Below are 112,429 nucleotides of genomic sequence, written 5' to 3'. Positions count from 1 at the left end.
TCCCCTTAGTCTGCCCCCCTTTACCTCTAACTGCGCCTTACGTTAACTTTATTAAATTAACCCTCAGTCCTCATCATTAAATTAACACTAAACACCCCATTAACCATAACTACCCCTAAATTAACTCTAAATACCCCATCAAACACAACTACCCCTAAATTAACTCTAAATACCCCATCAAACACAACTATCCTAAATTAACCCTAAAGACCCCCATCAACCACAACAGCCCCTAAATTAACCCTAAACACCCCATTAACCACAACTGCCTCAAATTAACCCCAAACACCCCATTAACCACAGCTGCTCCTAAACACCCCATTAACCATAGCTGCCCCTAAATTAACCCTAAACACCCCATTAACCATAGCTGCCCCTCAATTAACCCCCACCTCCCCTAACTTTCAGCAGCCCAAATATAAATTTTATACTTACAGTTAGATGTGGTTCTGGCCTTCTGGGAGAAGGAAGGGGGCGGGGCCAGTTGTCACAGTGATTACAGGGAGGGACTGGTAAGTAGGAGCTGCTGCTGTGAGTCACTAAAACGGATTATATAATGAGGGGTATTTTTCAGAGCGTTTGCTCTGAAAAAACCCTCATTTTATAATCGATAAAAATCGATTCAACTAATCGATAATGAAATTCGTTGGCAACGATTTTCATTATCGATTATTATCGATTTTATCGATTAGTTGTTGCAGCCCTACATTTCACATTAGTGTACTTTTACAATTAGCACGTTTCTTTAAAAGTAACAGTTACATAGATAGGACACAATTGCTGTAGCAAATTCTTTTATATATATGCCAAAGTATTATATTACAGGCAATGCTTCCTAGTGTCGAGGTGCAATAAAATTTTGCTTAAATATTTCTTAAGTGCCAAGATCACAAAATACCTTTTTCAGGACGTGTAATAAATTTCCATTCTGCACGTATTCAATCACCAGAGAGTAGTTTTGATCTTCTAGGATGATGCCAATTAACTTCACCACTCTGTCATGACTGAGTCTCTGCATAATTTTACCTTCTTCAAGAAGTGCTTCATTGCTCCTTTAAAAAAAAAATAAAAAAAAAATGAATAACTTGAATTAAATCAGACTGTCCTAACACAACAAGCGGTAAAAATTCACATGCATCATCTACAAAATCTGAAGAATGTCCCAGGTAGGTACGCAAGACCTAAACATATTATCACAGCAGCCATTTGTAATATGTGGCATGGATAAACTCAAATGGGAAATGGGTTCCTTATATATAATATATATAGATTTTATATTGCATTTTAATGTTCTAAGTGTTCTGGTCAGCCAATTAGCGGAAGCACGGAGCTCCAGTGCTTCTAATTAACCCTAAAAAAGGTGGGTTTCACAATGTCCCTGTTCCATATTTGATGTAACCAACCAGTTTATACATCATTTTGTCCAGGACAAGTAGGACCTTCTTTTAAAACCATAGAAATACATGAAACATAATCATTATCAGCTCTTATATTCAGATACATATTTACCTTCAGAGCTGCTCTTTCGTCATCAGAGTATGCTATGCAATTAAAGACGCGCTGTGACTTTAAGACACCGAGCACCGGGAGATGATATCCAGGTACTCTGCATCTTAAAGGTGCTTAGCCCTTTTAAATGGAGTCTATCGGGGGTCTGGCCTGCTGGATCTCTCTTCCAAAGACTTTCTGTCAGGCGTTCAGAAGGGAATGCCTGATCGCACGATCCAGCATTCATATTATCGCGGTGTACTATCTGTAAATCTGTATTTAATTGTGACAAGACTAGCTTTACCTAATCAAATACGTTGGAAAGTTTTCTCCTTTTTCTTTACGACCTTGCGGTGACTGTCTGAACAAATCAAGAATGATCAGGGGAGAAATAATAAAAGTGCCCAATGCATGTTACACCAAGCAGAGATTCGAGGTTTGTCAGGGGCTTAACCACACTTGGCCGCTTAGCCGAAGCTGATGCTGTGCTCGGTGTAACGCAGGTTCCGAGAATAGTTTCCATTTTATATACAACTATTCATTTTTCAGTTGGGTTCTAACTTTTTAATGTAACAGTATTATACAGGGACTGTATTACACAATAATAATTGTATCACTCAATAAATTCCCAATATTGTTTCCTTTCATCATTTTCTGGAAATGATCCACTACTTTGTGGTACTTTGATGTAGGGCTGCAACAACTAATCGATAAAATCGATGATAATCGATAATGAAATTCGTTGGAAACGAATTTCATTATCGATTAGTTGAATCGATTTTTATTGATTATAAAATTAGGGTTTTTTCAGAGCAAATGCTCTGAAAAATACCCCTCGTGTTATAATCCGTTTAGTGTGAGTCACAGGAGTCACAGCAGCAGTTGCTACTTACAGTTCCTCCCTGCAGTCACTGCGATTGGCCCGCCCACTTCCTTTTTCCAGTCCCTCCCTGCAATCGCTGCTGGAGAAAGGGGATGGGCCAATCGGCAGTGACTGCAGGGAGGGACAGGGAGGAAGAAAGGGGCGGAGCCAAACGGCCGATTGGTTCCGCCCATTTCCTTAGCATCGCCATGGCTGTGAGACTCATCTAACTGAGTATAAAATTAATATTTGGGCTGCTGAAAGTTAGGGGAGGTGGGGGTTAATTTAGGGGCAGTTATAGTTAATGGGGTGTTTAGGGTTAACTTAGGGGCAGGTATAGTTAATGGGGTGTTTAGGGTTAACTTAGGGGCAGTTATAGTTAATGGGGTGTTTAGGTTTAATTTAGGGGCAGTGGTGATTGATGGGGTGTTTAGGGTTAATTTAGGGGCAGTTGTGGTTGATGGGGTGTTTAGGGTTAATTTAGGGGCAGTTATAGTTAATGGGTTAATTTAGGGGCAGTTGTGGTTGATGGGGTCTTCAGGGTTAATTTAGGGGCAGTTGTGGTTAATGGGGTCTTCTCTTCAGGATTAATTTAATAAGGTTAACTTAAGGTGCAGTTAGAGGTAAAGGGGGCAAACTGAGGGGAATCTAAATCCTGGGGGCAGTGAAGATTAATCCTGTATTTATTTATAAAAGTATTGTGTCTGTGAACGAGTCTGAAAATCCTATGAGGGCACTATGGCATATCAGGGGGGTATACGGCATACCTGAGGAGGACGGAGTGACATATTTGGGGGTATAAGGCATATAGGGTATATAAGGCATATGTGGGGAGGGCAGTGTGGCATGTCTGGGAGGGCAGTGTGGCATGTCGGGGAGGGCAGTGTGGCAAGCCTGGGGTCAAATATGCATAACTGGGGGGCAGGTTGGGGAAATAAAAACAAGAAAAAAATTTTATTCTGCCGTTTGTTTTTAACATCCTATGTTACTTTATTAAATAATTTAAAATAAATGAAAAATTTAATTTTTTTTATCCGATTAATCGAAAAAATAATCGGCCAACTAATCGATTATGAAAATAATCGTTAGTTGCAGTCCTACTTTGATGTACCAACTTTAACCTATGAACCTTTTTATTACTTTCCATGTATTAATACACGTTCTAACGTAATTTATTTTCTATGGGTCCGAGTTGGTAAATGTACTCATTAAGGATTACCCCCTGTTTGATGCACCCAACTTTTTCTTCTAGACATTTTCACATTTTCTTTTGGTTTGCTTTGCATTAATATTTACTCTTATCTATTTTAATATTATGCTTCGAGCAAATAATCACTTTACAGAACAGATGCTAAAAATGCAGAGCAGAAAAAAACCCATAAGCATAAATTACTTCTTATCTATAGATTTACTAGCAATTTAAACTAGCAAAACACTATTCTTATTTCTATTCTTGATTTCAACAGTTACATGATTTATTTAGTGTATAGAACTGTAAAATGTAGGATTTGGTAAAAAAAGATTTTAGAAATAATAAAAAAAGAAATTGTTTTTTTTCTGTTCTCATCCACAGAAGAAAACAGTATCCGGAACAGACTTTCCATTATACATTTAATTCATTCTAGATTATAAAAAGAAGAATACAAAATCAAATTTACATTTCTCACTATTTTTTATTGTGAAAATTAAAAAAAGATTTTTAACTTACTCTTTAGTATTGAATCCCGTATATACCTTTTTCAGTACAACTATGCCACATTTTCGATGAAAGCACAAAGAAACTGTACCAAATCCCCCAGCATCCAGTGTCTCCTGATCTACTAGATCACGGGAGTGCATAACGATGCCATCAAGGGACATTTTTTCAGCCTTGCAAGAATCACTTCTAGGAAAATCTTGAAATTGAGAAAAAAAAATAGTAATCGGTGGAGTTCATTCAATTTTATGATCAACAAAACCAATATAAAATAGTGAGGAGGTACAACAAATATTTGCTAATAGACACATTTATTAATACATACTTTACAGGTTAACGTTAAAGCTTTGTGTTGCAGTGAAACAAAAACCTATGTTTTTCATCAATGCACTTCACGTAGATACACAGTTTTCCTTTCCCAGGAGCTGCCATGCTTCTGTTATCCAGCAGCCCAACTGGATCTACCGTGTATGCAATGTTGTCTACATATACACAGCCATTGTGGATATGCATTCTCCTACAGCTGCTGAATACCATCCATGGCACTAGCAGGTTTATCATCAATTATAATTGTGCAAAACCATCAGGAAATATTGAGCTATCCGCTACATCAATGGATTCATTAGTATTTGCCAACAACCTGGCAATCCACTGCACTTACAACACAGTTACTCTCTAAACCAATCACAATAGCAATCAGAGAAGTGAGTTCTCTGCATTACCCTGCACCCACAAACATATTCAGGAGTCCAGCAGCACTAAAAGACACCACCACAACAAATCGTTTTAAAGAGGTGATTAGGGCTGCAACTAACAATTATTTTCATAATCAATTAGTTGGCCGATAATTCTTTAGATTAATCGGATAGAAAAATAAATGCAAATTTTTCATTAATTTAAAATAATTTAATAAACAAACAGGATGTTAAAAACAAACAGCAGAATAAAAAAAACTGAGAAAAATGCATTTCTTGTTTTTATTTCCCAAAGTGCCCCCCCAGTTATGCACATTTGAGCCCAGGCTTGCCACACTGCCCTCCCCACATACGCCTTATACCCCCAGATATGCCTTATACCCCCAGATATGCCACCCTGCCCTCCCCACATATGCCTTATACCCCAACACATGCCACTCTGCCCTCCCCACATATGCCTTATACCCCCAGATATGCCACTCCGTCCTTCCCAGATATGCCTTATACCCCCAGATATGCCACTGTGCCCCCCAAATATGCCTTTTAACCCCCTATATACCACTGTGCCCTTGATATGCCCCCCCATGCTCCAGAGAGAATGATCCGGGTACCCTGCAGCGCTGCGTACAGATCACCTCCACTGTGCTGGCCAATACTTCCGCCGGGGCTTCTATGGTGGAGCACCGGAAGGTCACTCCATCGTAGAAGCCCTGGACTGAGGACTGAGAGTTAATTTAAATAAAGGTTAACTTAAGGTGCAGTTAGAGGTAAAGGGGGGGAGCAAACTAAGGGGAATCTAAATCCTGGGGGCAGTGAAGATTAATCCTGTGTCAGTGTGCTGTGAACAAGTCTGAATCTATGAGGGCACTATGGCATATCTGGGGGGGTACAAGGCATATCGGGGGGGTATGTGGCATATCTGGGCTCAAATGTGCATAACTGGGCGGCAGGTTAGAAAATAAAAACAAGAAATTTATTTTTATCAAAGTTTTTTTTTTTTCTGCCGTTTGGTTTTAACATCCTCTTTGTTTATTAAATTATTTTAAATAAATGAACAATTTACATTTATTTTTTTATCCGATTAATCAAAAAAATAATCGGCCAACTAATAGATTATGAAAATAGTTGCAGCCCTAGTGTAAATGTATAGTGCCAGAGTCAGTATGTCTACTGTACTGTAGTGCTAGTGTGCATAGTGTTAGTGTGTGTTTTTATATATGTAGTGTATGTTGTTGGATACATGTATAGAAGAGTGTAGCGTTACTATAAATGATGTTAGGGAAGGTTACAGTATGGCATTAGCATGCATGTATGTGTATTAGTGTCGGTGTAAGCATGTGTGTACATGAGTGTAGAATGTTAGTGTATGTGTCAATGTAAGGTGTAAGTGTTTAAGAACATAATACGTTAGTATCTGTCTGTCTGTTACTGTATGGTGTTAGTATGTGTAAGAACAAAACTCAAATAATGACCAACTGCACTCTATTCCCACGTTAATCCATTTATCACATTAAAAAAAATGTTTTAAAAAAATTTTGTTTTTGTAACAGTTCTAGCTTTTGCAATGGCGTATCTTGAGCATTTGATCTTTACTTTATTCAAATAGCCCCCATGTGGCAAAATAATTTGAACAACCTAAAGCGCAGTGTCACGTGGCTCCTATGATTTGAAATTTACTAAACTGTGTCCAGGGATAGGCATAGACATGGTTTATGGCAGACATTTTTAAAGTTACCAAACTCAGTGAAGGACATTATTTAAAACAATACTAAATAACTCCACTAGTTCATACACATGTTCCTTTTAGGCCCAAAACATACTTATACAGTTGCTCTTACACACGACTGCCCAGTCACACACACACACATGTATTCACACTTGCCCCTACACAAACATCCTAGCATACATTTGCCCTTAAAGACATGCTTGCCCTCACATGGAAACTATACTTTCAGAACTCCCTTTTCTCTTCTCTCTCTCCATCTCTCCTCTTTCTTTTTCTTCCTACCCTAGTGGTCCTGGGTTGTGCACAGGTCCAGGGCTGGTTGCTGGGATATGACATCTTATCCCTGAGCTTAGCACGGCCTAGTCCCTCTCCTGCAATACTTATGCTCCATCCCGAACAATGCCACTTTTACCTATTGTGTAATACACCCTCGATTGTAAGCTCATTTGCTGATTTTGCTGTATGTCATATTGCTATGTTATATAGTAATTGTTATGTCCATACCCGGGAACTTTTCGACTCCGGCTACCCAGAGCCTTCCCTTGCAGGATGCGGCCAGGACTGCACACTGACGTCGGTGGGAGGTCCCACTGACGGCAGCGGGAAACACCCCCATTTAAAGGAAAAATGGGCGGGGAGCAGGGCGTGTCAAGACCCCGCTCCCGCGACCCGGAGAACCAGCGTTCACCCGGTAATAGTTCCCAGGTATGGTTATGTCCGCTCTACCCTTTGTACAGCGCTATGGAATTTGTTTTATATAGTGCCATCAAATAATAACAACCACGAGGACCACTGAAACTGAGGTCTCTTAACTTTGGCCCAATTAAGAGGCGTTCAGTCCTCCTCTTGGGCGCCCTGGCGGGGCGACAGAAACACAGGCCTGTGTATGGACACCTTGCCAACCCCTGGTCGTTATGGCACCCCCCCCCCCCCCATAGCAGCAGGTACAAGGCCTAGGTATGCCATTGAGGTTTTGTATCACAATGTTTTCAGGCAGCTGCATTTCAGCCATATTAGCCACTCATTGTACTGCTTTGTGAGAAACAATCAATGCGTTAAGGACCCAGCTCTACACTTTGACTAAATTCTATCTAGGAACGGACTTCATTTGCTTTGCCATAAAGGATAAGCTCAGTGTGGTGTTTGACGACAATGGCAGACCCCATATCGAGTAGTTTTTACTAACCTACATTATTCTATACAGCACCGAATGTTAACATAATATATATATATAATCATTAAAGTGTGTCTCTCTCTCTCTCTCTCTATATATATATATATATATATATATATTTAACCATAAGGCATGCCTTCTAGATTGCAAGCTCTTTTGAGCAAGGCAATTCTCAACTTTTGTTTTAACAATTGTTACCTGATGCACTACTGTCCTGCTTACCTACTGTACAGCGCTGTGGAGTATGATGGCACTATATAAATTAAAAAAACGAATAAATGTACAGCAGTTAAAAGCATATTATATTTCATAAGTATGTTCATGTCTTCAAATGGGGCCTTGTGGCCGGTGACAAGAACTTCCTTATTCAGAGAATAAGACGAAATTAAAGCTCAGCTCCCAGCAGAACTTTATTTTAGAAGCATACTCCATTATTATATATTATACACACTTTTAGATATTTTTATACACTTCCCAATCATCAAACAGCTTAAAAGTCTTGCAGTCAAGCACATTCCGGAACTCCAGCCACAACACAATCCCATCGTGCTCAGCCAGCACGATGGGCGTCAGCTTTCCAAACGTAACGATCAATGATCTCGCAGATAGATCCCTCCACTTAACGAAACCAATTCATTTAACCCCATCATGACTGCTCCCCAAGATTCCTTACCTGTTTAAATTGGGGGTCTCGTTAAAGTGTCTGTCTCTACATTGCCGGCTGTGCCTGTGTTCTTTTATTCAAATACACGCACAGACATTTCTTCTCTTTAATAATAATAACAATAATTAATTATTTTCACTGGGTGCCACTTTCTTGTAAGTTAGTTACAAATAATCGGTCTCTTCCTGTTGAGCGAGTTTATAGTGTGTCCGGACCTCCCCGTGACGTCATGGCTGCGATTAACTAACTGACGTCTGACAAGTCCCTAGTTTTGAAATCACGTGATTTCATTGTAGGAAAGAATATGCGTTTCGGTCAGCCTGGGATTTACATATATATAATATATATTATACATGTGTACAGTTTGTGAGTGTGCACATTCTGCAGCAGTGATAATATATATTATGGAGGCAGGATGTCCCAAGGTTTCTTGTTACAGTAGTGGGCCCTTTAAAATTGGCCCTAGTCTTTTGTGCATCATATCTGTATTCTTCTCCCCATTACTGACCATACCCAAGGAGTTTGTTAAGATAATATCCTGCTCGAGGAGGCAAGAATGCAGCAGTCAGGTTACGTGGGGTGACCCCACGGCGCGCACGGGAGGCTGGTCACACAGTGTGAGTATGAAGAGAGAAAGCTGCCAGAGAAGTAAGGGGGTGCAGAGGGAACCCATGAGTGTGAGGATAAGGGAGGGTATCATGTGTTAGAATGAGAATATACACCGATCATCCTTAACATTATGACCACTGCCAAGTGACTGATAATCTTGTTATCATGGCATCTGAGAATGGGTGGGCTATATTAGGCAGCAAGTGAACATTTCCTCCTCAAAGTTGACGTGTTAGAAGCCAGGAAGATGGGCAAGTGTAAGGAGAGTGAGGAGAGATAGAGAGAAATGGGAGACATTTTTAAGAAAGGGGAATGGGATAGTGTGTGTTTTCAAAGTGTTTGTATGTTAGTACACGTGTAAGGGTAAGCAAGTGGTGGATACAATCTGTGTGCTGTAATGCTATACCTGTAATGCTGTGTTTCCTTGTGTTTTATTTTTTTATTTAAAATTTGATCTATGCCTGAACTACATGGGGGAGGGAAAGAGAAATGTGGCATAGTAAAGAAAGGACAAGGGGACTCTGGGTGATGACACCCCCAGAGTCTGGCTCGGACTGCTGGCTCATATTTTGCGACTGTACAAAACTTACCATTTGGAGAAAAGTAGCCGCAGGTGATGAGAAATGGTCACACCATTAATGTTCATGATTTTGTTGGGAGTCCGGAGATAACATATGTAGTAACTATAGACAGGATTGAGATAACGCATATATGCTTGTGTCTTATTCGCCAGGTAACCATATTACATTAGTACCGTATTTGCTCGATTATAAGACTACCCTGATTATAAGACGACCCCCCAAATCTGAATATTAATTTAGGAAAAAAAGAAAAAGCCTGAACATAAGACAACCCTATAGGAAAAAAGTTTTACCAGTAAATGTTAATTCATGTAAACTATTTTTTTTAATAAAAGCTATGATTGAGAAAAATATTTTGGTTTTATTTCCTTCTATTTTCCAACCTGCCCCCCCAGTTATGCACATCTGCCCCAGAAATGCCTTATACCCCCTATTTGCCACTGTGCTCCATGATATGCCTTTTAACCCTCTAAATGCCACTCTACCCCCAAAAATGCCTTATACCCCCTATATACCACTCTGCCTCCCTGATATGCCTTTTAACCCCTATGTGCCACTCTGCCTCCAGAAATGCCTTATACCCCTATATGCCACTCTGGCATTAAGGGGGTTAAAAGGCATATTATGGGGCAGAGTGGCATATAGGGAGGTTTAAGGCATTTCAGGAGGCAGAGTCGTGTATAGAGAGTTAAAAAGGCATTTCTGGAGGCAAAGTGGCATAAAGGGGGTTAAAAGGCATTTCATAGAGCACTCTGCCTCCAGAAATGCCTTATGCCCCCCATTTAACACTCCCCTGCCCCCCCCCCCCAAACTTACCGGTGCTTCTGACTCCCCTGTCATGTAGCCGGGACAGCGTGCAGCCGGAAGGAGGTGTGGCTAGCAGCGGGGGTTGTCTGCGTCCATCGCGCAGACCTTCCCCGGCTGTCAGAGATCAGAGTCTGACAGCTGGGGACGGTCTGCACGATGGACTCAGACAACCCCCGCTGCTAGCCACACCTCATTCCGGCTGCAGCGTAAGCCCTTACGAAAAAATTACTGCAGTTTTTCTGAAGTAATACTGCAGTTTTTTGGACATGAAAAAACTGCAATACTGCACTTTTACTGCAGTATTACTGCACATTTACTGCATTTGTACTTCACTGTACTGCAGTTTTACTGCACATTTACTGCATTTTTTTTTTATATTGCAAACCTACAGTTGTACTTCAATGTACTGCAGCTTTATTGCAATTGTACTTCCGTACAAAAATAACTGCAGTACAGTGAAGTACAAATGCAGTAAAAGTGCAGTATTGCCGTTTTTTCATGTCCAAAAAACTGCAGTAATTTTTCGTAAGGGAGTTGTCTACGCGAATCGCGTAGACATCTACATGCTGCCCCAGCTACACACCGGGGACTCAGAAGCACCGGTAAGTGGGGCGGGGCGGGGGGGGGGGGAGACAGGAGGATCCAGGTCCCCTGCAGCTGCGGGGGATCTGGATCTTAGTCGTCTCATAGACCTATTTGAGGTCTGATTATAAGACGAGGGGTATTTTTCAGAGCATTTGCTCTGAAAAAACCTCGTCTTATAATCGAGCAAATACGGTAATCCAACGAATTAAAGTCACCACTTTAACCTTAGAATAATGACCTATTTAGTTCTCTTTTCTGTCCCTGTGTAAGAAATTGGAGTTTCCCATGTGCTTAAAACTGACCTGGAATCCAGTATTTATTTAAAATACTAAGTCATATAATTGAATTATTAATTATATAAATTTGTGCTACATGGAATGTTTGGAAGTGAACCAATTTTTATTTAAGTTGCAATATCAGAACCGTGATAACATACGCTTGTTACTGAACTTGTTAAGCATTCAGATTTTTAACGGAAGAGACTGGTTGCTCGGTGGTTACAATTTAGCATTGAAGTCATCTGATTCCACGACAATTTTTCAGAAGGACTGCAATCATCAGAGAATAATCCTCATCTTCTGGCATGTTCCATTCCTTAATCAAAGTACCAAGGTGGAGTACACTCAATAGGTTTTTCGTTCCAGATGTTCTCAAGCCTCTGAGCCCAAGACTCCAGCATGCCCCTTTTCTTTTCAGCAGTCCCATATTCTGGAGCATAGGAAACTTGTGGGGCCAGGACTTTGAAACCACAGAAATGCATTATGCCATGCTGAGAAATGAAGAGGAACATTATTAATGTCATTGGTTAAAACACAATTTGAAGTAGTTAAAAGAGACTGCTTGTGTGAAGGGGCTATTGTGCTTTGGCATGCTTGCTGCTTACCCAGACAGAGAGCAAACACTGAACCCACTACTGATACTTCTATAAAGGAGGATTTCATGGCCAGGTTAAAAACTGGGGGTCTTCAGAAATGAAAAGTTAAACGTGTTGAGCAGAAAGTATTTTACATCCTTAAAAAATAATCAGTGGCAGAAAAACACTCCCATTGAAATCATGCGTACATATACATATACACACACATACACTCACATATATACATACATACAATTTGCATAACATCTTTACTCTACCACCAATAGTAGCAAAAGAGACAAACATGAAAATCCAAATATATAACCAATCAATATAATAATTATAGCAATTGCATCACCTCAATTTGTTCCCTATTCTTCCCTATCTCTGCTCCCTGCAGAGACTCTGCTTTTAGGGCCCTCTCTTTAGGCCCTAAACCATCTTCTTGTGCGTCTCCCGCTTTATTTTCCCTTTTATTTTTTCTCAAACAGGTTTTCCCTTACCTGTCTGTAGCAATGAGCTCCTTCCCTTGCTCTCTGCCCTCCTCCCTCATGATGCCAGCTCCTCTCTTAAGCAATTGCACATTTACATTCACTTTCGTTTTCTATTGCTGTTCAGTTTTTGCTTTTTTGCAGTTGTTTCGGGCTGTTTTTCCTCTGTTTCTTACAGTTTCTAGGTGGCCTCTCTAGGCCTAATTCTTGTTTTAAAGGAATCTTGCCTTTTTTCAGTTTTTTAGATTATTTATTTAAAAAATATATTAAATTTTTCTGACATATGTGGTGCTTGCTGACTCATTTTCTTTAATACTAAAAAGGACATATTTCACCTTCACAAAGGCCCAATCCTCCATGAGGTAAGTTTTTCTTCCAGACAGCGTTTTTCTGGCAGGGCTGGATACCTAAGGAGCTGGACCGCCAGCCGTTCAGCCACCAGAGGCTCCCATTCAGCCACCAGAGGCTACCAGTCATCAGGCAGGGTACCATTTCCAGGCTCCGTTTCCCTCCGCCAGAGGTTCACCTGGACGAGGGTCCACCGGTCCTGTACGAGGAAGACCACAAACCCATAAATTACCAGTTTTCAAATCTCTTCTCCCCTTCAGGTTGCGGGCTGGCCATCTCTCTTTCCCCACAATTGGTCCCTCATATCGCTGGACCCTTGGGTCCTTCGGTCGGTTCAGGGCTTCCTCGTGGATTTTTCTATTCCCCTTTCAACATGCTCTTCCTTTTCTCCCCTAGCTTTCTCTTCCCCAACAGGAGCTAGTGGACTAGAAAATTCACCTACTATCCCAGAAGGGCCCCATAGAACCCATGCCATGGGTCCTCCTCACTTCGTCAGCTACATCTTCTTGGTTCACAAGAAGTTGGGGAAATCTCGACCCGTTATAAATCTCAGAACCCTCAACATCTTTGTTACTTGCCTTTCCTTTGGACTCAGCTCGGCCCCTTGATGCTTTACCAAGCTGATGAAAGCTGTCATGGCTTTCTTTCAGACCCAGGTGATCAAGAAGGAGATCCGTAGGGTGCTATGCTCCAAGACGATTCCACTTCGGATTCTAGCTCGCATTGTGGACCTTCTCTCCTTGTCCATCCAAGCAATTGTTTCAGCTCCGCTCCACTACCGAGCTCTTCAGAGACCCACCTTTGCAGGTTTCCATCCTATGATCAACAGATCACCCACTCATGGGGTGGTTACAATACATGGAGGCATGGTTGAGCTATGTTCATTTCCCTTCCCGACTTAGTCCTGGAATCGGACGTCAGCTTTTACTGTTGTGGGGTGTCCAGACCTTTCCAGAGTGACTGGTGGTCGATGGTCAGCGGGGGAGAGACAATAGCATATCAAATGTCTGGAACTGATTGCGGGCTCCACGCCATTCGGAGCTTGGCCATGGAATGCTCCAACTTTTGCCTTCTTTGGATGGGCAACATCTCGGTGGTCCAGTACATCAACTGTCTGGGGGGGCACGCGGTCACATATGCTAAGGGTCCTTTTACCAAGGATCGATATGATTTTTGCCTGCCTAACCACATCACACTGAAAGCAGAATATCTTCCGCTCTACGATAACACGGTGGCAGACTGGTTTTCCTGTCACTTGAGGGATGCCAGTGGCTGGAAGCTGGACTCTGCAGTCTTTCAGCGTCTGGACTCTTGGTGGGATCAATTTTCAATTGATCTCTTTGCATCCAGACTGAATACTCAACTGGCGACTTTCTTCAGCTGGCTTCCGGGTCCTTTGGTTCCACCTGTCGGAAATAGCAGTTTCGTTTGGTTCTTGTTATAACCTCCTGCTCCTCCGAGATATCGGATATCACCACTCACACCATCCTTGGAATACATGTCCTCAGTTCCACCAGTAGTGAATGACAGCAAGGCTAGTTTATCCTAAAAAGTGGTAGCAAAGTAAGCATCTTCTAATTAAAAAAAATCACCAACTTCACTATAAAGTGATATTACAAATCTATTGCAAACACCCACTTTTGCTAATAAATGTAATGCTTTGCAAACCCATTGCAGGCTGCGTGGGACAACAAACTGTCCATTTTATAATATGGCACAAATTTGTAACAGTAAAGCAGTGACTTGTTAATTAATACATACTGTACCTTAAAGAATCCTTTATCGTAGAAATCTGGGAAATCAAATGCAAACCCTTGTACGAAAATCCGATCAATCCAACCTTTCATGATGGCAGGAAAGCTGAACCAGTACAAAGGGAACTAAAAAGGAACCCAACCAAACAAACAGATCTTCAGAAATATCTAGGAAACAAGGCTGGAAAGAGTGTTAAAAGTATTGCAAAAATATTAAGCACACAAAGACATGTAATATTCTGTACTAGTCTTGTGTATTCAGCGTTTTGCACAGTTTAACAAATGTAGTAAAATTCATCAATTCATACAAATATCCTAAAATGATGTGGTACCCCAGTGAGAAAAAGCAGAGAGCCCAGAGTTTGCGTTTAATTTTTTTCCCGACTGTCACTTTCTCACAAGGTCTCTGTAAATGTCTCACTACCTTCTCCATGTCTCTGCTTCTCCTTGCCACCGCTGCTTCTTTCTTCTCCAGTGGTCCCCTCTCTGTGGGTTTATTCAGGCCTGGTGCAGTAGTCCCATAACAGAGCCTCTCTCCATTATTCGAATCAGAGAGGGTACGTGCCAAGGCTCTGCTCTGTTGTGAAAGTACACATCTCTTTCTCTGCAGATCCATCTACATTATTCTGGTCTGGTGTAGTACTTTCACTAAAGAGTACAGCCTTGGTGGACAGCATCGCATTTACTCCTCCAATCCGAGGAGATAGGGTGCAACAAGGCTCCGGCAGAAGTCCATGGAAGAGGCCAGAATAATATAGGGGAGAGCCGTGAGCAGCAGAGAACCAAAAGAAAAAAAAGGAAAAGAACAAAAAGCAGAGGACAACAAGAAGAGGAGCTGTCCGCCAGGGAAGAAATAAAATTTGAGCCAAATTGACCAAAAGCAGTTGGCTTTAGTTTTTGGTCCATTTGCACATGTCTATTCTGTACGCCTGGTAAAAATTATTTCTTTCAAACAAATTCAATAAATCTGACAAACTCTTTAAATATAAAATCAGAAATTACTTTGGCCAGGTCTAATCACCACAGAAGACAGTGGCTTTAAATTGCAACACCTTTTTGTCATTTGATATAATTTAGCAAATTGGGTTTGCCATTTTTTCTTGTTAATTACCTCATCACCTTATTAATGGGCAGATATTTTAAATATATAATAAAGATGCGTGTTTTCAGAAAGTGTATAGCACCTCCTTTAAAGATATATGCAATGTTTGTCCTAGAGCAAATGAAGTCTTAAGTACATGTCAGTACCTTTAATTGAGTTTCCATCTGAAGAAAAAACAAAAAAGCTTATGTGGCGCTACATCTTGGTATCAGATTAATTATACACGTAAAACTCAAATTCACCCAACAACTCAGTTCACATCCCTGTTTCCAAAAATGTAACCATCTCATTTAACTGCGAGTGCTTGCATTAGAAGCCCGTATTGCATCTCCATAGACTTCTATGAGCTCCATAGTTTTTAACAGAGTCAATTGTAGTCTATGAAGCTGCAATAGAGGCTTCTAACATGGGAGGCCACTTGTGCCCATGCAGCCATCGGCGATTTAAAAGACAATGGCACTGGGTGACGGTAGATTATTTTTAGTTTTGCATTTTTTTTTTAGATCGTCAAACAAAATTATGGTTTTGGGCTACATTGATCATTTCTCTTTTAAAAGGTATGTGACATTTTCCCTTACAGATGGTACCCTTAACCCCTTAAGGACCGGGCTCATTTTTCGTTTTGTACCCTGTGGGACCGAGGCTGTTTTAATACTTTTGTGGTGCTTGTGTTCAGCTGTAATTTTCTCCTCACCCATTTAGTGTACCCACATAAGTTATATATTGTTTTTTTCAGGACAAGATGGGCTTTCTTCAGATACCATTATTGATTGTATCATCTTATTTACTATAAAAAAAATAAAAAAAACATGGTGAAAAATTGAAAAAAAACACATTTTATGACTTTTATTTGAAAAATCTTTTACTCACCTAAAAAAGCAAGTAAAAAAACTAGCTAAATAGATTCTACTACTTGTCCTGAGTTTAGAAATACCCAATGTTTTTATGTTTTTTTGCTGTTTTTTGTAAGTTATAGGGCAATAAGTACAAGCAGCGTTTTATGATTTCCAAATCTTTTTTTAACAAATCTGGTCATTCTGCCTCCATCTCCTCTTTGGAACATCTTTGAAGCCGGTTAACTCAATTTAACCCATTCAAACCATATATTTTTGAAAACTAGACACCCCAGGGTATTCCAAATGCTGTTATTTTAACCCTTTCCATGCACCAATTATACAACTACACTTTGTCAAACTTTGTAATAGTAATTTTTTTTCACACAAATTGTACTTTAGTTATAGATATACAGGTCCTGGTATATGCCACTGTCAAACAACACCCCAATGTGTGTTCAGGAACATCTCCTGAGTGCAGTGATACCCGACATGCATGGATTTGTCGTGTTGTTTGAAATTTAAAATGCCACATTTGGGAAGTGCGCTTTTTTTGTCCATTTTGGAAAGTCTGTACCCATGCCCTATCTTTGAGCTCAGCCACTCCAATTTACCCCATCAGCCATTTTTTTTATATTAGACACCCCTTGGGTATTTGAAGTGCTTTTATTTTAACTCTTTGTTGAGATTTTTGAGAAATTTTAGCACTTGCTTAAAATTAGGGCTGCAACAACTAATCGATAAAATCGATAATAATCGATAATGAAATTCGTTGCCAACGAATTTCATTATCGATTAGTTGAATCGATTATTATCGATTATAAAATGAGGGTCTTTTCAGAGCAAACGCTCTGAAAAATACCCCTCATTATATAATCCGTTTAGTCTGACTCACAGCAGCAGCTCCTACTTACCAGCCCCTCCCTGTAATCACTGTGACAACTGGCCCCGCCCCTTCCTTCTCCCAGAAGGCCAGAACCACATGGCTGTGACACTCATCTAACTGTAAGTATAAAATTAGGTGGGGGTTAATTTAGGGGCAGTTATGGTTAATGGGGTGTTTAGGGTTAATTTAGGGGCAGTTATGGTTAATGGGGTGTTTAGGGGCAGCTATGGTTAATGGGGTGTTTAGGGTTAATTTAGGAGCAGCTGTGGTTAATGGGGTGTTTGGGGTTAATTTGAGGCAGTTGTGGTTAATGGTATGTTTAGGGTTAATTTAGGGGCTGTTGTGGTTGACAGGGTCTTTAGGGTTAATTTAGGGGATGCTGTGGTTAATGGGGTGTTTAGGGGCAGTTATGGTTAATGGGGTGTTTAGGGTTAATTTTGGGGCAGTTATGGTTAATGGGGTGTTTAGGGTTAATTTAGGGTAGTTGTTTTGATGGGGTATTTAGAGTTAATTTAGGGGTAGTTATGGTTAATGGGGTGTTAAGGGTTAATTTAATGATGAGGACTGAGGGTTAATTTGATTAATTTAATAAAGTTAACTTAAGGTGCAGTTAGAGATAAAGGGGGGCAGACTAAGGGGAATCTAAATCCTGGGGGCAGTGAAGATTAACCCAGTACTTATTTAAAAAAGTATGGTGTCAGTGTGCTGCGAACAGGTCTGTGACTCTATGAGGGGACTATGAGATATCTGGGGGGTATAAGGCATATCAGGGGAGGATGGAGTGACATATCTGGGGGTATAAGGCATATACATTAAATAAGGCATATGTGGGGAGGGCAGTGTGGCATGTCTGGGGAGGACGGAGTGGTGTATAAGGCATATCTGGGGCCACAGTGGCATATCTGGGGGTAGACTGGAGTGGCATATGTGGGAGGCAGCGTGGAGTGGCATGTGTGGGAGGCAGCGTGGCAAGCCTGGGCTCAAATGTGCATAAATTGGGGGGGGCTGGTTGGGAAATAAAGACAAGAAATGTATTTTATCAGTTTTTTTTTATTCTGCTGTTTGTATTTAACATCATTTGTTTATTAAATTATTTTAAATAAATGAAAAATTTACAAACATTTTTTTTATCCGATTAATCGATTAATCGAAAAAATAATCGGCCAACTAATCGATTATGAAAATAATCGTTAGTTGCAGCCCTACTTAAAATAATAAACTTTATTTTTTTATTTTATTTTTTTAATACTTTTTTTTTTTTATACATTTTGCTGGATGGTTCATCTAGTGACATCACTGCATAATTATTTTTAAATGTTAGCACTTTTAATTTTTTCCATATTTTTTTTTTTTTTTATATTTTACTAATCACATTGTGATTAGAAAGCTGGGCTCCATTGACTTGCATGGTTGAATGCAGTACCTGTATTCAACCTGCAAGTGGAGCCAGAGTTCTCTAGACCATCTAGCGAACTTTAAAAACTTGTTTGTTTCTTTTACAGGGCGGCCGCCATCTTGTTGATGGCGAAGAACACCGGCAGCTGCGGCTGTGACCGCTCTCCGGAGCGGTCACAGCCCACCCAGAGGTAAGCGTTTGGTGTCGCTGGATGCCTCCTGATCGAGGCATTCCAGCGACACCATTTAAGTTTAGGAGGCGATCGTTGATCGCCTCCTAAACGCTTTTAAAACGGGCGTCCGCCGCCATACAATGTATGGCGGCTGTTGACGCCTCGGGGAGGGGCCAGACATGGCCCCCGATGCCGATCTCGGCGTTACTGAATGCCTCGACATCGAGGCATTACAGTAACGCCGTTTAAGCGAAGAAAGTGATCGTTGATCACTTTCTAAGCTTATTTTACTTTTTGACGGTTCAGGACCGTCAAAGGTTATTTAGTGACCTTCATGTCATGACGGTCCTGAACCGGCAAAGGTCGCGAAGGGGTTAAGGACACAGGAAAGGTACCATGCCCCTTCAAAGGGGACTACATTAATTTCAACCTTGCTCATCCCAATGGGCAAAGGTTAAGACAGGGTGCATTAGATAAATCTTAATCCCCTACCTCACTTATAGCAGAATGGGGGGGGGCGGGGAGGCGTGGCTTGGGGTCCATGCCTTACTTAAGGTTTTAAAAATATGTTAAAAACACCCATCACAATTAGTTAATTCCCCAGCACCCCACCAATCATGAGGTGGGGGGATAATTGCCCCCTCCCTTGGTTAATAGGGGTTCTGTTAATTTAAGTTTTGCAGGTACATTTTTCTTAGTAGTGAATAGTAACAGACTACCATAGTTACAGTGGCAACATGTATAGGACTAATACATTGTGCAACATTGTATCCCTCAATGGGTAGCATAACATAGCCAAGTTGTCCCTCTCCTTCGAGCTTTAACCTGCACCCCCAGCTATGAAACGGATTTCACAGGACAACCCCACATATAAATTAGGGCAGATACATTTTGCATAGTCCGCATCTGTTGTCCTGAAAATTTGAACAGCGAGAAAGAAAGAAAAAAGTAGAGAAAAAAAAACTAAGAACAAGAAAGAGAAAGAAAAGGAATAGGGCACAGGGGTTCCCCAAAGGAAAGCTGTTCACAGGCGTATCAAATTTTTTATTAAAGTATTCATCCAGGGATCAGATAACACCTCCAACCTCCATGTTGAGAAGATTTCAAATTTTATACATTGCTGATTTGGTGTGGACAACGAGGGGACCGGGGCGCCCAGGAGGAGCTGAGGGGTCTGGCAAAAAGCGTTCAACAACATTCTTGCAATGCTATTCTGTGCAGGTAGACTAGATACTGAATGTTTCAAATTTTTTCATGCGAGGAAACATTTAGCAAACAATGATAGCTCATGCTTTCTACTCAGAAGGTGTGTCTGTAAATTACAGAACAATTCTGAGTTTGGCATTTGTTTCAACTCATGCAGGCTCTGTAGAGATCTAATTTTCCACCAGTGCGACTATCCAGCCGAAGCCAGCCTCTACCCCCCATCTAAAGTAAGCAATGGATAGACCCGCCTGAAAATGCGGGTTATAGATTATTGTGCTTAGTTGCGAAGATGGTGCTGGCAACTATAGTTTTCTATGAGCCCTTTTCCAAGGTAAGTACAATGTCCTTATAGTAATTAGGACAATGTCTCCAGGAATCTGATTGGCTTGTCCAGTGGACCAACTGGATCGGACAACTGTTTTTAATGTCCACCTAGGGGAAAGCAGTTTTAGGGTAGGAAAAGGCCTGGGTATTTAACATATGTGCTTGCATGTCTTCTATGTCTTCCCTACATACCTATGTAGCATAAATGCATTCAAGCATTAGTTTGCTTGATAATGTGTTTAGGGGTCCATTATCATATTGATCCCCAAATACTTTCCAGTGAAGAACGGGTCACATAATGTGTAATTGTGCTACATTAATTCGAGCTTTGCCTCTGGCAAACTAATATTTAAAGGCTCACACTTGCCATTTATTTTATAGTCTGATATTTGAGAGAAATCCTTCAATAACTAGGCTTGGGAGGGAGATAACTGGTTTGTTAGGGTGAGTAATATGTTGTCAGCCAAAAAAGGCTAACTTGTAAATCTGGCCACCCACTCTCATCTCTGTAATATCTGGATGAATCCTGATGGCAGAGCAAACAAAAGAGGGGGTACCCCTGCCTCACCCCTTTCTTTATCAAAAGAATTACTGGGATTTGTATCTATTAGAGCAAGAGTGGCTATAAAACTATTCTAACCTTAAGGCCAGCAGGACAAGCTTTCCCTCTATCAGGGGTTTTCACTTGATCTTCGCCACAAGGCTTTGAAGCTGCTATCTCAATTTCCCTACTTTATCAATTGGCAGAAGCCATGACTAGCCATGGAAAGTTGGACAAAAAAAGCTTCTCCTACAGTAAAGGTAAGGCTTTTAATTGTTTTCTTTACATGTTTAATTTATATTATAACACTTACTAAGTATTTTAATATGCATTGTCCATTGCTTGGTCTGTATGAAACCCTGACTAGTGTCATGCCTACCTGTCCGGCCGGGGTCCCACGGCGTTCCTCGCGCACGTCCCCCTCGTGTACTGACGTGCGCTCTACACGCACATGAGGGGGCATGCGTATCGAGCAGGCACGCCTCCCAGCCACTGACAGCCCTGATCGGGCTGCCGCAGCATGTCAGCAGCGATCGGAGAAACGATGCGCCGCTACATGCTCGCGGCACCCGACCAGTGCCTCTTCTGCCTGTGTGGCGCTTCCGAGTTTTCGATCGCCGCTGCATGTCCACGGAGGCTGTTTACATTACCTCCCCTGCCTGTGTGGCTCTTCCGCGTCATTCGCGGAAGTAACACAGGCAGCAGGTTTTGTTTGGTTGCCATCGCGACGACGCTATTTGCGCCGGTCGCGATGACGTCATCTTACCTGCTCTCCCGCCATTGGCTCTATTTAAACTTCCTGGTCCTATGTTTCCTTGCCCGTTCAAAGAGTCCATGTTATTGTTCTCAGGGTGTTTGTGTTGCTCTTGCTTTCTGATTGATATCCACGTGTACCAGACCTCGGCTTTCGTTCTTCTGACCTTGATCCTGCGCTGCCCATCCCGACCTCGGTTATTGTTCTTTGACTACGCTCCTGTGCTGCCTGCCTTGATCCCGGCTTGTTTATCGGATATTCTCGCCATTCCTGCATCGTGGGTCCATCACCTGTGGTGCCTGATCCGACGTAACATATTGAACGGGCCATACCATGGACCCCGCGGAAATGGCCAACGTCCTCTCCCGCTAGGACCTGCAGGACCAGCTTCTTACGTCCCATTCCACGCAATTACAGTCCTTATCCAGCAAAATGGACACCATGACTGACTTGCTGTCGCTCCCTCTGCCAGACCGTCTTACATACCTAGGGATCCCAGCCCAGAGGAAGGAGGCGCTACCGCTCGCTTGCCTCTCCCGGACAAATATGCTGGGGATCCTAAAGAATGCAGGGGGTTCCTAAACCAATGTTTGCTGCATTTCCGCAACCATCCATGGGCGTTTTGTACCTCATCCAAACGGGTGTCCATCATCTCACTGTTGAAGGGTGAGGCACTGCTGTGGGCCTCTCCCCTTATTGAACAGGGATCCGACCTGATGGATGACTGCCCAGCTTTCATGGCAGCCTTGCGTTCGGTCTTCGATATGCCAGGCCGCAAAGAAACAGCGGAGACCTCCTTGTTGGAGCTACAACAGGGACATAAGACTCTAGCCCAATATACAGTGGAATTCCGTACTCTAGCCTGTGAACTCCAGTGGGATCAAGGCGCCCTCCGAGCCGCTTATCGGAAGGGTCTCAATGACAAGATCAAGGATGTGCTGTTGTTCCACGACCCCCCATCTGACCTGGAGGACTTTATCAGCCTCTGTTTGCGCGTGGACAAGCGCATTCAGGAGAGACACTTGGAGAAAGACAAAGGCAGGCGATATCGGCCGTTTACCTCCCATAGCAGTCCTCATTCTCCACCTACCACATCTTGGCATCCCTCCGAGGAACCCATGGAGATCGGCACTATACGTCACCTTACCGAAGCGGAAAAGACACGAAGGAGGAATCAAGGTCTCTGTTTCTACTGTGGTCAAGCGGATCACCTCCTACGTACATGCCCGCAACGTCCGGGAAACGAAAGAGCTTAGGGACCAAAGGAGGAGAACCCCTAAGCATTAAGAACATTTCTCCTCCCCAACGCATGTTGATACCCGTCTCGCTTAGGTGGCTAGACCACTCCGTGGTCACCCACGCTTTCATAGACTCCGGGGTGGCTGGAGTGTTTCTGGACGAACAATGGGCTGTACGACACGGGCTACCGCTACGTCCCAAAAAGACTCCTTCTGTGGTGACGGCTGTTGACGGTAGTCTCTTAGGTCGGGGAGTGGTCACCCAAGAGACCAGTCCGCTTACTATGTTCATTGGCGCAACCCACAGAGAAACCATCACGTTCGAACTCATACAGTCACCTCATGCCCCCTTGATACTGGGGTTCACCTGGCTACGGCTGCACAACCCACACATTGACTGGGACAAAGGCGAGATACTTGCATTGAGTCCTTCTTGTCACCGCCTTTGTTCTCTACCTTGCACACGGGTGAACCTCGTTCTGGAGATCAAGCCTACAGACCCCAAGCTTCTAGTGCTGAAACATTATTGGGACTTTCTGGATGTATTTTCCAAGACAGAACGCCTACCCCCTCACAGACCCTACGACTGTGCCATAGACTTGTTGCCGGGTACCATGCCACCACGAGGACGCACGTATCCCCTGTCGGAGCCAGAAAATGAGGCCCTTGAATTATACATCAAAGAGAGCCTGGAGAAGGGCTTCATCCGACCCTCTTCCTCACCAGCAGGGGCTGGATTCTTTTTTGTCTCCAAGAAGGAGGGCTCCCTTCGGCCATGCATAGACTACAGGGGACTAAATCGCATTACCGTAAAAAAACGGTATCCTCTTCCGTTAATCACGGAGATCTATGACAAATTGAAGGGGGCTACGATTTTCACCAAGTTCGACCTAAGAGGGGCATACAACCTAGTACGTGTAAAGGAAAACGACGAATGGAAGACCGCCCTCAATACGAGATATGGTCATTATGAGTACAGGGTGATGCCCTTCGGCCTCTGTAATGCCCCTGCCGTGTTTCAAGCCTTCGTTAATGACGTGTTCCGGGACATGTTGCTCTCGCACGTGGTCGTCTATCTCGACGATATCCTTGTATACTCACCTGACGTCAAAACCCATCGTATACATCTACGTTCTGTTCTGCAAAGACTGCGTGAGAACGGTCTCTATGCCAAAGCCGAGAAATGCGACTTCGAAAAGAACAGCCTTCCATTCCTCGGGTACATCATCTCCGCTCATGGCCTCGAAATGGACCCCAGCAAGTTGAAGGCTATCCTCGATTGGCCTATTCCCCATACCGTAAAAGCTGTACAACGCTTTCTGGGATTTGCCAATTATTATCGGCGTTTCATACGCAATTATGCCTCCATCGCAGCGCCCATTATCGCCTTTACAAAAAAAGGGGCTAATCCCAAGTACTGGTCCGTGGAAGCTGTGAAAGCCTTCGAACGACTGAAACAAGCCTTCTGTTCAGCTCCCATTCTGCAACGACCAGATCCTGCCTTACAGTACCTCCTAGAAGTGGACGCTTCAGAGAACGGTGCTGGGGCTGTTCTATCTCAACAGAACCCGATAACGTCCAAATACCTCCCCTGTGCGTTCTTCTCAAAGGGCTTTTCATCCGCCGAACGTAACTATGACATGGGAAACAGAGAACTACTCGCGGTAAAAATGGCCTTTGAGGAATGGCGTCACCTACTCGAAGGTACCAAACTGCCTGTTGTGGTCATGACGGACCACAAGAACCTACAATATATAGAATCTGCTCGACGTCTGAATCCCCGACAAGCCAGATGGGCCTTGTTCTTCACCCGCTTTAATTATGTCATGACATATCAGCCTGGAAGTAAAAACGTCAAAGCAGATGCTCTCTCCCGTCAATTCGATTGCGTCATCTCTTCCTTATCATCTTCCATGATGCACCGGATTCGTATGCAACAGGCGCACATCACCGCTTTCCAACGTCCTCCACCGGGACGCCTCTACGTCCCCCAGCGGTTTCGTGATTCTGTTCTCCATTGGGGTCATAACCCACCACTAGCCGGTCATCCTGGAGCCCGCAAAACCGAGTACCACATCCGAAAAACCTTCTGGTGGCCGTCCTTAACACGTGACGTCAGCGCCTTCATTGCCACCTGTCCCCAATGTGCTCGTCACAAGTCCCTACACACCTGGCCTTCCGGTCTCTAATTGCCTCTTCCCGTTCCAAGAACCCCATGGACTCATATAGCTATGGACTTCATCGTCGACCTTCCTGTCTCTAAAGAATTCACTACCATCCTCATTGTGGTGGACAGGTTCACCAAACAGGCCCACTTTATTGCCCTGCATAAGCTACCCACGGCGTCCCAGTTGGCAGATGTGTTCATCAGAGACGTGGTTCGGTTACATGGCCTGCCGCTCCACGTAGTGTCGGATAGGGGTCCCCAGTTTGTATCCAGATACTGGAGGACCCTTTGCTGCAAGTTAGGCATCCGGACACATCTGTCCTCGGCTTATCACCCACAATCAAACGGCCAGACGGAGCGCACCAATCAGACCTTAAAACAATACCTGCGCTTACACGTCAATGAACGCCAAGACAACTGGTCCTCCCTGTTACCCTTGGCCGAGCTGTCCTATAACAACGCTGTCCATGAATCCTTGCGTTGTTCGCCGTTTTATGCCGCTTTGGGATACCATCCTGTTGTCCTACCGCCGCCATCCGCCTCTCGCGGTGCTAGCATTCCTGCCGTCGAGGAGCGGGTTGCCAATATGCGTGCCCATTGGAAAGCCCTCAGTAACCAGCTGGTCAAGGCCCAGACCCGCAGCAAGGCTGCTGCTGACAAGCATCGTGCTGCGCCTCCTCGCTACAGGGTTGGTGACTATGTCTGGCTGTCCGCGCGGAACATCGCACTCCGTCAGCCCAGTAGAACGCTTGGTCCCCGATTTCTCGGTCCCTTCCGCATCGTCCGTCATATCAACGAGGTCGCCGTGTCCCTTGCTCTTCCTCCGTCCATGCGTATCCCCAACACGTTCCACATGTCTCTCCTTAAGCCCTGCGTGGTTAACCGCTATTCTGTGTCCCTTCGTCCTCCTGCCCCTGTCCTTGTCCGCGGTCACGAGGAACACATCGTCCGTCGCGTGCTCGACTCCCGTTGGCACCGCGGCTCCCTCCAGTATCTGCTCGACTGGCGTGGGTACGGTCCTGAGGAACGGACCTGGGTTCCTGCCCGTTGCCATGCCCGATTCCCTCTCCGCCCTGGTCCTTCGCGCCCGGAGCGCGCTCCTGGGAGGGGGGGTTGTGTCATGCCTACCTGTCCGGCCGGGGTCCCACGGCGTTCCTCGCGCACGTCCCCCTCGTGTACTGACGTGCGCTCTTCACGCACACGAGGGGGCGTGCGTATCGAGCAGGCACGCCTCCCAGCCACTGACAGCCCTGATCGGGCTGCTGCAGCATGTCAGCGGCGATCGGAGAAACGATCCGCCGCTACATGCTCGCGGCACCCGACCAGTGCCTCTTCTGCCTGTGTGGCGCTTCCGCGTCGCTCGCGGCGGCAACACAAGCAGAGAGGGACTTTGTGGTTGAGCTGCCGTAGGCATGCCGGCAGCAATCGAGTGTTCGATCGCCACTGCATGTCCACGGAGGCTGTTTACATTACCTCCCCTGCCTGTGTGGCTCTTCCGCGTCATTCGCGGAAGTAACACAGGCAGGAGGTTTTGTTTGGTTGCCATCGCGACGACGCTATTTGCGCCGGTCTGCTCTCCCGCCATTGGCTCTATTTAAACTTCCTGGTCCTATGTTTCCTTGCCCGTTCAACGAGTCCATGTTATTGTTCTCAGGGTGTTTGTGTTGCTCTTGCTTTCTGATTGATATCCACGTGTACCAGACCTCGGCTTTCGTTCTTCTGACCTTGATCCTGCGCTGCCCGTCCCGACCTCGGTTATTGTTCTTTGACTACGCTCCTGTGCTGCCTGCCTTGATCCCGGCTTGTTTATCGGATATTCTCGCCATTCCTGCATCGTGGGTCCATCACCTGTGGTGCCTGATCCGACGTAACAACTATCCCTTTACTTACAACAGAGACGTGCAAGAAAACGTCTTTTTTTCAACCTCAGGTGCTATTTTATCATATTCAATGTTCACAAAAAAAAGGTAATATAACTACCTGAAATATAACTAAATCAGCATCTTGAACTTTTTTCTGTTCCCCAAGTATGTCTTCACATAAACAGCCTTTCTTATATGCTTCCATTGCCTCCACTCCATAGTTGAAATGCTGTGGATTGCAAAGTTCTCCTGCACAATGACAAAGTTATATTACCGGGAAAATATATATTTTAACATTTGATTCAGTCTCTTAAACAAGAACATTTAAAGAAAAATGTGGATGTTTAAACATTGTACAGAAAAGTAAAGCAACTGAGTAAAGAAATAAAACCTGTAGTCCATTGTTCTGCACAATGTTAAAAAGCCCTGCTTAGATTCCTCCACTACCTTACCAGTTTGAAAGATAACCCTTATGCATACCCCACCTCTTGGGCACAAATTCAGAGGGAGGAGGATATATATGCAATTTTCAACAAACCTTGGCCCATAACCTTACACTACAGTGATGCCCTGTCCACATCATATATAGGCTGGTATGAGATACAAGTGGGTGTAGGCACTAATTTTTAGAAGTAAACCACTTAAGTGAATGCAGCAATAAATAAAATAAAAAAATTCCTGGTATTTAAACACTACCTAACAAATTTACTCTACATTATATGGATGTAGAGAATTTAAAGAAAAGATCAATTTTTCCCCTCGGCAATTTTTCTTTACATGTTGTGTCCCAAATTCCTAATATACAACAGATAATGTGGATTGTTTTCATGACATTGATCAATTGTAACGGTACTCTATGTGTCTTTTATATGTCTATGTTCTTCTATTCCTATATGTAGTGATCTGGTTGTTCTGTAAACACGTGTTAATAAACTACAAGTTTATACATAGATTTATGGTGTAAATTGTTTATTGTGTATTGTTTCTTTTTCTCCCCCTTGAAAAAAAAAAGTTGTGCCTTTCCTAAAGACAAAAAAACATTTTCGTCTATTTAGCACATTAGTTGGGGGTTCTTTTTATTAATGTTACTAACTACTAGGTTTTATTGGGTTAATATCTTTTAAACTAGAGTCTTTGTTTTTATGTAGTTTCTTTAGCTTTATCCATATGGATTATACTTAAAATGTAAGCAGATTTTTTGTCTACTAAATTAATTAATATACTGTAATTGCTGAACACCTGTCTTAACTTCTTTCTTCTGCCCACTTCCCTGGAGATAACCCAGTATTTTGAGTATTTTCATTCGAGAGCAAGGAGTTAAATATTGCTATAAGTCTGAAGACACGCATTGTTGCATTTTGGAAGAGTTGGACTACCCCACACAAATGATAAATTCTGAGCTGGGTACATATGGCTCCCCTTTTGTTAGTGCAACATCAAAGGAGTGTTGTGTTTTATATTGTTGAAGGTTATATAAAATACTATACTATATTAGCCTCTCTCATTTGTTCCTTTTTTCCTATTTTCTTTTATAAAAATATATGTAACAAAGTATCTGTACTCATTTAAAATAGTAGGCACCACCCCCATTATTTTAATATAAAGGCTGATGTGGTTCATCAAATAAAAAAATTAATTATAAGTTAATAGAAACCCAAATAGACTTTAATATGTATTCGTCAACCTGTAAAAATAACATGCCTTAAGGAGAAGGATGACACTCAGCTATCATACGTATTAAGGTGCCTACGATGGCTGGAGTGTCTCTGTACTCTAAGTAAAATAATATGGTGGACCTGACCATTTTTTATTAAAGGTCACTGTTAAAGGTTTTGTAAATTACAAAAAAGTGTTCACATTTCAAAGAGACAGTATAAAAATTATTTTAAGAGATACTCTTGTGAACAGTTCAGAACAACCCCCATTTTTGCAGATGAGATTTGAATGCTGCAAAAATATGCTGACAAAACTGTATATTCTATTTATACACACTGTATGATTTTACCCGTAATGTCATTTCTGGTTGCTGTGGCTTTAAAATTCATGGCATAGAGGTCAGAAATGACAATGTTGCACCCCTGCTTCTGTAATACCTCAACTGCAATGTTTTTCAGAGATCCACTCATAGACTTCGGCTCCTGGTGTGCATATACTATTAGGACCTTTTTACCTGAAACAAAAACAACAGGCTATGCAAAAAGTCAACAATAGTACATTAATGAGATGCTCGATGTAGGTTTGCGCCAATAGGCACAAATGTATTTCTTCTTCCCTTTTGGCGCAGAAGAAAATTGGAAAATCTAAGGACTAGCAGCTTAAGAAAACATCAAAAAATGTATTCAGCTCTATAGAGAGTAAGATGCAAGAGTTGTACTATATTGGTATGAGCGCTCAAAGTGATCAAGGAGAAAACAGGTAAAACAGGTTTAAATACTTCATGTTTGATATATTCTTAGTAGATAAATAAAATCATGTAGACATTTTAATCAAAATGCTTTATAAATTATATTGCTGGTGCGTAAGGTGCTTATTGTCCAAGTACATGACATCACCAACACATACATTTATTATGTCAAATTATCACAGTTAAAGGTGAGGCTGCTCACAGCGGGAGGGAAAGCTGTGGTTGAGGTAAGGGTTGAGTGATGGAGTATGCATGCATGGATGTGTGTGAGCATGGATGTGTATGGGTAAATGGGTCAGCATGGATATGTACTTGTAAGTTATTGTGTGAGGATACATGTGTATGTATAAGCATGTATGTGTGAATGGAGTGAGTGTGTATGTGGAAGCGTGTGTGACATTGATGTGTGTGTGTGTGCGGGAGCATGAATGTGTATGTGAGGGAAAGGGAGTATGTGCATGAGTATATACATCTGTAAAAACTTGTGTAAAAATTTGTGTGAGTGGACATGTGTTTGTGAGTGAGCATGCGTGTGTGTGAAAATTGATGTGTAAGTGTTTGTGTGGGAGCATGAATATATGTGAGTGAGAGGAGTATGTTCATGAGTTTGTAAGTCTGTGCAAATGTGTGTGTAAAAATGTCTGTGAATGAATGTGTATTTGTGAGGGAGCATGTGTGTGTGTGAAAGCATGGCTATGTAAGTGTTTCTGTATGTGTGAAAGAGTATGTGCAGGAGTGTCAGGGTTCCAACCTGTCAGCCCGGAATCTGTATTTATTTTATGGTGTCTTGTCCGTTGCAGCCTCTAGAGGTCACCTGTGAGATCACAGTACCATGAATGTTTACAACCTGACCAGCTGCATCTGCTTACCTGGGTGCAGCCCTCCCTCATATATACCTGATTACTCCACCATTCAATGCCTTTGCTTTGCGGTGTATCTGACTTCTGCGTGGCCCTGTTATCCTGCTAGAAGTGTTCCGATTTGTATTAACCTGTTGTGACCTGGCTTGTTTCTGACTTTGTTCCCTGGTTTCTGATTTGGCTCTTCTATTGCCCTCCTGGATTCAGATTTGCCATTTATATCGTCCTTCTGGTTCTGACCTGGGCCTGCCTTACTACGTCTGTCATGCCTGAGAGTGCTCTGCCGTGTGCCCTGCCTGAGGGCTCCCTGCCGTGTTCCAGTTGTGTGCCCTGTCTGTGTTCCAGAGAGCGTGTCCCGCAGTCCAGCTACAGCATCCTAGTATTATCTTGTGCCCGGCTAAGGGGCTATCGTGCTGTACATCTGCTGTTGTGCCTGTGCCTTGTTTTGGTCGTATCTACAGCCTGTACCCCTCTTGCCAGCTTCTCCAATACAGACCATCTCATATTAAGATTTAGCCTACTTTGTGTTTCATTTTGTCTGTCTGTACCTTCCTCCTGGTAATGATGCATCATGGGGTACAAACTAAGCTTCTGGTATCCTCTGCAACTAGCCTCCTACCTGACCTGCTTACCCGAGCCCTGACAAGGAGTGTGTAAGTCTGTGCAAAAGTGAGAGTGCGTATAAAAAGTGTGCCAGAGTGTATGTGAGTTACCCAGGTTTATGTATGAGCATGGATGTTTCTCACCAACATTCAATTTCAATAATCAACACCAGCAAATTATAAATACAGTTGCTAAACAGTGGCATATTCTACTGTCCTTAGACCCAACCTATCATACGGACCGAAATTAGTACTTAGAGAAGCTTCCAAAGCAAGCATAAAAACTAAATTCAGACAAACGCAATATGAAACAAACCACACATAATCCCTTCAATCTTGGGCCTGGGTACTATAGATGGTCAATACACATCTTGCAAAAAGCTTTAAAAATAACCGAAAAGCCACTTCTTTCTCGTCTACAAATATAAAACAATATATAAATTATTTATAATATAAAATAAAGGAATGTAACTCCCACAACATCATCTTTTTTACAGTATTACAGCACTAGTAATGAATACATATACAAGTAAGTTTAAGCACCACTTAAACTATTATTATTATTATTATTATTATCCTTTATTTATATAGCGCCAACAGTTTACGCAGCGCTTAATACAATACATAAATTCAAGGGATATGACAAGACAAGAATTGACAGACTAAGACAAACCGATACATTTGGTGGAGAGAGCCCTGCTCGCAAACGTTATTTCTTGCTTACTGCACCCTGCCACCCTGCCAAAATTGGTTCAGGAATGGCTTGAGGAACACATCAACGAGCTCAAGGTGTTTACTCGGCCTCAAAATTTCCCAGATCTCAATCCAATCGAGCATCTGTGGGATGTGCTGGACAAACTGGTCCAATCCATGGAGGCCCCCATATCGCAACTGCTGTTTTGGCGGCAAAAGGGGAACCTACATGATATTAGGCAGGTGCTCATAATTAGACTTGGGCACCAGGGGGCTCTTCGTGTTCGTCTTTGTGCTCGTCTTCGGCAAAAAAAAAACAACAACTTCGTATTCCGCGAATATTCGCCTGGTCCTGTCGTCTCTTCGGGCGAATATTCGCGGACATTCTACATTCGGGTTTTCTTCGTTTTCCCCGGTTAAGGGGTTAAAACGGTGTTAAAGCCGCTCTGGCGCCAGGAGTTTAAATGTCCGTATGAGCAACTCTATTGGTCGTCAGCAGGGGGCTCGTCTGCCATTGGTTGATGGCAGATGAGCCCCCTGCTGGCGACCAATAGGGTCGCTCGTTCAGACTGTTAAACTCCTGGTGCCGTAATTGTCCGGCAGATCCCGCTGGTCTCCCTGTTCTATCATTTATTAACTGATAGAACAGGGAGACCAGTGGGATCTGCCGGGTAAGTTGCAGCATTGGGATTTTAAAAGTCTGTACGAGTGACTCTGTTGGTCGCTCGTACAGACTTTTAGGGTCCTGGTGCTGTAACTTACCCGGCACATCCCACTGGTCTCCCTCCCTGTTTAATTAATTAAATGTCAGTACGAGCGAACAATAAAGTCGCTCGTACGGACATTTAACTAATTGAACAGGGAGGGAGATCAGTGGCATCGGCAGGGTAAGTTGCAGCATTGAGGTTTTAAAACCTCAATGCTGCAACTTACCCGGCAGATCCCACTGGTCTCCCTCCCTGTTCAATTAGTTAGGGGTTAACTTTATTTTTAAAGGGTTAAGGGGCCGTGCAAGTGAGCCTATTGGTCGCTTGCACGGCCCTTTAACCTATGGATTTCCGCTCCCGTTAACCCCTTCGATGCTGTGTTAGATAACGCAGCATCGAAGGGTTTAACGGGAGCGGAAATCCATAGGTTCGCTGGCAGGGGTTACAAAGACCGTGCGAGTGAGCCTATTGGTCACCTGCAGGGTCTTCCTCTGGCATCAACCAATTGGTTGATGCCAGAGGAGGTCCCTGTAGGCGACCAATAAGCTCATTCGCACTGCCCTGTAACCCGTGACGGCGAACCTGCAGATTTCCACTTCCGGGAACTGCGGGAACAAGATAAGTTAGAAGAGGGGGGGAGAATGGTAGACGAAGACGAAGACAATCACGAAGATCTTCGTGGTGTGTGTCTTCGTCTTCGCCTACGTTTTACCGCCGCCGTCTTCTCTTTGGCGTGTCTTCGGAACGAACACGAAAACGCACTCTTCGTGTTCGTTTCCATGTTCGCCCGAAGACGAATGCACAAGTCTACTCATAATGTTATGGCTCATCGGTGTATGTATTCCGACTGCATATTTTGTCTATACCGTGACATTTATTGTATTTTTACAACCTCCACTAACAAATGGATAGTTTTACATGTCGCAAACCCCCTCAACCACAAACTGTTTTGCAACTGAATTTTATTGTTTGCATCACTTGTATGTGTTCTGAGTGACTCCAATGTTTTACTAAGTTGCCATGCAAAAAAAATTGCTTTCCCACTGATACAATTGTCTAACCCGGTTTATGTATTTGCCTCTAAAGAAGCCGATACGGCGACATGCGCCTTACATACTAGTATTATCATTTGTACATTTTATTGATGTATTAAGAATATTTATATTTTTCTCCTTTTTTAAGGGCTCACACCAATATCGTACCAATATGTACCATCTCTTAAATCTGCTGTGACATTTTTTTTTAAAATTGATTCTTTACAGGGCCGGCCCAAGACATAATGCCGCCTGGGGCGAAGTTTAAAATGCCCCCCCCCTGTAGACGCCAGGGGTCATTATCTACCCTTCCTCTCCCTCCTTCCCTATTATCTACCCTACCCCCCCCTTTGTACTTCACTTACCTTTCAGCAGTCCTGCGGCAAATCTCCCTGCTCTGCCACGGTGTGCGCTGCTTTACTGCTGAGCGCCGGAAATTATGTCATATTCCAGCGTTCAGCATTACAAGCCGGCACCGGGACCGAGCTAGAGGGCTCGCAGAGGAGAGAGAGGGGCACCGAGTGGGTACTGACAACTTGATAAGCGAAAACCACTCTGCGCCCCTCTCTCTCCTCCGCTTTAAAAAAAAAAAAAAAAAAGGAGCTTGGGGTGGCAAAGTGCTCTGGTAGGGCCGGCCCTGATTCTTTAGACATACAAAGAATTAACTACGACCCCCAGAATAATAACAAAGGAAAGACAAGTCTTTAGAATAATACGTTGTGGCATTATTTAACACTTTCTTTCACTCTAATTTACATGTCATACATATAATTATGGAATTCCTAAATACACTCTAAATACTAAATGTTGTTATTTGTGTTTGTATATACGTATATATGGATGTGAGCATACATGTGTACTCGTGAGTGCATGTGTGTATGTGGGTGAGCATGCATGTCTACTTGTGTGTGTGGGTGAGCAGGAGTAATTAGCGAAAGCGTGTTTTCATATGTTGTATGTTGGAAGGGGGGCAAGGGGCAAAGAGGCCCAGACAAGTTGTTTGGGGGCAATGATGGCACAGACCAGCTTCTGAAGTCGGGGCCCCCCGGGTTTCTAGTTACTCCCCTGTACACAATATACTGAATGTGATCAAATCAGATTGGGAGAGATAAGTTGATTCATAAAGTAAAGAGTGTTCAGCCTGAAAGCTTACAATTAAGATCATTACAGAGCATTTGGCTATCAAAAGTCACTTACCTGACATCCTAGTTATCCTTGTTGATGCTTATGTAGAATGGTAGAACTTTAGGAGGTTGAAATCCGGTGTCTCTTTCAATTCCTGGAATGTTGCAGAACAAAAGGTTAATGGTTAACTAAAGGGTTCATATAAAAACCCACTTCTCATTTGGCATCTCATCAAATATGCATATGTGACATTCTGAGTCATATTCATTGTTAGGCAGGAGCATTGTCAGCAAAGAAACTGATGAAAAAAACCAGGGATAAAATAATGGAACTTGACTTTTGGGTTGTAAAGCATTTGATACAGATTCCCCCAAGACAAAAACAACAGCTTACTGAATATTGATATTAGTTTCCCACAACACTAGATTACACATTCTAATATGGAAACACTAGTAACTGGGGAGCAGATGTGTATAGGCTACCTTCACAACAAGGCGGTCTGAGAGATTACTGCTCTATTAAACCCTAATGCAAAATTAAAGTAAATTAGTTTAAAGGGACAGTTTACCAACCTTGGCAGGCCCTACTAAAAAAATAATACACATTAGCATTCTCTGTGATCTCCGTGGTCCAACAATTGTTGCCACTGATTGGCTTTTTGAAGTAGCCAATCAGTGGCAGGAAAGAAAATCATTTTAAATCAATAGGAGTGGGCTCCCCAAGGTTGTCTGAACAGGCCCCGACCACAGTGATCACTACAGGGTACTGGCGCTGACCATGCATGGAGATGTGTTCAGCTGAAAATGTGTTATCCCCCCTGTGGTGAGGCTGCCGTCTGGGCAAACAGGGCTGTGATTAGGGCAGGTTACATGATTGTCCCTTTGAAGGGCTGGAGCTGCAGCCACATTCAGTTCGGCTATAACTTAAAAACACCCTATAAAATATTACTGGGTCATGGGATCAGAAACAGGACACAGATGCTAAACTGCGCACAAATCCCCAACAAAGATCTCCAAAACACCCTCACACAACGAAACACTTTGTGTAAATTGCCCCCAGACAACCTGACCCAGAGTTCCACGAAAATGTCTGCCTCTGCACGGGGACAAGAGGTCCGGGGCAACTCCAGTTAACCTGGTCCTGTCACAACAACTCGTTATATTGCCTTCTGCCATGTTACCTATCACTTGTCCAGTGAGATGGTGGATTAAAAAGAAAAACGTACCCTCATGGGGCATAGAATGTGCCTTCTTCCCTATCCACAGAGCCTATAGAGTAACTCTCCCACTTTCTCCATCTCCCATCCATTTGAAAATAAATAAATACAAATTCCCTTCCTACCTCCTTAGCTCTAAGTACCCCAGTTAACAGGGGTGCCCTCCTCCAAACTCTTTTTTCAACAAGAAGACAATACTAACAAGTGTGCATAAGTGTATGTGATCATGCACACTTTTTTTCTAATTGAAATAAATGCTCACAAGTTTGTTTACTTTATTCTCAGTTTAACTTGCAGTCATCTGGACCATTGGACTTGAAAAAAAAAATAAAAAATAAATAAATATATATATATATATATATATATATATATATATATATTGTGACACAATACCCCTTCACTTGGTACTCTGTCCGGGAATCTTTACTTACACACAGTCTTCCAGGCTGCAGAGACGGCTCAGACACGAGGAGGGTAAAATAAAATGCTGGGCCTGTTTTTATTTTGTCATCACAGGCATTACAGAAAATAAATAAATCAAAAACAAAAAAGCCTTGCTCTCGTGAGCACTAACTAATACACCAGGGGTGTCCAAGTTTTTTCTGCAGTGGGCCACTTAATCAGAATTGTATACGTGCGCACTCATTTTTCACTGTGACAAAAAATATGGCCTTTAATAAAATATGCAGATTAAAATAAAGTAAAATGACACAAAACCTTTACTCTTCCTCTCACTGATTTCTGGGCCTTGAAAGTTTTGCGACTACAAATTCAGGATTCCCTAGATTTATTCTGGGGATGAACTAAAATGAAAATTCTGGACCAAAACATTCAGGGTTCACTTAGCCAAAACCGAAAATGACCCCCACCTTTAAAAATAATAATAAAAACTCACATGTTTAATAAAAGTAGGTAACACACAATTGGACAAAATTAGCAATATGACTTGGCATGATAGGAGTGTGATTGCTAACAGCAATCACACTCCTATCATACCCAGGCAACCAGTAAATGCTGGTACCTAGGCATGATGGGACTGTCCTCGCTGTGATTGCTGTTAGCAATCACACTCCTATCATGCCAAGTCAGCCAGTACATGCTGGTACAGGGTGGCTGTAAGTGATGTGCAGACCCCATACTGCTGGCAGCATCACTACACAAGGGGGGCAGCTAGCTAGGTTTCAGCATGTACTGGCTGGCTTGGCATGATAGGAGTGTGATTGCTAACAGTAGTCACAGTCCCATCATGCCTAGGTTCCAGCACTTACACATCCATCCAGTAAATGCTGGAACCTAGGCATGATGGGACTGTGATTGCTGTTAGCAATCACACTCCTATCATGCCAAGTCAGCCAATACACGCTGGTACAGGGTGGCTGTAAGTGATGTGCAGACCCCATACTGCTGGCAGCATCAATACACAAGGGGGGCAGCTAGCCAGGTTTCAGCATGTACTGGCTGACTTGGCATGATAGGAGTGTGATTGCTAACAGCAATCACAGTCCCATCATGCCTAGGTTCCAGCACTTACACATCCATGCTATCTCACACACACACACACTCATTTATTCATATAATCATTCATTCACAGATTCATTCCCTCAATCACACACACTCATTCAAACACCCTCCCCACCCCCTTACCTGCACTGCAGCTCCTCGATGCCGCTCACAGACTTCAGCAGGGGGCGCGGCCTCCCTCTGCCTTCTCTGCTAAAGCACAGAGGAAGTAGGATGTCACGTGAACTCCGCTTCCTCTGTGCAGTCCAGAAGACCCTCCCACAAGTAAGTAGCAGGGCTTGAGGTGCGGCTCGCGTAAGATCGGTTGCCCTGGCTGCATGTTGGACGCCCCTGTAAAACACAGTTCTCCAGCCTAGCTGCAGTTGGACGGCTTATCCGTTCCCAACAAACAAAATAACAAATTGTATGTAATATTGGCAGCACTCAGTAGCTTAGCAGCTCTCTCCCTCTCGCTCAGGGAGCCAAATGATCTCTCTTGCTCTCAGATCAGACGGCTACTTAACTGCCTCTCCCATTAATTAGTGGAACCAGGTGAGTAGTAGGAGAGTTTCTGTGAATCTCCGGACTGGATTCTCACCTGCTGGTCTTCGGCTGCTCACAAAATGTGGAGTGGAGCACTGGCCCGCCCTACACTCCAAGTGCTCCACCCCAGGGACCCAAAATACACAAATAACAGACATCAGCAATTACATTCTTAACAATACATCTCCCTGGGGCTAGTAGAAACTATTGTGGGTAACCACCCTGCAAAATATAAGGGGATAAGTACACTCCCTCCATTATCATCCCCTGCTTTCTGTCACTATATATATATATATAATTTTATGTCCTCTCTCATTACCACACCTGGGAAGCCTAGAGTATATCATTAAATAGATTTTATATTTGAAAAATATCCTTCATACAGCCACAGGGGGGCAAATTGAGAGCAGCAGCACCTTTGGGGAACCTGTTTTTTGGTATGCACTCATAATTTGCAAGACATTTACAGATTAATAAAATACTGATGTTACTTGTTTGATTGTCTACTGTGATTATAAATTAAAAACTTTAGACAAAATAGCTTACTTACTGTTAGCTAGCTGCAGCACTTTGTATAAGCAAACATTGCTCAAGTTAGCAGTTGGGCTGTTTATTAGCACAGGTAAAGACAGATCTTTAATGTTTTGCCAGTTCAAAGGAGTATGTCTCTGCACAGCTTTAGCACAATGTGTTGAAGTAAAACTCAAAATGGAGGCTCATGCCAGCTACCATAATGGGTGGGGTCACCAGGCTATAACAAAATGCTGCCATGTAACAGATAACACTAGTTAACTGACTGCTATGAAATACTACATTTGTTTTCCTGCCCTGCTGGCGTGCAATCTCTAGGGGGGTGGGGTCTGGCAAAATTCGATCTTTGGGGGCAATTTCAGTCAAGCGGCTCCATAATAAAGCTGGCCTAATTTGGAAGCCAATTTTAACAGAAACAGGAATGCAGTAAAACATATAAAAGGAACATGGAAATAAATGACACTGACATACCTCCCAAAAAACCTGTTTTTTTGTGGGGCAGTCACAATTTTACTAGTCAAAGTACTTGCCACACTGACAGTCAGTGTGGTCTTCCCTCCTTCTCACCCTAGCATGAGACATCCTCATACCACGTGCTCAGGACAGGGAAGGAGCACAATACTATGCTGATCACATAGCAAATGAATGGTATGGGTCAGCTAAAATGAATGTGCTCAGGGCTGGCTTTTATTTGTTCAGGCACCCTGTGCAGACCACCCGTATGATGCATCCTCCTCCGTCATCACCCCCAGAGTCCTTTTGTCCCCTCATTCACTGTGCCCCACATCTCTTTTGCCTCCCTCATGTAGTGCAGGTATAGATCAAATAAACAACTCATTGAAAGGTATAGCATTGTAGGTATAGATCAACTGAATAACACCCAAACCAGCCTTGCAGGTATAGATCAACTAAATAATACATACAAACCCTGTATTTGCAGGTATTAATAAATAACATGTGGAAACATTGCATTGCAGGTATATATCAACTAAATAACACACAAACCCAGCCCTAAAGGTATAGATCAACGGGGGATCACATGTAAATTTAGCATTGAAGGTATAGATCAAATAAATAATGCATGGCTGTGCCCTAGTACCCAGATAACACACATAGGATGTGCTCTGGCACCCAGATTGCACACATAAGAGTTGCCCTGGAACCCCCATTGCACGCATACGACTTTCCCCAGCACCCAGATTAGCCTCATAGGACTTTTTCCTACCTGTGTCATCTTTGCCCCAAACAGACTGCCTGTGCCATCTTTACCCCCAAACAACCTGCCTGTACCATATTTGTCACCCACTTACACATCCATGCTATCATAAACTCATACATACAGTTGTGCGAACAAGAAAGTACTCTCTTTGAATTCTATGGTTTACATATCAGGACGTAATGACAATCATCTGTTCCTAAAAATGACCTATTACACTTAGTCAATAAGAAAAAAGCCAAAATGGAGAAGCCATATGTAGAAAACTAAACCCTTACTGCTACCATATGAATTAAGATGCTAAGTAGAAGACAGGTACTGCTTATCAAATGCCATTGCTGCCCATCAATCTGGAAAGGGTAATAGGACATTTCCAAACAATTTTAAATCCATCATATTACAGCAAGAAATGACAATCATCGCGAGAGTGGATGTCCCAGCAAACTCCCCCCAAGGTTAGGCTGTGCAATGCTCAAAGAATCTCAGAATCTACAGGCCTCTGTTAATGTGTTAAATGTTAAAGTTCATGACAGCACAATTAGAAAAAGACTAACCAAGTATGGTTTGTTTGGAAGGGGTGTCAAGAGAAAGCCTTTCTGCCTCTCTTAAAAGAACATGGCAGCACGGCTTAGGTTTGCAAAATTGCATCTGAACAAACCAGAAGACTTCTGGAACAACGTCTGTTGAACAGATGAGACCAAAGTGGAGATGTTTTCCCATACTGCACAGCGCCATTTTTGGCAAAAATCAAACACAGCATATCAGCACAAACATCTCATACTAACTATCAAGCATGGTGGTGGAGGGGTAATTTGGTCTTGTTTTGCAGCCACAGGTCCTGGGACCCTTGCAGTCATTGAGTCAACCATGAACTCCTCTGTATACCAAAAGTATTCTAGAGTCAAATGTGAGGCCATCTGTACTACAGCTAAAGCTTGGCCGAAATTGGGTTTTGCAAATGGACAATGATCCCAAGCACACCAACAAATTTACAACAGAATTGATGAAAAAGTAAAGAATCAAGGTGTTCGATGGCCCAGTCAAAGTCCAGAACTCAACACAATTTAAATGTTGTGCCAGGACCTTAAGAGAGCTGTAAAAAAATGCCCTCTAAAATCTCAATGAACTGAGGCAATGTTGTAAAGAAGTGGAATAAAATTCCTCCACAACAATGTGAGAGAATGATAAAGTAATACAGAAAATAATTACTTCAAGTTAATTGCTGCTAAAGGTGGTTCTACAATTAAATTATAAGGTGTACTTAGTTTTTCACAGATGGCTTCTCCATTTTGGCATTACTTTTTGTTGAATAAATCATGGCATGATGCAATATGTTATGTGTTCATCTGAGGTTGTATTTACCTAATTGTTGTTACATACATACATACATACATACATACTCCCTCCCTTCTGTCCGTTCGTCCGCACCTCCTTACCTTTCCTGCAGCTTTCAGTGTGTGAGCAGCCTCGGTTTTACGGCGGAGTCATGTTACGTAACGCCTCATGCCTGTCTCTCTACATGCTGTTTCAAAATTGTTTAGAAAGAGCCCATCCAACCTGGACTGGTATATTATTTGAAAATCACTGATGAGAGGGGTACGAACGACCAATAAAGGGACATTTAACTGATAGAACAGGGAGACCAGTGGGATCTGCAAGGGAAGTTGCAGCATTGGGGTTTTAAAAGTCTGTAGGAGCGGCCAACAGAGTCAATGTGCAGACCCCATATTGCTGGCAGCATCAATACACAAGGGGGGCAGCTAGCTAGGTTTCAGCATGTACTGGCTGACTTGGCATGATAGGAGTGTGATTGCTAACAGCAATCACAGTCCCATCATGCCTAGGTTCCAGCATTTACTGGTTGGATGTGTAAGTGCTGGAACCTAGGCATGATGGGACTGTGATTGCTGTTAGCAATCACACTCCTATCATGCCAAGTCAGCCAGTACATGCTGGTGCAGGGTGGCTGTAAGTGATGTGCAGACCCCATACTGCTGGCAGCATCAATAGGTTGAACTTGATGGACTTTGGTCTTTTTTCAACCTTATGAACTATGTTACTATGTTACTATGATAGGAGTGTGATTGCTAACAGCAATCATAGTCCCATCATGCTTAGGTTCCAGCACTTAGATATCCATGCTATCACACACACTCTCATTCATTCATATACTCATTCATTCACAAATTCATTCCCTCAATCACACATACTCATTCAAACACCCTCCCCACCCCCTTACCTGCACTGTAGCTCCTCGATGCCGCTCACAGACTTCAGCAGGGGGCGCGGCCTCCCTCTGCGTTCTCTGGTACTACACAGAGGAAGCAGGATGTGATGGGATGTCACGTGAACTCTGCTCGGTTCCGATTCCTCTGTGCAGTACAGAAGACCCTCCCACAGGTAAGTAGCAGGGCCGCACCTCGAGGTCTCGCGGGCCGCATTTGCGGCGTTTCTATTGGGGGGTTCCTACGGCCCTGGGGGGGATTTCTTCATTATCGGTCCCCCCCGCATGAGTTACTGGGGGGGATCTGTCCCCCCCGGTTCCTACGCCCATGACTGTGATAGAAGGGCAGATTCTTGATGCCGTTTTCCCGGAAGTGATTGTAAGTGGAATCACTGCTGCTGTCTGCAGAGCTCTGCAGTGACCCCCCCCCACACCTGGATTCCAGTGGGAATTACATCTTTTGTCCTTAAGGAACAGTTTTGTGGAGACATAAAATAACCATTTGTGAACAACTTTGGACTGTTCCAGGTATGTTGAAGTATGTGTGCCAAAGGGTATGTGAGTTCCCTGGGGGGGGGGACTGATGGGGCCACTTGGCTGTAACTGCCCCCTGGGCCAGAAGCTGCCAGCCCTCCCCTATTCTGCATCCTTTCTAAAAGTATAATTCAAACTTTATAATAGTCCTAACACAAAAGTCTCCAATGCTGGTTTTCAATACCCATTAGCCTCTATTTCAAATGTTACTTAACAGGAACGACTTCTTCCCCACTCTAAGAGATTGTCCAGACATAAGAGGTTTACCTGTTAAAAAAAAAACTCAGGAGGTGTAGTTTTTGATAATTTTTGCGGATGCCATCATAGCTCATATACTGACGACAGTTATTACAGGCTCCGGGATCTGGTTTCTTGCTACCAAAATTCTACACTGTGGGCTAAACCAGGGAGAACCATTTTAGATACTAATATTCATATCAGTGAAAACATGATTATATTCCATATTAAGGCATTCAAATAGAAACATATTGCTAAAGTGTTTGGCCTACATTATGTGCTGAAACAGAAAGAATGGAAGAGTTGACCAAATGTAAACTTTTGTGAATGGGAAAGGTGGCAGTGGGCAAGATTACTATTGTACCTAATATTGTTACTGTAATGGATCTCGGTACCCAAGTAAATTTAATCAGATACACTCTATGAAAAAACTATGGCATATGTAACACAACAACATCTTGGCGGTATTGGTATTAATTTATACCATAGCGCAAGTTTGAAAATTCTACCACAAAGTAAAAACTTTGACAGTGGGATTTTGCATAGCTGGAGCCTTGGGAGTAGGGCGAAGCTAGGTCGGATAAGGGCCATGTGTGAGTGTGGGGGAAATATAGAGGTGGCTAGTGGTGTGATAATTAGGAGGGAAGGAGTCCAGTCTAGTAGGACATATAGGGGTGTCACCTCCCCTCACCCTCTTTGAAATTAGTGGCTTGGTAACAGCTTAACGCCTGACCAGAGCAGATTGTATCAGCCATACAGCACTTTGTCATGTTACTAGCTGTTTAATAGCAGCACATTACCTTATAATGGCCGTGTATGTTTCTGAGGGGGGATTATTCAGTTTAAGATTTTATTTGTCTCCTTGCAGCATGAATAAAATAATCCTCCAGTATACTGACAGCCATATGGGATTGCAAGGTTCTTTGGTCTAGGGATAAACCAATTTAATGTTCTGTGAATGGCTGGGGGGTGATTACTCTGCTGTAGGGTACTTATATATAATTTCTATACATATAGGTGTATTAGTAATGCTCCTGCTGCACCTATTTGGATGGAAGATGCCCTGCAATAATATCCAGCGTATTTCTACAAGGCCTTTGCTAAATACCTGGGTGAAGGAATCAGTACCTCAAGGCAGATCTCCAGGAATACTGTGCTGTTGGTCAATGGCAGGAACTCTTGCAAAGTCAAAACTCACTACCTCCACGTGGGCTTTGCTGAGCATTGCTAGGCCTAACATCTGCCAAAGCAAGGGATGAGGGCTAGTTCATTCACCCCTATATAATGGGGAATGGGTTAATGTGTTCTTATAATGTAATATTGTAATGGATTAATAACTTGGCTGATACCTAACAGTCCTCCATTAAATTAGCAAGTGATGTGAAAATGGTGGCTTTTGTATTGGTCAACAGACCTTTAAGAATTTGAACTGAGACAAGGAAACGTAAAGGCTAAATCCCACCTTGCAGTAAAGTGATGAGATTGTCATGTTTTCACATCTTAAGTCCTGGTAGGAAGAATAGTTTCCTTGCCCTTTATGTAATAATTCTTCTAAAGTTCGATCATTAGCACAGCGCCGTTAGTTTTATTTAGAGCATGCATTAAGTTCTGTTCTGATGGGATACATTCCTTGCCTTTAATTCACCTTCTAGCATTACCTTGTGCCTCTGCCTCCGTTCTATAATCAGTTCAATTAATGTTAAAATTGCAGTGCTGTGCCAAAAGCAGTAGTGAATACATGGCACTGCTTCATTCTTGGCTTTCCTTAGGAGGATTGTGTTTTCCTATTTAAACATTTTATCATGTTTTCCATATGAAGCTCCTGTCTAATTTTTGCAAAGTAACCCTTACGAAAAATTACTGCAGTATTACTGCACATTTACTGCACTTTTACTGCAGTATTACTGCACATTTACTGCACTTTTTTTTTATACTGCAAACCTACAGTTGTACTTCAAAGTACTGTAGCTTTATTGCATTTGTACTTCCGTACAAAAATAACTGCAGTACAAATGCAGTAAAAGTGCAGTAAATGTGAAGTAATACTGCAGTAAAAGTTTTTTTTGTAAGGGAAAACATAACTTCCCTGTTGGTTTAAGTTGCTGATTGTGGTATTCTATTCTTCTATAAAAACAATAAAAAAAAAAGGGTTTTAATTTCTCACTATTTAAGGTCAGCGGCTGGTCAGGCACTTCACGCAAAAACGGTCAGGTGACAACCAATGACGTGCCTAGCACGCCATTTCACTTTCTTCGTTTAAACCGTGTTGATGTATGCCTCGAGGTCAAAACCGCCACTGCAAGTGATTTTGCCACTCGCAAGATGGCGGGATGTCTTTTAAAAAAAATAAAGTTGGAGAAGTTGGCATGTTGAATACAGGTACTGTAGGTGATGCCTGTCTAATTGTATTGGGGTCCACACAGACTATCATACCTCCCAACATTTCAAAGTGTGAAAGGGGAATCATGGGAATTTTAGCTGTGAACTAAAATTCCCATGATTCTTAGCCAGCCTGGTGTCCACCATAATGCTGGCTGAGCATCATTGGAAGAGTAGTCCACAGCAGCAGAGTTTTTTTTAATTAAAAAAGGCTAATGTTAGCCTTCCTCCCAGGACCCCTACACACTGCCTTTACACACACCTGGCCATAAACACACATATACTGCCTTTACACACACATATATACACATACACTGCCCTTACACACAATTGCCCATAAACACACATATACACATACTCTGCCCTCACCTACACACACACACACTGCCCTTACACACACACATATACACGTACACTTCCCTTACACGCACACATATACACTGCCCTTACAAGCACACATATACATGTACACTGCCCTTACACGCACACATATACACTGCCCTCACACACACATACACGTACACTGACGTCATATCCCGCCGCTAGGCATTATTTGCCGGCGGGTAGTGATTAGGGAGCAGTAAAGCGAGTGACAGACCTCGCGCTCCCTAATGTTGAGCCGACTACAGGGAGATTGCGATCTCTCAGCTAGTCTGCAGGTTGCCCCCCCCCCCACAGCTGCACCTGAGGTGAGTACAGATCTCGCCTCACCCTTCTTAGGCGGGACAGCAGGACAGAGACCCAAAATCGGGACTGTCCGGCCTAAATCGGGACAGTTGGGGGGCATTGACTATGATTTGCATTCCGTACGGCTGGCTGTTTTATTTACAGATAAGAGCCCATTCCATTAAGCCAATGTTATTAAAAAGAAGTTTAATAATAAAATTTTCATTAAATTGGCTGATTCTTAGCTTTCTGTCCAGAACTGTATTGTAAAATATTCCTTTGGCCTTCACCTGTAGCCTTGGTAGCACCCTAATACTTATTTGAATATCATTGTTACTTTATTGTCTCAGTTTATCTGTTCATTAACATTAAGCTGAGCATGGTGTGAACTACTGCTACTGGGGAACTAATTTGCTGGGTAGAAAAAAGTTTAATTGGACCTAGTGCTAGACATTTCATGGAAGGATATCTTGTGCCCCTATGGACACTTTGCCTATACATGGTTAGACCAAATGTTTTACTGGTGTATTCTCCTCATCCAGAGGTGAGATGGTTCTGGACCTGGGGCTTGCAGTGGGTGCAGCTACTGCCAGAACTTGTCCAGCTGTCATCTCCTTGGCTCTCTGAATAGGTAAATCATTTGGAGGAGGGAGACAATCTGGGCTCCTGTAATGTTACATTTTTTGTAGGTCTCGCCAAAATAAGGAGCTGAATATCCGCAATCAGGTATTTTTTTAGGCGAGATGACCAAATCATATATTTTTCTGGGAATTTAAAAATGCTTATCTAGAAAGTGGTTAGATTGCATTGTATGCTTCAGTGGCTTTCTCAAAGCCCTTTTAAGCTTTGTTGCACAAAATCTTGGTAGACCACATCCAGTGCTACACCCTGGTCTTGATTTATATTCACTTCCTCAAACAAGGCAAGTGAATTTTCTGCAATGAAACAAATGTCTTACTAATAATATTGTCTTCCAAAATGTCCAAATAAACAGTAGACACATAAAATAAAGTTGCTTTCTGACCATGGGATGGCTGACCATAAGGTGCATAGGGGAAATTAGAATATTAGAATATCCTGGGTTACTACTATCAGGAGCTTTTTGTGTTTTACTTGTGATTACACTAATGGCCACCAGAGGGGAGGAGAGTAGCACTTTACGCATCATTTACACTTTGATTGTATTTAATCTGTGGTCCTTTTGTGGCTTTTCTAAACAGTCTCTTTTGGAAAGTTGCTTAAAAGAGACTGTATAGAAAAGAGAAATACTTAAATTACTTTGGAGGTTTCAATGTATTATCACTTACCCCTGTTTTTCACGCCCCTACTCACCTCTTGATAATCCCCTATTGAAATGTGCCTATTGTTAATCTTTTAGTAGTTGTGAAGCTAATCCTTGTGATCTGGAAACATAACTAGCAATGCTACCAATAAAATATCACTATAATGTATCTTGTTCGCTAAAACACATTGTGAGTATAAATTTTGTGTTCCTTTGTTTATGTATAAACAAAGAACCAACTACATATTTTTTCGTTAGGCCCCTAAAAAACTATAGTCATCCCCAGGACCAGGGATATAGTAATGAGAGGATTTAAAAAATGATCTTCCAAGAGGTTGTCCCAAGGATTTATGGAAACAATTGTCAGGAGGTAATTCATTCAATTTATGTTATGTATAAAAATGGTATCAGAGCAACTAGCTACTTAATAGTCTTCCCTATGGTGCATCCCCACTTGGGAGTGTCTCAAGTTTTAAATCGCTTGTGCAATTACAGAAGAAATATCTCCATCAACATCAGTTTCATCCTGTCCTGTCAGTGGGGGGTGGTTGGTCTCCCTCTAGGCAGTGGCCCTAGGAAGTTCATGGCTGGGCTCACCTTTACATTTGGGGTGGACCCCAAGAGATCTCACAAAGGGATGAAATTACATAAATATCTTGGTACAGAGACACGCCATGTGGCAGGTTATTACATGTCTGCCTGTTCTCCGTTAAGTTGTTTTCAAATCATTTATATATATATGTAATTCCACCCTTTAAGATCTCTTGGGGTCCACCACAAGTATAAAAGTGAGTCCAGATGTAGACCTCCTTGCTCACTTGTGCCTAGAAGGATACCAACTGGAACCCATGACAAGGGGTTCTTGGTTCCTTTATGCAGAGGAAACGTACCGTAACTTGCATTTTGGCTCTGGACTGCCCTTGTGGGCAGGATCAGACTGATATGTTGATGGAGGCAGGCTATTATTAAGTGACTGTCTGTTCTTGATTGAGTTGTCTCCTAATTCTATTTTATGTAATATATTCAGTGTGTCTCAGATTAGCCCAAAAGAAAGCTGAGTTTTTAGTTGTACCTTTTATTGGGCCAAGAAGTAAAGTTACACAATTTTATGGGGCCTCAGAGGTCCTTTATTTGAACTGACAAAAACCTCTGAAGTCCTGGAAGCATACAGAATCTCTCCAGATCCTTCAGATTTCGAGGTTGACGTGGGTGGACTCACCTTTTCAGTTCACTCCACAGGTTTTCTGTGTGGTTCAAGTGTATTTTTATGTATACATATTAGGGAGCATCATAACCATCTTTTTTATATAGAAACAAAAACGTAATTGGTGATTCTATTTTTTTTCTACCTGTACACAAAATGTGTTATTTTTTGTTCACTTACGTGATAAGATAAGGAATATGTTGCTTATTTTTGCTTATGTGGCTGATATTGTTTTGCCTTGGCACTGTAACAAGTCCATGCTTTATTTCAGAAATGCATCCTCGTCAAATGGCATAAACCAGGCAATGCATGCACACATCATAACATGCATATAACATACATTGTATATTATATATCTCACATATGCACTGATTCACACATACACACCGTCACGTACACATAAAGTACATTTTATATTATATTTATATATATCTTACATATGCACTGATTCACATTGCACACACTGTCACATACACATGAAATATATTTTATATTAACCCCTCTATTACCAGACATGAGCAGATTCAGATAATTAACCCATCTATTACCAGACATTATACACACAGTTACACAAACAGGCAAACACAGTCACATACACAGATATCACATCATAATAAGATAATAACTTGCCTAATAGAATAGAGTCATATCGAACGCAGGAACAACCAGCAGTTAGAGAGTCTAATGTCCTTCCTCATCAAACCCATAGGAGGCCTAAATATGGAAAAAGGGAATTTGATAAGTCACCAGATCATAGTCTTTTTTTAGAACAACGCCAACAGACAATTCCCCTAATGAATCGATATTCCCCTTTCGAAAAACGGGTCACATGAAGAGAGAAAGGACATTCATTATCACCAACCCCCAAAAAACAAAGAAGCCTCTTACACAAATAGGAAGTAGAGGCAAAGGCAAGAAGACGCCAGGATTAAACTTTCATAGAAACAAGCCAAGAACTAGTCATATATTTAATTTGAGCAAACTTATTTTAAGTAATGATTAGATATGTTGTCCTAAGGCATTCATTTTGCCCCTACCTGTCTACCTAATCCTTTCCAGTTATACATAAGCAAATTTGCACAGGATGTTACAATTAAACAATGTTTTTGTCTAAACAATACAGAGGAAAAAATAGCAATTTCTAATACTGAACAACAATAAAACGTATACTCCGTTAAAAAATACATTTTACCCAAAATCTATTAATGGCAAATATATAAACTTTTGAGGATCTTGTAGTTTAAGATCTAATTAAGATGCAAACACTACACTCACTCTAAAGTTCAAAATATAAGTCTAGCAGATAGAAAGGCATTACAAATGTTAAAAAACAACCCAGAATTAATTATTAAATCAGCAGACAAAGCAAAGACAGCCGATTTAGACTCTGAAATGACAGTGATACATACCTGATACTCATACATGGGAACTCTCTGTGTTTGAACGGGAAAATTCCAGGAGAAATCGGTGCTTCTCTGGTTCTCCGGGTCAACACCCGAATCCTCTGGGTCACGGGCTCTTGACACGCCCCACTCCCCACCCATTTCCCTTTTAAATGGGGGTGTTTCCCCCAATGTCAGAGGGAACACCCACTCACATGAGAGGGAATGCCTACTGACATCAGCAGGAATGCCCCCAAAGTCAGTGGGACCACTCACCAACAACACCAGGACTGCCCAGCAGGCAGTTCTGGCCGCGTCCTGCAGAAGTTCCCAGGTATGCTGATATTCAAGTAAGATCCCAGTATCACTTATTTTAATTTAATTACATAAACAACCAAAACCCGAGTTTTCATTTCCTACCCAAAAACGTATAACACCCACCTGGCACACCTATTAGTTCAGGAATCAATTATGTCACTTGCAATTTATCTGAGTATATAGATTTGCTGTTACAATCTTATGCTGGAAGAATTAAAATAGGATCCTTCTTATCTTGTCACAGCAGCTATATCATCCCTATATACATGCATTACACACAGTCAGGGACTTTTAGCAATAACTGAAATTTTGAAACAGGATGACACCTTGCCGGAATATAAATTAAAGTTAATCCTAAATGGTATAAATTTCATACCTAATCACAATTATTTTTATTTTCAAGATAAAAGATATTTTATTTCTTTTATGGCATTTTTTGTGTTTGGAAAGGAAGTGACATAGAATTGGAGGTCTTCAAAGATTATCTTAATGATGATAATTTTAATATAAAACTTACTTTTGAGTCCAGTAAGGAATCTATTAAATTTTTAGATGTTACTTTTATGTTAAAAATAATCATTTAGAGACAGCCTATTTCTTTAAAAAGTAGACAGCGGAAGTTATATATATATCAAAGGAAATAGCTGTCATCACAACAAATGGCCGAAAAACATCCCCTTCAGCCAATATAGAAATATTAGGTTTAATTGTTTAGAAAAAAAGTGTGTTTTTAGAACAAAAAAATATATATTTTTGGAAACAAATTATGAGACTAAACTTCTACATGAGGCAGAAGAAAAAGTGTTTATTAGTAGAAAAGGAGAAAGTTAGGTCTGATTGGCCTCATTTTGTTTATTTATAACTAATTTTAACATAGCGGCAAGTAAAATTAAAAACATTTTGAACAAACATTGGCCAATATTACTTCATGATCTGGCCCTGGAAGCATTTTTATCCCCTAGACATAAATTAATTTTCAGAAGAGCCCCTAACATCAAAGATGTCTTATGTCCAAGCACTTTGCAAGTTAAAGATTCAAGACATGATAGCTGGCTAAAGACTAAGCCTCAAAAATGCACAGCCCATATTAAATTAGTTAGGAAACAAACACTTTAAATCTAACACTACAGAACAAGAATTTACAAAAAAAATGTTTTATTAAATGCAACACCCCATGGGTGATCTGTCTTATCCAATGTGGATATGTAAGTATAAAAGATAGTATGAAAACCAGTAAGAGGAGTAGAATGTATAAAAATAATGGTGAATTGGGACTTTCCTTTGACTCCTGATGAAGCCCAATACGGCGAAACGCGTTGAGTGATGACTTTTGGACTTTGTATTTTATCTTACCAGTACTAGTATCTCTGGTTTTATATACATAATATACTTTTTATTTTATATTTTGAATTATTTTATAGCTGTTTCTTTGATCAGATCCAGCATAGTGATATTGAGTAATAAATACATTTTTATCATACTTACGTTGTGGACAGTCACTGTATGACACACTGTGCACATATGAGCTTTTAACCATCGTTCCACTGGATGGAGGATCACAAAGACAGGACCAGTTTGTGACCAGGCACTACGGGCTTATCTATACCCTCCTGAGTGTAAGTACACTTCCACCATTTGCGTTTTCTGCACTTTGGAACGTTAACACACCATTGGATCTTCTTTGTGTTTTTTCCTTGGATATACATTTCTCATTGTGGACTCCCATTGTGGACCCCCACGTGACCCCTGCTACGCATTAATCAACAGAGAAACACTGTGAGTGCAAATCTGTGACACGCAGGGCACATTATATTTAATTATACGTCTACACTACATACCTCTTTTTTTTCCCATTTTTATTTTGGATTTTCACTGGATGGAATACATGAGCGCCCCCTAGTGTACCTTGGCTTACCCAATGTGGATACAGTATGCAATATGTCAGTCGAACTTACAGACCTTTAAAACAATGCATTTTAGAACATTTGAATTTAATACTTCACAAATCTGATAAACATAGCATTCCAAAACATTTCTCTATGTTTCAACAGTCATCAAGTGCAACCTTCATGGGCATTGAAAGACTACACGATACAGGGAAAAGAGGCAATAAATTCTAAAGATTATGCCAGATGGAAACCAAGTGGATTTTATGAATTAAAAACTTTTCCCGGACTTAATGTTGATTTCGATATAGGCGATATTTCGATATAGGCTTTTTTATAATACTTTTTAATAATATTTTGAATAAATATGAATTCATCCACTTTTTCATGTACTCATCATTTATTCTTACATATACATTTTTTAATTCTTGTATATAGGTCCATATACATTATTTATTTAATTTTTAATATTACTATTATACATATCTAAGTATGTATTTTGGTTTCCTACAGATTCATGCTATTACGTTGTTAGGATAGATAACTAGGTAAAAAAAAAACCTTCCTGCTTTTAGGTCACTATTTATCATCTATATTTTTGTACTATTTACTAATAAATAATATTTATTCTAATTTAATCCAATACTACTAAATTCAAAAGTCATCAAGCTACTATAATCATATCTCACCTAAAATCATGGTTCTATGTTTTTAGAGTGCTAAACTTACTTACTTAAACTATTCCTCCATAGATTTATGCTTTCTTTGCCAATCTGTTTTTAACATCTGTGTCATCTTCATATATTGTCTATTTATCTCTATCTGTATTATAAATTGAACTTTTTTATTTATTTATTAATTTATGACTAACTTATAGATGAGTTATAATTTTGAAAAGGCCAATGTAAATTATAGTTAGTAACGAATATTCTCCCATGTGTTTTAACTACGACAAATGGTTAATTGATCTTTTTAATTAGTACTGGCACTTTTTATTAGCACTAACACTTTAAATACAGAGTTATTTAAAGGAGGACATTTGAATGTTGTGCCATACCCCTGAGGAACCCCTATTAGCGAAACGCGTTACGTGAGAGGAGCTAAGCCCCTACGTTGTGACGTAGAGACTGAGACCTGCTATTGGATCTGAGACCTGGACTTGCTGAAAGGCTGCGCGTTTGTTGGATGTGCCGGCCAAGTGAACTGCTTTGCATTTTCTAGCCAGCAAACACAAATACCCACAAGGATGTTCTAGCCTGGAGCTCAATTACAATCTCACAAGCGCAGATGCATACATCCAAGTCGGGACCACACGCCAGAAAGGAGTCTCATATGCCAGATAATTGCTCCGTATATATTTAAACGGAGCCTGCCTTGTGAGTAGTTTGTAATCATTCAATAAATTATATTTTTTACCCTACGGACTTAGACTATTGAATCTCCCTTGTTTTCTCTTTTGTTTCTCTCTTCGTGGAGCTGCTAACACAAGGAGGGAAACATCAACTGAATCTCCCTATGAATCTTCTTTGATGTTTTTGGAGGATGAAATTTCTTTCTTATGAACTCAATAATATAAGATTGTACTTTGCTGAACTTAAGTATATTTTTATCGATTTATTTATTAATTATTTATATAATCCTATTTATTCAAAAACCTTTCTATATATGTATTACATATTTTTGCACACAACACTTTTGATTTCATATATTATGTTTTCTCATAGAATTTGATATATATATATATATATATATATATATTTATATAGCTTTTTTTGCACACCTTATTTATTAGTATACATTTATATTATATGTATTGCATATTGCACTTGTGATGGCGTAGGCCATATTTCTTCTTTTCTTTATTATATACATTTAGGAGGTTTTTTTTCTACGTACACACACATACCTAGTGCTGGCTGCAACTTACACTGAGGTCAGTATGAAGGACTCAGTCTATCAGGAGAGGCTTCTGAACTCAGGAGAGTTGAGAAGTCTCTCCTGATTGGCTGAGACTTCCTTCACTCAGAATTCTCGTTTCTCCCTGAATTCTGAGGCTGCCTGGGACTTGAAGTCCAATTGTGGACCGTCCTGTGTAATCCAGGACATGTGGTCACCCTACAGTCAGCTCCAGCAGTGGCTTGGAGAAGGTCATAAGGGGGTCTGTTCAGACCTCCGTGCACCGATGTAGAAAGCTTTCCCATTGATTTTAATGGCAGCACCATTGATTAGGTGTTTCAGACAAAAAGAAGGAAGACAGCTACAGCTTCCACCTCAGCTTAGTGCTTTATTTTTTCTTTTATTTTCAGTTTGGCATCCCTGGAACCCCCTCATATGTGTTTAAGCATATTAATTGTAATTAACACTTGATGCAGATAATAATACTGAAATAAATTAAACAAAACAGTAGATTTAAACATTAGGAAAGGAATTTATGCAGTATCCTAAGTGATCTAATAATATTAACGGCAAAATATATATTACGTATGCTCTGTGTATCCTTTTTCGTATTCTATTGTATTTTATCACCTTGAGTTTCCATTTTACTATTTATAGAGACAAAGGAAATAAAGAAAACCAGGTGCTGCCTACCTACCAGGCAGAAAATCTTGTTAACACCTACTTCAAAAACCACCAGAACATGCAGTAAATGAACGTTTTTAGCATATAAGGAACTAGAAAATATAAGGTGAGAGATGTAATGTACGTCTTTCCTGGTTGTGGTATACACAGAAACCTGAAGTCACTGCTGCATTATTTTCATGCATGTACAAGGTGCACACGTCTTAGTGTATCCAGCCGCCCCCACGTACTATTTACTTCCCAATTTCACTTTCCTTTAGTAATTACATGACAATTACATAACATTGTAGGATACCCCAAACCAATTACATCCCCTCTTTTATAAAGATTATTTTTCTACAACCAGCTAATGTGTAAATCTCTCATGGCTTGAACTTGAAAATCTCTCATGGCTACAAGAGGATCTCCTCTAGTTCTTATGTGGGAATAGTTTCTCCATTGTCCAAAGTCTTTCTATAGTGTCAATAGATTAATATCACAAACAGGAGCTTATTTTAGACGAGTGAAACCGCTCCTGCCATAAAGCCTTACTCAGATCTAGATTTAAGAGGCCCTCTGCTAAATGCATTGTACAAACTTCCTATAGTTCAAAAGAGATGCACAACATATGGTTTGGCAAACAGGTCATAATGTAAACTGTATGAGAATACGTATGTTTTTTTAAAATAAATTGGAGGAAGCTTGTGGTTGTATTGTTACAGTTACCTTTTATTCTTTTTCCCCAGCTTCCCCAGTTGAAACATTTGATAAGAAGGATTAGGAACTCTAAAATTCCACCCTAAACGGGTGGAACGCGTTGTGTACTGGACTCCAGCATACTTTATATTTGTTTAAATTTTAATTTTGGTTCGCAAACTTTATCTTTTATCTTTATGTATTACAAAATAAATGGAAGATTTTATATTGGAATTACGTCCTCTTTTCTCTGCTGAGTGGTCTTCGTATACTTGGAGGTCCTGGGTGTATACCTTGAGGAGCCTATATTATCTTCTCCTTTGTGAGTGTAACCATCATTGGGGAGGAATACAGTAAGTGGACTGTTATACACCATTGTTCTTGTCTTTTTTTTTTTTTTTAAGATATCTTCACAAGATTTGCTAAACCTGGCATACATTGATATATTCCAGTTCTGTGTGGATTTTATATATTAGATTGCACTGAGCGCACTTTATCACTATTTTGGAATTTATGTGTACTATTTTGTATATGTGGAAAGGGAAACCACATTGACAAGGTGCAGCTGGTGTTATGGATAGGCGCTGATTGTGTCCTGATCACATCATATACCTAGTTGGCACACTTATATATGCCAATTTAAAATCAGAATCACTCTTTATGATATCAAACAAAATCACATTTTTAAATAAATATCTGAAACCAAAACTTATAACACTACTAGTACCATTACTGGCCTAAGGCTACAATGAACCACATCGTCTCCATATTCCCTCTCTATTGGCACATTCAACCCCTTCTGTCTCTCCACAGTGGGGGAAAAGGGATAGATCTTTTGGCAGCCAAAATTCCAGCCCACATTTAGATTAAGATCTGGCACCACTGTGGCATTACCAGAAATCAGAAAATCCAAAAGTGCTATTTGAATCCATCCAAAAGTCAGGCTACTGAAAAAATAGGTACTTCAGTGCTTTTGGTACACATACCAACTCTACCCCAGGGGTTTTTGGTACCTCAAGTTCCGGAGCAATTTTGCAATTTTTGCGGTATGTCGGTTCAGCAATTATTTCCCTTTCCTGTGAATAGCGTACCCATGTAAACGAAATATTGTTTTTTCAAGGAGAGAGAAATTGCACTATTATCAGTGCAGTATGGTTAGAAGTCCTCTTAGGGACCTCTTGAACATGTTATTAATGCCAGTGATGTCACAATGACATCACTTAGTTCACTTTATTTTTATATTTTATTATTTATTGTATTATTTTAGTAATTTTTTTATTGTTAAAAAAAAATCACTAACACTTTTTTTCTTTTCTTTTTGTGTTGATTTGTGTTTGAGCATGTGAGAAGAGTGAGAAACATGACGAGTTCCTCATCGGAGCAATCTGATATCCCAGCAGTGTCCAGACAACCCTGCAGGGGATATCCTGTCCTCCGATGACCTTCTGGGTGACATCAGCAGTGATGCGACCCAGAAGGAAATGCCTGATCGTGCGATTTAAAATAGTAACAGTTTTACAGGCAATCGGGATGCTGGCCTCTGCTGACAAGGGGGGAGCCCAGGCTGTGAAACGACAGTCTGATCTCCTGTGTAGCGGCAGGGATGTGTCCCTGCCACTGCAAGAAGGTCAGGACGTACTAGTACATCCATAGGGGTTTCTTGAGATGCGTTTTATGGGCGTACCGGTAGGGGACTGAAGGGGTTAATCCCTAACCTTAAGGCCTCTCTTAGGTACTACCAAAATGGCAAAAAGCAGTGAAAAGAAAAATGTCGGTGCGCTAAGCTAGTCACAGGCTCAAATAATACAAATGTGTAATACGAAGCCTACCAAACAGGTGTAAGCATGCAGCAAGAAACAGTGTATTGGCTGTACAATGTATACAAAAACCAAAAACTGTCTGTGCTTCTTACCCTAATAAAGTTGGCAACAAATATATAAACATAATATAAATGAGAGGTTTTGGTTATATGAATTGGCCAAAGCATAATTAAGCTCACCCGCCACGTCAAGGCACACTCTCAATAGGGTGAGAACCTACTCTCACCTCCTACATAGTGGACACACAAAGCAGCTTATACTGCTACCAGTGCCTGTAGTGTTTTATGACTATGTATTTATTAATAATAATATAGTATCATAAGTAATATTCATAACAATTTAAACAAATGCATTCAATTAATAATTGCAAAATTAAGTCTACATTCCTTGAAGGGATACCCCACCCCTTCCTTCTCCCCAAAAGGCACAGTGTCCATTAAGTCCAGAGAGGACAAGGTCTCAAATCTTCTCCTTCAGTCCCATGTTCAGTCCCAGACAAAGCCAGTGGTGAGGCAGGATTTTCTAAATCCACCAAAAGGCAGCCCCGCTTCCTCCACCAAAAGACTTGATTGGGTTATTGAGACAGAACACATGTATATGTTCTGTACAGCATTACAGTCTGTCTTGTGTGTGATCGACAAAAGATTGGAAATCGTCAAAAGATTGGAAATTCAAATTTCCTTGTTTTTGAAAGAAAAGAACATTTTATCCATTAAAATATGAAATAACGAATGGATCAGAAACACAATTAAAACATTAATGTTGCAAATGATTATTGTAAATGGAAACAGAGGCTTTTTAATGGAATATTTTCAGAGGTGTACAGAGGTATATCAGCAACCACCACTCCTGTGTTCCAATGGCATGTTGCGTTTGCTAATCCAAGTTTAAGTTTAAAAGGCTAATTGATAATTAGAAAACCAGTTTGCTATTATGTTAACACAGCTAAACATTTCCTTGTTTTCTATGATAACAGCTTAGTGACCCCAAACGTTTGAATGATTGTATACTGTATATCTTCTGTCATTGGCTAAACTCAATGGAGGCAGGGGGAGGGGCATTGGAAAGGGTCAATGTTCCTTCAAAGGGGCACTTTTTATCTCTCAGTTGAGTTGGAATGGGGTGAAGGTGTAACATCCGCCTTCACCAGAAAGCACACACAGCAGAATTTCTTCAACCCTTAAACACATAAGAAAGGGTTGAGCAGCAGGACTTAGATGATCCCAACAATGAGGAGGCTCGGTTATAGGCAGGTAAAGTTTGGCAAAGCTCCAAAGAAGCTGGATACCTGCATAGGTAAACTGCACGTAGAAATCCTGATACAAGCTGCCAGGGTTTAATACTGGTTCATGGAACAAGTAGTCAACCAAGCCAGGTATGATACAACAGTAGATAAAAACAGGAGCAGAATAACTAGGCAATAGGACCACACTAGGGTACCTAATCCAGTGCCCTGCAGTGCATCTCAGGCAGACCTACAGACTTTACCTCTTGACGAGATTTCCTCCCCTTGGGTATTTTTTTAAATCATATTTAACCCTCCATTTCTTTAAGCAGAGGATACAGTGAAGGGGGGGGTATATTTGGACAGCGTTTAATTATCCCCACACCCCACAGTGCACAGGATGAGAGAAAGGGGGATGATTGTTGACCCCCCTAGTTAATAGGGGTCCTAGAGAACCTAATGTCATTTAAAAAAAAATCTTTATAGTTATTATAGCAATATAGTAATTATAACTAAAATTATTAGTAGTTATCTATTAATTATATTTGTTACATAAGTTAAATGTGAACCTTCGGTAAGCGATCAGCAACAACAGAAGACTTAAATTGCAGTTTTGTAAACACTAGTACCTAAGTCATCTAAAATTGACCTCTCAGTTTCCCAACGTAATACAACTCTGGGGTTCCCCCTAAATTTAGAAGTCACCCACACAGCTTGTAGAGATGGATTTCCCCAGATTTGGTAGCCATCCTTGCAGATCCACCACCGTATGCAGAGTGTCACACCTGGCTATTATTAAAATCACTTCCCTTCTGTAGATTCACAGAGTTCTTTTTTCTTCCTCTACTTCTCCTTCCCCCATCTAGCACTCCCTGTTCATGAGCACATTAAGCCTGACCATACTTATAGAGATATTAATTTTATTTAGCAGCTTCTTCACTTTCATCATGTTGTTGGCAGGCAGTGATAAACAATGTAATTTCTTTTATTTATTTTCTAATAAAGCCTGAGGGTGAAACCACAGGTACACAGTCTTCACAGTCTTGATTTTCTGGTCTAACACACCCCAAAGATATATGCAACCCCATTCCTCCTGCCCTTGGCCAAAAAAACCCAGGAAGGTCAGATCTTCATGTTGCCCTTGAAGAGGGTAACCACCAAAGTCTTCAAGGGAAGATATGAGCAAAATGGCAAAAAACTATTACAACTTTTAAACCAAAAATGGTGCAAAATGATAGGCACACATATACAACAGAAGAATGGAAAAAATAAAATAAAAATATACCTTTACAGATCATGGTTTGCTCAACTGAGAAAAAACAGCATTAGCAAGAAAGAGGGACTAATTCCTTGGTTTCTTCTGTCCCCGCACAAGTGAGACCAGCCCCAACCCTTCCTTGCTTCTTGATTGCTCCATGAGAGTGAATGTGCTGCATTAACCCCCTCAATGCAGAATTTTAGGAGTTAATGTTGGTGGGGAAACTCAAATTTGTGACCAAATCACAGTCAATGCTGTGCCACTGTGTTTTATTTTGTTTAATACATAATAAACTATTACTATTTGATCACAATTTTAGGTCACTGATTAATGATTGGTCAATATATTATCAATGTTAGTGGCCTAAACTTGTCATTTACAAATGATCAGGTAGTCAAAATTTAAAGTTTGAAAACTAAAATACCCCTGTTCAATTTTGACCCTATAATTCCAAAAACATGCCCTACCAATACATGTGGGGTATTGCTGTTGAATACAAATCTAATTGCACATACCCTGTGAAAGATATCTACTGATATACATACACGGGAACACTGCGGGTTTAACCCGGAGATCTCCGAGTGAGTCAACACTCCTCTGGGTCAACACCCGAGTCGCGGGAGCAGGGTTTCCTGCCAATTTCCCCTTTAAATATTCTGCCAATTACCTTGAACAGAAATTAAAATATGTTCAATTTGATCTAGTTATTATGTTCTATTTTGGAACATATATCTTTGGATGACATAAGAAATGTGTAATCATATATTCTTTGATATTCTGCGGATTGTGTGTATTAGTTTACGGGCGAGTAGCAAGTGCATTAGCAAACAATGTAGGGGCACCGTTAATGGACAAAAATATACATTTGGGATTTATGTAAAAAAATATTTTTATGTTGATAAACAATGGTGAACTTACATTATAAAGTCATATTTATTTTTACATTTGTATCTTTATATTATGGTGTGCGTTTTTTTATTCCAACTTTTGCCACCATTTACCTTAACCCCTTCAATCCCCTATAGACGTACCGGGACGTCCAAAAAACGCCCACTAAAAAACCCCTATGGACGTACCGGTACGCCTAGCCCTTCGTGCAGCGTCAGGGACACATCTCAGCCTGGACTCCCCCCTGGCAGCAGAAGCCAGTGTCGCCCCAAATGAAACATAGGTCTACTAAAGCAAAATGTGAAAATTTCACGTTTGGAATCTATAACGCGCATGGTCCCGTTTGTGCCCTGTAATGTCCAGAAAACCACAAAAAACTAGGCATGTGGGGTATTTCCGTAATCAGGAGAGGCGGCTGAACATTTTAGGATAGATTTCTCTGCCGTAACACATACCCTGTACAAAAAATCCTAAGAATACTACAAAATACTAAGACGCGTTGGTGAAAAAAGTGCAGGAACTAATTTCTGTGGCCACCTTTGACAGTGATTGGTGGCCAAATACCTGCATGTAGAGTGCCCAAATACCCCTGATAGGATAGCCTGGATTGTCTGCTTTACAGAAATATATAGCTTTGTAGGTGTTTTTGTTTTATTTTTTTTAAATTAGAGTTGCAGTCCCATCATACATAATGTAAAAATTTAACAGCTTTGTATAAAGTAATGTACACCTTATAGTATGTTGCCTATATGTGCTGGGAAAATATGGAAAATCTATATAAATTAGGTATTTCTGAAATCAGGACACCTGAATTGATAAATCTGGATGGAATTTTCTGTCTCTTTACCTAATTTTGTGAGGATTCAGAGGGAAAATGTAAAAAAACTTAGATGTTTTTTCAAATTTTTGCTAGTTTTTACTAAATTTCTAATTCTAAATTTTCAGCTAATCATCCAACTGTGGTATCAAAAGAAAGCTCTATCTCTCCTTGAAAAAACAATATATAGTTTATATGGGTACACTATTCACAGGAAAAGAGAATCATCACTGAACCGACATAGCGCAAAAATTGCAAAATTGCTCCGGGCTTTGAGGTACCAAAAACCCCTGGGAGTGAAGGGGTTAAATACAAAACTGCATGTCTGTATAAATTACTCTAACTGCTGTGTGTATATTATTACCCTTTTCTGTTTCCTTAAACTTGCAGTTCTGTTTACATCACACTAGAGGGCGCAAAGAACACATCATTCTGTTTACTTTCTAGCCTATGCGTTAAGGAAACCCCAAACAAATCTAAGCTCTTATGTATTTATGTATTTTATTTTGCATGTATAGCAGTGATGGGTACCTGTGCATGTGCATAAACAGGCAATGTGCAATGTAATTCCCTCTTGCAGCTTATTTCAGCAATGTCCAAAGGGTTGCCTTTATAACACGGCACTGGTAAACGGCACTGGTGAGGTTTTGCAGGTTGCCCTATATCAAAGTAACTTTTAGTTCTACAACAATTTGTCAGAACTTCATCCACTACCACGGTCCACGGTGGCAGAGTAAACCACTGCATTAGTTTGGGCAGTGTCCATTTGCACAAGTATCGCAATACAGTACTTACCAATGTATGCATCGTTACCTGTTCCACCTACCTTCCATCCCCTGGTGTCATCCTTACACACTGTTTAAGGTCTTTAATGTTTCTGCCATTAATACCACCTGTTCTTTGTACTTTCTCTTGTCAGTGTATGGCTGAAGAGACCTGGATAGTCTTGAAAGCTTGCAATCCATATGTCAGTCAATTAAGGTATAACCTTTACCAAATTTGCTTCCAATGCTTAAGGAATGACACCTGGGGGAGGGAAGGTAGGTGAAAAGGGTAATGATACATATATTTGTACTGTACTACCATAGCTGTGCAAAAGGACACTGCCAGAACGTACACATATACTCATACCTGGGAACTTTTGGGCTCTGGATACCCGGAGCTTACCCTTGCGTGACATCAGTAAACGGTCCCGCTGATATCAATGGGCGTTCCCACTTATATTAGTGGGGATTCCCGCTGACATTGCGGGAAACACTCCCATTTAAAAGGAAAATGGGTGGGGAGTTTGGCGTGTCAGCATCCCGCTCCCACAACCCAGAGGATTTGGGTGTTGACCTGGAGAACCAGAGAAGAGGTGCTTCTCCCGGAGTTCTTCCGGTTAAATCCGTAGAGTTCCCAGGTATGCATATACTGTATGATTGTTCTTAGGTGTACTGTTTTTGTTATTGATGGTACACGTGTTATGCTTCTACATGCCTGGGTCTGCTTGGGGTCCTAGGATGGCTTTTGTATGATATCTGTTCTGTCTTGGAATACACTGAATCAAACAAAAGCCAATAGGACTGAAGAAGAGGTAGTTGGTTTTATTATACATAAAATATCAATATCATAATATTATAAATATTTTAAACCCATACGTCTAAACAAGACCCCAACATTTTGGAAATAACTTTCTAATCTCCAAAAGGTCACTGGGGTGATTCATCGAACTCTAAGCTAATACAAGCACATAAGAGCCAAGTAATCAGCGCACTGGGGAAATTTACACACTAAAACTTACTGCTTAGCCACAGTATATTTTGTTCAGAAATCAATTGCGTTTACCCTTCTATGCTGGGAATGTAACTAATTTTCAATCTTTCCCGGGTGAACATTGTGTTACTGAAAAATAATTTATACATCGCAATAAACCGGACACCCAGATCTTTGTATTAAACAATTTAAAACGCCGTAAGACATGTTTTTAAAACACATGCTGATTTTTTGAGGGGGGTTAGAATTTAGTACACCTCTAAAATATATGTCTGTGCTGTAGTATCATTCCCTGCATATCTTTTGATTTAGTATACCTAAATATGTGTTTAGTGACTACTTACCTATACGTATAATATATAAAATATTGAACGCCTCCATTTTTTATTTTTTTTTAACAGCAAACCATAGTATTGCTATCAGTTCCTGACACACAAATAGATATTATTCTATTGGTTCCAGGCAAGAAGGCCAAAGATATTTGTGATGCCTTTCAATGGACCAATATAAAGCCACATAAGCTTTCCGGGCCTTAGGGGTCCCTTCTTCACATGTAATAGCCTCTGAGGTCTTAAATACTTAAGTCACTCAAAATCTTACTCTGTGACGGTTGTCTTCTAAATTGCCTTAAGCGGAAAATAACTTATTTTAATGTTAGCCTAATGCATTGTTGTATATCATATAAGTAGGGATGTGAAGCGGAACACGAAGCTCATGCACAGTACGTTGTTATGCCTTCCCCTACTTGTCTAAAGAATAAATACTAAGTAGGGAATGTAAATCTATACTTTACGAATAAAGGCACATTGTTACTAATTACCCAGAATTGCCCCGAATATAGGCTGCACCCGATTATAGGCCGCATTCTTAAAGTTTGATGTTAATTAGAAGAAAAAGTAATAAAAAAAAAGAAAAACATTAAATGAATCAAGCCCTACCCTCATTTAGATAGCTTTTAATGTTTTGACTTTATTCTTGGAAGATTTCTCTGTACATTAATTTAATGTAAACACTCCGGGAAAAAAGAAAAATTCTCAGTTCGTAAAGTTTCTGTTTCCTTTATCAGAATTTTTTTCAAAATGCATCGTTTTTCTTGTCAGTGATCGTGACTTAGTGAAAAGTATAATGGTTACAATCCTCACATATTCCTGTAAGCGCCCCCTCAAAATACACTTAATGCAAAACCATTGCTGACACATACAGTCTGGTGATCTACCATATAATAGACGATGTGTAGAAAGGGGTTTATCCTGCGACTGGAAACTTCACAGTATCTGTACCTCTGTGTAACTGACAAACGACTGACAAAATGCACACAAAATCACATGAAATATGCAAATATACATTGTGTCTGCATTGTACACGCAAATTGATTAAGTTTGATATAAATCTTTAATTAATACATGACAACTTTAAATATAGCACTGATGTCTTTTTTCCAGTTACACGAGAAATATGCTCCATGGACCACAGGCAGGCTTTGAGGACGTATGAAATGTAATATAGCATAGACTCACAAGCCTTCTTGTAGGGGAGAGTGGGTAACGTTTGGCCCAGGGGCAAGCTCAGCCAGGTGACCCAATAATATACTGACTGGAAGATAGTAATCAATTGTTAGTATTTGTGTTATTTAAGTAACCAGTTAATAAACTTTTCTGCTGGCTCATCCATGTGACATTAGATATGCAATATGAAATTAAGCTCTTTTGATTCATTAAAATACAGAGCTTGTCTAAATCACAAAAAAAAGTATTCTACGAGGAAGGAACCATGGCATCTTGCAACCATATCCAGATCTAGTGACCAGAAACATTTCAGGTCATAGACTTCACTGTGAAAATATCTGGGAAGTTTCCAGGGCACTCTCTCTTCTAGGAACTGTCTTCTGTCAGATATTTTATCACAGAAAGCATGTATTTCTATATTCTGTGATTTTACACAAAATGGAGTTAGAGCCATTTTATTTTATTTAATCATATAGTGATTATTTCTTTTTGTCCTTGTTCCCTCTATAATTGAGAACAAAGGAGTATTCATGTATAATGATGTTTCAGCGTATATATGATACAATTAATGTTATCTTCCGTGAGAAAGTTAAGGAGTAGACACTGCATATCTTTAGAAATTTAACTTGGAATGGGGGATACATGGGAAGACTACCAAGACCTGAGTTACTATCTAGGAAGTAACATTTGACGATTAGGGTGACCAAGGATAAATTCCAAACACATATGTAATGGTTTTAAGTTAATTCTTAGACAAGAGCGTCTCTCACAGGTAAATTAAGAAATTACAATGGTGTAAATATGAGTAGAAATTCTAATTATAATGGGTAAAACCCACCGTTATGATTGGAGAATTCCAATCAAAAGGTGGAGGCTATGATAATAAGCCCTGTCTTTAAAAGCTTATGTCTTTAATAAAAAAAAAAGAGATCGCACCCGGAAATGGACAGACCCTGACGGACTTATTCACCAAATTTACCACAGAGAATTGGAATCTTAAGATCCTGGCACCGTATTTCACTCTTGGAGTTACTTTGAGTCCTAGCCTATATAATTTGTAGAAAGTTATATTCTTGCCCACTTAATTTCTTGACAATGAATCTGGATTAATTTCTACAAGGACCAGTTGGACAACAGCAACAAGTGGTGGTAAATATAATTGTTTTATTATTCTGAATAGAGATGAATTGTGTCTTCTTCGTATAGAATTCCCTGTTTCTGGGAAATAGTATATTGCATTATTGTATATGATGGCTTGTGAGACTGCAGCTTATAACCCGTGATAATGAAAAGGTATTTTTACCTATAGACGAAGTTTGACATTATTTGCATCTATTAGGAACTTCACTAATACTCTTAGACACAAACAAATTATTTTTAATTTGTCATATTAGTTAAACTAATATTAGAGAGATAGTGATATCTTTATTACTGCCCTGATTATTATCAATTTTTGGTTACTGAGTGGACTGGAAATTAATTGTGTGTTAGACTCATAAAATAACAATTCATATTGATAACCATCGATAATATACTGTATTTGAATTGATTTATTTTTGACATGTTTTAAGAATTTTGTGTTTTATATCATGCACTGTGTGACTCATATATATATTTTATAAATTGGATTTACAATAAATAATATTTTTATTGACTATCGTGGCGATATCTGTCTAATTTGAATTATAATTTTCGGCGATCTGAAAGAATTTAGGATCGGAGATAAAATATAGGGTATCTCCTTAAATTTATATTGTGGATGTGGTACTACAATATTTGGTAGCGTCGTTATTTTGTGTGTGTGACGAAATATTGGTTTTGCCTATTTTGTCTCATTAATATCCCTAACACTTCACGTGGGGGAAGAGCTAACCACGCAAGGGACAGGGCTAGCTGCACATGGAGGCAGGGCTAGCTGCACATGGAGGACTTTTGTCGGAGGGGGCTTGGCTGGTAGCAGGGATTGGTGGTAGGGAGAACATGGGCAGGCACTGGGCACACAATTCCTCAGCCTGAAGAACGATGAACGTGACCTGGAGAAATAAGGCTGGGAGTCTCTGGGTCAGGAGATATGTTCAGCCTCCTGTATGTCTGATAAACTCATATCCAACTCCAGTGTAATGCTTGTATGAGAGATAGGGCCCTCCAAACTTTGGACCCACATGGGGGATATTATACCCGCGGTTGAAATAGGGTGACCATATTGGACATTTTCCAGGACATATGAGTTTTACATGGTGCCAACACATGTAAAGTAATGCTATTCAGTGTGTGGTATGAATAAACACACAGAGACAAATCAATCTGTTATAAATCCTACATTTTGCAGGACAGGATTTTCCATTTGCTGGTCACCAACATATAAAAAGTATATATATATCCTTAATGGCTCATGTGGTCAACCTGGTGTACAGTGAATGTGGAGAAGTTCCCATCCTTCTTTCATTATGCTCTCCAAAAATCCCATGCCTTCCACTTCAGCTGATGCGTTCAAGTACTTAGGACATAGATTTCTATATGAAGCATGCAAATCACTGTTCGATATAAACAAGAAGGGTGATGTGCAGATGTGTTTTGTGATGAGTAGGTTCAGTTCCATGGCAAATGTGTTCAAATAAGTTTCTATTCAGTTAGTGTTCCATTCGAGCATTAAAAATTTGTGGGACTTATCACATGCAATTTGTGATCAGAGAGTGGCAAAGTACCACATACCACATTTAATAATGTGCGTGTCCAGATGCTTCCTTTTTACATTTTTCCCCATTGCCGGGTTTGTTTCTGATTGACTAGGACTTGCCATATAAAATTTACAATTTAATTACATTTTGCAGGTACTCTAATTCTCAGCAGAGGACTGTTAATGGCATCAGGGTTTGCTGCTCTGATTTAAACATTTCAGGACACTGTCTGAATCTTTATTGTGTGTTATACTTGCAATACCATATACAGCCACTAGGCTGTCTAGAGTAAAGGGGCCTTAGTAAGAACTTACTCATTGACAAGCGTGTGTTCGCTTTATGTGCTTTTATGTGTTCTAGACTGGATAGTGTACATTGGGCATGTTGGTGATTAAATATGCTGCTTTTTATTCCACAAAATAAAATATATATATATATATATATATATGATTAGGATTTTTGCTTTGTTATACGTATTGGGATAAATGAATTTGGAGCTACAGGTAAAGTCAAACATAATGTTCACTGCCTAATTATACTTTTATATTACTTAAATAAAAATATGTTGAGTGATTGTGGTTAATCCTACAGTCAATGAAGTATGTAAGTCAATAATGCAAAAGTAGCTTTGAACAAAAGAGTTAATCTATTCTAATCAATCTTTTGCTTGAAGTGGAATGATATACTTCTATATGCTACTGTACAAACTGCACCCAATCGTATTGTTCAAAGAGTTATTGCTTAAGTTCCTTCAACTAGCCTGTACAATGAAGTAGTAGGTATTTTTTCCTACAGTTTTCTTGTACTCTCTTTATATTTCATAATTGCATTAAATAGTTTATTTAACTTTGTTGGGTCTTGTAAATAAATGAAACCCTTGCTAAACTGCAAGGTACCTAACATGGTCAACACCAGACTTCATGAAAAAAAATGTGTTCTGTTAGAAGCCTTGATGAAGGTTGGTATACAGAGGTGCTGGTGACAAGTAAGATCACAAAAGGGATGTCACCTGTTTGTGTGAAGATCTAAAAAAAAGTCAATGATGTCCGTGGGAAGTAATAAGCTTTCTAATTGGTAACAGATATACCAAAAACCAGAGGGAAGAAAATGAAGATGTGGAAAATTAGATGGGCCTAGGCAGTGGCGACTCTAGAAACAATATATAGGGGGGGCACACAAGATATCACAGTCAAACTGGGGGGGCATTCATAATTTCCAAAAGTAATGTGCTATGGAATTATACTTTTGTTATTGGGCTAAAATAATACTTGATCATTCAACATGGGAAGCCTGAAGCCACAATTGAGTGCGACTAATCCTTGAAATAAACATTATAACACAATAAATAACTTTTCCACTAAATGATTTCAGGGCCTTGAACGTTTTGTCCCCTGAAGTCACTACAACTTCAGGAGGGCGTTTTATCTCTGGATAAATATAAATTAAATAATTCCTACTGTAAGTTAAGTGCCAGGAACAGATGACCAAACACACACACCAACACAGGCTCTGTCACACCAACACCCAGACACACACACCAGGACAGGCTTTGCGACACCGACAACCAAACATACACACACACACCAACACAGGCTCTGCCACACAGACACCCAGACACACACACCAACACAGGCTCTGTCACACCAACACTCAGACACACACACCAGGACAGGCTCTGCCACACCGACAACCAAAAACACACACACACACACCAACACAGGCTCTGTCACACCAACACCCAGACACACACACCAGGACAGGCTCTGACACACTGACACCCAGACACACACACCAACACAGGCTCTGTCACACCAACACTCAGACACACACACACCAACACAGGCTCTGTCACACCAACACTCAGACACACACACCAGGACAGGCTCTGCGACACCGATAACCAAACATACACACAAACACACCAGGACAGGCTCTGCCACACAGACACCCACACACATCAGGACAGGCTCTGCCACACCCACATCCAAACACACACACACACCAGGACAGGCTCTGCCACACAGACACCCACACACACCAGGACAGGCTCTGCCACACTGACAACTGAACACACACATCAGGGCAGGCTCTTCCACACCCACATCCAAACACACACACACAGACAGGCTCTGACACACTGACACCCAAACACACACCCTAGGACAGGCTCTGCCACACTGACAACTGAACACACACCCGAGGACAGGCTCTGCCACACTGATAACCAAAAACACACAAACAGCAGGACACAATCCACGTCACAGACGTCTGCATCAGGATGGATTTTTCACACTGCATTGTCGTTTATACCCCCCTTAGTGTTTTTGCCCCTGCTGCCCATATATATTAATATTAGCCCCAGTTGCCGATAGCAGGTATAGATCAACACATTAACACACAAACCAAGCTTTGCATGGATAGATCAACTGAAATTCACCTGTGATCTCAGCACTGAAGATATATATCAAATAAACAGAATCAGACATACAAATCCTGTATTTGCAGGTATACAGTAGTATATGAAAAGTAGCATTGCAGGTATAGATCAAATAAATACATGGAAACAGCATTGCAGGTATTAATCAACTGAATAAGACATACAAACACTGTATTTGCAGGTATACATAAATAATGTATGGAAATATATAGATATGGATCTACAGAATAACGCAAAAACCCAGCTTTACAAGTAAAGATCAATTGGAATTCACATAAAAACACGTCATTAAAAGGTATATTTAAAACCCCCTAAATTACATGCATAGATCACAGGTTGCGCACCCCAAAGCCGGCCCTGCCGTCCACACAGCAATCACACTCCTATCATACCCAGGCAACCAGTAAATGCTGGTACCTAGGCATGATGGGACTGTGCTTGCTGTGATTGCTGTTAGCAATCACACTCCTATCATGCCAAGTCAGCCAGTACATGCTTGTACAGGATGGCTGTAAGTGATGTGCAGACCCCATACTGCTGGCAGCATCCATAGACAAGGGGGGCAGCTAGCTAGGTTTCAGCATGTACTGGCTGACTTGGCATGATAGGAGTGTGATTGCTAACAGCAATCAAAGTCCCATCATGCCTAGGTTCCAGCACTTACACATCCAACCAGTAAATGCTGAAACCTAGGGATGATGGGACTGTGATTGCTGTTAGCAATCACACTCCTATCATGCCAAGTCAGCCAGTACATGCTGGTACAGGATGGCTGTAAGTGATGTGAAGACCCCATACTGCTGGCAGCATCCATAGACAAGGGGGGCAGCTAGCCAGGTTTCAGCATGTACTGGCTGACTTGGCATGATAGGAGTGTGATTGCTAACAGCAATCACAGTCCCATCATGCCTAGGTTCCAGCACTTACACATCCATGCTATCACACACACACTCATTCATTCATATACTCATTCATTCACAGATTCATTCCCTCAATCATACATTCTCATTTAAACTCCCTCCCCACCCCCTTACCTGCACTGCAGCTCCTTGATGCCGCTCACAGACTTCAGCAGAGGGCGCGGCCTCCCTCTGCGTTCTCTGGTAAAGCACAGAGGAAGCGGGACTGGAGCAGAGTCATGTGATGTCACGTGAACTCTGCTAGGTTCCGCTTCCTCTTTGCAGTACAGAAGACCCTCCCACAGGTAAGTAGCAGGGCTCGAGGTGCGGCCCGCGTAAGATCGGTTGCCTTGGCTGCCGATCTTACTCGGGCCGCACCTCTCTCTCCTCCGCGTTAAAAAAATAAATAAAAAAAAAAGACGGGATCCAAATTTAGCAGGGGGGCAACAGGGGGGGCAAGGATTAACCTAGGGGGGCAATTGTCCCCCCTTGCCCCCCTGTAGCGACGCCACTGGGCCTAGGTCATCTTTCTAATGTCCAACGTGATCCATTCCAGCAGGCTACTATAGATTGAAAATCTCAAGAACAGCACTTCTTGCAAAATATCTGTAATTTGTGCCTTTGGAGACGTATATAAATTGTGTATAAATTGTGCTGTATCACAACTTGTATTATCAAGCACTTCTTCGTCTACTTTTGAGCAGGACTGCTCTAGGACCAGGCATTTAATGCATATCAACACACAGGTTAAGTGATTTAATGTTGTCTGTAATTGAAAAGCATGCACTTTTACATTAGCCACATTTACTTGTAAAATGTTAAACATTATACTGCTATAATAGTCAAGATTTTCATTACAGTGCCCCATGAATTGTGGAATTAAATCTTATTTTAAATCTTAAATGTTTTGTAGTTAGATAGAAATAAGTGGCAAGCACCCCTATCGTAAAAAGGACGGATCTATACCTCTAACCCCCCCAATACTCATAGTTCGTATTCAACATTTAAAATACCATTTGTACACCGTTACCTCCTCTGTTGAACACCTATTTCCTGGCTGTGATTGTTTAGAAAGTGCTTAGGGGGAATTATCCACTAAGCTAAGGTTATTTCCAAACTTGATGCTTGCGTGATTACTGAATAAGAGTGCCTTTCACCACTCCAGTCTGTCCTCAACACTGCAGCTGTCATCGTTCCTCATCTGCTGTTCCACTGTGCCAACCGCTCCACTTGCTCCCCATATCCTCCAGAATCAAATTCAACCTTCTAACTCTGCCCTACAGAGCCTTAACAACTTTGCACTGCCCTACTTCACCTTTGTTCCTCTCTTCTACCATCATTACTGCAGTCCTCTCCTATGGTTTCACCCCCTTAACCACCGACTAGATTGTAAGCTCACAAGAGCAGGGCCCTTTTCTCCTTTTGTACCAATTTGTTATCGTTCATGATTTTAAAATATTCTACTGAATCTGCGCTATATGTAATGTAAAAAGAAGATTCACAAACGCAGCATTATAACTACAGTATTTAATGTATTGTGTAGTATTACTAGCTTTCCTCAAGGATTGACTGCTAGGCAGTTGATGTGCTCTGCTTAAATTTGCTTGTTACTAATTTCTTTGCTTCTGGCTATATTCCCTTTTAGGAGGGTGTTATAAAACTTTCTAACGTGTTACTGGCGATTTAAGCTACCAGTCATACCCCTCAAGTGTTTTAAATCCCTTCAATAGGATCCCAATGTTCTAAAAGTCACAATAATGTGTAGATGCCACTGGATTATCCATTAAGCAAACTAGCGTTAGTGAGAGTGAGTATGTGTGACTATGGGGGTCTTAATTCTCAAAAAGGGCTTGATTAAGTAACCGATGAGTGGTGGTGAGATGAATGTTTGTACCTCATTGACACAGAAACAGAAGAGAAAAACCTTTCCCTGTTAGAAGTGCTTTACTGGCCCAGCATACTTCAAACTGTGGGGTGACTCAAACATGTCATTAATTAACTATGCATCATACATTTCCAACTAACATCTTCTTGCATGACAGCTCACTGGGGTAGGCCCAACTGATACTCCACGCAATGTTGATGAAGAGAAACTGCAACTCTCTTGCAGATTCATACTTCAGTGAATAAACCCTATGAAGTGTATATTTTTTTAAAGTTCTCCATTTTGAACCTATACTTTGAACCCTGAACTAAAGCCAACTTCCTCATTGTCTAATAACAGATCATCAGAAGTGCTCCATGCTGAGGACGTCACTGGATACAGATCAAGACATTACACAGGTCATTTACCTGCAACCAAAATGCTCTATAACTGAGTAACTGGTTCCCTTCTTTGGGTTTATACATCCCACATACTGTAGGCCACGGAAAATATTATCCATTTGTCCATTGAGTATTGCAATACTAGTGCATTTCCAAAGCACAGCAACCCAGAAGGTCCATCAACGATTTCAGAGTAGAAAGCTGTAACGCTGAGTTATCCAGGATAGGATTCTCGTGAAATGGTGTTTTCTGCCCAACACAACCACATCTTTGCATTCCCCCTGAGTTTGTGTGGTAACTCTGTTGCATTCATCAACATGTATGCTACCACATGGAGATTCCATATTGTAATCAAGATTGCCATCAAGTCGGGCATTTACGTAGTAGACGTGAACAAGAGTTAAACCATTTAAAAATCTGAGCAAACAAACCATAGTAGGCAAGTTGACATATGGAGTGGGCAACATGTATATAGTCACAGAGTATACTTAGAGGGCTACGCAAACAGGTAATAATACATGGTTCAGTACATGCCTATGAAAAAAATATATCAGCATTCCTGGGAAAACTATAAATGAGCTGGCTCTTCAGATATTAACCATTTAATAGTCCATCAAAAAAATTCTATTGTATTGACTCGTTACAATGGTGAGAAGAGCCCCAGTTGAAAAGCTCACCTATTATAAGATCAGAATAGGCTTTGAAGTAGGCCGCTCTTTTAAGGGTCTGTAAAACCGATGTAAAAACCCTGCTAGTCAAACCCTGAAAGTATCCCAGTATGGGGAAATTATAAGCAGGTGACAGTAGCAAAATAATCTTTTTAGAAAGGATACAAATGTTGTTAGACCAAAAGTCACCTAATTTTAATTGTTTGCGATCAAGTAAGTACAATCTGCTTTATTTTCTCACTCACAAAGTACATTTATCATTTTGTATCAAAAAAGAGAAGCTGTAGGTTTTTAGAGGCTCCTAGCGACCAGGGAACCATCTCACGTATAAGCAACCGATATAATTACAAATTATGAATGTAACGCATATGCAGCTGTTTTTTCAAAGCACTTTAGTTGTGCAACACAGGAATGGCTAAACTGAGAAACTTTTTACACACCGTGAAGTTTCGCTAAAATACAAAATTATTCTTTTTATTTAGATGTGATAATTAATTTTACTTTATTCTACTTCTATTATGAAACCTAACATTTTCCTACATCCCAAACCAACGCTCTTGTTAATGTCCAAACAGCAAAAGAGAACAGCCAAGAAAGGTAAGAGTGCTCAGCAGATGTCAGTAATGAGCCTTCATGTGACACAAGACTTTGAGTAAACAAGGAGTCAGCAAAGGAGGAGACAATCTCAGAGCAAGGCGGATCCTGCCTGAGCAGAAAGCAGTGCTAGCTGCTACACACTGATCACTGAAGAGCCCCTGATCCTGCTATTAGAAACCTCCCTCCATTCCAAGAATTCGAGCTGACAAGTTAGATCTCTTTAACAGACAGGCACACAACACTGCCCATCTATATACATGACCTAGAAGGATCTGCCCTTAGGAACATAATCAGTACAAGCTTTGCTTCCTGTTGTGCTTGTAAGTGCAGCCCCAGCTACAGCAATGGGTAATGGAATGAACAAGGTACTGTAAACTGCATGGTTATTATTAATCTCTCTTTTCTCTTAGGTCCATTGTCTCTGCATAGCCTGATGATGTATTTAGTTAGCAAGGCCCCACCCTGTGCAAATTCCATGGCTTGTAAGGAAATGATTAGTTAAGGAGCATGCATGCTGTCTTGGTGAATGAGATCATGCTGCAAGGACATGCTCCCCTGCTGTAAATCTAATATGGCATAAAGTCTACAAACTACTGTCTAACTTATGGTGGGGGCTAATGTGGCATTAATAGCCGTAACCCTTTTATAGACAGAATTACTATGACATCATTTTACAATATGCTGATGGTATATAACAGGCAGCTCTGATTTGGAGGGGTGTGTCTTGCAGTCATGCTGTGACTGGTACAATCAAATGCCTACTGGGGACGGTGTAGGATTGCCACTGCTTTTAATATACAGGGCAGGGGCTAATGCCTTTCCCTATGCTTGGTTCATTTCATCTGTTATTGGCTGCTTTACTTTATACTGTTTTCTAGTCTACCTCCCTTTGGGGAAGGATTTACATTAAAATACACAGAAACCCCTTTTTAAACTCGCAGGTAATATAGGTTTATGCATCTACTGTCTTCCTATTGGAAATGTGATTATTGTAAAACATGGTTATTTGTAAATGAGGTTTTTCTTTTTTTAAGCTGGTTCCTGTCTGTATTGGTCAGTGATGCAGGATGCCACAAACATTACTGGGAATTATTATTTGTTTTATATAGCGCAATCATATTCTGCAGTGCTGTACAATAGAATTCTACCGTATCTGATCCATAAGATAAGAACAAATAAAATTGGGTGACCAGATGGCTCAGTTAAACCAAGTAAAACAGTGCTGCCATGCATGGTACCATGTTTATGTTTCCCTGCCAGAACAGTTGCTCTGTATCCTGAAATGAAATGCGTTGGTTTTGATTAAAGGTGAGATCTGCCTATCCTGTTTCAGCATAAACAGTAGCCTTAAGCATCTCATCCATTATTGTATTTTATTCAAGGCGCAGCATCTCTTTTGTCTAAACTTATACTGTAGCTGAACCATTTCAGAGGTATCCAAAGTGCTGTTATATTCAAGCATTGTTTGTAGGGCACTAGCTTGTGAATTAAAATCATATCAGTACCGGATGGGTGACTATCCTGTGGAAGAATCGGCTACATTTGGATTACTACGGTTTCTTCAACTTTGGGGCGCCCTTCTTTGTCATTAAAGGTGAAAGTACCGGAGGTTGTGTGCCTTGGACACACAATGGAATAATGATATATGGTGCTTCTATAGTTAGGCACCGCTTTATATACAGAGCCGGACTGGAGATAATGGGGCGGACCTGACACTTTGAGGCCAGTGGCCACCTGTTGACATAAGTATGGCCGACAGCTGAAAATGCGAGGCTGTACGCTACTTTTTTTTTGTGGCTGGGCATATTTAGCCACAGTTTGAGTGTGTGACGCTGCCGACCAGCTAATTTGGGCCTGTATACATATTATATAAAGTTGCGCAAAGGTGTCCAGGAGACCAAACAGGTATCCTACCCTTTTAAGCTGATCGAGAGTCTTCTACCACCCAAGCCATCCAAAGTCTCGCTTATTTAAATTATTTAAACAAAGACGCTCCAGTTGAGAAATGGTGAATGCTGCTGCTCTCGGTATCTCCTCTCTCTTTATAAACTCCTGTAAGCCAAATTGTTTTGTACTACTTGATATGTCCTTCACCCATTGTACAGCACTGCTGCATATGGCAATAACTAAAATTTTATTGGGTTGTTTTCTCCTCTTGATTACTGTTGTCATTTGCGTATTGGCATCATGTATACACTGAAAAACAAAGAATTAAAAAAGAAAAATAAAAAGGCAGCACATGAGCAGTGATCACTGCTCAGGGAAGCTGCCAGATACCATGGCAACAATTTTCAAAGACTATCTTGTGTGCTGGCAGCTGACCTGTTGGATCAGCTTGTCAGCATGCAGAAACAATTGATTTGAATAGCAGCCTCAAATCAGACGACCAGTTGCCTAATGATCCAAAAGACAACCTGCTAATTCTGCACTACAAGTCCTGTGAAACACAGTGTTCAGCCATGGTTCAAATGCCGAAAAGTAATTAACCGTTTATGTAAGTGCGGTTTATGATTAATGACATCTTTGACAAGCTACTGTGAACATACATTGGAAAAAGAAGCACTTTAACCCCTTGATGACAATTGCCGGTCCGGGCACGTCACGGAAATTCAAGTCGATAACGACAAATGACGTGCCAGGACTGGCACGTCATTAAACGGGTGCAGAAAGCGATCTATTTTCGCTTTCTGCACCGAAACGGCGTTGCTGTAATGCCTCGACCTCGAGGCATTCAGCAACGCCATTATCGGCACAAAGGGGCCATCTCTCGCCCCTCCCCGGGGCGTCAACGATCGGCTCCTAAACTTAAATGGTCGAGGCATTCCAGCGACACCAAACACTTACCTGGGGATGGACTGTGACCGCTCCAGAGAGCGGTCACAGCCGCAGCTGCCGGTGATCTTCGCCATCTGCAAGATGGCGGTGGTCCGGGAAAATTCAATAAAGAAAAACAATAAAGTCTAAAAAGTTTGCTAGACGGTCTCCAGACCCTCTAGAGAACTCTGGCTCCACTTGCAGGTTGAATATAGGTACTGCATTAAACCATGCAAGTCAATGGAGCTCAGCTTTCTAATCACAGTGTGATTAGAAAAAATAAATTAAAAATAAAATAAAATTAATAATAATTAGAAAAAAAATAGTAAAAAACCAGTAAAATGTAAAAATAATTTCCCACTGATGTCACTATCAGGGGAACCTTCAAGTTGAAAAAAAAATGTAAAAAAATTTAAAAAAAAGGCCAAAAAATATATATATAAAAAATATATTTTTGTGAGCAAGTCCTAAAATTAGCATATTAGCTTAAAACAATTCTGGCATGGAAAGAGTTAAAATACTGGCATATTAAATGCCCATGGGGTGTCTACTTTTAAAAAATGTATGATTTGATGGGGTAAATTGAATTGGCCAGGTTAAACAAGGTCCCAATTAACACGGGGGGGAAGGATGGCCACACATCTAATTTCCAATTAGAAAAATGCACACGTACCAAATGTGGCCTTTTAGTTCCCCCCAAAAATGACAAACCCATGCATGTGGGGTATCACTGTACTCAGGAGATGTTGCTGAACACATATTGGGGTGTCGTGTGACAGCGGCATATACCAGGAGCTGTAAATTCATACATAAAGTAGGTGTGTGTGGGAAAAATACACACACAAAAATACTACTGCAATCTTTGAAAAAATGCTGGTGGTAAAATGTGTGCATGCAAAGAGTTAAAATACCAGCATTTCAAATACCCTGGGGTGTCTAGTTTTCAAAAATATATGGTTTTGTTGGGCACACTGAAATGGCCCGGCTCAAAGATGTACCAAATAGGGCACGGGCAGTGGATCCCCAAATGCCAAAGTTCAACATTGAAAAATGTGCATGCCCCAAATGTGGCCCTTTTGCCCCCGAACAGCCAGGCAAAATCATTCATGTGGGCTATCACTGCGCTCAGGAGATGTTGCTGAACACATATTGGGGTGTTTTGTGATAGTGACATATACGAGAACTTTTTAATTCATACCTGAAGTAAAATGTGTGTGACAAAACAAATGCAAAAAAATGACAAAGTTTGACAAAGGCTGATGGTAGAAAAAGTGCTTGGAAAGGGTTAAAATACCAGCATTTGGAATACCCTGGGCTGTCTAGTTTTCAAAAATATATGATTTGATGGGGTAAATTGCATTGGCCGGCTTCAAAGATACCCGAAATGGCACATGGGGGGAAGAATTACCAGATTTGGAAAAAATGGCTTTGAAATAGCAAAACGCTACCTGTACTTATTGCTCCATAACGTGCAGAAAAAAGCAAAAAAACATAAAAACATTGGGTATTTCTAAACTCAGGACAAATAGTAGAATCTTTTTAGCAGGTTTTTTTATTACCTTTTATAGATGAGTAAAAGATTTTTCAACTAAAAGTTAGAAACAGTCATTTTTTTCTAAATTTTTCACCATATTTTATACTTTTTTTAATAGTAAATAATATGATACAATCAAAACAATGTCATCTAAAGAAAGCCCTTCTTGTCCTGAAAAAAACAATATCTAATGTGTGTGGGTTCAGTAAACGGGAAAGAAGAAAATTACAGCTAAACACGAGCAGCGCAGAAATGTTAAAACGGCCATTGTCACGAAGGGTACAAAAAGTAAAATCAGCCTTTGTCACGAAGGGGTTAAGGATTACATTTATTATGAAATTGTATACATTAATTTATAGCTTTTATATTTTTTTTTTTTTGTAAAGGAGCAGTAGCCCCATATTTTTATTTGTCAACAGATTCATCTGTACCGTATGCTACCAAATCAAGCATAGCAATTGTCATTTGCTATGCCTTTTAGTAATTACTAAATTGTAGCAAGATATCACTACGTCGTATTATATAGGAAGAGAAAAGTTATTATACCTCATAATGTTTCTAGAGGTGAAGATTATTTTTAACTTTTAAATTGTAATAAGAGGATATCCAGAAAGGAAATATGTTAAGAGATGTTGATTTGAGGAGGGGATTAGTTGATGAACATTTGTGCTGAAGATTACTTTACAACCAAGCTTATAATAGAAGCAAGCAAAAGAAAGATAAGAGGCAGGAAGGACAAGTAACTGTTGGGTAACAGTAGGTGAGGCAGGAAATGACCGGGACATGCAGTTATAACATTAGCATTAGAGAAGAATGTATGTTATGGTTGAATTTAAGTCAAAGTCAGAGGTGACTTTATTTGTTATAGGGTATATGTTCATACCGTTTACTAAAGTTTTGAAGGATGTACTGGCATGCCATGCAAAACAGAAGCTATTTGTTGCCGCTCAATTTTTTTCCTGTCAAATTTGGTCGAATATGACTTTGTTAAACTAGCTGAAAATATAGATAAGGACACTTGTGGTACTCTTACACAATGTCAGCATAAAGTTTTGAGAGATTTAGCTTCCAATACTGATATAGTAATAAAGAATGCGGATAAAGACGGTGATCATGGATAAATCCTGTTACATTAAAGAAGCCACCAGGCAGTTATTTGATCCTAAGGCTATAAAATAACTCGTGATAAGTTGAGGGAAGATTTATTAACACAACATCCTCCTCTAATTTTGAAAAATATGATAATATTGTTTTTTCTAACTCCTATAGTAGTGAAATCAATAAGATTGGAACTGTAATCCGGAAATCTTAAAATATTGAAATAGGATGAACTACATGAAAAACATTTTTTATATGAAAACATTTTATTGAAAGGTATTCAATTTGTCCCCCAAAAATGTGAAACATTAGGCAATATTTTGTTCCACAAGTAAACCTAAAGAACAACCTACATGGTTACGTGCTGTAGGTATGTTTCCATGTGGACACAAAATCTGCAGATGGTACCCATTTGTTAATGTCGAAAAATATGTTACTATAACTAAACATACTTTTAGTATTAACTAATCTATTAATTGTACCACTTGTAATGTGGTTTATTTGATTACACGTGGTATTCAATACGTGTGTCGTACAACACTTATGCTTAAAGAAAGAATTAGGGAACATCCTGCTAGTATAGAATCACAGATTTTCTGCTCCCCTTGGGAAACATCTTGCCTTGTGTAACAATGGAGATTTTAAATATTGTATGTTTATGGGAATAGAATGATTCATTAGTCCTCCTAGCGGTGGTGATGTGCCTACTTGCCTTAACCAATACAAATTGTATTGGATCTGTTATTTGGCCACGAGAAAACCTTTTGGTTTAAACTCTTGGTACGATGTATCATGCTGTCTGGTTTAGTTTCCCTAGAGGTGGTGAAGTGCTTGTTTACATTGGTCTATGTATTTTATTTCATTATTGGGACATTTTTTTTATCCAAATATTGTGTTATGTTTTCTCGCTCTCTGATATGCAGAAGATACACATAGATAAAGATTCGTAATTTCAAATATAATTATGAGCCTAGTAATCTATTGTAAATGTTTCTTTTTAATTGTTTCTTTATATTGACCAATTTGATACGTCCTGACTTGTACCCTTAAGGCAAGTATTTTTCTCTACTTTATGATTGGTTGTGTGGTAAACATATCATGGGTTTTTACTTTTTTTAATTTGTGGGTCTATGTTAGTATTTACCATGATGAGAAAGTTAGCTAGCTTTTGACAAAGCACCTTCTGGTGCGAAATGTGTTAAGCAGGTTTCTTATGCTGTGGTATCAGTGAGTTCCACCACCTGGTATGTATATTGTTTTGTCTTGGTATTTATTTTACTACAATATTTAGTATTTGTACTAGTACAAAACTACCTGGGATAGCAGGGAATTCTTGCCATAAACGTTCTTTTCCTTGCTAATCCAGAGGTGATTATGCCTATTATTATTGCTTTTATAATCTTTATGGATGGATCTTTGTTAGGGGAGTGGCGTTTGCCTTACCTGTGAAAAGACGTGCCTAGTAGCAAATCTGTATTGCAAAGGGAATGGGAGTCTGTGGTAACTGCAGTTGCTAATAAACCTATAGATTGCACATATTTATTGCACATTAGCAATTTTTTCTACAGTGGGATCTATTGATCGCATTAGAGGCAAAAACGGTATACTTGGTTGTGTGGAAATGATCCCTGTTGGGTTACAGAAACACACAAATTGTGTTTTAGGGGCCAGGCGTTGGCTAAATATACCGTATTGGCTCGAATATAGGCCGCGCTTTCCCCCCCCCCACTTTAAGTCTTTAAAGTGGGGGTGCGGCCTATATTCGGGGTCTAGCGCCCGCCGGGCAGGCAGCGGGGTTAGGATACAGATCCCCCGCAGCGGTGCAGGGGACCTGCATCCTACTCTCCGATACACTCAGACAGCCTCCCCTGCCAGCACTTTCCACGGGGGGGGGGTGCCGGCACGGAAGGTTGTCTAAGGTCATCGTGCGGACGGTCACCGGCTGCGGAGGTTGTTTACCCGCATCGCCGCAGCCGGTGACCGTCCGCACGATGCGTTTTACCTCTGCCCCCAAGACTTACCAGAGCAGGCTCCCGGGTGTCTTGCGGGGCTGGCGGGGGACATCTACGCAATACGCGTATACAACTTCCGGTGCCGGCACATCCGCTGAGTGCCGGCACCGGAAGCTGTATACGCGTATTGCGTAGATGTCCCCCGCCGGCCCCGCAAGACACCCGGGAGTCTCCTCTGGTAAGTCGGGGGGGGGGGGGACAGTGGCAGCATATCTCGGGGGGTGACGGACAGAGTGGCAGCATGTTTTTTTTGGTGCTTTTTTAAAGAAAAAAACTTTCTCTTTAAAAAAGCACCAACCTTTTAGGGTGCAGCCTATATACGGGGGCGGCCTATATCCGAGCCAATACGGTAATATGGCTTTGTTGGGGTTCGGTACACGGACCCTGACGTGTTTAGTAAAAAAAAATCTCTAGCAAACCCAGTGAACCAGTGACTGCTGGGAAAGCTAGTCATGGAACTTTTGGAGGAAAAATTGGCTAATTAACAGTACACACAGAAAACCGGTACCTACTGTGTTGGTTATTCATTAGATCACTTTAACCATATAAACTTTACCAAACCCCAAGTTCCCCCCCGAATACATTCTTATGAACCGGTCTGTTTCTTAATCTAAGTCATTTATTTTACTGTGGTTTTTTTTTTTTTGTCCACTGAATAAATGAATAGATGTCAATCATCCACAGTCCATATCCTTGAACGCTCATGTAAAACAATTCCTATTAAAATGCTAGGATGTTGTGATCTCACCTGTAGTACTAGATGTTTTTTTATCTGCTGGTATTCAAGTGGGATGTGAAGTGTTTAGATTCACTGGCATGAAAGAGCTAAGTACATGAGCTGAGACCATTAACATGTTACCTTACTGAATGAAGCATGCTGTTGTATCATTTTTCCTCGCTTCATTCATAATCTGTTGCTGGCATCAGGTCCAACTCTCAACATTCCACTTGTGCCTGAACATCACTCTGCCGATTACTCACTTCTGCTCAAAACTAATGGAATGTCCTTGGGTTCCCCAAAGTAATTCTGTTTCTTGAGCCAAGCCATATTATTATTATTATTATTATTATTATCCTTTATTTATATAGCGCCAACAGTTTACGCAGCGCTTAATACAATACATAAATTCAAGGGATATGACAAGACAAGAATTGACAGACTAAGACAAACCATATGAAACCTAAATCTACTTTCCCCCCCCAAATCATTGGGATATATTCTACTGAACGTTTTGGAAGTGTCACAAATAGCTGTCATTTTTGTTTTGAAATTGAAACTGTCTGTTAATGCTCATGTAAGATTTTTAAGTGCATTGTGGCTCTCTGCTGACCATACATGGGGATTTTCTAAATTAACTTTGAGATTCTTCAAATATTAAAACCTTAATATCCCATTATGCAGATTTTACATAGCGACTTATCAAATGTGTTAACCAAATGGCTCTAATTCTGTTCCTCATGGAAAACTTGACTTTATCATTATTGAAAGATACATTTAAGTAAGTCACCTGCATTCAAGCAGGCATATCAACCATAACATACTGGTAGCAAAAGCAACAATTATGAGTCTTGGTATTATCACATCAAAGAAGAGTATGAATGAGTCAGCTCCAGACTGTGTTACTCTGAGAATCTGCCCCTTCATCCTGAGACCCTGAAATTTCCCAGGTATGCTAATGACCTTTTGGTTGACCTTGTGGTAAATAAAAATGGAGCACAATTTCAGCATTAGTGAGTAGGTGTACTTACTAAACAAGGAGTTGTGAAATCTGTTATGTCTGCATGATACGGTGTGTGTGAAACCTTTTAAAGCATTGGAATTTTTGACTTATTTGGGTTTATTCAGTCAATACCTTTGCAGGATAGATGCAAAAAATGAATAAAGCCATATTAGCCCCCAAAAATTGCATATTTATTGGGTCAATGTAGAAAAAGGAATAAACTTGTACAAGCTTTCATAAACTCAGAGGTGTTTTCTTCAGATGGATTCAATACCCTTTAAATGTTGGTCCAATAAAACCAATCCTACCAGTTGTTCCCTTAAAACTATAATCCCTGTTGGATCCCTATTTACCATTTTGTCTCCTGGCTTCTGACCTTGGCTTGTTTCTGGACTTTGTGATACTCTATTGACCCAATCTTGACTAAGTACCTGGACTTACTCTTTTACCCTGACCTTGGCTACCACCTGGACTCTGCTTTCTACTTTACCTGCCCTACCTTGGTGTTATGTGCTTCATTAAACCACTGGCTGCTTTTGAACCCTAGGATAGTTTGTGGCTTTTCTTTTTGTAATCCCGGCGCTACGCTCCACTGACCCAACCAGGACAGTATGATTGTATTACATTACATTTACAAAGCGCCCGCCGATTCTGTAGCACTGGTTAATCCATGTGTAGAGCACAAAGAAAATAGAGTGTAAAGAAACAGTGTAGATTTCAAGACTATTACAGATAAGTTTGAAATGATAAACCTTCAGTAATACCCTTCATGTTTTGATTGCCTAGTCGACAAGTAATTCTCTATTACGTGTAATTCTTTTTTGTAGTTTTCAAACAATCTATGTCAGTATTCATTACTTGTGCATGTTGTTTAATGATTCTTATTACTTTGATGTGAGCAGTAGCCAAGCGGTGAGCAGTACCAACTTGCTACCAGGGGTCCTATTCTGCAACACCCCTCATGTTAACCCTTTAGGTCCCTCATGATAAGAAATGCCCAATTCCCCTGCTACTATATTATTTTCTTTTTTTATTATGTTACCGTTTTACATTCCCTTATTTGAAGAGCAGGGGGGTACTCCACGGTCATTTACCCATATAATGGTTTCCAGGTATAATGTACATGTCAAGGAACATAACTAAAGTTAACTAGTTAGATCAAAGGAAAAAGTTAACCTTGTGTAACTCCATGGGCAGCCTGTCACTGTGTGGAATCCTACTGACATAAAGTGCTAATTAAGATAAATTAATTGCATACCGCTGCAATGCAGTCTTTTTACACATTAAAATTCCATTTTAGAAAATCGATATTTGCCTTGAACGGAAAGTATGGTTTAAAGCAGACCTGGGCAAAGCACGGCCGCGGGCCACATCCGGCCCGCTGAATAGCTCGGACCGGCCCGCAAAGAGTGTCCTGGTGACTCACCAATGAGTCCGGTGTCAGCAACGGGAAGCAGCGAAACTATGCACTCCGAAGCCTTGTTCATTTTGTTCACTTCTGTGCTGTGCTAATAGTTATTCAGGCCTTACTTATTCAAGCACCTCTACCAATGACGTAGGCTTGAATAACTTTATTAAACAGCACATAAGTTAACAAAATGGACAAGGCTTCGGAGTTTGTAGTTTCACTGCTTCCCGATGCTGAGTAAGTGATGCCACTGTAACTTCTGAGTGCCAGGATGCTCGTTGCGGACCTTGGGGAGTGCCAGGACAATCGTTCCACGCTCGTCATTGGTAAGTGTCAGGACTTTTCCCTTTGCATTGTAATTACAATAATAATAATGCTAATAATATTCACTTTTTAAGCTCTCTTCTTGGGGCAGCTCTCTGTGCCCTCTCCTAGGAGCATACTACTGTGTATTAAAAAAATCTATTTTCCGAGGTTAGCTGTTAACCCTTAAATATGGCGGCTAACATTAAAAAAAGAAAAATTGATGCAGAATGCCGAGTTTTTAACAAAGAATGGACTTCTAAATATCTATTTACTGAAACCAAAGGTAAAGCTGTGTGTTTAGTTTGTGGAGAGCAGATAGCTGTATTTAAAGATTACAATTTGCACCGCCATTATGAGACTAAACACGGAGAGAAATACAAGAACTTGACGGAGGCAGAGCGGGCACGGGTATCTGAAGATTTGCTAGCAAACCTGCAAAGTCAGCAAGGATTTTTTAAAAAGCTTCACTCATCCAGGGATGCAGCCGTAAGGACCTGCTTTGTAGTATCCTACAAAATTGCAAGAAACAGTAAGCCATTCTCTGATGGGGAGTTTGTCAAAGAATGTTTGGTGGACTCTGCAGCGCTAATTTGTCCTGAGAAAAAAGAAGCATTCGCAAATGTGCCCCTCTCCAGGCGAACTATAACGAGACGGGTCGAAGACATAGCGGGGAATTTGGAGCTTCAGCTGCAAAAGAAAGCGGATGATTTTACCTTTTTTTCCTTGGCTCTGGACGAGAGCTGTGATATCCGAGATACAGCCCAGTTACTTATTTTTTTACGTGGGATAACAAAAAACTTTGAGATGATGGAAGAGCTGGCAGCTATGCGATCAATGAAAGATACTACAACGGGGAGTGATTTGTTTACAGAGGTAAATGCATCCATGGACAAGCTAGGACTAAAATGGAACAAATTGGTAGGTGTTACAACCGATGGCTGTCCAAATCTGACAGGGAAAAATGTCGGACTTTTGAAGCGGATGCAAGAAAAAGTGACTGAAATGAATCCAGAACAGAAATGTATATTTCTGCATTGCATTATTCATCAGGAGGTGCTGTGCAAGTCGGTGCTAAAAATCAGCCATGTTGTTGATATTGTAACTAAGATAGTTAATTTCATCAGGGCAAGAGCACTAAATCACAGACAATTTGTTGCACTGTTGGAGGAGCATGACAGTGAACATAGTGACATAGGCTACCAGACGGCTGTGAGATGGCTCAGTGTTGGCAAGGTGCTTAAAAGAGTATGGGACCTGAGAGCCCAGATTCAGGAGTTTTGTGAGCAGAAAGGCAAAGACATCCCAGAGTTCTCAGATACACGCTGGATGGCAGATCTGGCCTTTGCTGTTGATGTGACTGCACTCATGAATGAACTAAATGTCAAGCTGCAAGGCAAAGGCCTCTTTGTACATGAAATGTTCAACTTTGTGACAGCTTTCATGAGAAAGTTGACGTTTCTTTCAAGTCAACTGAAGGACAAAATTCTCACTCACATGCCAACACTGAAAGAAGTCACACCATCAGCTGATCACCTCCAAAGGTATTCATCCATGTTAGGGGCACTACATGATGAGTTTTCCAGAAGATTTCAAGACTTCAAAGCAATTGAGAGTGAAATGCACATGATTTCTTCTCCCTTTACATGCAGTGTGGATAATGCACCCAGTGATGCCCAGCTTGAACTCATTGATCTGCAGTCTGACAATCTACTGGCAGAGCATTTTAAGTCAGTATCACTGCTGGAGTTTTATTCTTCTCTCAAGGTGGAAAACTTTCCACACATAAGGACGCATGCTCAGAGGATGTTAGTTCTCTTTGGATCTACCTACGTATGTGAAAAAACATTCTCAATGATGCAGTTCAACAAATCCAGATACAGATCCTCTCTCAGTGATGATCACCTGTGTGCTGTCCTTCGCATAGCCACCTCGGATATTCAACCTGATTTTAATGCACTTGTTCAAGCCCAAAACAGGCTAGATTTCTCTCATTGAACGTTTTTGTATGCATTAAAAATGGTAATGTTACGGTGTTTGTCACTGTTGTGATTTTTTTCTCTGTTTTTGTATGTTGAAAAATGTATTAAAGAAATATCTGATTTAAAAAAATGGTAAGGATGCATATACTGTAATGCAGGTTCATTAAAGTTTATTATCTTTTCACTGACTCATTGTAAAGTTTCATTTACCATTTTTTTAAGAAGGGATAGTATATGTATGCAGTATACAGGTATTGGTAGAATGAAGTTAAGGGCTCATGCACACTGCTGTAGTTTCGCCCGGGCCGTAACCCAGGCGAAACTACGGCGTGCTGCTGCGGAGAGGAGATGGGAGTGCTCCTTACCGCTCCCCTCTCCATTGGCAGACACGGGGGCCGCGCCGTAAAACGGGGTGAAACACCGGTTGCTCACCGCGCCGTATTACAGCGCCATTCATTTTCAATGGCGGCCGTATTCTGGCCGCAAATCGGGCGGCTGGAATACGGCCCCATTACGGCAATGTGCATGGAGCCTTCGTATGTTGGTCTGGCCCTCTAAAACCATTCCAATTTCTCATGTGGCCCCATGGGAAAATTAATTGCCCACCCCTGGTTTAAAGAGTAGTTGTAGTTGTAAAAACAATGTTTTTGTTGACACACTGTCAACTGTCATTGAGTAAGAAGAGCAAGACATGACTCCTTCGGACCGAATCTCTGGTTGGCAGTAATTGAAAGGCTGTATTTCGGTAGCATGCTCTGTAAACCTTTGGCCGCAAAGCTCTTCTGTGGCTGCTGTGGATGAGAATTCCTGTTATTTCATATTGTCTCCCCTCTGACCAATAAGGCTACATAAGGAATGATGTCCTGTAAAGTGAGTAAAACATAATCTGTGTCAATAAAATAAAAATACATCAACACCAGAGGAGAAAATCAAAACACGGCATTATCTTCCCTTCAAAGAAAATGTTACCCCAAACACAACTAAAATACTTGTTGGAGTCCATCCATGTGAGTGGAGCCTTTATTAAAGTTAAGGGGACTTCACTTCATATTTCTGTGTGATGTGGGTGCTGTTATACAGGTTTGCATTGAGAGTGTGTTGGGTAATTTTGTAGGGCAGATGTTGCAGTGTTTTTCGTATTGGCATGGGATGGTACTTTATCTAGTTTAACACAGTCCTCCTTTCAGCCCCTTCTTTCTTTTCAAATTCACACTTTGCAGCTGCATATCCATTACTTGATCAAGTACTCAAAATAGCTTTCTTGGTGTCACCCAGCAGTTAATGATATGGATACTATGACAGGGTTGAAAGCATTCTTCTACTGCTTGTTGACCCTGTTGCGAAGATATTAAAATGTTGCTATGACTGGAGGAAGTGCTCGGCCTTGTTACATAGGCTGATAGTGTGAAGCCATTTATTTATAGTCTATTAGCTCATGGATGATAGCTGCACTTGTTTCCTTATCTTGCACAATGGGAATGTAATGCTATTAAAAACAAGTTAAATTGCAGGCTTAAAACACTGTTCTACCTACCCTGGTAAATGTAACTTATATTTTACTATTACTATTAACAATCCTAGCATGGCTGAAATGTCCAAATCCTTCCCAGAAATAATTACCTTTTTTGCTCGATTATAAGAAGACCCTGATTATAAGACGACCCCCCAAAATCTAAATATTAATTTAGGAAAAAAACAAAAAGCCTGAATATAAGACTACCCTATAGGAAAAAAAGTTTTACTAGTAAATATTAATGCATGTAAACTTTTCATATCTAATAAAAGCTATGATTGAATAAAATATATATATTTTTTATTTCCTTTTATTTGCCAACCTGCCCCCCCAGTTATGCACATCTGCCCCCAGAGTTGCCACTCTGCCCCAGAAATGCCTTATACCCCCTATTTGCCACTGCCCCATGATGTGCCTTTTAACCCTCTATATGCCAGAGTGGCATATAGGGGGTTGAAAGGCATATCATGGGGCAGAGTGGCATATAGGGGGTTAAAAGGCATTTCTGGAGGTATATATATATATTATAAACTGCTAACAGCAATCACACTCCTATCAAGCCAAGGCAGCCAGTACATGCTGGAACCTGGGGATGATAGGGAGGCTGTACTCACACTCCTATGCCATGCTACCACCACACACACTCATTCACAAACATTTAAATACTCATTCATTCCATTAATCACACATACTCAAAAACCCTCCCCCACCCCCTTACCTGAACTGCAGATCTCTCACTTGAAGACTTCTGCAGGGGCCCGGCTGTGCGAGCAACTTCTCTGGCCCCGCCCCCAGAGGAAGGAGGGGGGAGGCAGAGTTATGTAACACTCTACTAGCTTCCTGTTCTCCTGCTGCTAGAAGAGACGCTGCTCGCGACCAAAGCACCGGTAAGCAGCCTGGCAACCTAATCGAGGTCTGATTAGAAGACGACCTCGATTATAAGACGAGGGGTATTTTTCAAAGCATTTGCTCTGAAAAAACCTCGTCTTATAATCGAGCAAATACGGTATTTAATCATGTAACATTTCCCTTATTCATATTTTTTTATGGAATGTTAATTGTCATATGACGTAAAAGCTTGCACTTTTTGGCATTTAAACTCAAAACGGCTTTGTAAAAGTACCGTATTTGCTCGATTATAAGACGAGGTTTTTTTCAGAGCAAATGCTCTGAAAAATACCCCTCGTCTTCTAATCGGGGTCGTCTTCTAATCAGACCTCAAATAGAGTCTGATTAGGAGACTAAGATCCAGATCCCCCGCACCGCTGCAGGGGACCTGGATCCTCCTGTCTCACCCCCCCCCCCCATCATACACACTTACCGGTGCTTCCTGCTGTATTGCCGGGGCAGCGGGTTGACGTCTACGCGATCCGCGTAGACAACGTCCGCTGCAGCCGGAAGGAGGTGTGGCTAGCAGCGGGGGTTGTCTGCGTCCGTCGCGTAGACCTTCCCCGACTGTCAGAGATCTCTGATCTCTGACAGCCGGGGAAAGTATACGCGACGGACGCATACAAACCCCCGCTGCCAACTCCACCTCCTTCCGGCTGCAGCAGAAGGCGACGTCAACCCGCTGCCCCGGCTGGAAGCACCGGTAAGAGAGGGCTGAGAGGGGAGAGAGGAGAGAGGAGAGAGGAGAGGGGAGGGGAGGGGGGGGAGAGAGTGTGTGTGTGTGTGTTAGTTAAATGGGGGCATAGGGCATTTCTGGAGTGGCGTTAAGGGGGCATTTAATAGAGCACTCTGCCTCCTGAAATGCCTTATACCTCCCTATATGCCACTCTGCCCCATAATATGCCTTTTAACCCCCTAAATGCCAGAGTGGCATATAGGGGTATAAGGCATTTCTGGAGGCAGAGTGCTCTATACAATGCCTTTTAACTCCCTTAATGCCACTCTGCCTCCTGAAATGCCTTATACCTCCCTATATGCCACTCTGCCCCATAATATGCATTTTAACCCCCTAAATGCCAGAATGGGATATAGGGGTATAAGGCATTTCTGGAGGCAGAGTGGCATATAGGGGGTCAAAAGGCATACCATGGGGCACAGTGGCATATAGAGGGTTAAAAGGCATATCATGGGCCACAGTGCCATATTGGTGTGGCAAGCCTGGGGGCAGATGTGCGTAACTGGGGGACAGGCTGGAAAATACAAGAAATAAAAACAAAAAAAATATTTTTCTCAATCATAGCTTTTATTAAAAAAAATAGTTTACATGAATTAACATTTACTGGTAAAACTTTTTTCCTTTAGGGTCGTCTTATATTCAGGCTTTTTCTTTTTTCCTAAGTTAATATTCAGATTTTGGGGGGTCGTCTTATAATCAGGGTCGTCTTATAATCGAGCAAATACGGTATGTGTTTTACGTGTGAGTAAAGAACAAATCACTTAAGAAGAATGAATTTTTGAAAATGGAAAAAAAGCTTAAAGAGCTAGAAGCTGCAGCCCTGCAGCCGGCCACATCCTCTGTGGTGCCTTGATTATTGCCACTGATTGGCAGCTTCGAAGACCCAATCAGTGTCAGGAAAAATGCTCTACCATTTAAATTAATGAAAATAAGGCGTCCGCTGGAGCTAGCTGGAGGTAAGTATACTATGTACATGGAGATGTGTTCAGCTAAACACATCACGTGCACAGAAAGTAGCTGGGGGGGACAGGAAGGGTGAAATACATATGCTAATGTTTTGTGTAATTGGAATGGTACCTCAAAGTCACTGGTCTAAAATATTACATGCAATATATAAATTTTTGGCCAAATGAAGGACACAGAAGCTACTATTGGATAATATAATAATACATTCCAATCACTAAAATGGCTAGTATGTGATGTGATGAGTGCTTGGAAATCCTGAATCTAATTTTATGTATACAACTACTATACAGTGGCTTACGATCTACAAATTGTCCAGTTCAAAATCTATATTGTGGTTACTGTTTTTTTTTGTGTCTTACAGATTCTTCCTGGGTTGTTCATCGGGAATTTTAAAGGTAACATACTTGACTTTTATATATGTATTAAGTCTACCTCTAAAGAGATGAAACTTGTTGGAGCCTGTGGGATGCCAGTTACCATAGGTTCCTTACACCTACTTAGATGAACACATTTATAATTGTATATCCACCTCCTGCATGATTCATACAAATACTTTATACAATTTAGGTAAAGCTGTCTTAGTGCTGTGGATCCGATTCCCATGATGTACATAGAGTAGTCAAAATGAGTTGTTCCTCTTGCTAAGTAAGCATAGTGATCAACTAGCGCTTAAAACAACTACCTTTGAAAAAGGGTAGTAGTTCTGGGCTAGCTGGTGTTTAAAAAAAAAAAAAAAGAATAAAAATGGGTTAAAACATGTCAAATAATTAAAGAGTGCAAAATATTATGGACCCAAGAACACCTTCAAAATAACAATTTTGTTTCTAGTGAATTTCAAACCCTGTAATTCCATGTAAACAGCGGCAGAAAGTGATGGCAATTACTGGTCATAACCTGTGATCTACTAACAGAACAGATTGGTAGTCTCTTAGATAGGGATGTTTTTGTGGCGCCCACAGTGATGATGAAGGATCTTATTTCCTTGTCGGGTTAGTACTAAAGACAATTTCCCTAAACCTTGTTGCAGACTAAGTGCACGGACAGGGTAATAGTTTATCAGCAGTTGGGTACTTGCATCAGACCAATGAGCCATACCCAAAGTAGGATTTTACAGGAATGGTGCTTGGAACGCAGTTTTTTTTAGTTTCTAGATCTTAACCCGCAAGAGATGATCAGAAATACAGAATCAACTGACTTTGGTACCTGGGATCCTCCTGTTTGCCTTTCTATGGGACACAAGAGGACTCATCCAGCTGTGAGAAATCAGAATTGACCACTATGGCTGTAGCATTCTTGCAACTCCTCATAATCCATACTATGATGAGTTATGTCAACTTTTGGTGCAAACTGTTGACAGAGAGTTGTAACAACATGATTGTTGAACCCAATAAATTAGCCTGGTGTATAGTTAATACCTTGTCTCACTGTTTTAGAAAAACGTTTTTCCTTTTTCTTATGACAGCTGTTACTATTGATGTTGGCAACGAAGAATTATGACAAAACAATCTGCCTTTTTTACTGTCCTGTGTTAAGTGTGCTGCAGTGAGTCAGCTAGATGACGGATATAATGGGTCTTGATGGAAGGAAAAAAGGCACTTTTAATTTTGGTTTTCACTTAACTGCATTAAGCAGATAGGCTGTCATGGAAAAAATAATTGAATCTAATGTGTTTCAACAGCAGTGCTGCAAAAATATTGTTTGTGGAGTATAGCTGTTAACAGAAGGAACAAACCCTTTAATTAATGGGGAATAAAGAATAAAACTAGGCCTGAGAATGTGATTTAGTGGGTCATTGCATACTATTAACGTAGATGCACTTGTTCTTCAGTGTGCTGTCTATAGTTGTCAAACTATATACTGTCTTACCATTTATATTACGCTATATATAAAGAATACTGTACCAGTTGGTCATAGTACGTAAAGTTTTTGGCAATTAAATGTTAAAGTAAGTAAATGCAAATGGGTTTATATTAACAGTATGACAACCTTGACTGTTATAACCAAATGTCTGCTTACCATTATTGTTGCTTGTGCAGCTGAATCAATGTTTAGAGTGCAGCTGCATGCTACAAAAGAATGGGCAGACCCTCTCCCCCGATTGGAGGAACGGGAAGTGGGTGTGCCAGGAGGCTCTGCCCTTTTGCAAATTGTTGCTTATATAAGTTGGTAGTTTCTGTGTTTCTGATAACTTCCTGTGAAAAGCATCTCCTGAGTGTTGATTATCCCAGATGTCACGCTAGGCCTATAAGTCTATTCCATTTAAGAGAAGAGGGTTGTTAAGGAGTAAATCAATGGACCACAGTGTGCAAGAGACATCAGCAAGGAGTAACTGCCCGGAGACAAGATTACCTTTTTTCCTTTAGGAAATCACTACAGATGCTTAGTCTTATTCTAAGAATTATTAAACAAATTATTAGTAATTCAGTAGGCAGGGTTTAGTGTTACTATGGCCATAAGATCTCCAATTGTTATATAGTCCTAGGCTAGTCCTGTATTTGTGTGTCAGTCTTTGTGTCTTTGCCTTATTTTCCCTGTATCATCTTTCTTCTCCCCATGTCCCAGTTTAAGATTTCCTATCCTTGCTTAAAGGAGAAGCATCTGAGGATCCCGGCTCCTCGCTCCATCCCTTGTTTCCCTGTCCTCTGTTGTGTCCTGTACCATGTATGTCTTGTCTGGCTATGTTTCTTGCTCGTCTCCCTGCTCCTTGCTCTGTCCCCCTTGCTTGCTATGTTCTCCTGTACTCTGCTTAGCTTCCCTACTCCCAGCCTGCAGCATCCTGCACATTCCTCTGCTATGTCAGGGCCCTGGTGTGTGGCCGCACAACCCTAGGTGCTCAACACCCCGCTCTTGCACAGTGACTCCTGAAATTCTGTATGGACCCAGTTCGTGACACTTTTTATATGACTGTTTAGTTTACTTTTTTTATGTTCTATAGGCTCAATCTGCCTTCTCGTTTACAAGTACTCGCACATTAGCATAACTAACAGGTTGACATGCCAGCATCATGAATGAGTCCTAGTTGGGTGTAATCCAGAATCCAGCCAGGAATTGTTACTTATTAATCTGAAAGTCAACGATCGCTGATTACTGGAAAAAAATGTAATGTATACCCCAGGGCTTGACAAATTTGTTGTGAATCTAGGCGCCAGGTAAAAAAGTTAGGAGCCAGGATTTTTTTAAACTAACAGTTGGTTAGGAGTGATCGGATCATCATCAGCCCACTTACTAAACTCACAGCGTTTGACCTGGAAGCACCCTGGACTTTCAGGTCAGTGCTGTTTTTTTTTTATTATTAATAATTTTTTTTTTTAACTCTTTCGATGCTGATGTTCCATTGGAGCCCAGCATTGACTGATATTTAGTCCCCACAAGCTTGTGGGGAAAAATGTTAACCCCTGCAATGCCACGAATGTGTCATACACAAGTGTGGCATTGAAGGGGTTAACGCTGCACTGTCGCTCTCATGGAGCGATCAGGCAGCCGGGGGGTGTTGGGGCTGGTGTCCACACTCGTGTGGAGACCAAAGAACCTTCTCCCCTGTCCCTGAAGCTGCCTGGTCTATAGACCAGCCATTGCAGGGAGGGGAGTCTTTGATGACTGCTGTAGGCTTCCATGCCTACATGAATCATCAAAGGACTTGTGGGGGCTCGTTTTTGCTGTTGCTGGTCTGCCTGGGCTTCCAGGCAGACCACCAGCAGCAGAGCCCCGTACAAAACGGGAATTAACCCCTAAATGCCACGATCGCGGCATTGTAGGGGTTAACGCTGCACTGTTGCTCTCATGGAGCGATCAGGCAGCAGGGGGGTGCTGCCTGTGGCAGCTGATAACACGATTGCTGGTTTTCCAGCAACCGTGTTTTCAGCCTACAGGATCACTCCGTGGGAGTGATCTCAGGCTCGGGGGCGGGCTCTGAGTGGCTGTGCTGTCTGTCCAGACTCCTGGGCAGACAGCAGCAGCAGCGCCCCCGTGTGGTTACTCAGCCTCTTACATCCACATTTTTTTATGGATGTAAGAGGCTGACAAAACCTAGGCGCCAGGACAAAATTCTCTGTCGCCCTGGCGCCTGGGATTTGTCGAGCCCTGGTATACCCAGAGTGGCATATAGGGGTATAAGGCATTTCTGGAGGCAGAGTGCTCTATACAATGCCTTTTAACTCCCTTAATGCCAGTCTGCCTCCTGGAATGCCTTATACCTCCCTATATGCCACTCTGCCCCATAATATGCATTTTAACCCCCTAAATGCCAGAATGGGATATAGGGGTATAAAGCATTTCTGGAGGCAGAGTGGCACATAGGGGGTCAAAAGGCATACCATGGGGCACAGTGGCATATAGAGGGTTAAAAGGCATATCATGGGCCACAGTGCCATATTGGTGTGGCAAGCCTGGGGGCAGATGTGCGTAACTGGGGGACAGGTTGGAAAATACAAGGAAATGAAAACAAAATTTTTTTTTTTCTCAATCATAGCTTTTATTTAAAAAAATAGTTTACATGAATTAACATTTACTGGTAAAACTTTTTTCCTTTAGGGTCGTCTTATATTCAGGCTTTTTCTTTTTTTCCTAAGTTAATATTCAGATTTTGGGGGGTCGTCTTATAATCAGGGTCGTCTTATAATCGAGCAAATACGGTAATATGGGAATGTAATATTTCCACTCAGAAAAAAGCATCCAAAGTATCATCTTTATGATGTGAATTAGTTGAGCCAACGATATCATAGGGTAAAGTCTGAAATATTAAAAGTAAGCCATCAATAAAACACAAAGTGTAGAGTGTTGTACTATATACATATATATTAATGTTGTATTGATTTGTTTGGTAGATACCACACTAATAGTTTTTGTCTGTATAATGTCATTGCAGATGCTCGGGATATTGAACAACTACAGAAGAATAACATTACTCACGTTCTATCAATACATGACAGTGCCAGACCTATGCTAGAGGTAAGCACTGACTTATTCTTCATATTTACGTCCACCCTGTGCCCTGGCTCTTGCAAACCATTTGACTGACTTCTAATTCAATGTAGCACGTTTTTGAGAACATGCCTTTGCGGAATGTGTATGTGGTAGATTTATAACTCTTTTAGCACCACCTATGCATATTTTTTGTATTGTATTGCATTCTCAATGTTGGGTTATAAACCTTGAAAGGGAGGCTTAAAGGGGAACTCATGTGATTATGTTATTGCCATTATTAGCATTTTTTTTTTTTTTTAGTTTCTAGTTTTTGCATGTTTTCAGGCAGCTGCATATTAGCCATCTGTGTGTGCACGATCTCTGTAATCTTGGCCACATCGACTAGACAAACACCCTCGGTGACAATCTTCCGCTACTGCCCTTCACTTCCACTGGGGCTTCTATGATGGAGCACTGGTGTCACATGGCCTTCGGGTTCTCGGTCATAGAAGCTCCAGCGAAAGTGCTAGCCAGCTGCGGAGGTTTATCTGACACCCACCGGCTGCTGCCACTAGACACCAGGGAGTCGGGGGTGGGGCAGAGTGGTGTATTAGGGGTGTATAAGGCATATTAGGGGGGCAGAGTGGCATATCGGGCTGTAAGGCGTATCGGGGCAGAGTGGCATATAGGGGATATAAGGCATATCAGGAGGGCATAAGGCATACATGGGGGTGGAGTGGCATATAGAGGGGTATAAGGCATATCAGGGGGTACAGTGGCCTATTAGTGGCTTATAGGGGGGGTATAAGGCATATTAGGTGGTATAAGGCATATCGGGGGCACAGTGGCAAGCCTGAGGTTAGATTGGCATAACTGGGGGGCAGGTTGGCAAATAACAGGAAATAACAAGAAATGCATTCTTCTCAATCATAGTTTTTTATTAAATATGAAAAAATTGTTTACTACTAAGACTTTTTTGAGGTATAAAACCTAGTTTGCTAAATAGTGTGTTTGGGTTCTTGTTCATTTAAATATAGGAAATTAAAATAAGAAGGCAGTTAGAGAAATTCCATTGTGATAAAGATAAGTGTTGTGTAGAGTACAATGACATGTTAATGTCAATTTTAAGTTTTTTATTCTGCTGTTTTTTTGTTTTGTTTTTTTTTTTAACACCCAGTTTGTTCATTAAATGATTTAAAATAAATTAAACATTTGCATATTGTTTTTTTATCCGATTAATGGAAAAAATAATCGGCCAACTAATGTATGAAAATAATCGTTGATTGCAGCCCTAGACATGACGTAATTTTGTTAAAGGCTATGTTGTACAGAACTGTATTTGTGATATGCCATATGATTGTAAATGATGATGTTAGAGACAGTCATTGACATACAGAACCCCTGGATTTCTATCTTAATGGTTTGTCACAAGGTTTACATGATCATTCTGCTCAGTTTAACATGCCAACTTTCTAGATTCATGGGCCTGCCAGTAATCTAGCATCACTCATGCCGTGGAGATATAAACATGCATGTTCTATTATCTTGCTGAAGTAGAGAGATTCCTCCAATGTTTATGTAAACATATTCCATGGATTGTCCTGCATGGATCAAACACATCATACCTCAACTGGCCCTAGTGTCATGAACCTCTTCTGTCTTTTGCTGAGGGAGCTTATTTTACTAATTTTACTAATTATTGGAGTCTTATCAAATGTGAAGTCAAAAGCCACATAACTTGAAGAAAAAGGTATATTGGGGTTAAGATGCATATATCTGTCGATCATCAACCCTGAAGCTAAACTCTGAACTTGCCCAGGAGAAAAAATGTGTTATCATTTTATTTTATTATTTTATTTTTACATTTTATTTAAGATTTGAGGTTTTTTGTTTTAGTTTTTTTTGCTAATATCCATATTTAAAAGACATTTTTAAATGTGCACTTCTTCGCATAATTTTACCTGTAGTTCCCATTGGGAGTAAAGGAAGAAGGTAGCACAATTGATGCTAATCCTTTGGCTCAGCTAACACAGCAAAAATAATTTTTTAGTGCCTACAACATTTGCAGTATGTGAACAGAACTGACATTATACCTGCTGGCTCTAGGGTTGCCACCTTTCTTGCAAAAAAAATACCGGCCATGCTAATCTGCATAATTAATGATACATGCGTGACATCACAGGAAGTGATATGAGAGATACGATACATATGCAGAGGAAATTTTCCTAAATCACACAAACAAAAACATTCAAAGAGTAAAATCAAATACACCTGACAACTTCCCCAAATAGCGCAAATGCAAACATTTAAACACCTCCTATGTATGCAGGCAGGAGTAGGGACATAAGGCTTTTTCCTCCACAGAGAGCGAGTTTACACAGGCCGGCCGGTCCGCGGATGCTGCCAGACCCCAAAGCGCCGCTGGGGGAAGTGACTTCATGAAATGAAACAACACTTCCTCCCAGTGATCAGCCTCAGGTACAGCCACAAACGCGGCACCGGCACATAGACATAGCGCTGCAGAAAAACACAGAGTCGGCCGGGTGCTGGAAATACTGGCCAGGTGGCAACCCTAGCTGGGTCCCATTTGTCTCTGCCACCAAAAAGTGTAGCACATGAAACCCAAACCCCTCTCATTGTATCAATAAAATAAAGACATTATTATATTCTTCACATCTGATTGCTTTATCTTTTTTTCATGAGTCAGCTTTAGGGTAAAGTAACCCAAACAGTCTTGTAAAGCAGCTTCAACAGATGGAGAACTATCAAAATGCCCCCCCCCCCAGCTCTTGAGACTTTCAGTATGTCCACAACATTACCAAGAACCACTGACTGTTGTCATACGGCAGACACGTACTCTGAAATAAAAATGTCCTTGAAAAAAGGCTATTTCAGTCGCCCTGTTGACGGTAAAAGTCAAACAACATTTGACAATCTTGAAAAGACTGGCCAGGTGGTGAAGACACACTATTTGCATATAGCTAAACAGATTAAACTTTCGGGTTAACCCTAGGGTAAAAATATGTCGTAAGTGGTTTTCTTGGAAATCTTCCATTTTGACATTTTGAAATGCACTAAACTTGAGTTTTTTTATTCTGTAAATTTTTTATTTTGTTTAGTTTTCCGTGACCCTACATATCCCAAATTTGAATGTATACATGCAATTATAACATAGCTGGCAGAATTTTCTTATAATAATGATGTTCAGTAAATGTAACACTTATAGCCTTTACAGTTTTTCTAAACATGTGTTTTTGTATTTGCAATATTGGGAGGAAAAGATTACTTTTAGTTGTTTAGCTTTCCATCTTATTCTTCACCTTTTTCTATATTACCTTGCTCAGCAATAAAATAAAATTAAAGGAAGTCCAAAATGTATTTTTAACATATTAAAGGCTTGTGCACTTACAATTAATTGTTTGTTAGAGGAAAGGGTGATGTGATAGAGTGAAATAAAAAAAAGTTATTTTGAAAGGAGCAAAAAGAAGGAACAGGTTGTGTAAGTGATCATGCATTTAGAGACCTTTTGGAAGATGCATTATGGTTTGATTGAAACTATTACTAAACATTGCATAAAGAAGTTTACATTATTATTAAAGGTTTTAGAAGCGATCAAATGCATTATAGTAGTATATTTCAACATATTGGCCATTACATTTATGCTTGGGAGACATCTAACTTTCCTCTTATGTTCTGATGCCTGCACCAGTATAGAAAATCCCAATTGTGCTGAGAAGCCCAAATTGTATAGTACAGCAGTGAGTTAATGGAAGCTTTGATACGTTAATTATAAAACATGGAGTTTTGAGAAAAAGTTGAGCTTTGCAAGTAAGGCATCCAGTAACAACAAGTTGGGGCAGAGACCTCCATTACATTTTTATAATTATTTTTTACCAGCATGTATAGGCATGACTAATCTTTCTGGGGTTTTTTATCAGAAAACCATGCATCACAGCAAATTACCAGCATTTCTTGTGCTTCATGTGGGATTTTATTTATTTTTGTATCGATGACTTAACAGTATGTATTGGACTTCTATTTTGGTATCTGCTGTTGTTATGTATCAGACTTACACTTATGAGTGAGGGCAGAAAATATACCATAACTGCACTGGCTGATTTAAACGCCATGATTCTGCTATCTCAGTAGAAATCTTGCTATTGTGAAAGATCAACATTTTGTTAACCCTTAAATGATTCATCTTTGCATCACAAGAATGATGAATCGTACACAGAAGATGGTGCCGTCTTCATACTTTATTTTAATTTCGTGCGTCTATATTGCTGAATAATAATTTGTGTTAACCTGGTTTCGGATATGAGTTTTTGGAACATGGGAATTTTGGTACTTGCTTTAATAGGCAAGGGCAATTATATTAAAATAATCAAAATATTCTATATCAAGTTAATTCCTAACCACCAAAACTAGGTCTTTGTTGTCTCTCCTGAAACTAAAATCAGTTAAACCGATACAGCGAGAGCTTACAAAACTAGAGCAAGTTATAGGATTTCACGATTAGCAAGATTTGAAACAAGCGAGAGTTTAGTAAAATTTCTCAAAAAATCAGATTTCTATGAAACGCAAGCGCATGCAGAAAAAGTAAGTTTTTTCCATGTGTTTTGGTTCTGTAAGCGGTTACAGACCATACAGACCAAGAACAGAAAGAAAAAACCCAAAACACTTTCCTAACAATATATCCATTATATTTAAAACATGTTTGACAGCTGCTTCAAAATACGTATTATTTAATACCATGTGTTAATTATATATTATAGTTTAAATGCCATTATGTGTAGTCTTTTGGGTCACTGGATAAAGTCTTATATACGTTCCTTACATTGCACAATTTTGGTTTATATTTCAAATATACTTTAGCAGCAGTAAATACCCACTTGAATCTGCAATGACTGAATACACAAATGTGTATCTAATGTCCAGAAAGTTTTACTTTAATAAGAAGGTAAAACATGCATTGAATAGGCATAAGGTTATTCTGAACCTAAGATGAGACTAAGGACTGATTAAGGTTTAAGTCTTTACAATAGTAAAAACAACTAGATGAGCTGACTCATAATTAGATAATGATAATTAGATTGCTGGTTTTATCTGCTGTAAAATTTTATGTTTTTAAATAAAATACTCTTCCATAGATCTAGACTTAGATATAGTCCACTTTCCAACCATTTTGTTATTGATCAATTCTCCTTTTGTACCAAAATAACCATTGCTGTTCCTTTCCTTTCCTTGACTAGTTAGTTACATCTTTGCTGCTTAAGACTCATTATATGAACCAGTATTTACTTTAAATGCATTTTTTGTTAATTAAAAACCACAAATCTCCAATTCTGCAAACATTTTGTCCTCCATAGCATCAGTAAGATATAGTTGTCTTATAATTAAAAATAGTAACTTTGTACTGGAAATACCTACCAGGGTGTACCTAAAAACAGAACATTTAGAAAACAAAAATTAGACGATGAGACCTTTTTATAGCTAAACTCAAGTGTACTCTGTTTTAGACAATACCTAGATAGTTTTGAATGCTTTAATACTTCAGTTAACCAATTAAGCTATCATTTTGCCAGATTTAATATTCAACGAGACATGGCTGGACATCTGGATCCCAGTGATAAGTCCAACACTGCCAAAATATTGCGATGGTGTAATTTTCATATAGTAGGGAAACATGAACTCTGCTAAATGCTCTGCTTAAACGTCATGAAAATAGAAATAAAATCAACTTTTTAGTGTGCCGTTACAAAAACACTTATCTATTTGTAAATAGGTTATATCGGACTAGAACACTTAACATTGTCATATTTTATTTATTGTAATGTAGGCAAGCTGTAGATAAGTCATGTCACTAAATTCGCAGGCAATGACACCTCTTATATAACTAGTTTGGCATATTTAAGAATTTCTTTAAATGCCAAGTCGTGACTGTTAATATATGGAAATGATGTGGGTTTCATTACCAAAATCCATAACTATAACATTGAAAAATGCAAAATATGTGGCTAAGCAATGCAGCTTATCTTACAGACATTTTTATAAGATAAAAAAATATAAATATATATGTATTTGTAGAGAAACGGATGTATATATTTATTTATTTTTTTCCGAGTACGCTTCATCCAGTAGAGAGTTGCACATATTGTTCTATTGAGCCTTTAACCAGACATGCCATGTTTGCTAATATTGTTCCTGTTGACTGCAGCATTATCCTTCTTGTCCAAGTTGGGTTTCAACAATTGCAAAACTCACAGCTGCTGAACAGATTCTTCTTTCACAACACCTGTTTTTCATGTGAAACAAAAGCTCTCGTTATAGCTCAGCATGTTTCGCATATGCCACTTTTTCTCTCCTCTCGCAATTTAGCTTTCATGTTTCATATAACACAGCTGCTTGTGCTTTAAACTTGCTTTCTAATTATAAACTAGATTAGAACTTCAGGGTCGTATAAAAATAATAATTACTGAAAATCCATCCACATTTGCAGACTTGATGAATGTAAAAACCTACTAGGCTGTAGCGGCGTATACAACACTCTTGAGATGTAGCTTGGAGGGTGTAGGACAGTGTAGCTATTCTTTGATCTTTCGCTATGAGAAAAAGACCATAATCTTTGGAATGCATTAAAACAATGGGATTTTCTTTTTTTCTAATAAACACAGATAAACTTTTTTTTCTTCTATTAAAAGAGCAAAAGTTGCTTTGGTTTCGTAAAACACAAACGAGAAGTATATAAAGCTAACATAAAGTTAACTTTTAAAATCAATAATGATTTTTAAAAAAAAAAAAGGATTTCAGGGTTCCTGAAATCCTGGGGGCAGTTCTGGGATTGACTTTATTACATTACATTTATTTATAAAGTGCCGGCAGATTATGCAGCGCTGTTACAGTCAGTAGAACAATCTCACATACAAAAACACATACAGTAACAAACTGGTGCAAAGAGGGCCCTGCTCCTGCGTGCTTACAATCTAGTCGGTGGTTGAGGGGGGAGTGAGACAATAGGAGAGGACGGCTTGGATGGGGGTGAGTTGATCCGGTTCCGATGATGTGTTGAAGCTGTTGATTGTTCAGATGGCTTGATTATGATGATGGTTGGGAGTACTGGGAAGGAATGTTGTACGCTTCCCGGACAGGTGGGTTTTCAAAGAGGTTTTGAAAGCTGCGTATGAGGCAGAAAGTCTGATGGAAGACTTTCAATGATGTCAAGTGTGCAAAGGATGTGAATAATGGCATTAGGGTAACAAAGTGAGGGAACGTACAGGTCATTGGATTACAATACTTTTAGATTTCTGGGTTATTTTTTCATAATACTACTTGATGATTTAGGAGTAAATTGCCAGGAAGGATCATTATAGCAGTATATATATATATATATATATATATATATATATATATATTATATAAAATTCTCTTGTATACCAGGTTTGCTTGTTTGTTTTGTCTGGTTAGCTTGTGAGCTGTTTGGCCAGAAAGGAGTTTAAAGAGGTAGGCAGGAAAAGAATATATTTTTCAATAGATTGAGAAAGATTGGCGATGATCGAGTAGTTTTGTACTAATGAGAGAATTAATGGCTGATAAATTTTTTATTTATTTTTAAATGATTTCAGACCGCTAGGTTGCAACTTTAAGGCAATATTTTTTTTAAAAAAGTAGCAAAGGTCAATATATGGGACTGATTCAGTGAGAAATCAAATTATCATTTTGGAATCAGGAAGTACTTCTGTCACCTTGGAAAATCCCTTTTTTTTGCTTTTTTTCTGGATAAACGGCAGGATTGAACATGATCTTTTTCCCTTTTCTTTTTTCAATTTAAATTACTATGTTGCCATTGTTCCACGTATTAGACTGTAAAAGGTAAGTATGGGCAAACTCAATATGAGTACATTATGCGATCATTTGGAACTTTGTTGTTTCTAAAAGTAAATGGCTTTACGTGAGTGATTATAAACTGTAGCTAAATGACCAAATTCTGAATCAAATCTTTTTTCTATGTAGGCAAAGTAAACAATTATATTTCAGACTAGGAACATTTACAATTACGCTATAGAAAACCTATAATTAGATTGCTATAGGCATTACTAGACACAGTTTCTGTACAAATACAAATCCCAGTGGACTGGTGGCTATGGCATCTAAAACTCTAGTGCTTTTGGTCTGTGCTATTGGATCTCTATGGAAGCATCCTTTTTCTGGCTTCTGTCTGGCTCCTAAATTCTACATAGATTTTTTTTTCCGCCTTGTTTATGGTGAAATAGTAAGTATTTATGTATGTTCCATGTATGTATATATGTGTGTATATTTTTATTAATGCATCTTTGAATTGTCTACACAGGGTATGAAATATCTCTGCATTCCAGCATCCGATTCACCACATCAGAACTTGTAAGTAATTGTTTTGCTTCCTTTGTAATCTTGCTGTGTCTCTTGGATTCGTATATGTCAGGGTTATTCTTTTTAATTAGATTTATTATTTATTGATTTATATAGCACCATCATTAGAATCTAATCTTCAGTGATTAAAAAAACAAAATGACCCTTCCACCACCAGCCATATGCCAGGGCAATTTAAGCGAGAGGTGAGAAAAGCACATAAAAGGCGCAGGCGTGAAGGGCCCAGGAGGGCATTTGGTGCATGTGATGGAAAATAAATGTCCCTGTCAACTTTGCTTAATATCATGTAAGATTGTTTACTTGATAGAGCATCCCAGTATTGCTCAAGCAGATTCTTGACTGTCTCTTACTGAAATGCTACTGGGTTTGCACTGACAATGAAGCAATAACAGAGTTTTCATCATGGATCCTTGAAGAATGGCCATGTGATTGCTGAGTGCTGGTCCAGTTTTGAACATTGGTAATTGTCTATTTAATTTATGGTGGCAATCCTATTAATAGAAATAGACAAATTTAATACTAGAAAGAGTACAATCATTTTCCTATTTGAGAAAGAAAGTAAGTAAAGGTGATTGCATGGGGAATTCCCAATCTAGAAGCAAATGGAAACTAAAATTAGGCTACCTTTCTAAATTGCTAGCTGGGGCATCATGGTAGGGTTTTGTGTTATAATCTAAAGGAATACTACAGACCCTAATATTCTATACACAATAAATGAGCACTTTTCCTTTAGGTTGTGCTCAGCAGAGCATCACTGAAGATTCTTCAACAACTTATGTCATGCTTTACTAATTACACCAAATAACCTTAGGCAATGGTTTTTACGGATGGGAAAAAAATAGATACGTATTTGCCATATTGGCAGCTTTTTATAGCTAAATGTGTGTTAATTTATAGAGGAATCTATATAAATGCATTTAAAGTTTTCCACACTTTTTGTGCTATACCTTCATCTATGGTTTCAAATTAGGTGCTGGTACCCAATAACTTTAATCTTATCGTATTATGGATTTTATTGATCCATTCAAATTAATTTATAATAGGCATATTTGCCACAAACTATTATATATACACTACAGTTCAAAGGTTTGGGGTCACTTAGAAATCTCCTTGTTTTTGAAAGAAAAGCATAATTTGTCCATTAAAATAATCAAATGGATCAGAAATACAGTGTAGACGTTAATGTCGTAAAAGACTATTTGTAGCTGGAAACGGCTGATTTAATGGAACATGTACAAAGGCCCTGTATCCGCAACCATCAGTCCTGTGTTCCAATATATATATATATATATATATATATATATATATATATATATATATATATATATATATATATATATATATATATGAGAGAGCTTGATATTTTTTATATTTTATTTGACTTGTGTATTCTAAGCAAATCCTAAGAATAATAATTTTTTATATATTCCTCTTACAAGGCCTTTCAACAACTGTCTCCCTTCTGTAATGTAACAGTTTAGAGTCGAGCGAGTGGCGGGTTACTTTGATGAGTAATGCTCGGTGAAGCACATAATTCCGTTAAGTCTACACTTGTTTGCTGCAAAAATAGCAGTTTAAATTTCCCGCTCTAAACCAGAATTTACTGTATATCCCCCCCCCCATGTATTGCGTTCCCCACACCTCCGCACTCTTTGCTCCAGCTTGAGCATCATAGAAAGGTTGGAGAATTCCTTGAAGTACAATGTATATTCTCAATGAATTTAGTTTGCTGACTGCAAGGATACATGATCCAGATGTGGGCTATGCCAAGACTTGACAGGTCCCCTGGCTGTTAGATTTTCACATTTGACGCCTTACTTTTCTTGAGAAATCTCATGGCTCCCAGATTTTCAAGCTTTTGAAGGTGTTATTAAAATGGTGCATTAAAATGCTATTTCCTGGGAGTCTGTCCATGATAGCTGACCAGAAATTATAAATCGGTTCATACAAGGACTATATATAATGCAAAAAGAAAGCTTCTGTTTTGGTGGTGCTAGGATGATTCCCCTAACGGAATTATTCTGAATAATGGACTTGACTGGTCCCATGGCTGGTCTATGATAGCTGACCAGAAATTACAAATCAGTTCATACAAGGACTATATATAATGGAAAAAGAAACCTTCCGTTTTGGTGGTGCTAGGATGATTCCCCTAACGGAATTTTTCTGAATATAGGACATGGACAAAATGAAGCATGCATGGTTAGACAACTTAGTCTTCTGACTCATGTTCCTCCTCCCCTGTCTCTACAGGAAGCATTTGTATCTAAGCGTCTTGAACATTCTCAGTAGCACTCTCATTGAAATTATTAAAGCAGTGTACAAAATATGAATATTTATTAATTGTAAGTGTTTTTCAACTTGGTGGCCTTAAGACATTTGTGCACTTCATACCGTTCTTTTTTTTTTTGCCAGCACACCCCCCCAGTCACCATGGCAACCAGATTTCATCCAGAATCCGTCTACTTGTCTATCAGTCTGTGTTGGTCCATATTTAGCAACATTGTCATAACGCGAAGGATGTATGGACCCCCCTTGCTGAATAATTTTAGCGATCAAGAAATAATTATAGATAGAAAGATAGTCCTTTAATCCTAGCTTTAATGGTAATGCATTCTTCTAAATATTACTAAGAAATGACATCCCCTGAACGTTACAGCAGCCCATGCTGCACGGTTATTACAGAGAACTGACACTAACATGGTTAGCATGCTAAAGAATAATGCTTACTGACGAGGTATGCTGCGGTATGTATTTTACTGTGTACAGAGAACACTGTTAGTAACAAGTGTGGTAAGCAGTTCCCCCTAGATGAGGACCTTAGCACTGCTGCATTTTAGTGTATAGGGTTTTTGTCACACATCACTGCTTTGATTTAATGAATAAAGTTCTCTATTTCTGGTCCAGGAGATGGGAAGCTGTGATTCTTTGCTCGACATAAATGGTTTTATCGATATAGCAACTAATGAAATCTTCTTGTTTCTTGGACAATTCTACTAGTTGCTATGGTGATAAGAGCAACTTTAAAATAATCACACTTTATACTAAAATAGAGAAGCTACATCTACTGTTTACTACGTATAATTTAGTAACACCACCGAATGTTTTGTGTGGGTAAAACTGAAATCTCAGATTGGCACGATGAAATGTTTTTTTTTTCCAAATGAAACTAAACCAGAGATCAAAGAAGAAAGTAAACAGAAACTGAGAAGGTTTATTATCAAGTAAATCTGTATGTTTTTGTTATTCTTCAGACAGTCCAGACTACAGCTTTTGTTCCAGTATAGCTTATTTTTGCACATAGGACTGAATACTATGTTGAAATTTCCTGCAGTTTTAAGAGCTGTCCTGTGTTCTACGCTTTCCAGAACACAGTACGTTATGTTGTCAATGCCCATAACTACCGTACTTGCTCGATTATAAGACGACCCTGATTATAAGACGACCCCCCAAATCTGAATATTAATTTAGGAAAAAAAGAAAAAGCCTGAATATAAGACGACCCTATAGGAAAAACGTTTTACTAGTAAATGTTACTTCATGTAAACTATTTTTTTTAATAAAAGCTATGATTGAGAAAAATATTATGGTTTTATTTCCTTCTATTTTCCAACCTGCCCCCCCAGTTATGCACATCTGCCCCATGATATGCCTGTTAACCCTCTAAATGCCACTGTGCCCCATGATATGCCTTTTAACCCCCTATGTGCCACTCTGCCTCCAGAAATGCCTTATACCCCTATATGTCACTCTGGCATTAAGGGGGTTAAAAGGCATATTATGGGGCAGAGTGGCATATAGGGAGGTTTAAGGCATTTCAGGAGGCAGAGTGGCGTATAGAGAGTTAAAAAAAGGCATTTCTGGAGGCAGAGTGACATTAAGGGGGTTAAAAGGCATTTCATAGAATAATCTGCCTCCAGAAATGCCTTAAGCCCCCCATTTAACACCCCCCCCCAAACTTACCGGTGCTTCTGACTCCCCTGTCATGTAGCCGGGGCAGCGTGTAGATGTCTACGCGATTCGTGTAGACAACTTATGCTGCAGCTGGAAGGAGGTGTGGCTAGCAGCGGGGGTTGTCTGCGTCCATCGCGCAGACCTTCCCCGACTGTCAGAGAGAATTCACCGGTGCGGGGAACTCTGATCTCTGACAGCCGGGGAAGGTCTGCGCGATGGACGCAGACAACCCCCGCTGCTAGCCACACCTCCTCAGAAGCAACGGTAAGTGGGGCGGGGGGGGGGGGGAGACAGGAGGATCCAGGTCCCCTGCAGCTGCGGGGGATCTGGATCTGAGTCGTCTCATAGTCAGACCTATTTAAGGTCTGATTATAAGACGACCCCGATTATAAGACGAGGGGTATTTTTCAGAGCATTTGCTCTGAAAAAACCTCGTCTTATAATCGAGCAAATACGGTAACTTACACCTTGTAATTTAGTTTTAAGTTGGCTGAACAAAATAGTTTAGCGGATTCACTAAAGCATGTTTGCCAAAGAAAGTGTAGTAGGATTTCTGTGTAAACGCAACCTTATTATACCTAATGACATATCATCAAGTTTTACAAAATTGGTTAATTGTCCCTGCATTATTTATAGTTCAATCATGATTCAAATTTAAAAACATCTCATCGTGTTAACTCTGCATTTTATAAAGCCAACTAATGGAGGGAGTAATGGAGGGGTAATCATGCAAATCACGAAGAAAAGATGATTAGATTATTGGTGATATAAAGTAGACATACATTTTAGGTTTTTTTTCCCATATGTTTTTTTAAAATCTGATCTTAAATATGTGATCTTTTTTTTTTTTTAACTGTTGTAACTAGCTTGGGTCAAAAAGCTAAATTAGAGAAGACCTTGAGTTGGCTTATCTTTGGCTTGCATTCATCTACTCTTGACAAGCCAGGTGGAGCTCAACTAGCTATACTTTGAAGTATGAAGTACAGACGCGGTATGGAGTAAAGAATTCTCCACCCTGTTTGAATATGAATGTAGCAACAGCTGATTTTGAATCTAGTTTCTTCACCAGAACAATGTCAGAAGTGAGTAGTAAATTATTAGGTGGGGATCCATAGGGGAACAGGAAAGGAGAAGGACTTGCAACTGCATTACTTGTTAACCTACCAAGGATGAGTTCCAGTTACCCTGATGATTAAGCTAACCCGTGTCTAACCCTGAAGACAGCTGACCCAGCTTGATTCCCGATGATCTGTTTTAACACGCTAATGTTTCTTTATTGGCTTACAGGACACAACATTTTAAAGAAAGCACAACATTTATCCATGAGTGCAGACTGAAAGGGGAAGGCTGCTTAGTTCACTGGTATGTATCATCCAAAAAAATGTTTTTCTGCGACATTTGGAAATATTGTGTTAAACAAAAGTGCTCTTTTTATTCATGCAGACAAGTGATTGGATTGTTCTACCACATAGTATTGGTAATATATCAATATCTGTTCAATCCATTCTTATCTATACATTTTGCTCTTTTAATTTGCAACCAAAACTGTTTTCTCAAAACAGTTTTCAGCTATATTTATCAAGGCAAAACTGGACTAGTTATCTGGAGACGTTAGTTGAAGCTTCATATTGGTTTCATTGGTGAATGCTCTCAATTCTCGTGTTGTATGTGTTCAGGTTTTAGTTCTGCATTGGTAAATATATCACATTATCTGTTTAAGTATTTTTGGAACACTGACCAAATGAACGTAGGTGCTTTTCAGTAATCACCGCTTACTGCTCCAAATGTCACCACTGCTGTCCATGGTGCTGATATGTATAACCATAAAATAAAATGACATCTTCATTGCCTTACCATGCTAAAATGCCTCTTCTGATAAATCATATTAGGATTTTTTTCCTCCCAGAATTTTGTCTCTTTTGTTGGATGCAGTTAATGTACAAGTATGTACAAGATTCAATGGGTTCTTTTGTGTCTGTTTTCCCTGCATCTACTGCTATTAAAGTGATCATTGGATAAAATAAATAATAAAATAGCAATGTATAAAAGTTTTCCTCAATACTACAATGGATCAATAATTACTGTCTACATGGAAACCATGTTTTCTCCCACCTACCTTACTCCTTTAGTACCCTCATCCCCATGGGCTCTCAGACACTGGCATAACCAACAGCATTGTTAAGTTTTACAATCTGTGACCCATTCCTGCATTACCCTGTAATGCCATTAAATCAAATATTAGTGTTCAACAATTCAGAAACCTTCACAAAACCATTTATAGGCAATGGTAAAGAGTAAGTGAATCCTAGAACCGCATGTATTAAACGTTATGTACCTTGGAGCATACATGTAGCAGATATATCTGAAATACTGGCATAACAAAATTCTCTGTGGATGTCTTCACAACATTAAAAGACATGCCATGGCTTTAAGACATGGAGCACCATGATATGTCCTAAAGGTACACAGCACCTTCTATTGAAATCTGTGGATGCTGCCGTGAGCCTCCATAGTGTAAATGGGGCCATTGAGGAGATCAAGTTTTTCCCCTGTAACTGGTCCATTGAGCAGTGGGACACTGGGGGGGTCTGATCATCCATTTTGCCTCAGGGGGACTGCCACTAGGTTGTTCTAGGCCAGGGTACATGCTTGGCACCATGATTAAAGAGTGACTGAATAACACCCCACAGTCAGTAGATATCTGTAATTGTGGTTACACATACATAGTATCTTAATTTATCTCTGATTAATAGATGGGTCTGCTGTGTGACCATTCTATGAAATAGTGTTTGTATACTTAGTTAAAATAATTTCATAGAAAAATTAATTAAAGAAATTGATACAGAAAGTAAGTAGAACCTCAGAGTCTTTTCAAAATATATCTGTATTGTCAGGAGAATCACTGTATAAATGTGAAGGCATATAGTGTTGACCTTTGTTCTGTGTACAGTGTTTTTTATAATCCTAATGGTGGCATTTTTTTATGAGTTTGTACTTTTAATTCCTTGAATCTGCTTTTCAGTTTGGCAGGAGTTTCCAGAAGTGTAACTTTAGTAGTTGCCTATGTGATGACAATCACAAGCTTTGGATGGGAAGATGCCCTCTCTGCTGTACGTGGTGCAAGAACGTGCGCCAATCCCAACATGGGCTTCCAGAAGCAGCTTGAGGACTTTGAAAAACATGATGTTCACCATGTAAGTGACTATGCTACAAGAGTTAATACAGCAGTGACGGTACAATCAGCAGGAAAAACAGAAAATGAGAGAAGTCTGAAATGAGTGAGAAAAACATGATTAGATAATTCAATGCTTGCGGGTGAAAACTTTATTATCGTTATCTTAGAATATGTTTTGAATACAGCATATGATACTTTTCATGCACTGTAGAAATGTCAAGCTTTAATTAACACGTGGCAGCTGAGCATTATATATTAAGGTTCTTCTGATATATTGCCAAAAGAATCAGGGCAGCCATCATCAATCAGAGCCCATGGTGTTACTCACCAAAATGACCTGTTCAACTAAAGTACTGATGCTTGCAGGGCAGTCACTTCAAGCACAATGCCAAAGCAACATTAGATTAGCTCAGAGACAAATAGGTGAATATCCTAGAGTTGCCCAAGGTCCTGATCTCAGTCTTGCTGTGACTCTGTAGCACTGTTTCAAAATTGTGAACATCTTTGGAAGATTGTCAAAATTGTAGGGCCATAATGCATTCAACCGTAAAGTTTCACATTGAAACACTTTTTGTTGTTTCCTAATTGCAACACTATTCTGGCTTGGTTTGAAGAGAAAAAAAAATGAATACTTGGGGACTTTCCATGTCCTTCCTTATTTCATTTGAGTCATGCATGTGCATAGTAAGCCCTCTCACTACTTACATGCATAAAGTACAGTGGCAGAAAACTGCTCTAAAGGTTCACTTTGGGACAAATGTGATTTTTTTTTTTAATTTTTTTTTTTTAATGAATTTGTTTTATATTTTATGACCTTACCATTTTTAATAATGAACAATGCATTTGCAACCAGATGATGGGAAGGATGATGACTAAATAAAAACCCATTGTGGCCACAGCTGCATATATTGGTGTAGAGACTGGTCTAAAGCAAAGATTTTAAAGATTTTTGTTAAAATAAAAAATGTGTTTAAGCAGAGCTATGATATAATTGCATCAAATTTGTATTAGTTTGAGTTCTCCAAATATACTTATCTCCATTGCCTTGAAAATAAAATATACTGAATGTAAACCATTCACCAGAATATCAAAATTATTATTATTATTATTATTATTATTATTATTATTATTATGGGTTTTACTTAATTAACCTATATAATAGTATTTAAATATTCAAACATACAGTATTCTGAGGAATAAGTGAGATTCATGTTAGTGGACATTCACATAGTAAAGAATTGAGTGACCTATGTTTGTGGTTTATCATTGATGCTAGATAGGATTCCAGACATGGATATAACATAGTGAAAGGTGTGGTCCTAAATGGTGTGTATTGGGCCCCTGTGTGAAAATAGCCTGGGGGCCCCCAATTTCACCAAGCAACATCTGCCACCTTTGCCCCCAAACAGTTTGTGAGTGTTATCCTGACCTCCAAACATCTTATCTGTGTTGTCTTTGCCCCCCACACAGATGGTTTCTGGTATCATTGCCCCTCCCCCAGCACACAAATGTAAACTTACTTACACAAATTTATACATGCTAACACACACACACTCATACTCACTGACACCACTTACACATACATGCTCACAA

The 112,429-nt window shown here is 40.3% G+C and overlaps 3 protein-coding genes across 3 annotated transcripts in view; 2 read left to right on the top strand and 1 right to left on the bottom strand.

Annotated features, from left to right (window-relative positions):
* Positions 1–11,482: 11,482 nt before the first annotated feature.
* LOC149278679 (ribosyldihydronicotinamide dehydrogenase [quinone]-like) lies at positions 11,483–61,427 on the bottom strand. Its single transcript, XM_089501891.1, has 6 exons — positions 61,152–61,427; positions 28,820–29,003; positions 26,933–27,063; positions 14,346–14,459; positions 14,040–14,124; positions 11,483–11,673 (listed from the first exon to the last, which is right to left on the bottom strand). The coding sequence occupies exons 1-6, from the start codon at positions 61,425–61,427 to the stop codon at positions 11,483–11,485; spliced, it is 981 nt and encodes a 326-aa protein (XP_089358017.1).
* Positions 61,428–84,506: 23,079 nt separating this feature from the next.
* On the top strand, positions 84,507–86,312 carry LOC149278678 (general transcription factor II-I repeat domain-containing protein 2B-like). Its single transcript, XM_089501890.1, has one exon. It carries the CDS (start codon positions 84,507–84,509, stop codon positions 86,310–86,312), a length of 1,806 nt encoding a protein of 601 aa, XP_089358016.1.
* Positions 86,313–110,729: 24,417 nt separating this feature from the next.
* Positions 110,730–112,429, top strand: part of LOC149278677 (dual specificity protein phosphatase 22-like) — a 2,731-nt gene continuing 1,031 nt past the window's right edge. The window contains exon 1 of the mRNA XM_089501907.1: positions 110,730–110,855. Within this exon, the coding sequence (XP_089358033.1) occupies positions 110,730–110,855 (126 nt within the window). The remainder of the gene's footprint in view (positions 110,856–112,429) is intronic.

The sequence above is a fragment of the Sceloporus occidentalis genome, unplaced genomic scaffold, assembly GCF_023333645.1.
Source record: "Sceloporus occidentalis isolate IW3139 unplaced genomic scaffold, rSceOcc1.0.p SCAF_186, whole genome shotgun sequence".
NCBI classification, from domain to species: domain Eukaryota; kingdom Metazoa; phylum Chordata; class Lepidosauria; order Squamata; family Phrynosomatidae; genus Sceloporus; species Sceloporus occidentalis.
This window is presented reverse-complemented; position numbering and strand designations above follow the sequence as displayed.

Excerpts from the sequence above, each read along its gene's own strand:
- LOC149278678 (XM_089501890.1), top strand. The coding sequence starts at position 84,507 with ATGGCGGCTAACATTAAAAAAAGAAAAATTGATGCAGAATGCCGAGTT.
- LOC149278679 (XM_089501891.1), bottom strand. The coding sequence starts at position 61,427 with ATGCATACATTGGTAAGTACTGTATTGCGATACTTGTGCAAATGGACA. Across the intron at positions 14,460-26,932 it reads CTGATTTAGTTATATTTCAG|TTCCCTTTGTACTGGTTCAG; the intron begins GTAGTTATATTA and ends GTTCCTTTTTAG. Across the intron at positions 11,674-14,039 it reads GAGTGGTGATATCCGATATC|TCCTCTTCATTTCTCAGCAT; the intron begins TCGGAGGAGCAG and ends CATTAATAATGT.